General features: G+C 40.4%; 6 protein-coding genes across 21 annotated transcripts in view; 4 read left to right on the plus strand and 2 right to left on the minus strand.

The window, feature by feature from the left end:
• Positions 1 to 14,513, plus strand: part of adam11 (ADAM metallopeptidase domain 11) — a 51,889-nt gene extending 37,376 nt beyond the window's left edge. The window contains exons 19-27 of one of the 2 annotated variants that reach the window (XM_072666607.1): positions 16 to 66; positions 186 to 249; positions 1,692 to 1,797; positions 2,919 to 3,038; positions 3,454 to 3,622; positions 4,731 to 4,845; positions 5,035 to 5,125; positions 5,627 to 5,644; positions 7,680 to 14,513. In XM_072666607.1, the coding sequence (XP_072522708.1) occupies positions 16 to 66; positions 186 to 249; positions 1,692 to 1,797; positions 2,919 to 3,038; positions 3,454 to 3,622; positions 4,731 to 4,845; positions 5,035 to 5,125; positions 5,627 to 5,644; positions 7,680 to 7,695 (750 nt within the window). In that variant the 3' untranslated portion in view covers positions 7,696 to 14,513. The other variant, XM_072666606.1, reaches the window with a different exon arrangement.
• A 3,408-nt stretch (positions 14,514 to 17,921) lies between these two features.
• Positions 17,922 to 24,124, minus strand: LOC140544295 (endoplasmic reticulum protein SC65-like). The gene is made up of 7 exons (XM_072667769.1): positions 23,657 to 24,124; positions 21,954 to 22,103; positions 21,119 to 21,290; positions 20,362 to 20,490; positions 20,121 to 20,266; positions 19,603 to 19,686; positions 17,922 to 18,077 (listed from the first exon to the last, which is right to left on the minus strand). Exons 1-7 carry the CDS (start codon positions 24,122 to 24,124, stop codon positions 17,922 to 17,924), a joined length of 1,305 nt encoding a protein of 434 aa, XP_072523870.1.
• Positions 24,125 to 26,681: 2,557 nt separating this feature from the next.
• On the plus strand, positions 26,682 to 35,580 carry fkbp10b (FKBP prolyl isomerase 10b). Its single transcript, XM_072666939.1, has 10 exons — positions 26,682 to 27,086; positions 28,301 to 28,446; positions 28,619 to 28,808; positions 29,489 to 29,634; positions 30,407 to 30,596; positions 31,331 to 31,476; positions 31,939 to 32,128; positions 32,914 to 33,056; positions 33,414 to 33,577; positions 34,919 to 35,580. Exons 1-10 carry the CDS (start codon positions 26,884 to 26,886, stop codon positions 35,108 to 35,110), a joined length of 1,710 nt encoding a protein of 569 aa, XP_072523040.1. The 5' UTR covers positions 26,682 to 26,883; the 3' UTR covers positions 35,111 to 35,580.
• A 2,336-nt stretch (positions 35,581 to 37,916) lies between these two features.
• LOC140543714 (7-methylguanosine phosphate-specific 5'-nucleotidase-like) lies at positions 37,917 to 72,660 on the minus strand. 4 transcript variants are annotated; one of them, XM_072666899.1, is made up of 11 exons: positions 72,602 to 72,660; positions 47,334 to 47,362; positions 45,546 to 45,620; positions 43,062 to 43,160; positions 42,691 to 42,760; positions 42,146 to 42,192; positions 41,448 to 41,533; positions 41,239 to 41,328; positions 40,741 to 40,903; positions 40,251 to 40,451; positions 37,917 to 39,637 (listed from the first exon to the last, which is right to left on the minus strand). In XM_072666899.1, the coding sequence occupies exons 2-11, from the start codon at positions 47,343 to 47,345 to the stop codon at positions 39,527 to 39,529; spliced, it is 954 nt and encodes a 317-aa protein (XP_072523000.1). In that variant the 5' UTR covers positions 47,346 to 47,362; positions 72,602 to 72,660; the 3' UTR covers positions 37,917 to 39,526. The 4 variants fall into 4 exon arrangements, with proteins under 4 accessions (XP_072523000.1, XP_072522999.1, XP_072523001.1 ...); XM_072666900.1 differs by lacking the exon at positions 45,546 to 45,620 and having other exon boundaries at positions 37,918 to 39,637; XM_072666901.1 differs by lacking the exon at positions 72,602 to 72,660 and having other exon boundaries at positions 37,918 to 39,637; positions 43,792 to 45,620; positions 47,158 to 47,495.
• On the plus strand, positions 47,253 to 68,897 carry LOC140543713 (uncharacterized). 4 transcript variants are annotated; one of them, XM_072666894.1, is made up of 16 exons: positions 47,264 to 47,493; positions 49,623 to 49,967; positions 50,326 to 50,673; positions 52,654 to 52,761; positions 52,844 to 52,933; positions 54,666 to 54,758; positions 55,957 to 56,028; positions 58,979 to 59,068; positions 59,401 to 59,463; positions 60,611 to 60,694; positions 62,637 to 62,696; positions 63,535 to 63,594; positions 64,471 to 64,560; positions 64,747 to 64,815; positions 67,302 to 67,363; positions 68,017 to 68,897. In XM_072666894.1, the coding sequence occupies exons 1-16, from the start codon at positions 47,382 to 47,384 to the stop codon at positions 68,023 to 68,025; spliced, it is 1,755 nt and encodes a 584-aa protein (XP_072522995.1). In that variant the 5' UTR covers positions 47,264 to 47,381; the 3' UTR covers positions 68,026 to 68,897. The 4 variants fall into 4 exon arrangements, with proteins under 4 accessions (XP_072522998.1, XP_072522997.1, XP_072522995.1 ...); XM_072666895.1 differs by lacking the exon at positions 47,264 to 47,493 and adding an exon at positions 48,479 to 48,548; XM_072666896.1 differs by lacking the exon at positions 54,666 to 54,758 and having other exon boundaries at positions 47,262 to 47,493.
• LOC140543711 (uncharacterized) lies at positions 72,536 to 116,113 on the plus strand. 9 transcript variants are annotated; one of them, XM_072666888.1, is made up of 39 exons: positions 72,706 to 72,744; positions 75,485 to 75,822; positions 76,980 to 77,327; positions 78,245 to 78,340; positions 78,431 to 78,511; positions 79,946 to 80,038; positions 81,772 to 81,846; positions 82,625 to 82,732; positions 82,923 to 82,997; positions 86,037 to 86,381; positions 87,246 to 87,593; positions 88,511 to 88,606; positions 88,697 to 88,777; positions 90,212 to 90,304; positions 92,038 to 92,112; positions 92,891 to 92,998; positions 93,189 to 93,263; positions 94,080 to 94,184; positions 96,303 to 96,647; positions 97,512 to 97,859; positions 98,789 to 98,884; positions 98,975 to 99,055; positions 100,490 to 100,582; positions 102,349 to 102,423; positions 103,197 to 103,304; positions 104,339 to 104,443; positions 104,923 to 104,985; positions 105,448 to 105,477; positions 106,641 to 106,733; positions 106,931 to 107,014; positions 109,203 to 109,235; positions 110,693 to 110,725; positions 112,839 to 112,937; positions 113,715 to 113,813; positions 114,151 to 114,169; positions 114,278 to 114,326; positions 114,423 to 114,452; positions 114,715 to 114,771; positions 114,882 to 116,113. In XM_072666888.1, the coding sequence occupies exons 3-38, from the start codon at positions 77,309 to 77,311 to the stop codon at positions 114,766 to 114,768; spliced, it is 3,810 nt and encodes a 1,269-aa protein (XP_072522989.1). In that variant the 5' UTR covers positions 72,706 to 72,744; positions 75,485 to 75,822; positions 76,980 to 77,308; the 3' UTR covers positions 114,769 to 114,771; positions 114,882 to 116,113. The 9 variants fall into 9 exon arrangements, 6 of the variants coding, with proteins under 6 accessions (XP_072522993.1, XP_072522989.1, XP_072522991.1 ...); XM_072666890.1 differs by lacking the exon at positions 106,931 to 107,014; XM_072666889.1 differs by lacking the exon at positions 93,189 to 93,263.
• Positions 116,114 to 144,179: the final 28,066 nt, after the last annotated feature.

Here is a 144,179-nt window from a genome sequence, read left to right on the forward strand (position 1 = left end):
TTGTTTTTCTCCCAGTGTCCTCCTAATGTCCATAAACTGGACGGCTACATGTGCAAAGCAGGACAGGTATTCTACTCTCTATCACCTTCATCAAGTAGCAACCAATACCCCCCCCCCCTTATCTCAGATACGTTGTGAATAGTCCCACAGGCTCCACTGTAACACTGCCTCTCTGCTTCTCTCAGGGTCGTTGCTATGGCGGCCGCTGTAAGACCAGAGATGCGCAGTGTCAAGCGCTGTGGGGGCACAGTAAGTACAGTCGCAAATCTGAAGACCATCTGCCGCCACCTAGTGGGCAAAAATACAGCACACTGTATTTACAGCAAAATATCCAGGGGTGAATTTTTACTCTCTGGACCTTTCAGCACTAACAGAGCTCTGGCATTAACAGGTCTTTGGCCTCTTTCCCACTGCAGGGCCGAATGGTTCTGAGCAGGGAGGGTAATCGTCAATGTAGCTTTTCCGCATGGACACAGTTCAGCACGGGAATGCTTGCAAACCAGTCTGAGCCCAATTTCCTTAGCATGGTTAGCTAACCGTACTTGGGGCCACAGAATCCGACTTTTCATCGTTGTGCCGCAAGATCTGGGTGGGGGCTGTTTGTAATAAGTACAAGAAAAGCTGTTCCGGTTTAGCCTCTTTAAGCACACTGATCATTAGTGTGCCGACAAGTTCGCCTTAGTGCACTGTAGCCTAATAAAGATTAGCATACTTAAGTTGGCTTAAGGAATCGTCCAACTTCGCTACAGTGGCATTAGCACAGCCCGACTATGGGGTTCATCCAGCATCACTACCGCAGGGTTAGAATGGCCCGGCTACGAGGCTAGTTCAACATCGATACTGCGCTGATCAGTACAGCCAGAATACAAGGCTCATCCAACATTGCTACCACTGCGTTAGCAAGGTTTGGTTAGCAAGGCTTGGAAACTAGCATTGCCTTTCGGCAAACGCTTCAGAGCGAACTGCAGGGTATCTGTATTAAAAGTACGTCATCTTTTATGCCAGGACCACGGCTATAGCTATTCGTTAGCATTATGCTCTATTCATTTTTCCTGTATAGAAAGTCCTTTTAGACCAAATATGGCCGCAATTAATTGTCTATTTTTATGCGGCTGTCATACTTGTATGCCAGATTAAAATGTATCGAAATATATTTACTGATCATTACTATAATTTATATCTCGTAAATATAAAGTGTTGCCATTAACTTTATTTATAAAATGTTACACTTATTAGCTAGTTGTTATATAGGATAGGATATTGTCGTTGCTACGCTGGCATATAACGCTGATAGCAACAGGTAAAGCTAGTTAACGTGCACTTGCTATTGGCTATCGAGCTAATCTTGTGCAAGATCAGCAGATAATTGGAATCAAAATAAAATAATAAAGCGATTAAAAAAAAAAAAAAATAAAAAAAAAACTACCACTAGATAAAACACATTGTGAAAGGGGGGGGGGGGCAGCTCGACTGGCTAACTAGTAGCATGATGGCTAACACCCTAGCCACAAGTTATGTTTGGCTAGACACAGCACTACATGATACACTCCAATGCAAATAGTCCCTTTTACACTTAAGAGCCACAAATGCAAACCGTAAGCATCAACAATTAAAAATAAGCATCAAAATAAAGCCAGACAAGATCAGGAACTAAAGTGTGTAACGCATGTGTGTGTGTGTGTCCCTGTTAGATGCAGCAGATCGGATCTGCTACGAGAAGCTAAACACTGAAGGAACTGAAAAGGGGAACTGTGGGCGGGACCCCAGTGGACAAGCTTGGGTCCAGTGCAACAAACAGTGAGTAATCTCTCCAAGTCCAGGTGGTAGCAGCTATGGGCAGCTCTTCTGCATTGTCTGCCTGACAACAAACCTGTAGCATGTAGATGCGTCACATTCGGTGAACAAACCACATGAGCTAAAGATCATCTGAACATCTAAACCAGACTTTTACTGGTTACTGATGACATTCCAGGTGCTAAAGAGAACAGAGTTTCCAATATTTTATTGTGTTCTGTCATGCTTCATTCTTCCTCCTCCAGACATACCGCTGATCCATAGGCCCGAAAGGTCCAGTTTTGTTTCAGCACTCCACAAAATATTATCCCAATGAAACAGAACTGGAACTTTTTTGGGCCTATAGATCAGCGATATGTCTGGAGAAGGAAGAATGAAGCACATGCTGAAAAGAACACCCTGCCTACGGTGAAGCATGGCGGAGGCTCTGTGATGCTCTGGGGCTACTTTGCCTCCTCTGGCCCTGGAAACCTGCAGCATGTGGAGGAAGGGCAAGATGGATTCAGTCAAGTATCAGGACATCTTAGGACAGTGAACAGTGATCTCAAGCATACCTCAGAGTCCTCCAAGGCTTGCTTTCAGAAGAAGTCCTGGAAGATTCTGGAGTAGTCGTCACAGTCGCATGACTTGGAAAATCTTTGCTGGGATTTGAAGAAAGTGGTTGCAGCAGCAAACCCAAGAATATTGGTGAACTGGAGGACACTGCCCATGAGGAATGGGCTAAGATTCCTTAAGAACGCTACCAGAATTTTAAGTGCAGTTGTACGTTGGAGAAAAGTTAGAAAGATACTAAAATAGCTTACGTTAGCAGCGTGTTTACCACACTTTTACAGTGTATCTAAATAAAAAATCTAAGTAGACCAGGCGAGCTAACTAGCTCCTTTTAGCCATGTGTTTACCACACTTTGTTTTTTACCTTATTTTTACAGCATACATAAGTGGAGCTACAGGAAGCTACTAGCCAATTCATTTATTAAACTGGCTCGAGTAGCAAATTTCTCATTTGCTTGTTATTACTTTATCTCTCTCTCGCTCTCTCTCTCGCTCTCTCTCTCTCTCTCTCTCTCTCTCTCTCTCGCTCTCTCTCTCTCCCTTCTGGGCTTATGCCTCTCTCTCTACCTCAGGGATGTACTGTGTGGTTTCCTGCTGTGCACTAATATGACAATGAAGCCGCGGTATGGGGACCTGCAAGGGGACATTACAAGCCTGACGATCTACCACCAGAACAAGTACCTGGACTGCCGGTATGTGAAGACATACACAGAGGCCATGAAGGATCTGCCTCAGCTGTTTAATGATAACAGATTACTTTTGCTTGTATAATGTGTGTGTGTGTGTGTGTGCTTTTAATTTAGTTCACTTAGTTAAAATACCCTGTATAATAACATTTTTAAAATTAAATAGATTTTAAAATGAAATCTATTTCATTTGTTAAAATTATAATAGATTATAATAGAATTATAATAGATTCAAATTGAAGTGATTCAATTCAATTTCAGAATCCAGACTGTCCTTCTCTCTATATGGAAACTACACCCACATATGACCACATATCCAGCCTACATCCAAAAATTCGGTCTAGATGACTTCAGTGCTTTTCCAAATGCTGGACACTGTTCCCTCACCCTTTGTACTTATGTGTGTCGCCCGTTTCTGCAGGGGAGGTCATGCCGTATTGGAGGACGGCTCAGATTTGGGTTATGTAGAGGATGGGACTCCATGTGGCCCGAACATGATGTGTCTGGACCACCGTTGTCTGCCGGTCATGACATTTAACCTCTCCTCCTGCCCGGGGTCATCATCTTCACGTATCTGCTCTGACCATGGGGTGAGCTGACCAAAATATACACTCTGACAAAGCAGTAGAACATCAGGACTATCATAATAAAATCCAAAAAGTTAGAAAGCAAACATTATTTTTAACAGGTAATATCCTGTTCTACAGGTAATATCCTGAATAAAATATGAACAAAATAGAACAGTCAGAATGAAATTAACATCTAGAATTGCATTCTAATAAAATTATGCAGAATGAAGTTCTAAAGAAATAATATCAAGAATAAATGTATTATTGATATTAAAAATTATACAACAATTCATATCCAGAATGAAATAATGTAATTAATGTCAAGTATAATATATATATATATATATATATATATATATATATATATATATATATATATATATATATATATATATATATATAATCAATATCCAAGTTTTAACAGAACTAATACTGAGGTCAAGTTAATGTTCAGAATGAAGTTCTAATACACAGTTATTATATCAAAATAAAGTAACAAATTCGAATTGAAGTTATGATACATCATTTCTAGAATTATATTATAATCAAATATAATTAGGAATTAAATAATGTAAATAATGTCCAAAATGGTTCTAATACAGCTAATATATCAGAATACAATGGACAATAAATTCTGGATAAAGTTACGATAAAATCCAGAAATGATCAGAAATTATTTTTGATACATTTAGTATACAAGTAAGTTATTCTAATTAAAATCTGAATGTCTTCTTTAAAATTAAAATCTTACTGAATATTTCTTGTGATATTTAATTCACATATTTACATATTACATATTTTACATTAACATTAAATGATATTTATTCCTTTAATTTATTTAAAAAAAATGTAATTACATTAAAATATATATCTAAACAGTTTACCTGATCTCAGAGACCCAAGATTTTCCACCTTGGCTGCAGACTAAGCCTTCTCAGTCAACAATTATTTTTAATACTCAACTGATTGTTGTTTGTCAAACATTTTTAATGTCGAATTCTATAGAGAATTTCGATTGAATTGAATATTTTCTGATAATCAAGTATAACATTGTGCAAAACTAGAATATGAGAAATGCAGGATATTCATTGCATTTTGTATAGTAGATGTTTTGGGTTATTTCTGTCAGACATGCAGCAATGAGGTGAAGTGTATCTGTGACGCAGACTACACAGGGAAGGACTGCAGTGTGTATGACCCCATCCCTGACCCCCAGCTTCCAGAGGGACCCGAGAAATATAAAGGTTTGCTGCTGTTTTGTTGCTGCACAAATGATCTTATACAATACAGATATTTTTACCAGACTTTGATGTGTATGTATGTGTACAGCAATCAGCCATAGTAGACAGGTGGTACTAGTGTATTGTCTGTGTATATACATAAACATAACGTGCTGATTTTCTCCCCCCGTCTCGTTTCTGCCCTTTCTGCAGGACCCAGTGGCACGAATATAATCATCGGCTCACTGGCAGGAGCCATTCTGCTGGCAGCTATAGTGCTGGGGGGGACTGGCTGGGGATTCAAGTAAGAAGTCTGTTGCTGCACAAATTGTTAGCCACCAGTCTCACCAGAGCACTGATGGTGCTTGGTCGAGAGTGGGTCCACCACCCAAAACTAGCCAGGAGCGGCTAGTTGTCATGAAACACGTTGTTTCATTACTCAGTAAATATAACTGTATTAATATTATAAAGGAGGCTTCCATAATTCATCATTATTTATATATCATTTATTTATAGATATTGAACAGTTCTGACTGGGTAAGGTTCTCTACAAAAAAAAAACGTCCTACTGTATATAGTACTGAAAAGGGCGAAGCTGGAACCCTTAGTGAAACCCTTTGCTATATAGTTCTATATAGAACCATCTACAAAAGGTCTTCCACCAATGAGAAGACCAGACAAAATTAACATTTAAGCAGCTTAATGTTTCTTATACTGTCGGGTGTTTAATGCGCTCTCTCTCTCTCTCTCTCTCTCTCTCTCTCTCTCTCTCGCTCTCGCTCTCTCTCTCATATATCCATTGCAGAAATATCCGGAGAGGAAGGTACGACTCTGCTGAACAGTGACCTCATGTCCATATTCAATCTACTCCATCGTGCAATGTCTCAGTTCCAACAACGATCATGAGTTTAAAGGACTATTCCAGTGTCTTTCAACCTCACCTGTATCTGCTGGACCTGTGGTGCATGGCCAGTGACCACGGACAGTCATTTTGACACGTTTCCCTGTATAGAAAAGTTTTTCATACAAAATGTGTTTATTTGACAATAACTGAAGCCAGAGGATTCAGTCAGTAAAGGTAGGGTAGGTTAGGTAAGTAGGAAGGTGTAGACCTTTGTGTTGCACGTTTAGGAATTCCTCATTCAGAGCTATGTTGAAAATAAAGCTGACTAACTAAAGTTGGAGTAGCTGATTAACTGATGTGGTGAGTGGTGCTGATTTGACTGAGTAGCTTAGCTAGTTTGCTGGTGTGGACCCCCACACCCTCAGCAGACTCAAGTGTCTTTGGCCAGGAGTCCAGCTTTATTTATATAACTCTACATATATCACTGCCCCCTGCACCCCCCACCCCCCTCCCCAGCGCTCCTCAGATCAGGTCAAGGATGCAAATCAATGAGGTGAAGCTGTAGCCACTGCAGCTTCTATTATTAATTAATGTTGAGTAAACGGGTGTCCGGTTCTTTTCCATCTACAGGGAAACGTGTTGAAATGATGGGCTATGGTAGTTGACCATACGCTACAGGTGTAGTGGAGAATTCCTTAAACTCGGTTTTCATTCCCAAGATACAATCAATACATTTCATTTCATTCTATTAATTAAAGCAATGCAGTGGTTTGGTGGACAAATCAAATACACACAGCATTTCTACTTACCCCAGATCTAGCTAGTAAGCCAAGGCATGATTGACGTCCACGTTTTCTTTCTTTAGTCCAGCGCTGTAGCTGCAAGGCTGACGTTTCTTACAGACACTAGAAGTCCGTAGTCACCCAGCATCTTCTCCACCTGCCGAAACCACAGCCAGCTCCTCTGGGATGGGAACACAGACCTGCCTGGTTTAGGTTTGAGGTTCACTAGAGAACACTCTGGGGAGCTGGTTCCCTCATTATCTATACACATGGCAAAGTATTCATGTTCCACACTATATGTTCAAATGTTTGTGGACACCCCTTACGATGAATGCATTCAGATACTTTAAACTGCACCCATCGCTGACACAGATGTGCAAATGCACACAGCTTTGCCTAGCCTAATAGATTACCTATTGGACCTATTGGCACTATGCTTCCTTGATGCCAGGTGTGGGCTAGAGGGGTATAAAGCCCTATGTTCTCCGGAGTTGGGGACGGATGAGGTGGGGTGGTGATCATCTAACATCCTGACCTCACTGACTCTCTTGTTGCTGAATGTAATCAAATCTTCACAGCAGTGCTCCTCCAGAATCTAGTAGAAAACCTTCTTCCCTGGACAGTAGAGACAGTTACTCCACCAAAAGCAGGAGAAAGTCTAATTAATATCATTAATTTCAGAAGAAACAATCAATGAGCAGGTGTCCCAATACTTTTACATACTTTTCCATATAGTGTGGATCTCATCCCACCCAATCCCAAGTTTTATTCCCCTAAATATTACCTGTCCAGTTTCGCTGCTTCAGTAAGTATGTTGTCCAACGCATTTCAGAATTCATCATAACCATAATCTCAGATCATTCCAGAACTAGTTCAGACATACATGCTAATGTTGCTAACAGTGAATGGAAGCTAGTAGTCACCAGTTGCAGCTGTTGGCATTGTTAGCATTATTGACTGAACTGTATCTTTTAAACTGTCCTCATTTACATACCGTTTATCATTAAGGCCATGCATTTTGCGCAGCTGCTAATGTTGCTAACATTACCTTTGTTTGTGTGTGAGCTGCTTTTTGTACTCTTGTACTCACTTTTGATAGGTCAGATTATGTGGCGAATAAAGAGAAACCCTGCTCCTGGAGCAAACTGTGAAGTGCATTTCTCGGACGATGGACTGTTCGCCGTTCTTACGATCTTCTCTTTTCTTCTCTTTTCTGTTTCTGTCTTCCTCAGATCTGGAGGAGGATAAGATGGTCTGTCCGTCCACTGTCCTGTCCCCTTTACCTACACTGTGTTCTTTTCATTTTGAGCAGAAGGGAAGGAGCTGGGGGGGAAAAGAAAATGTCTTCCACTCACTCAGAAAACGACAACTTCCACTAACGTTTCCACTCCTGCGGTTTCTACTGTTTCCTGTATGTCTTTTCGCCTCTTGCCTGTTTGCCTGCACATTTCAGATGAACCTGCCCACATGGTCCATTTTAAAACATGCTGATCAAGCACCAGCTAGGCCTGTCCAAGTCTTTGATCGCTGCCCATCTTTTTGTTTGGCCTGTCCACAAACTTAAAGTTGCTGGATTGGACAGGGTTTACAGAACCCAGGCAAGAGTCCCGTTCAAGCTAATGAGAAACGGTAGCAAATATTTCAAAACACTTGAATCCGCAGCTCTTTTTAAGAGATACTGCAATGACGGCAGACAGTCCAGTACCTTCAACCACTTCTTAAGTAGGCAAGCGCCAGGCTGACATTGGTTTGTAGCCCTGTATTGAACCTTGAAACCTCAAGCTTTACGAAAGTCTAGCTACAAAGTACATAACAGTATATGTCTATACGATCGTTTATACAGCCTTGATTAGTCTCTTATTGCCTCTGGTTAGGGGGTCTGAGATCAGGGACGTGTTTCTCGATAACGATAAATTTTTATCAGTTTACGAACAACATAACTTGAATGCCAATTTTGCAAGTGTTTCCCAAATGCGCTCTTAGTCTCCAAAATTACAAACGAGTTTTAGGGTGTGTTAATACTTGTAGTTCGGTTCCCTTGGTCAGGACCTAGCAAGGAAATACATTTGCGTACATGTCAGTCCTGGTTTGCATTGCGTTCATACTGACGTATTTGCAATCGAATCAAAATTAGATGTAAAAGGTGACTGATGACCGATAGCTGTTGAGGTCTGCACATGTTGGCTGTCTTAAGTAAACTTAAAGTGTAAACCCTGGACCCTTAAACCTGGCTTACTAAACCATGTAGTATTTACCCACTATTTTGCCAATGTACACATGCTAATTTGTTTATTGCTACAAAACGATGTACGTTAAAGCTGTAAAATTGTGTCCCAACTCTCACACGTCTTTAGTTTACTCAGTTAACTGCACTAATGAATGCAGTCCTAATGGTGGTTAGTTTTGCAATGCTGGATAGTGTGGTAGTGTGTGTGGTTTGGGACACAGCCCTGCTAAACTACAGCATCATACAGAAGGTCTGCACAGGGACTCAATCTAGCTCTAACTCTGCAAGAATGGCTATAACACAACAACCTTGTGGTGTCACGTCGTGCGTTTGGTTCGTTTAGATGCCTTTGGTCTGTATTGTGTTCTTACAGCACCAGAATTCGAAAAAAGCGTTCACACCTGCGCTAACGATCCATGCTAACAGAGCTATAGCACCAGGGATCGTTCTAATCCAACCAAAGCTGACCGGTATAAACACACGCCAAGTAGTTGATCGCTGACTTTCTGATTATTATATTTAATCATATATAAGTGAACGCAGCATAAGTGCTACATTGGTTAAGAAGGATTTCAGGAAACACTCGTAATTTTGAGAATGTTCCTAAGTACGAAGGTGATGATCGTTTGGGCATTTACAGTATCGCCCATAAAAGCAAACATTTGGACATGGCCTAGCATAGCTGATTCTGGATCAGAGCAAATAGGCAATGCCTACCATCAGTCTCTAACTTGGGCCTGGTTTTTATGTGGGTATCACATGGATTTTTAGTTAATATTGTATCCGGGGGGGGGGGGGGGGATATCCTGTAATGAACCCAGTAGCAATGCACTGGCACAACCTTAACTTAACATTCCTTCTTAATCTAATATTAACCCATTTAAAGTGCTGCTTCGTTTCAATATCAGCCATCTAGGAATTTTTAATTAATTTTTTAATTAATACGCCTTGATATGCTAAAAGCGTACGATAAAAACGTGATATGCATATACATTCTGAATGTAATTTTAAACATGGCATTGCATTTCTATTGTATTATGTCCACACACGGTACGTATGGACTCTGTATAATATCGTCACAAGCACATAGCTAACTTTTAGATTGTGTGTGTGTGTGTGTGTGTGTGTGTGTGTGTGTGTGTATGTATGTATGTATGTATATATATATATATATATATATATATATATATATATATATATATATATATATATATATATATATATAGCTGAAAACATTGCCATTAAATATGTCTGTATAAGTTGTAAATCTTATCCATATAAACATAGGGCACACTGCAGTATACTGTTGATATATTCCAAATGTACGATGTAAGGAACACACTGGAATATTTCACAGTATATTCTACGTGATGCATTTTGTCGGGGCTAAAACTGAATGTGGGCACTTTTGTAAATATTGTACATATCGTGTATTAGCTACTACTCGTGTTGAGACGTGCAACACAGACGAAAGCACAAGCATTACATGTTTTAACCGTGGAGTTTGAAGATTTTTAAAAGTAATTAAAACGCTAAACACTGTAATTTCATAGTAATGAAGGAATGGAGCAGTGTTGAATGCTACTTATATCAGACAATATTCCAGCTCAGACAACGTAATTCTGCTTCTTTGAATTTTACATGAAGTGCAGTGTGTTTTTACAGTGTTGACTCAGATATTTCGAAGCAAAAACACTAAAACAAAGCTGATCAGACTGCCAGCGTACAGTTTCCACCACTCGAGGCAAACCCTTTAGAAATTCCAGCACCACTTAAATATACACCACTGGGCAAAAGACAGAGACCATCCTTCATTTTTTACATTAGTAAGAAGTTGTATTTATGTAGCACCTTTCTCAAACCTAAGGGCACTTTACAGTTAACCTTCTGGAGTCTACGAGCATCGTCTCAATTTTTGCATCTTCTTAAATTCTTAAAAATCTAAAAATCGTAAGGTTGCCTTAGAGCACTATGTGAAGAGACTCTGACCCTAAATCTGACAAAATTAAAGTCAAATTTTAGAACTTCTTCATATTTCCTGTAAAAACATATCTTTACTCATGTGGACGAATAGTTTTGGAGCTTGAAATGGATTTACCAGAGTCAGATCTTCACAAAAGCAGTGGAATGTCTGAATTAAGTAGTATAGAAATAGCAAGAGGCTCACTGGTCAGTTTCACACTAAGACATAGACGGGCACACAAATCCAGCTATTACAGATTAGCGGCAGATGGCGTATGTATAAATCCAGCAGTTGGACACAGCGAGAGGCAGAAAACGAGTATCTGGAATTGAACAGATTCACAAAACGTTAATGGAAACATGACGAAACGTCCAATTTCACAAAGCGGCACCTTCATAGACTCCAGAGGGTTAACAAACGAAGACAATCCAACAAGACGATTCCAAGCTGTTGAGGAGAAGCCTGGATAACTGGATGTGCAATGAGAAGTCTCTAAGCCCATGCCCATAAACTGCGGAAGCTGCTGGCATTCTCTGAGTCCAGAAGCCATCATCATTGAATGTATTTGGGATGACTTCAGCAAAAATGTTGCTAACTTTGGAGATGTGGAAAGATCTCCCTGTAGGAAAAATCACAGAATGCTGATTATAGACATGAAGGGTGGTGTCTGACCTTTGCACAGTTGCACAGTGCTTTAGTATGAGGACAAAGCAATCTGATTTCCATCATGGAAGCTGTCGCCATCGCATTTCGAATCCAAATTGCTGGAGAACAGAGCCAAGAAACGTGTTACTGTCCTAAGGTGTTAGAGCTGACCGTCCTCTCAGGGTTGGAGTGCTGGACTTGCATTATTGACCAGTGGAATTTACCAATTTATCAATGGGAGTTTATCATCAGTGCTTCATGTGATTCCGGTCTAAGCTTCATTGTGGTCGTCTTGTAAACAACGCTGATTTCAATTCAGAATATCATCCTTGACTTTACATGCGTAGAAACTCAAATTGGAGAAATGTCCAGTTCAGCCTTTTCAGGCCTTTAAGATGTTAAATATTGGTAGAAAAAGCTCAGTCATGTTTAAAAGTATTAATATTCATGGGCGAAGTCAGCCGTGGTGTTGTTTCGAGCACTGCAAAGAGCATGGACCACACTGTGATCGGTACGAAGAGATCTTAGTGGAAGCACTGCCACGCAGTCTACAGTAGCATTAGGTCAATACTTGAACTTCATCTATAGGCTTATTTATCTGCATATCTTACAGAGTGGGCTTGGCGTCTGCCTGTTTGCTGGGGTGATGCTGCTTTGTATTTACAGTACTGTACTTCGGCCTACGTTGTTCAGGAGCTCGAATAAGACCGTCATCTGTACGAGCTATATCTCTAAAGTGCTCCAACATGCTCCAACATGCTAACACAGGGTCATTCATACGACCTGAATGTAAATACGGTCATTTTTTAAATACGGAATTTATCTACTTATAAGTACATGCTAACATATAGGCTGTATTATTGGTCAGAAACAAAAGATGACGATTATTAACATCATTGATGTTAGCATTTGTTAGAATGCTTGCATGTCAGTTCTCTGGGGCTGTTATCAAATCAGGATTTCTAGTTCAGAGTTTGACCTATCTGGCTAAACTAACAAATTCTACGTTTTTAATACATAAAAATGTATTTAATATGATTAGCGATGAAGTTATAGATTATTTTTTTTTTTTTACTTCAGCCATTGCAACTCAAGAACAGACACTGGTTAAGGCCAGAAACATGCTAATATATAGGCAAGTACATGGAGGCGAAACAAGCTTTTGCACATTGTACAGCTGCGTTCTTCGCTAAAAATAGAGCAACTTGTGGCAGTTGGCTCTCCAATATGTCCCCTATCCCCCCCCATGAAAACAAATGTGGTCAATCGTCAATGTCCAATGAAAAACCTGTATCTCCAAAATGTCGACTTTACACAGGAAGCCAAAAATGATCTTAACTTTGAATGAAAGTCAATGTAAAATAAGTAATGGTTCATTCCAGGTCTTTTAGAGCATTTCTATTGGTCCATTTATCCATAATTATAGATTGTTTAAACCAACGGACCAAAATGGAGATACATGTTTTTCACTGGACAGCAGGCATATATAGTTGATGCACACGATGCCTTTATTGTTAGAGGGGTAAACCGCCTAGCACATGCTGTGTCCTCTATCATCACACAACTTGGCTTAACGCTAACTGCTAAGGGCTGGCTAGCATCATGCTGAGAGAGGAGAGGGAGGAGGACCCAGAAAGGGCAAGACCAATTAGGCCATCTTTGACACCCAGCCACAGATGACTGTGGCATTACCAGTGATGAAACCCACATTCCAACCAAAAAGACCAGCGCTTAGACAGTTGCTCCACCCTAACAAGCTTATCAAGGTCTGAGACTTTTTGGCTGAAAGTTATCGGAGAGCTCAAATCTAAACGTTTGCTACAAAAGTAATATACTTACTGTTTTACTGTGACGTGCTGTAGAGAGGTTTTACTGATCCTTTAAATTGCCTACCTTCACACAGCTTAGCTCAATGCTAACTACCATAGTAACCTTGAGTTTGTACAGAGGGATTGTGCATTTGCGTACTTGCGTTGAGCATGTTTCTGGCTTGGCGACCCATGCTGTTGCAGACTGACAGCTGAAACTCAGCTGAAACTATAAATCCAGACTCTGTCGCCCCCCTCTGGATGGACTGAATATGGTCATGTCAAATAGTAACAGTAAACTAGTAGATATGAATCATTATAATAATATTAAAATATTTGCTGATTTTTCAAACATTCTCAAAGTAGCTTCTCTTCTCCCAAACCTAAAATGTACTACGAGAGATAGGCGAGTAGACAGCAGGCAGACCGAAAAAAAGAGAACCCTGGTGTTCTTTACTAACCTACTGACATTCACACTCAGTTGATTTCGCCAACTGTCACATGTGCAATATGAAATCAGTGCAGTTTTATTCTTCATGGACTATTTTGTGTAATCCTTGGTCTAACACTGCCACCAGCCTGTCCTGTGAGGCTGGGATCCTACTACTAGCCATGCTCTCTGATATAGTCAACATCTAATAGGGACTGTCTCGCACAGGTTCTTTTTTTTCTTGCATTGTATTCATTAGCTCAGGTTTGGAGTACGGACACCAGAAGCTCCATATGAAGTGCTTTTCCTCCTTGATTTTCCAAGCTACTCGCTGACCTTAGACCTTAGAGATTCAATAGCACTCACATGTACTGTACTCTGAATGAATGCCGGTGTCCGCCCAGAGCCACAGAGCACAACACTTGTTTTCTCTCCTGTACATTGTTGTTGTATATTAGCAATTATGTGTACATAGATGCACACATTTACAAGTGTCTGTATATAAACATTATTGATACGTGTATATTATTAGCTATAATCAATGCCAACATCCTAAAAATCAGCAGCACATCTAGTGCAGGCCAGACCGTCCTTAACGCTACGCATCTGTATGGGTCCCACATAGCAAATGTATTCCATAATATTGCGACGTTTGATTGTACATTCATGTATACTTACTGAAACCTCCTGGAAATACGTCTTCCGGGGTGCGAGACTGTGTGTAAATAAAAGGAACACACTTGACCGAAACTCGATCGAATGACTGCGAGGAAAAGTGAAGATTTTTTTTTGGGTCAACTTTCCATTGAACTTCAGTTCCATTCCTGTAGAAGGGAATTCTGATGGGGGGGAAAAAAGCACTTACTGTCGGGTTGAAATGAATGAAAGCTTTGAAAGAAAGAGGCGGGGCCTGTGTCCTGCACTCCGGATGACCTGTGATGACCTTTTGGAAAGAGTTAATTAAGAGACTGAAATAAAAACTACAATATGAAACGCTGCTGTGAACTGTGTTATGATGCTGCCTCCGCTCGTAGCCTTTTGAGTCCCACAGGGTTCAATTTTAGGGTCTGTTTTCAGTATCACTTTATTACAGGGATGATCCATTGTAGATACTCGTAGATGCTCAACTAACATGCAACTAAATATGTATTAAATGCAGCTGAACTCTAAGAATGTAAATGTTGATTGAATCCTACCCTTAAATCAACCCTAAATCCTAACCTTGATCTTACCCTTAAATCAACCTTAAATCCTAACCTTAATCTTACCCTTAAATCAACCCTAAATCCTAACCTTAATCTTAGCCTTAAATCAACCCTAAATCCTAACCTTAATCCTAGCCTTAAATCCTAACCTTAATTTTACCCTTAAATCAACCCTAAATCCTAACCTTAATCTTACCCTTAAATCAACCCTAAATCCTAACCTTAATCTTAGCCTTAAATCAACCCTAAATCCTAACCTTAATCCTAGCCTTAAATCAATCCTAAGTCCTAACCTTAATCTTAGCCTTAAATCAACCCTAAATCCTAACCTTAATCCTAGCCTTAAATCCTAACCTTAATTTTACCCTTAAATCAACCCTAAATCCTAACCTTAATCCTAGCCTTAAATCCTAACCTTAATTTTACCCTTAAATCAACCTTAAGTCCTAACCTTAATCTTACCCTTAAATCAACCCTAAATCCTAACCTTAATCTTACCCTTAAATCAACCCTAAGTCCTAACCTTAATCTTAGCCTTAAATCAACCCTAAATCCTAACCTTAATCCTAGCCTTAAATCCTAACCTTAATTTTACCCTTAAATCAACCCTAAATCCTAACCTTAATCTTACCCTTAAATCAACCCTAAGTCCTAACCTTAATCTTACCCTTAAATCAACCCTAAATCCTAACCTTAATCTTACCCTTAAATCAACCCTAAGTCCTAACCTTAATCCTAGCCTTAAATCAACCCTAAATCCTAACCTTAATCTTACCCTTAAATCAACCCTAAGTCCTAACCTTAATCTTACCCTTAAATCAACCCTAAATCCTAACCTTAATCTTACCCTTAAATCAACCTTAAATCCTAACCTTAATCCTAGCCTTAAATCCTAACCTTAATTTTACCCTTAAATCAACCCTAAATCCTAACCTTAATCCTAGCCTTAAATCCTAACCTTAATTTTACCCTTAAATCAACCCTAAGTCCTAACCTTAATCTTACCCTTAAATCAACCCTAAATCCTAACCTTAATCTTACCCTTAAATCAACCCTAAGTCCTAACCTTAATCTTAGCCTTAAATCAACCCTAAATCCTAACCTTAATCCTAGCCTTAAATCCTAACCTTAATTTTACCCTTAAATCAACCCTAAATCCTAACCTTAATCTTACCCTTAAATCAACCCTAAGTCCTAACCTTAATCTTACCCTTAAATCAACCCTAAATCCTAACCTTAATCTTACCCTTAAATCAACCCTAAGTCCTAACCTTAATCCTAGCCTTAAATCAACCCTAAATCCTAACCTTAATCTTACCCTTAAATCAACCCTAAGTCCTAACCTTAATCTTACCCTTAAATCAACCCTAAATCCTAACCTTAATCTTACCCTTAAATCAACCTTAAATCCTAACCTTAATCCTAGCCTTAATCTTAGCCTTAAATCAACCCTAAATCCTAACCTTAATCTTACCCTTAAATCAACTCTAAATCCTAACCTTATTCCTAGCCTTAAATCAACCCTAAATCCTAACCTTAATCTTACCCTTAAATCAACTCTAAATCCTAACCTTAATCCTAGCCTTAAATCCTAACCTTAATTTTACCCTTAAATCAACCCTAAATCCTAACCTTAATCTTACCCTTAAATCAACCCTAAGTCCTAACCTTAATCTTACCCTTAAATCAACCCTAAGTCCTAACCTTAATCCTAGCCTTAAATCAACCCTAAATCCTAACCTTAATCCTAGCCTTAAATCAACCCTAAGTCCTAACCTTAATCTTACCCTTAAATCAACCCTAAATCCTAACCTTAATCTTACCCTTAAATCAACCTTAAATCCTAACCTTAATCCTAGCCTTAAATCAACCCTAAATCCTAACCTTAACCTAACCCTTAAATCTACACCTAAAAGAGTAAGGTTAGGGTTAGGATTTAGAGTTTATTCTAGGGTAAGATTAAGGTTAGGTTTTAGAGTTGATTTAAGGGTAAGGGTTAGATTTTACGGTTGATTTAAGGGTAAGATTAAGGTTAGGATTTAGTGTTGATTTAAGATTAAGGATAAGATTAAGCTTAAGTTTTAGGGTTGATTTAATGGTAAAGGTAAGATTAAGCTTAGGTTTTAGGGTTGATTTAACGGTAAGGGTAAGATTAAGCTTAGGTTTTAGGGTTGATTTAACGGTAAGGGTAAGATTAAGCTTAGGTTTTAGGGTTGATTTAAGGGTAAGATTAAGCTTTGGTTTTAGGGTTGATTTAAGACTAAGGGTAAGATTAAGCCTAGGTTTTAGGGTTGATTTAAGGCTAAGATTACGGTCAGGTTATAGGGTTGATTTAAGGCTAAGATTACGGTCAGGTTATAGAGTTGATTTAAGGCTAAGATTAAGCTTAGGTTTTATGGTTGATTTAACGGTAAGATTAAGCTTAGGTTTTAGAGTTGATTTAAGACTAAGGGTAAGATTAAGCTTAGGTTTTAGAGTTGATTCAATAGACAGTCACTTGCATTCATCTTAGAGTTCAGTTGTATTTAAGAGACACACTTGAATGTTAGTCAAATAGGCATCTACAATGATACCCTTTTTTAATAGTGGTTGATGCATGATGTACACATTAGCCTATTTTGATTGAATTCATTTATTATGGTCACATACAAATTCCCCATACGAAGACAGACTGATCATTTTAGTCCTGTCTGGATCGCAGCTTTGCAATTGGTCCATTCATTGCAAAATTTGAGAAATGTACAGAAGATTGAAATGTAGTGAAGTGAAGCTGCCACAATAACCAGAGATCTAGGGTTCGAATCCTGGGTCATGCTGCCTGCCATCAGCATCCACAGCCTGAGGGAGCACAGTTGGTCTTGCTCTCTCCAGGTGGGTAGATGGCTCGCTCTCTTACTCTCTTACATCACTTCAGTGCACGTTGGCTTTGACAGCAGTTCGAAAAGCGGTGGTGGCTGGTTGTACATGTGTCGGAGGAGGCATGTGTCAGGCCTCACCCTCCTAGTGTTGGGAGCATTACATGTGATCGGGGGAGAGAACTAACATGGAGTGTCTGTCTATGTGTATTACTCAACATATGTTCATGTACTGCAGTGGGGTTAAGATAGCCTGAACCTACCTGTACGTGCTGCTCTATGCATATTGCTCATAGTCAGTGGACATCTGTACGGATACTGTGCTGTATAAGGAGTCTCTGTCAGTCCTCTGGCTCTCCAGTGTCCCACTTAGTCTTGGGTTCCTGCCTCCACTTTGCAAAGATGCCTTCTTCATAACCTCCGGTGCCTTCAAACTCCACATCCGGGGAGATGCTCTTCTTCTCCGCTGCACTGTCCTCATTACTCCTCACCACGTCCTAAACGAAGAGAAGAGTTTATCAGTGGAGGCTGGAGCTCTGGAGATCTGCTCCAGAAATTGATCAATTGCCTGAAATTGATAAATTCATAACATTTGAACCCCCACATTTATAATAAATTTACACTATCATTTTTTATTATATTATAATTGAGGGCAGTGGTGGTTCAGCGGATTGTGCACTGGGCTATTGATAACAGGGTTGTGGGTCTGATACCCAGATTCAGGAAGCTGCCAATGTTGGGCCCCATAGCAAAGTCCTTAACCCTCTGTGCTCCTCTAGGTACTGTAGGGATGGCCTCCCACCAGTCCCACGGGCAAGTGTGGTCACTAGTGTGTATGTGTGGGTGTGTTTACTGCACGGAGGGGTTAAAGGCAGAGACCAAATTCCATCTGTATCCATTAAGGAGGTCCTAAACAACGGGACGAAATGCTCAACCCTGTCTCACTTGTTTCCACCGTCGCTTATATATATATATATATATATATATATATATATATATATATATATATACACACACACACACACACACACACACACACACACACCGTGCTGGCGTAAGGGGGGCTTTTGAGAGATGAGTCGAATGAAACGAGTGACTCGTTCAAAGATTCGGTCGGTTGAATCATCGCAGCACAGTGACACCTGGTGGCCAATCAGTGTCAGAACAACAACTTTCGCCTTAAGACCAGCTGAAAGAGACGTGGTTTCATGATTGGTGAAATGAAACACCCCAAAATGATCAGCAGACAGCAGATCTAGGTCTCTTTCTAGATTCCTCTCCTCTAGATTTCATAAATGCCATGATTTACCAAAAATATGCCAATAACTATTAATTGTTGTGTAGTTTTTCAATCACATTTTAGGTCAAAACATCATGAACTCCAATCAGCACCCTGGACTTAAGTGCACCCAAATTGTGGGAGGTGTGTGATATAATTGCCAGTAATAATAATAATAATAATAATAATAATAATCCCCCAATTTTGAAGTAGTGTGTCTAAAAGTCATATTTCAAGTGAATCATTTCAGTTTCGAGGTTACCATCACTACTGCCAGTGCACAGGCCTGGGTTCGACCCCCGATCTAGACGAGCCCCTCATTACAAAGGGTCTCTTAAACTGGATTCATGAACGTGACCTCCAGTTCTCCAGTGTTCTTCAGTTCGGTGCCATATACTCGAGCCAGCTTATGAAGGGATGGGGTCACCGGGATAGATAATCAGTTGATTAGAGGTGATGAGTTGAGCCTTTTTAGCCAGTGCTAGCTATGTTATCTAATATTAGTCTATATGAAAGAATAAAGGATCACTATTGGATAAATTGACCATTAAAATAAAAATAATTCATCACAATAACTGTGTGTGTGGTTGCATGCAGATGGTGTGCACACAGAGTCTGTTAGTATAGTGTGCCTAATAAAGTGCTTGGTGAGTGATATATGTGTGTGTGTATATATGTTGAGTTTAGTTACAGTACAGATCTGTATTTACAGCTAACACACACACACACACACACACACGTACCTCATCATCCTGCTGCAAGTATTTCTCTGCATACTCCAGCATCCGCCTCTGTGTGGCTGTTTGGTTGAAGTATCTTTCTGCTTCCTGTGAACCAAGAAGGGAACCATCATGTTCAGCTCCTCAAAAGCTGATGCAGATGTGGTGGAGAACTCCTCCATTAGACTGCCACTCCAATAGGACGTACTACTGCAGGAGCTGAACAGCGGATTAAGGTTGTGTGCAAATTGGTCAACGACAAGAGATAGATGGTATCACTTCCACAATACTTGCAAAGCAATTATAGCAATTCAATTAGAAACGAACGAGCAGGCGTCCCAATACTTTTGTCCAAATAGCGTACAGCTAACGTTGAAGCTTTTAGGATTTTATTTTGGATCCAGAAAGAGAGAAGTCTAATAGTCCTCTTGGGTTAACCCATATTAGCTCTGTGTAGACAGATGCTAGCTCCTCGGAGCGGTCACAACCGCTAAGCAGTGCATAGTTATTTAAACAAACTGTTTGAACTGGACTGTGCTGACCGGTCGTGGGTAGAAGTGGTGCTGTTGGAGACCCCACTGCTGCCTGTACGCTTGGTAGTACCGCATGTTCTGCTTCATCACGTCGTCTTCAGGGTCAAACAGCATGTAGCTGGAGGCACACGGAACAGCACCGCGGGCATCGTTCACTACAGCCAGAGACAGGGAAAGGTTAAACAAACAGACAGAGCAGTGCTGCTAATATTCATAACCGTGCATAACTGTGCGTCATCACCTGACTTACTTCTATAATAAGCAAACTGGAGATGATGGTACATGGTAGCCACAAACTTCTCCACGAAGAATCCTCCGACATTGGGCATCAGGTCGTCTTCACATTTGACTTTACACCTTAGTGCCTCAATGCAGGCGTCTGAAAGAGGGACAGGGGCTGTTACCCACTAGGCTTGTGCCCTAAAACGCTAATCATAATGAATTCAGACATATTTCAGAGTTTTGATGGGTTCTGTTCCTCAATTCTGCGGTACGTTTTTTTTCTAACGAATAGAGACCTTCGCCTCAAAGCAGTCAGTGATGTAACCATAAGCCCACGGTTCCATTCCACTGATAATTGGGGTTGGTGGCAAATGCTGAGGTCTGAGGTGGGAGGCCTGCACTTCTAGAGGCTTTGCTGGATTTCAGGATCCCAGACTCTCCTAGGATGCAAAGGTTTGTTGGAAGCTAAATGCTAGTACCAAGCAATGGTCATCTCCGTACACCCCAGACTATATTTCAGGTCCTGTCCTTGACCAGTCTACTGGATTTTTAAGAAATGACCTAGGTATGCAACTGCTAACTAAGCCATGCTGTGCTTTGGACTGACCTTATATAACTCAAAATATACTCAATGAAAACCGGCAGGCTTTGTCCAGTGTGGTAGGGTAGGGTATCTTTGCAATAGCAGAGTCCAGTTTGAGTGGATATGTGGCATTGGAGTGTTGACCATTTGGTGCTAGACTTACTTTCATGTGAAGTCATTTCAGTGCACAGCTAATGCTAACCTGCTAAAGAAGAATACAGCTCTTCGTGCCTCACAACATCGACTGCCCCCTCACAGCCCGCAGTGCACAGTGTGTGTTCATGCAGATACTCTCTCAGGGCCTCCTCCATATTGACAGCGGAGCCGCTGTAGTCTCCAGAGGTCAGCTGCAACACCGCATTCAGGAAACTCCGCTAAACCAAAGTGAACACACACACACACACATGCAAGTCACACTCATCAACCAAATAAGGTGGTCTTATTTAAAGAGTTAAAGATGCGGATGCTGATGCTGATGCTGTATAGCACCCTGCTATCTATAAACATGGACTAAAGAATGGACAAAATGTAAGGCTTAAGGCAATACAATGGACAAAAGTATTGGGACACCTGCTCATTCATAGTTTTTTTTTAAATCAAGGGTTTTAAAACGGAGTTTATCCTGCTTTTATGTTGGAGTAACTGTCTCTACTGTTCAGGGAGGAAGGCTGAATGTGAATTTCTGTGAGGATTTGATTGTTGACTACAACAGTGTACATCATTCCATAGAGAACACAGCTCAATGTTGGGGGTGGGGTATATACCCCTTTAGCCCACATCGGCATTAGACATGGGGACAATAGGTTCATATTTGTGTGTGCGTGTGTGTGCATTTGCACATTTGTGTCAGCAATGGCTGCAAGTTAAATTAGCTGACTTTTTTTATTATTATTAGAAGTGGTGTCCACAAACATTTGGACATGTTGGTGTATGTCTCTGCTGATTGACCAGATTTAGGAGAAGGCAGAAATTGGCTGAACTGTTGGTTAATGATCTGACGTGTTTCTGCTCACGGAGCTCGATAAAGCCCGTCTGACCTCATACTCTCTCTCCTCATGATTGGTGAGGGACTCTTCGAGGTCAGGAATGCTGCTGTAGATCTCCATGCGCTCCACCATCAGTGCGTCGCTTGGGTTCTTCTGCAGGTAGGTGTGTGCTGCTGATGCTGCGTTCTCGGTCTCATTCAGCTGAGGACATGCAGAGTCATTTAGAATTCATTAACGCATCAAACTCGGCAAGACCTCCAGTGTTGACTTCACTCTTGGAGATTCCAACTGGAACAGACTAGAGAAAGTATTGCCTTTGCATCCCCCTGTTTTAGAATGCCATAGCAACCAAGCAACACCCTAGCATCTTAAGTTAAGAGCTGAGCAAACCCATGACAAACAGCCGGGATACCATAGCAATCACATGGCAATAGCTGGCACTTACAACCACCTAGCAATGCCCTAGCAAGGACTTGGAAACCGTAGCAACCACCCAGTAACATCATAGTGACTACATGGGATACCTGGAGCCCTGCATCAGCCTAGCACCCTCTCACAACCAACAACACTTCGTAACACCTCAGCAACCTCTAATAACTATCCAGGATACCATAGCAACCATGTGACACACCACAGCTGCCACTATCAACCACCTAGTAGTACCCTAGCAACCACCAAGACATGCATGGAATACTGTTGCAACACCCTAGCTGGCCCTCACAACCAGCAACCACATGAAACACTATTGCAATACTTTGGCTGCCACTTACAACCCCCTAGCAATACCCTAGCAACGGCCTGGAATACCACAGCAACTATCTAGCAAACCATGGCCACCACCTAGTAACATCATAGTGACTACATGGGATACACAGAGTCCTGCAACAGCCTAGGTCCTCTCACAACCAACAACACTTCGTAACACCTCAGCAACCACATGAAACACTATTGCAATACCCTGGCTGCCCCTTACAACCCCCTAGCAACAACCTGGAATACCACAGCAACCATCTAGCAAACCATGGCCACCACCTAGTAACATCATAGTGACTACATGGGATACACAGAGTCCTGCAACAGCCTAGGTCCTCTCACAACCAACAACACTTCGTAACACCTCAGCAACCACATGAAACACTATTGCAATACCCTGGCTGCCCCTTACAACCCCCTAGCAACAACCTGGAATACCACAGCAACCATCTAGCAAACCATGGCCACCACCTAGTAACATCATAGCAACAACATAGGATACCTAGAGCACCATTACAAACACCACGGCTCCCACTTACAACCAACGAGCGACAATAACGCCATTACAATACCATAGCAACCACATATGGGATACCTGGATCACCACTGCAAACACGCCAGCTCCCAGTTACAACCAACGAGCGACACTAACTACCATTTTAGAAAACACAATTACAATACCATAGCAACCACCTTGGAAATCATAGCAACCACATACGAGATACCTGGAGCACCACTGCAAACACCCATTTTTGCCAAAAAAGCCCAAAAACAGCATAGCTAGACACCATATTAATGACCATCTTGCAGCCAAAATGGGCAGCACATGAGCAAGTCTATAGGAAATCAACCCCCCACAGGGTTTGAGGCAAGGGTGGGCTAACAGGCTCGCTAATTGACGGGGTACAGGCCAGAGTGCTGAGCCTAAAGCAAACATTAGTACCTCACTGAGGATTGTGCCGTGTAAGTGAGCACACAGTAAATCAACACAGCTGACCCACCTCATGGTAGGCGAAGTGTAGGTACTGATAGGGCGTCCTTCCCTCAAAATCCTCCGCAATCTCTTTCCTTGGAGGTGAGAAAACAGATGGCGGGAAGCTGAGTTTGCACTTCTTCACGCAGGACGCTCGCAGAAGGACATTCCAGAGCATCTCAAGCCCCCTGTCAGCGAGCTGACCCACGGCAGGGTCACTGGCTAGACCACCACGCCCACAGCTGTGGGAGCAGAAGGCCACGCTCTCCTTCATGAGCCGATACAGACGGAGGCTCAGCTTCAAGTAGGCGATGCTTTCTCTCCAGTTCTGCGCTGCGTAGTGGTCAAGGGCTTGACCGTAAGCAAACTCCAGGGTGAGCAAACTGTCCTTGGGAGCATATTCAGGAAAAACTGCCGCTGAAAGAGCGAAGCAGGCGGTGAGGAGAAACGAGACTCTCCCCACACATGGCTGCTGGGTCATCGTAAGGCTGGACATGTGGCCGTCGGCATAACAGCGTGTTTAAATATATCCAAGCTGAACCAGTCCACTAGAATGAGGATGTGGAAGACTGTGTGTGTGTGTGTGTGTGTGTGTGTGTGTGTGTGTGTGTGAAAACACTTAAGGGACTTGGGGACTTCCGAAATATGTGCAGGGGATCGTATTCAAACAGTCCAATGGAGGGCCGTTGTCTCAAATAACCTGGCCAGTGGTGAGGATCACACCAAACACAGCGGCCATCCCTCCGACTCTTACAGGATTGGAAAATTGGGATGTATCCCATTCCTTTTCCTTCCTCGTTCCCACAGAGCATGACGATGATGTTTAAATAACATGAATGAGGGCTCTTCGAGTGGCTCAGCAGACTAAAATGCTGAGTTGGAGGATCTGAATCCCGAGCCATGCTGCTTCGCCATCAGCAGCCAAAGCCTGAGAGAGCACAACTGGCAGATGGCACGCTCCTCCCCCATCGCTCCGACTGTGATTCTGACCAGCGGAGGTGTGTTTTGGCTGATGGATCAGAGCTGGGGTAACAGCTGTAGTGTGTAATGGAAGAAATCTACATATTGTAACGTTCCGGTGAAGCATGGAGGAAAGAATTAACCTCATCATTGCAGTTTCAGGCAGGGATCCCTGCCAAATTACAGGGATTCAGGTCAATGGTTCACATATTTAAACTCAACAACAATCCCTCAGATTTTTCAAAAACCTCTATCTTATATTTTATATATATATGTAAAATATGTGTAGGGTCATGTAGGGTGGTCTAGTATGCGCGAGTATGCCTGAGTCCCTGTCATTTGCCAGGGCTAGAATATATATATATATATATACACACACACACATACTAGACCACCCTACATGATTAGTTTCTCTGGTTTTACTATTTATACTACTGATCATGTAGGGTGGTCTAGTATGCGCGAGCATGTGTGTATATATATATGTGTGTATATATATATATATATATATATATATATATATATATATATATATATATATATATAAAATCTAAGATAGAGGTCTGAAGGATTATTGATAAAGATAAATATGTGAATCATTGACCTGAGTCCCTGTCATTTGCCAGGGCTAGAATATATATATATATATATATATATATATATATATATATATATATATATATATATATATATAAAATCTAAAATAGAGGTCTGAAGGATTATTGATAAAGATAAATATGTGAATCATTGACCTGAGTCCCTGTCATTTGCCAGGGCTAGAATATATATATATATATATATATATATATATATATATATATATATATATATATATATATAGTAGACCACCCTACATGATCAGTTTCTCTGGTTTGACTATTTATAGGCAGTGTGTTAACGCAAGTTAACATTTGCATTGTATTTCATAACCCATGGACAACATTTCCAACATTTCATTTATTTATTTAATTTTGTTTTTGCTTGCTGACCTGTTCCTGTAAGGGACTCTGAGATGTTCGGGACCTTTACTTGGATGTTGGTACCTACTTCATTTGTAGGTAGGTACATGGGTAGATGGCTAGAAGTACTTTATTGATTATAAAGGAGATTGCTGATTTAAATCTACAGTCATATGCGTGAGATATTGTTTTCTCACACTTACTGTTAGTCATGAGCACTTCCTAGCTCCTTACTGGGCTTCATTTAATTCTGTTCTGTTGGTTTAGCTTTGGTACGTCTCATTTTTTAGAGCTTTAGCTTTTTGTTTTAGCTAAAACGTGCATCAAACAGAAGAACACCAGTGTGGATAGATGCTGCATTCACTCTTGCAGCTGTTCTAGAGAAGAACGTATCTTATTGGGACCCTTTTCATGCTGGGGTAATGCTCACACGGCTGGTGTAGTGGCCCAAACCCAAGTTTCTCACCAATTTTCCCTCTTTAACATGACCTCTATCTGATCAGTTCATGCTCCTAAACCGCAGCGAATGCGCCAGTTTCCAATTTGACGAATGCCGAGTTGGATTGACGCCGCATATCAGATTTCATACCAAAATGGCCTAAACCGGAACTGACTAGGAAGAAGGGATTTGGGCCGCTTTTACCTTCTGGGTGAACCTAATGAGGCCTGATAATGTCTTTTAACTCAAGTTGGGAGATGATCTTCCTTTTAGTTCAGTAATTCTACTTTACTACAGTTGCTGGACATTTGGGCCGTTACCAGTTCCTTATGCCTGTTACTGGGGGGCTACTCGAATTACGTGGCCGCTTAGGGCCAGAGGGAAAGGGTATAGTTGGCACACCAATACTCGGTCAGTCAATTTCTGCTGTTGGTCAAATGCAGATACACGCCGCCTGGGTGGTCGATAAAGGCCCGGGCGCTTCAGCAAATCTGCTTAGGGCCCCATAAAGGCTTCGGCCGGCCCTGGTTCTGGTTCATGTAATCATGTAAACCAGTGCTGGTTAGGCTGGTTAGACTTTCAGCAGCATTAGCCCAAAAGTGCAGCACAAGCCAGAGGAACCACACTAATGCTGGTAGATGCTGCCCCCTCCCCTCCTTTACTGCACTGGAGGAGCTCCACGTTTACACCTAGCTTTAGCCTTAGCTCCGGGGAGAGGGGGAGGGCGCTCTGCGGGACTCTGCGGGACTCTGAGGGGGAAACTCAGGCAGGACAGACAGGAATTAGCTACAGCTGCGTGTAGTCTGTCTCCAGCCAGCCTCTGTCCTCTTTCCTAGGTTATTTTTTAGATTTCCCCTCAGTCTTTTTATTTTATTTAGTCTTGAGCTCGTCGGGAAGATGTGGAGCCTGCCGCTGAGCTTACGGCTGAAGTTAGCGCTGCTTTTGTGGGCTTGCGTGGAGAGCAGCCCGGGGCCGGTGGGAGACATTGTGGTGGATCGATATTCAGTCCCGGAGAGGTGTATACGAGAGGTTAAAGATGGCGACTTCGTCCGTTATCACTACAACGCCACTTTTACTGATGGGAAGCAGTTTGACTCGAGGTAAGACCGGCTCTCTTCCTCAGAGTATGGAGTTCCACCTTAAATGGAGCCGCAGACGGCGCCTCATCTGCGGGGAAAGCCCGGATCACAGCCCGTAACGCGAGTTCCCCCGTGGAGCTGCAGTGGGGCTGCGTCCAGCCTCTCTCACCATCTATCAGCCCTTATTTTCTTCATTTCCCATCGTTGGAAGTAAAGCTCCACACGTAGTTAAGCAGCTGAGATGTTAAATGAACAGAAAAAGATGTAATTAAACCCTTGAATTAATGAATTAATTAGTTGTACTATTTTCAGTGCAAATAAACATACAGCTAGCTTCCAGCCACAGCTGTTTTTGGTGCACCGTCAGGCTAACGTTATTGTTATTGGGGGCAAAATCCAGATGTTCTATCCAGAGGAGAGGGTTTGTAAAGCTGGAGCAGAAAAGTGTGTGTGTGTGTGTGTGTGTGTGTGTGTGTGTGTGTGTGTGTGTGTGAGAGAGAAATGAATGTGCATGCTTGCCACGTACTCACACACAATCACACACACACACACTCTCTATCACACACACACACACTCATTTGTTTCAAGCTGAGGTTCTAACCTCCTTGACCCCTGTACGATTCTTCAGTGCAGGACACTTTTAGAGATACCTTTAAAATTAATACATATAATAATAATAATGATAATAATAATAATGATAATAATCATCATAATTCATAATAAACATTGAAATAAAGCTTTTATTCACGTCTACAGATACCCTAATCTTTTTACTTTGGCCCGAGAAGTGAGGGTGGTGTAGAGTAGTGGCTAACACCACTTTCTGAGTTTGCCCAAGGCAAATTCTGTAGGAGGGGGGCGGTGGTGGCTCTGCGGTTAGAGCAACTGGACGTGTATACAGAACCTATGTGGACAAAAGTATTGGGACTCTTGCACATTTATTGTTTCTTTTGAGATCCGGGTCATTTTGTTGGAGTGACTGTCTCTATGGTCCAGGGAACACATTCCAGTAGATTGTGGAGGAGCATTGCTGTGAGGGTTTGATTACATTCGGCAACAAGAGCATTAGTGTGGTCAGGATGTTGGATGATCACCAACCAGCTTTAGGCATGGTGCCCACAACACTGGCCCTTCACCCTTAAATCCCCACCTTGCTGCATGATCGTTGGTTAAGCTAGTTAATGAAGGCGCTATTGAGAATGCCCCTCTCCTTTTTTCCCCTCCCTTTATTACAGCTATAACCGGGAGTTGCCGTTCTTCAGCGTGGTTGGACAGGGCCGCCAGGTCGCAGGAGTGGACAAAGGGATTGTGGGTATGTGCCTCAACGAGCGCAGGAAGATTACTGTGCCCCCACACCTGGCCTACGGCAGCCAGGGAGCAGGTAACACATCTCCAAAACTCCTGACATTTCTGCATCTTTTCTAGAAAGCTTGCGACGTTTAATTTGCCGGCTTGAGGAATTATAACGATCCTCATAACGGCTCTGCAAGTTCAAATAAAACACGTCACCATGATTGACAGCTGTCTACAATCTCTCCCAATCTCTTTCCCAGGTGACACCATTCCCCCCGACACAACACTGGTGTTTGACCTGCACCTGCTGGACATCTTCAACAGAGCAGACCAGGTGCAGACGCGGGTCATCAAAAGCAGCAAAAACTGCACGCGCTCAGTGATGAGGACCGACTTCGTGCGCTTCCACTTTAACGGCACCCTGCTGGACGGCTCCAAGTTCGACTCCAGGTCAGTGAAACCAAACATTGTCCGATATTAGGATGTCAAGTTTAATCGATGATTATGAATGATATGAATATAAATGTCAGTCTAAAGCTGCAGTCACGTTATACATTTGCAGCTCACCTCGCCTGGTGAAATGGACAGGGGCTGGACCATAAATTTCTGGTCAGCAAGTAGTCCAGCATTTTATTGCTGTTAGCTAACTTAACAGTAACAGTAAAAACCCAAAGTAAATAAATAGTCACCTCCAGTAACTTGATACTGGTGAAAGCTCAGCCAGTCACAGCAAGACAGTGTAGAACTGCTGTGGTTAGCTGGATCTCCTTGGTGTGGCTTAGCAATTCACAGCCTGGCTAACTTTGCTAGCATTAACATTAAAAACACAAAATCTAACGTAGCCACTTATATGACAGTACAGTGCCACACAATGAGTTTTTAGTCATGTGAAAAAATTAGACACCCATGAAAACCAGTAGCTAGCTTGGAGACTAAGGTTCCAGGTTTCTCCTGGACGTCCCAGTCCAGCCAGCACAGGGTGCTCACCTTATTTACCGTCATTAAGCACTGATTTACACAGAGCAGTAAATGCACGTGAAAGCTCAGCACCTTTATATGTATATGTATGTGTGTATGCCGTTGCACAGGCGTGTGTGTGTTGACTTTGCGCTTGTATGAGCCCTGCGCAGCTACGAGCGCTCACAGACCCAGGACGGCTTGGTGGGCGAAGGCTGGCTGATTAAGGGCCTGGAGGAGGGCCTGCTGGGGATGTGCGTGGGTGAAATCAGACACTTTGTCATCCCTCCGTTCCTGGCCTTCGGGGAGAAAGGATTCGGTAAACACTTCACCACAGCGGCATGTAAACACTGTAAACAAGCTACAGAGCTGCGGCTCGTCGGCGGACAGGAAGTGACACGAACACAAGTTTATAATGGGATAGTTCTCTCTATCGGAACAGTAAGTTAATACAGCGAGAGGCGTGCGTCCCCAAAATGGTGACTTTTCAGGAGAGGGAAAAACTGTTCTTAACTCTGAATGGAAGTCAGTGTAAATTAGGAGTTTAAAACAAGTCATTTTAGAGCATTTCTAGGTCCATTCCCCCCAGAATTATTAATAATTCAGTGTTTAGGGCAGCTACAGGGTTCAAACCATGAAAAAAAAACTAACAACTGACAAAAATGGAGATACATTAGTGCATTTAAGTGGACAGCGGCGATATGTGTGCAATAATAATAATAATATAATAAAATAAATTCTTCAGCTTATTAGAGTATTGTCAGATTTACATTACATTTACATTTCTGGCATTTAGCAGACGCTCTTATCCAGAGCGACTTACAAGGTTACTGGTATTACAGAGGTGGGTCAGTGTAGTGTTAGGAGTCTTGCCCAAGGACTCTTATTGGTGTAGCGCAGCATGGTCACCCAGACCGGGAATCGAACCCCAGTCTCCCACATGGTATGGTAGCTCAGTGGCAGGTAGTGGTGTTATCTGTTGCGCCACACCAACCACAAAGTCCTGATCCAGTTTTTATTATTATTTATCACTTGTAGCTACTGACAAAGCTCTCTCGCTCACTCACTCTCTTTATCTCTCTTGGGTTCAGGTAAAGAAATCCCCCCTCATGCCACAGTGGTGTATGACCTCCTGCTTGAGGACCTCCATAACCCTAAAGACGACATCACCGTGGAAATCCAGGAAGTGCCAGAACCCTGCACGCGAAGGTCCGTCGCAGGAGACTACATCCGCTACCATTACAACGGCACCTTCCTCAACGGGGTCACCTTCGATACCAGGTCAGTAGTAGGGTCCCACCTTACAGCTCCACCTTGCTGCCGTACTGTTGGAGACTGTATGATTTGTGTGAGCTATCCTCTAGTCCTTCATCAGTGCTTGGTTTCTGCACTTGGTTTAACATTTTGGATGCTGGACCACTCCCATCCTGGACGATACGTCCAAAAGTATCAAAATGCTCTTCTAATAAATGCGCATGAGCATTGCCTAAAGAATAGGACACTCTGGAGCGCATGAGCTTAAAGTGACCTTACCTAGTGTCGGGCGTCCGCTAGAACAGTGGTTCCCAACCCAGGTCATATGGCCAGTACACACACAATTGTGACTATGGGCATTGAGCACACACACACACACACTTGGCAGCACCCAGGGAGCAATTTCGGGGGTTAGGTGCCTCAGCTGTGCCAGTCCCACTTCTCTAACCATTAAACCCTTTAGCTGGCCCACAGGTGGTGTGTTGGAGCAGAAAACCACTTTACCCTTGTTGCAGAAACTGACCAATGATGAATAGATAGAAGCGGTCTGAGTACTGTACAGCAACAGATGGGCTACAGTCTGTAACTGTACACCTCTATAGTGGAGCTTTACAGACTCCCTCTCCCACACCTGACCTGAAAGAATGGTGGACTTACAGTCTGGACAGATAGAGGAAGTACAAGGGAGGAGTTTTTTGCGTAGACAGTGAGGGCAGGAGAACAGATCGAGTGTTGATGATGTTTTCTTTGTCATTTTCCAGCTACCAGCGTAACAGCACATACAACACGTACATTGGGCTGGGCTATGTGATCTCTGGCATGGATAAGGGTCTGCAGGGTGTCTGCATGGGGGAGAGGAGGAAGATCACCATGCCTCCACACCTAGCATACGGACAGCAAGGAGCAGGTACAGCATCATATACCATAATACGGTTCGCAGCGAACTATTGCGGACCCTTTGTCGATATCTTTTTTTTTTTTAAATGCACGTTAGGGGGTCGAGAACTGGCGGGCAGAGAAAGGCCACGACGACCTGTAGGAGCGCTAAAGTTCAGAACGGTTGCAACCCACCTTTACGTAATTGAGGGAAAAGTCCTCTCTGTTTCATCATCATCAACAACACACAGCGAAAATGAATTTTCAACCACTAGGTGGCGAACAAGCCAATAGATTAGCTACTGTAGTTCAAATGACCACTTCATTTAAATATGTCAACCTAATAGTGTAAGAACTCAAATTGCTGCTATTGCTCGTTATAATGTCTATTTGCTGTAATAATTAGGGCGAGCACGTATTTTTACACTGCTATTACGTGAGGTGACCTTGACTGAGCTCTGCCTCTAAACCCTAGTTTTGCGCTCCCTCTCAGGCAAGGATATTCCAGGGTCGGCCGTGCTGGTGTTCGATATCCACGTGATCGACTTCCACAACCCGAACGATACCGTGCAGGTGGACGTCACGTTCAAGCCCGAGCAGTGCAACGACACCAGTGAGGTTAATGACTTAATCCAGTACCACTACAACTGCTCTCTGCTGGATGGAACCCTGCTCTTCACGTCGTGAGTGATGCCTGCTAAGTTCACTTCCTTCTCTCCATAAATAATGACAAGCCTAACCTTTCCCAACCTTTGTTTGAGGTAATATTCTCAAGTAAGTGATCCGAAGGTTAGCAAAATGTTCATTATTAGGCACTTCTGTAGATACCATGTTATCCCCTATACGTTTTGCAATTATACAGTATATTATATTATTATTATATTTTTATTTATTTATTTATTTATTTTGGTCACAAGATCTCTAATATTTCAACTTCTCCCATCAATGGAGCAAAGCTCACTGTTCTACTGCCATACACAGCAATACAGGCTGTTCCGTTTGTACATACAACACCATTAAGGTTGAAATATGGTCAAAACTTTGCTTCTAGGATAAAAAAATAATATTTTATAATATGTTATAAAACAAAAAAAGACTATTTTTGAAGAATAAAAAAATTCAAAGGTAATTTATATATACCAAGTTTAGTTGAGAAGTCATTATTTAGTAGAAAATGTAAATGTTAAATCATACTGAGCAATATTATCAGTTATCAGAACTTTTACCCCCTTTAAATCAATATCAGCCCTCTCAAGTTTATATGCGGCGGACCCTAATTATGAATGACTGACGGGTCGCACCTTCTAAAGCCAGAAAATTAGGGTTTTTTAATGGAACAATGTATTTAACTGTTTCTCTTATTAGCATCAACACCTAATTGGCAATCAGCCCTTGTTTTGCAGCAGATCATCAGTACAGTAGGTTACTGTGTATTGACTTTGTGGGTTCTGATCCGTGATGGTTGCAGGAGCGATTACGACGCTCCTCAGGATGTGGTGCTGGGGGCGGATAAAGTGATCGACGGGCTGGACGAGAGTTTGAGGGGCATGTGTGTGGGCGAGCGGAGGACCGTCCTAGTGCCACCACATCTGGGCCATGGAGAAAGAGGAGGTGAGGGACGAGAACAGTTGTGAGCTAAATTGTGACACCTCTGTTCAAGTAACTTTTTTTTTTTTTTTTATTAAATTTTATCATTATTATTAAAAGTAGGTTAAATCCTCTACTGAAAACAAGCTTAAATGTTTCTCCATATTTTAGTGCACTATTAAAAATGTTTAATCAATTAAAATATTGGGGAAAAATAAGAGGCATAATCTGTGTGAGTGCCACATTTTCCCAATTTGGAAATTTCAGTGAATTATTAGTTTTTGTACATTTAAAAATACAGAAATTTGTAGAATATTCTATATTTGTGTGAAATGGTCATTAAATGCAAAATGTATTATAACTGTTTGTTTGTTCTTTTAGCGGGAGATGTTCCAGGCAGCGCTGTACTGCAGTTCGAGCTTGAGCTGGTGTCCATACTTAAAGGCATTCCTGAGGGCTATCTGTTTGTATGGCTGGAGGACAGTCCAGTTGAGCTCTTCCAGGCCATGGACATGAACCAGGACAAAGAGGTCCCCCTAGAGGAGGTGCAATTAGTGGTTAATAATCATTCAGCTCAGCGTTAACTGCCGTGAAAAAAAAAATATATAAAATGTATCTACAGTGGCTCCTGTCAATGGGTGAGATAAATATTAGGCAGCAAGTGAACAGTCAGACAGGTCTTGTGGGGTGTTACTTGCAAACAGTGGTCAGTATCTACTCAGTGCTCCAAGAAAAAGGACAACCGGTGAACCGGCGACAGGGTCACGGGCCCCGAAGGCTCATTGATGCGATCCATGAAGGCCCCACATGCCTCACAACTGGCAGGACTTAAAGGATCTGCTGCTAAAGCTTTGGCACCAGACACCACAGAACAAATTCAGAGGTCTTGTGGAGTCCATTCCTCAAATGGTTGGATGTGTTGTGCCGGCACAAGGGGGGGTCTACTCAGAATTAGGAAGGTGGTATTAATGTTATGGCTGTATGCTTTTCTTTTTTAATCTGGAATCAACAGTAAAGACTATGAACAGTGTCTACTTCAGTACACCAGGTGGTGCTGTTAGGTCTTCTACTGTTTGGATGGGAAGCATGTCTAGCTGTTAAATCAGCACAGCAGAATGTGCTGGTATTAGATATTATTATTATTATTATTATTATTATTATTATCATATTTAAGAGTTAGTTATTTGTATTACACCAGAATAAGCCTATTGGTTTTACTATTCGTGAGCCCTAGTTTAGTAGTAAAATGGGATAAGATGTTGCCTGAGTAATGCAAACTCTCCACACTGACCACCAGGATTGAACAAAATTCAGATTGAATTGAGAATGACCCCTAAATTCCAATTCAGTTCTTGGAAGTTGAATTGAGATTGCAAACAGGAAGCAGGAAATAGAATTGGAGTTTCATGAAATTCAAAGAAATGTATGATACAAAGTTAACATACATTTAACAAATATTACATATGACAACAACATGAATTTCAAATAGATATTATTGTATGGACTTTATGTACTTTATCATAGTTAAATTAAATAAATTGACATTGACATTGTATAAAACAGATCATTAAAATTGTAATAACTTTTTAAAATCGTGGAAAATGATAGGACAGTACTTCATTTCCCAGAATACAAAAAATGAAGATATTGCTAATTATTCAACATTAAGGGAAAGCATGCTTAATGTTAGTGTCTGTACTTTCATTTGGAAGAAAAATATATATTCTCACTGATGAGAACAAACGAATTTCTCAGAATTGCAATAAATTCAGTTCAGCCTCCAGTAGAGTGGATTCAGTTCAAATGTATTCATTGAATTGAATGAAATTCTGAATTTTGCACAGCCCTGCTGACCACACTGATCTCGGTCTTTGCTTTGTTTCCAGTTCTCAGAGTTCATCAAGCTGCAGGTGGCGGAGGGCAAAGGTCGTCTGAAGCCAGCACAAGACCCTGAGGTCGTCATCGGGGACATGTTTAAAAACCAGGACCGGAACAAAGACGGTCGCATCACTGCCGAGGAGCTGAAGCTGAAAGTGGAGGAAGATGCAGAGAAAGCAAAGAACCATGATGAACTCTGAGAGAGAGAGAGAGAGAGAGAGAGTACAAGTGAGCGAGAGACACTCAGAATGAAACACATTCATACATGCATTAACGTACACAGTGAGGGTAACCAAGTGAGATTATCAGTCACTGAAAAACAAAACTCAGGAGTTAAATTTTTTGCTGAGGAAAAAAACAAACAAACAAACAAACAAACAAGTACATTGACACCCAAGTGTTTCTACACTGTATTTTTTATATGGTTGTTTTTGAAAGAAAATAATGTGCTGTTTTCCTGCATTTTATATATGTGGAAGAGACCTTACATTCCTTTTCCAGTGGGCTGGATCTAGTTGTGTTTATTAGTTGGTAAATCTTTGTCATTTTGTGTGTTTTTTTTTTTTTTGTAAGAATTGTGGCTGAGTTTGCAACATGGAAACATTTCTTGTATGAAATGCAGTTTTTGTTACTGTGTTTTATCCAGTAAAACAGTATTTTAAAATATATAGATCACCTGGTCATTCGTCTGTTTGGGTATCCACCAGTTGCAAGCAGCCTTGCAACCTTTACAGAACTATGACAAAAAAAAAATCCCACTCAGAGAAATATGACCACGTAATGCTGTTTTGTCTAAATACGTAAATACATTATATTAATAATTTTAAATATGAATGTGTATTATGTAAACGGATGTGCGGTCAGATCATTTGTTATTGTGTAGTAGAGTTGCATGGTGCCAAATTGTTTCCACCATATTACCTTTATTAGAACTTTATCCTGAGTGTTAATTTTATTAGAACTTTATCCTGAATGTCACCTTCATTAGAACTTTATCCTGAGTGTTAATTTTATTAGAACTTTATCCTGAATGTCACCTTCATTAGAACTTTATCCTGAGTGTTAATTTTATTAGAACTTTATCCTGAGTGTCACCTTTATTAGAACCTTATCCAGAGTGTTAATTTTATTAGAACTTTATCCAGAATGTCACCTTCATTAGAACTTTATCCTGAGTGTTAATTTTATTAGAACTTTATCCTGAATGTCACCTTCATTAGAACTTTATCCTGAGTGTTAATTTTATTAGAACTTTATCCTGAATATCCCCTTCATTAGAACCTTATTCAGAGTGTCACAATTTATTAGAACTTCATCTTGAATGTCACCAGTATTATAACTTTATCCTGAATGTCACCCTTATTAGAAATCCCACTCAGAGAAATATGACCACGTAATGCTGTTTTGTCTAAATGTGTAAATACATTATATTAATAATTTTAAATATGAATGTGTATTATGTAAACGGATGTGCCATCAGATCATTTGTTATTGTGTAGTAGAGTTGCATGGTGCCAAATTGTTTCCACCATGTTAATTTCATTAGAACTTTATCCTGAATGTCACCTTCATTAGAACTTTATCCTGAGTGTTAATTTTATTAGAACTTTATCCTGAGTGTCACTCTTATTAGCACTTTATGCTGGATGTTAATTTTATTAGAACTTTATCCTGAGTGTCACCTTTATTAGAACCTTATCCAGAGTGTTAATTTTATTAGAACTTTATCCAGAATGTCATCCTTATTAGAACTTTATCCTGAGTGTCACCTTCATTAGAACTTTATCCTGAGTGTTAATTTTATTAGAACTTTATCCTGAATATCCCCTTCATTAGAACCTTATTCAGAGTGTCACAATTTATTAGAACTTCATCTTGAATATCACCAGTATTATAACTTTATCCTGAATGTCACCTTCATTAGAACTTTATCCTGAATGTCACCTTCATTAGAACTTTATCCTGAATGTCACCTTCATTAGAACTTTATCCTGAATGTCACCTTCATTTGAACTTTATCCTGAATGTTAATTTTATTAGCACTTTATGCTGGATGTTAATTTTATTAGAACTTTATCCTGAGTGTCACAATTTATTAGAACTTTATCCTGAATATCCCCTTCATTAGAACTTTATCCTGAATGCCACCTTCATTAGAACTTCATCCTGAATGTTAATTTTATTAGAACTTTATCCAGAATGTTCATTTTATTAGAACTTTATCCAGAATGTTCATTTTATTAGAACTTCATCCTGAATGTTCATTTTATTAGAACTTCATCTTGACTACCACCAGTATTATAACTTTATCCTGAATGTCACCTTCAATAGAAGTTTATCCTGAATATCACCTTCATTAGAACTTTATCCAAAATGTCACCTTAATTGGAACTTTCTCCTGAATGTCACCTTCATTAGAACTTTATCCAGAATATCCCCTTCATTACAACTTCATCCTGGATGTTATTTTTTAGAACTTTATCTTGAATATCACATTTATTAGAACTTTATCCAGATGGTTAATTTTATTAGAACTTTATCTTGAATGTTAATTTGATTGACACCTTCACTAAATATCAGCTTTATTAGAACGTCAGCCTAGATGTCAATTTGAAGCTTCATTCTGACAATAGACAGCCAGGGAGTCTCCTGCAAGTGCCACTAACCCCCAGCTGAGCCAGAAAACCTCACTCATACTCCACTATTTCTCCTGATAGGATTGATCCCTGCAGATTCTTACTAAACTGTGTCTAATATAACTGATTAATTTTTATCTATGCTGACCTCTTAACTACACAAACGTCAGATACCAAACACTGCTTACTAACATTTGGGGGACTGTGTGAAATTGTGTCAATTACATAATTAGCTTAGTACAGTTAACTTCAACCTACAGAGAAGGTTCCCATTGCACTGTAAGCCATATTACAATGATTCAGTAATGTCACAGTAGTTATACAGATAACTCATACAGAATACAGACGCAGACTTCAGACACATCAAAGGACAATCTCAAGTTTAGTCAGGATGAACATAAAAATACTTTTTGTTGCTCTTTTCCCAGACACCCAAAACATCTACTCAGATGAAAACAGATAAATACAGGTTCTAAACACCAAAAAATAAAATGATAAAATAATGAAAAACTAATTAAAATAGCTAGAAACATCTTTTAAAAACTTAAACATAACCATGGCTAAAAAAAATCTTCCCATTTTGTGCATTTGCATAAAACAGCAGCTTAAATGGACGATTCAACAGATTTCTTAAAAATTCTGCATAATTCAGTGGTTGAAATGTGAACCAAAATTCACAGTAGTGGGTTTGGTGTGAAATGCTTCTTTGTAGAGAAACGTCCAGGTTGACTACAGCATAAATACAGACCGTTTATTTACTATACAAACCCACCAGTGAACCTCCACACGTCTTCTGAGTTTTAAATGTAACGCTGCTGATGGTAAAATAGTGGCAAATCTGAAGAATGCTGTTTTTCTATGGAGACAATTTTTTTTTTTTGGCCTCACAATACCCTACCTGAACCCATGTCTTAGGCCAAACGAAGTTTCTGCTATACGGCGATGTATTTCTAATCATTTTATGTAAAACTCTGTTTTGAGACCTAGCATTTAGAGATCTGGTCCCAATCCCCACCTCTGTGAACAACTTGACTGTCAAATAGTCAACAAACGTTCTATAGAACAATGCGTTTCACACCAAAACACTCTGAATGACTGTTGTGGTGGGATTCCCCTTCAAGATAACAGGTGATGCACTGCAGCTTCCCAAATGCCTGTTCATATCAATGGTCAATGCTCTTACTATGGTCAAAGCATCCTGCTGTGCAGCATAGTTCAAAGTGAATATGCTTCAGGTAGAAAAGCCAAACAGTCCAGCTGCCTGAAGCCCATGTGAGTGAATAGACAATACAGTACCAAACTGGTCAACAACCAAATCGGACAAGATCGGACTACGCTACCATAAACGACAGGGAAACCACAAAGACTATAAAACTATCAAAAAGTACAAACTAGAAAAACAAACTAAAATAGATAACAGTACACCGAGACATGGATCCTGGTCTTGAGCAGGTAAAATGCCTTTAAATGGCTTTGTTTAAAAAAAAAAAAAAAAAAAGTAATATAATAAACCAGCAGAAGTAACTGGAGACGAGATCTCTTCAATTTCAGTGTAGAAATTCAACAGATCTTGCGACACATTTAGAAGAATGAGCTAAATTAGCTATTAAACTGCTGTTTTGTGCGTGAGGACAGACTATAGCAACTTAACCGTTAGAAAGTGCAGCAGATTGAAATCGCACTAAAATGAACGTAATACACGACTTTTTTCACTTCATCCAGATGTGCTGCATTTTTGCCCCGCAGGCTGCTAACTGTATGGTGTGAGAGTGTCCAGGCTACGTAGCTTGAAGCCTTCACCAGGAAACCAAGAGGAAATGGGAGCAGCAGGGGAGATTATTCGCATGTACTGTTTTAAAAACATTTAGGCTTGACACAGTGTCTCTGCTTGCAGCTCAGTGGCAGCAGTTGAGCTGAGCGATACCGGCTGCTGATTGGTCAGGCCTTCCTATCAGGTAGTGTGGTCAACAGCATGAACTTTCAGTTTCCCTCAGTGATGTAGTTGAGGATGGCGTTGGGAACGTCCAGCGTTTCATCTTTCTCTAGGACGATGTCGTACGAGTTAACGTAGGCGTCCCTCCTTTGGTCAACCTTGAACAAAACCAAATAATACAAAATTCTAAATAATTCATGGGAAAATGACATTTACATATTTCTCGTAATAATTGCAGTATAAATAAACTAAACACCCAACAGCTGTACTGTTCATGTCTTATACTGAGCATATTTAGTAAACATCCCCATTGCAGGCTAGAAAAAGTAAGTGAACCCCTGTAGATCCACTTTAGCAGCAATCACCTCCACCAAACATTACCTGCTGTGCTGAGGAGGAATTTGGGACCATTCCTCCCTGCAAGTGTGTTTCAGGTCAATATTTTATAGACTGAATTGAGTCAAACCTTGTTCTAAACCACGCTGATTTGTCTGCGCCAAAAAAAATGAAGGGCTGCATGCATTTTAAGGGCACATTTTAGGGTGTGTATTAACCAAGGAACGATTGGTGAAAGTCCAAGTCCAGTGTCTCCCTGTTGTAAACTGAAGAAGCTCGCGAAAGAAATCGGATATGTCTCGGCTGAATCTGCGAGGTTAGTTAAGTTTATCTTCAGATAATCAAAGAAACCTTTTCTTTATTAAAACAGCCATTAAAAAGCACCGTCAACGAATGATGCAGATTTGTGCTGCTGTTTTTTAACAGTGTTATTACCTTATCATTGAGGTAACCGATGCGAAGAACGCTCTGGGCGTTCTGGACGCCGTCAGCCATCGTCAGGTCCCCCAGAGAGTCTCCCAGCAGAAGAATGTTGGGGCGGTCCTGAAGCTGCCCAAACTGATCTGGGTTGAGTAAGGCACTCTCCTTTTTATTAAACGTGTGAATCAGCGGCTCTTTAAACGCACATAACACGCCCTGAAAGAGATTATTTATTTTATCATTTCTTTTCAGCTTTAAAACAATGAACTAATTTTACGCTCATTACTCGGATCATGTGATCACAAATGCAAGATCAAATTCTTCCTTTTTAGCAGCGAAAAAACAGCAAATATAAAAATAAATGAACATCCATAAAAGGAAGATGCTGACCGTGAGTAAACAAAGGATGCCTCCAAGAGAAGACACTTTATGAACACTACTGACCCTGATCAATCACCAATCAGCCTCCTCACCGGCACAGTTTAAGCCTCACAGGGACGCTCACCTTTTCGTCATACTCCATGTAGTTGGAGAAGACCCGTACGTTGGGGTGGAACACGCCGTTGTGTCTGATCACCTCTTCCAGGATATCTCCCACCCCGGCCGAAAAAATGAGCAGAGGGATGGAGTGATGCTTCAACGAACCGAAGAAACCCTGATAGCCTTCCCTACAAACACACACACAAAGATTAAGGCATTATTATAATATTACGGTGATGTCACAAGATGCAACAATGCATCACGATGCAGCGTGAAGGTGATAAGTCGAGGCAGTCACATGACAAATGCCTGGGAGCAGATAGCTTCCACACCAGCAGTGGCTCGGACCAGACTGGACCACAGTCCACCTGAAGCAAACCCCAGGCCACTGATTTCAGGAGGATGAGAGATTGGTTCTCTGTACCGCTTCCAGGCTCAAAAACAGCTTTCATACTTGTGTGAAAAAAAGCTAAATATATTTTTTCATAAATCCCAAATTACAACATTAATTGTGGTTCATCACCTGAGCATGGCGTCAGACTTCCTCACGGCTTCAGCCAGCTGGTCCTTCCCGATTTGCTGCTCAACCAACAGGTCATGGGCTTTTGTCCACCTGAACAAAACCAAAAAAAAACCCCAAATATTCTTAATTAACCCTTAGAAAACTGCAATCAATCATAGGGGTTAAAATACAGGCATGAGGTGAGGTGTGTTGTGACAGCCATCACTGACCATTCCACCATTAGAGGCGTCTTCTCTTCGACTGACCGGGCGTCGTCGATCTCGATGGGGTAATAATGGCTCAACAACTCGGACATCTGAACGAATGAAGGAGAGAAACACACTTCAGTAAACAAGGTAAATGTAATAATGTTATTTTAGCCCTTACTGGGGATAATTCCAGCCGTCCTGATGTCCAGTTATACCCCTGACTATACCCCTACCCCTGACTAATACTAATACTTAGTCAGGGGTAGAAAAAACAAATTCAGGGTCGTTTTAACAAAACTATTTTCAAATTTCTCTTTACAATTAAAAGGGCTTTTAATTTTCTATCACTGCATCTTAGGGCTGGGTGGTATGACCAAATTTGTATTACAGAATTTTAAAGATTTGGTTTCACACTGTATCCTGGTATTTCATTTATTCATATATTATTTATTTCTGCCAGTGGCTTATTTTACTACTCATAAGCACATTTCATAACAAAAGAGTATTTCAGATAGTTTTAGTGTCCAAAACTGAAGAAATTAATCAGGATAAATCTGTCATTATTGATTTCTTTAAAACAGAGCTTTGAAAGTTTATGGAAAATGTGTTTAAAGTCAGTTTTACCTCGGAAAGCTTAGTTTCCATAGCTAGCTATATTACACTATAGCTAGCTTTCCTAGCTATATTACACTGCTTAATTGCAACAATCAATTGCCTACCTTGGACTTGCAGTCTTCGCTTATGAGGGTGCTGTTATGAAGGATATCTGTGGAGAAAAAGGAAAGCAATAATGCTTGGCACTCATTTGGGATTTCCCTAATATCTTTCCTTTCCATTTTCTTCCAAACTTCCTTATCAGAAACAGAAGCTGATGAATTCCAGAGGCAGAACAGGCGTTGCGTTTCTTGTTATAAAGGGAAGAATCAAATAATTTGGCCAAAATTAGTGATGCACTGCCGATATTCACTATTTTCTATGTACATTTCTGTGGGTGGTGATATTTTATTGCAGTAGGTTCTTGTCGAAGTGTCTCAGATACTTATGCTTGCCATTTTCCCTGCATTTAACTCCTTCAAGAGCAGATTGTTCACTTGCTGCCTAACAAATCCACCCATTGACAGATAAAGCCACTGTAGATGAGTTTAACCCATGTTTTTCCATTTAATCTTGATCACTAATGTTATGGCTAATCGGTGTGTGTGTACGGTCCAGAAGAAAATGGTTATGGGGACAGGCCTAACTGCAGGTGGAATGAGATACTCACTGTGTGTTGTGGGGCAGCGTTTTCCATTATGCGCAAACCTGGTTAGCGTCATGTCAAAGTCCGAAATCACCTGAGCAGAAAGAAACAACCAATAGGCTACTCCCCATCTTCACAGTGATGTACAAAGGTTCTCGAAGCTTTATACACTCCCCGGCCACTTTATTAGAAACTCCTCCCCTGTAGATTGTGATTAGATGGTGGATTCACTCCAGTGACTCTAGAAACACCACTGCACCTGATCTACTCAAACCTGTTAGTGTCAGGTGAGATGTGTATGCTGAGAATGGAGCACCTCAGTGGCGTAGAGAGGAACGTGGTGCCCAGAGTGGACAGTGGGTTAAAGATCAGGTTTTCAGGGAGTGGATCGGTACCTGTAACGTGCCTGGTCCTGCGCTGTGCATGCTACGGATGATCTCTTCCACTTTTCCTCTCTCTTTCATAATGACTGAGGTTTTGGCTAGTTCAGGAACCTGAGTTTGGAGATAGGGGGGAAAAAGCCATGGGTTTAACACGCTGTATCTGATTAAAGAGCATTCACAAGAACACAAGTTCCATAAGTGACGTCCACAAACATCTGACACACGCCTGTTTACGTGCTGACAATCTTGCAATCATGCTTAAACGGTCTTCTACCAGAGCTGTCAAATCTTTACCACATGCTACTTCTTGCTCTCTCATGAGGTCACTGCTCATGTGACGTTTTTGGTTAGTAATACGATCAATAAATAGCAACAATTAATCAGAATGGACTGAACCACCTGACAAGAATGACCGATGACATTCCCGCAATACAGTACCATGCAAATGTCTGAGCACCCCTGGTCAAAATGTCTACAATACCTAGCTGAGTAAAAGATGACCTGATTTTCCCCGGATGTTTGGTGAGGTCTAGGTCAGGGGGACTGTGAGCTGACTGAGCTTGCACCTCTTGAGGTAGTCTGTGGTGGATTTTGGTCGTTTTGATCACTATCATGCTGCAAAATGTTCCCAGTGCCACTGGCTGCAACATAACCCCAAGGTATGACCGATCCCCCTACTGTGCTTAACAGTTGGAGAGGTGATCTTTTCATAAAATTCTGGAGCCTTTTTCTTCAGACATACCTTTGCTCATTGCAGCCGAGGCTTGTTTAGATGTTCCTTTGAAAATTATGCTGAGTTTGTTGTGGTGAGATTGCAGGAAAAGGGTCTTCTGATCACTCTTCCATGAAGGTAATAGGTGTGCTGGTGTTGCTGCACAGTAGAACAGTGCACCACCCAGAGCCGGCCCAAGGCATACTCGAATTATAAATATGAATAATACATATAAAAAAATTTTATATGAATTTATTTTCATACCAATACTAGGTTCATCAATTCCTGCTGTTTGGCTGCTGGACAAATGCAGATACACGCTGCTAGGGTGGTGGATAAAGGCCCGGGTGCTTCAGCATATTGCACAATATCTCTCTCCCTATGAAATGATGAAGTATCTGGTGCTGAGGTGGTGGTATGGGGGGGGGTACCCAAATGAAAATCTGCTTAGGGCCCCATAAAGGCTTGGGCCGGCCCTGGCAATCCTTGTTCTCTGAAAGTGTTGTTCTTGGTAATTGACCTGACCATATTATGACCTCCTTAGATAATTCTCTGCTTTGTGGGCATCAGTTTACCCAGAATATTTTGTGGAGTTTTTGAGAAGTATTTAGAGATCAGTTCATCTTCTACCCTCTAAACTACTCACAGTAACAAGATCCTTCGACCCCAGGTGCACAAACCTTTGCATGTTACGGTGCAGCGTCTCGGATGAGCAATGAGCAACTGAAGTAGAGGTCATAAGCAAAGAGCAATGAAGGGATTTCAACAACGAGCAAGCCAGTAAGCAGCAAGCGGAACTGCAGAAAGCATGCTGTTCCACTGTTGGAGCATGACCGAGCCTATCGGAGCTACAATCAGAGCTCATGCAATGAGCAACTCCTTAAAAGGCTTCATATCTTTAAGAGGGTCCGTTAAATCTGGATCTGTCTTTATTCACGAAGGCCTTTAGGCAAGCCAGGTATTCTAGACCAAGCAGCTGATCCGAGTACGACTTGATCCTCCATGATTTTTTTAATACCCCCAGTTTGGTACAGCCAATTAGTGCCCGTTCATAGCTCCCAATACTCGCTTTGACACATGTGAAGGCAGCCACAGCCTCTTTTTGAACTGCTGTCAATGCAGCATCGCTGGGCAGCCTACGCTCTCTGAGGAAAGGGCCGGGTCCCCAGCTCCACCGCACCAGCTGACAGACGCCTGTGCCGGCCAACTCCGCTTAAGAGTGACGAGGGGAGTGAGCGCCATCTACCCACCCGGCCAATTGTGCTCTCTCAGACTCCGGCCTCTGATGTGCATGCCTCGGGATTCAAACTCGCGACCCCCCGGACTATAGTGGCACTGATCATTTTCTTCAAACTTTAATAATTAGCATAAACAAACATTCGTTTTCAATTTGTGAAATTATGAAAATATTAAAGTAAACATCCAAACATGTTGATCAGAAATGATCAGCTGGGAGACTTTCGACCGATTACTCGTCGAATGGGACATTTGCCATTCTGCCCTTTATGTTGTTCTTATCCAGCTATGATAAAGTGGACGGTGTACAATGGTCAACGGTCAAGTACTTTGAGCTTCCTGCACTTCAGAACCAAAACTGGACAGAGGTCCACAAACTACAGGGGTGAAAGATTTCAAAAAGTGAGCGGGCGAGCGAGCGAGCGAGCAAGAAGAAAGGGAACCCAGGTAGACTGACTGAGGGGGAAACAGCGAGAGGGAAGGGGACCACTCAAGAGACACAGAGAGAGGTAGGTAGAGAGACAGACAGAGAGAGAAACCCATCTGACCTCATACTTTGTCAGCTGATGCCAGATTGCTAGGACATTCCGAACAGGAACATAGATCCATGGGATGTGGAAAATCTGGGCACAGAACCACAGTTTTGGGTTTAGCCGACGGCAGCGCAGAGGCCTTGGTAGCATTATAGCCATGGTAGCATGCAGCAAGAACGAAGAGCAACAGGGAGCTCATATGAAGCTGACAATGAGGGGCAACATGGACGCTATCAGTGAAGAAGCTGCAGGGTGAAGGTGTGGAGCCCCAACGACCATCAAGGTAGCGAGCTGAATGAGTTAGCTTTAGAATATAAAGGGAACAGCAGGTGTCCTTGACTGGTTAACTTGTGTTAGTCAGTTATTTTAACAGTGTAAACTACTGGGTAAAGCACAAGGTATGTTCCGCTTTGTCTCTTCAAGATAGTTTGCAGTACGATACGGTTAAAACCAGCAACGATGGTGGTCTAGGTTGGGCTGAAGTGATCTCCATCCCTCTCAGCTCCAAACGTAAGTCCCACTGGATGTGGTCAGTGGTCACTGGTCAGCTTTCAACTGACTTGGTCAAAGAAAACGAGTGTCCGAGAGGTTTTCAGAGACAAGTGGCGTAAACAGAGAGAGCTGAGCCTCAGGAAATCGGGCCAGTCCCAATTCACGGCCTACCGAACACACAGTGCACAGTGTAAGTGTAGAAGCCGTTGTTTTGTGAAGTCTTAGTGGACCACGGAGTGAATGGTGATCCGTTTGAGCAAATGAAAGGAAAGTAATCTGAGCTACTACAGAACAGCCTTGACCCTAGGATACCTCCAGTATACCTCCAAGGGGCTCCTGACGTCCCCTGTCAAAAGCTGATGTGCAGTGTAGGGTCAGTGATTTGTGAGACTGAGACTGAAGAGCACCATGTCATGCAAATCTTCACGACTTCGAGCATCTCAGCTTTTAATTATGGAAGACTTTCACATGATCCAACAGCTAATCCTGGTCTTAATGGAGTCTTCAGCTCTTCCTCACCAACAGTTCTTATCGTGATGTGGTTGGTGTGGCGCAACAGATAACACCACTACCTGCCAGTGAGATACTACACCATGTGGGAGACCGGGGTTCGATTCCTGGTCTGGGTGACTGTGGGTGCTGCGCTACACCAATAAGAGTCCTTGGGCAAGACTCCTAACACTACATTGGTCCACCTCTGTAATACCAGTAACCTTGTAAGTCGCTCTGGATAAGAGCGTCAGATAAATGCCATAAATGTAAATATGATATGAAAATTGTGGCTGTTTTGGGCAGTCCTGATTATAAATCAAACTTTCCTCCTATAAAGCAACTTAATATAAATGCAATAAATCTAAGTAAGGCTGTACAATAATGATACAGACCTAAAGTACAGTTTTACAGTTAATCAGAAACCTTGTTGAACCCAAATAATTTATAATAACAATAATCTTGATATTAATATTTAGGCAGTTTTGGGCAGCCCTGCCTCTAAATCCCCCACAAAGCTTAGCTCGGTAGCTATGCTAGCTAGCTATATATATATTCAGACTACCAACTGGCTCAGAACTGAAGCACTGGTCAGTCATACTGGTCAGTCATACTGGTCAGTCATACTGGTCAAAGTGGAGCTTACATTAAAAAAAACAGCCCAGTCTACAATAAATGTGGTTCTTCAGAGAAGCAGAAATTCCGCTAGGTCAGTCCGTTAGCTGCTGCCGTTAACCGCCTGTATCCAGGGTCCTCCCGCTTGCAGCGCTCATCCGCCGGCTAGGCTAGGCTACCTCTAGCTAAACTGCTAGCACCTCTTACCATCTTCGACATGGATTTCGTACAGCAATACCGGCAGAACTCTCGGGGATGTGTGTGGTCAGTGGTCAGCTTTCAACTGACGCGGTCAAAATAAACGAGGGTGTCCAAGTTTCCAGAGACCAGCGACGTAAACACAGAGAGCGGAGCTCCCGAGAATCAGGTCAGTCCCAATTCGCGACCTGCTGAACACTAGCTAGTGCACTTCGTACGTGGAGAAGCCATTGTTCCGTCAAGGCCTAGTAGTGCACTACGTAGTGAGAGAGGGTCTGTTTGAGATTGGGCAACAGCCATCTCCCTCTTAAGATAGCCCGCCTCCGAATTCTGTCCGGAATGTGCGACAGCCGCCACTGATGAGTAACATTAGTTCCGCTACAGAGGTCTCAATTAAAAATCATGTTAGCTAATTGTTTTTTTAAAAAACACAAAAATATATATCTACATTTAATTGATCGTGGCGAAGCTTGTGTTCTGTTTTAAACACTATAAATACAATATTATTATTAATAATAATAATAATAATAATAATAATACATGCAAAATGGAACTGAAAACGTAGCTAAAGGACTACAGAAAACAGGACTATTGTAAATAAAATCTACATATAAAGTGATTTAGAAGAACTAGGTGCACAATTGATGGGAATGAGTCTTTCCAGAGATTGTAAAGTTGTAAGGTTTGAGGCCATGATAATATATCAAGGCCACCAGATAATATACTGATGCTGAGCAGAGGTTATAATATATAAGATCATATTTTGAGAACTTGAAAAATATTAAGATCTGGGTCATAACACCATGTCACACATGATATTTTTGTATATATACAAATATATGTATTATATATTGAGGCCACGAGAGAACAGATAGTGGGCATATATTAATATATTAATGCCACGAAATGTAATGCTTTGTAAAAATCCCCTGAGCTGATATGGGTGATGATGAAAATACAGCTAGGAATGGGAAGCTTTGAGGAACTGCGCAAAAATAACAACAGCACCCCCCTCCTGTCGATGATTGGCTCGTTCGAGTTTACAGCTGCTATATGATTGGCTCGTGTCGCTACATGATTGACAGTCGCTCTCTGCTCCCGCCCACCGCCTGTTAAAGAAGTGAAAGTGAAACGGTTGGCTGTGTGGCAGTTGCTCGTCCCCTCGCCTGAAGATGGGTGTGTGTTTTTGGGCTTTTCTGTCAGGACTCTTCTTGATCTGTGAGGGTAAGAAAAGCTATAACACGGTTCGTTTGTGTTGTAATTTATTGTAGAACTGTTTCAGCAGCCTGATTCAAGTCTAAGCCCAAACCTTAAACCAGACCTTATCTGCTCTCACCTCAGCCCTAATAATCCACGACTGACTATAAAAGAGTAGTTCAGGCTAAGGAACAGCTTTTTTTTTCAACTACAATTGATTACAGCACACATTAATTATTTTTATATTTTTGTTGAATTAATTTAAACACATTTCTATATTATCTAACAGCCTCATAATAAATACATGTGTCCAGTAGAACCTTATTTTTGGCCTCAATATATTATAGTGTTGTTTACTATGTAGTACCATGCAAAAGGCATGCATCATGTGGGTCATAACACCATGGATGTTCTGCAGGAAACCATTTTCTAGCCTTCCTGCTGCTTATAACACTGAAGAGATACTATATTGTGGCTCTTCTTTAAAACATCATCTTAACTGCTCTCACCTCAGTCACAATAATCCACGACTGTCTGTAAAAGAGTGGTTCAAGCTGAGAGACGGGATTTAGAGGTTAGAGGTTCAGCAGTAGTTGTGGAGGTCCTTGTTGAGGTCAAGGTTAAGTGTTACATCCTAAAGAATGTGTTGTTTTGTCCTTTAGATGAATACGAAAGTGAAGAGATGAGCTGATCTTGCAGATTGTGCACTGAAAATGTGAAATGTGTGTTTTTAATATCTCAGACTGGCCTTCAGGCCTTCTCAAGTCACAAAAAAGAAAATGAAAGTAAAGTTGCGTAGTTTGCATGAAACCCTGTAGGCCTACTGGGCCAAACAGACAACGCCCAATAACAAAACAAGAAGTTGCTCTGGAGGTACCAGTATTTTTGTATTGATTTCTGTAAGTCAGAGTTATAGAGTCACAGTCCACCTAAACTAATAGCACACAAACAGGTGTATTTGTCTAGAACTGACCACATATTATTAATGAGTGTAGGACTCCAGGCCATTCCTAAAAGCTCACTTATTTTGTCTCGCACTTGTGTCATGACCTACTATGTAAATCACAATCCATATGTAATAATTCCTTCATTTTCTATCAGGGCTCCACGTTCTAGGTCCCTCTGGTCCTCTGACTGTGGAGCTGGGGGGCTCACTGATGCTACCCTGCTATGTTGAAAGCCCCCTACCGCTGGAAGAGCTGGAAGTGGAGTGGAAGAGAACAGGCTCTGAATCTCTAGTGCATTTATTCCAAGTTGGAGAAAGTCGCCCAGAGTCTCAGAGCCAGGCTTACAGTGGAAGAGCCAGGTTCTTCACTGAGGAGATCAAGCATGGAAACTTCTCTCTCCTGCTCACAGATCTGACCAGTAAAGATGCTGGAGTTTACAGCTGTACTGTTTACAGACAACAGGAGACTGGCCAGGCTTCGGTAGAAATAATGGATGTAGGTGAGATACACTTTCAAAATTGGTCAGTTTCTGATCACAGGACAGCGGAGGGACAGATTTGGTTTGGATAGTGGACCCTCTGTATAACCAACATCGTTTCACTTGATACATTCCTACCTGTACTACACACTACCTTAACACTACCCTTCTCACATCTTCTGCCTTGCCTTGGTTTCTGGCCTTGATGTTGCCGGGGTCTCCAGTATATTATTAGTGACTCCTTATATACAATAATTGTGCAACATAAATAATAATTAGATTTTCATGGTCTGATTTGAGGCTTAAACACTTCAAATTTGAGGCTTTTAATTTCAATTGAAATTCACAATAAACACTTTTCAAACGATTCTCCTTTCAGAGCGGTTGGTTGTGGTTGGAGGTCATGTCATATCTGCATATGCACGTGAGGACATCACACTGAACTGCTCTGTAGACTCCCATATCCCTCCTGAAAAGCTTGAAGAAGTCTCCTGGAAGAAAGTGGACCAACAGATTCCAGTGCTGATCTACCAAGACGGTGCGGTCCAGGCAGAATCAACCCATGAGAGATACATGGACAGAGTGGAGTTCTTTGGCACTGAAGAAATTCACAGAGGCAATTTCTCACTTCGATTAAAGGAGCTCCAAACTGAAGACAAAGGCCTGTATATATGCGAGGTGTTCTCTGGAGAGTTTTCAGCTAACACAACCGTGGAAATCCAAGTGGGTAAGTTAACATATAAATGTTGACATGTTTTTAGTAGAGATAGAACCTACCTTTGCAACAGGGAGAGATATATTCAGTGATACATTTCCTCATGTAATAAATGTTGTTGTCCAAGTTAGTCATGAAGTCTTTACCGTCATAAGTTCAAACCATAAGACAAACCTCTCGCTATCAACACGATCATAGTAGCTTTTGCATAGCATAGCCTTTTCTATAGATGTATAGTAAGAAAGTAGATCTACAGAGATCTTCTAGCTGTAGTTGAGTTTACAGAGAGTGAAGCTCAGGGTTTGAGCTGCTCTCCTCACTGGTTTTACAGATGAAACTCTTGTATGTGGCGGGTTGAGTCAGGTCTGCTCAGCTCTCTCTCTCTCTTTTGGGCGAGTTTGTTTAGAGAGTGAACAGAAGACTCGTGTTCATGAACTCTGTCTTCTACAGTCCTGTCCTTCTACTACAGCCAGAGGAACTGAGACAGTGCTTAAGTCTGAGAATCTGAAATAATATAAACACTGATACTCTTTTGACTGCTTTCTGTAAGAACTACAGAACACAGTACTTGTACTATTACTTAGTACTTCCACTTAAGTTTGAAACTTAAAGACATTTCTACTTCTACTTCTCACTTTTTTGATAGAGCACCTGTACTTTTACTCAAGTCTGGCTCTCTAGTACTTTATACATGTCTGGCCTTTTTAAACTAAAACTGAATCACTCTGCGGACACCTTGACAACAATTGAAAAGGCTGAGCTGAACCAAACTCCTTATAGGCAAGTCTGTATATTTCCAGTCACACAAGACCAGGCTCTTATATCTGTGAATGGAGAGAGGCCAAAATACCAGATCAGTCAGTCTTGGTGTTTTGGAATTGTTAGTGTTGAATAGCAAAACCTCATCTGCTGTGGAACTACTTTTTGGTGGAAGGATCTGACAGTATTAAAGTATATTCACTATGAAATTCAGGGTTTCTTTGATTTACTTAGTATCATCGGAGTGTCAGGAAGGAACAAAATGCTACGCAAGTTATGTAAATGTAAAAAATGCTTCACACATTTTAATTTGAATAAGATTTAACAATTAACTAACAACAAAATACATTCTGAAAATCAATGTCATGCAAAAACCTTGTATCTCCATTTTTGCTGTTTTTTACTTTTTGACAGTGACAATAAACAAAAATCTCTGTTAGGGTAGCCCTAACATAACGTGCCATCAGCAAGCTATTGGGCTTAGAATAGCTTTGAGTATAGAAAAAAGGCAGTAAACATTTTAACCTGTATCAAATTGTTGATTTGGCCACTCCTAAAGTTTCTACTCTCTCTGCTATTTTTTTTTCAGCCTAAAGATGGCCTCCTTCACTTGCAAAATCAACCAGCATGACTAAAAACTAGCAAACTGCAAAGCAAAACCAAACTAGTGAACTAAAGCTAAATCAACCAGCAATCATCTAGAATAACCAAATGTTAGAGATAAATCTCTCAGCATCGTTCGTTTTTCCATTCAACCATATACTTGTTCATTGGGGTGGGTGTGTTGCGCACCACAGTTTGGAAGCTAACTCTGATACTGTGAAGGTAAACTCAAAATATCCAAGATAAGATAAGATAGCACTTTGTGGATCTCAAAGGAAATTGCAGATAAAGATATAATAGCTCTTGAACGTCTATTTGGGCCTGTTGAAATAATATGGCAAAAAAAGCTTTATAATAACTTTTATAAATTATATTAATTAAAGTAAAAAGACAAAAATGACCAGAACCAGGTTGTTTAGCTCTGAATTGTAGTGTTGCAGTGTTCTGTGTGTTGGGTAAGTAAGATGGACTGTTTTTCCCAGTGTTTAAAAGAAGTGGTCTGCATTTAAAAGTGGTGTTGCTTAAACCACCACTCCCCCTCTCTCTCTCTGGGTCGAATGTGTCGTAATATTAATTCTTCAGCTATTTTACATTTCACATGTGTGACACAACTCTGTCTTTTCCCCTCAGGTCTGTCCCATATTCACAACATGGTGTTGTTTCTCTGCGTCATTACTTGCTTGTCTGGAGCTTCTCTTTTGTTTGGCTGTGTGCCAATGAATCATTTTAAAGGGCCTGGTACGTAAAGTCTTTATTTATATTTACAATTACGTTGAATTTTTTCACACTCAGATGCATTTGTTCTTTATCTCCTCTTCAGGCACTTGGATAATAATCATACAGAATGCTCTGGTCTTTTGTCCAAACATGTTAATGTGTGCGGCCTTCATCTTTTGGGGTGTGCTTAAGGGTAAGTGTTTTTTACTAATCTAAGCAAATAATTACACCAGGTTTCATATTATGATATTCTGAGACATCTCATTATTATTATTATTATTATTACGTAATTTATCCAGCTTGTTTGATATTAAAGCACAAAAACAGTTTTTTCAGACATTTGTCATGGCTGGTTAGGCCAGACACCGAGGGATTAACACTCGCAGAGATGGGTCCAATGCAAGTACTTTTAATAACACAAAGGGGAATGATACAAAGAGCAAACGAAAGCAAGTAATGCAGCAACTAATGGGCATAAACAGGAAAGCAACGTAAACTAAACAACCAAAAGGGCCAACACAAAGCACACCTGAGAATGGGGGGCTCTGGGAGCTGAGCTGGGTGAAAAAACAAAACCTACAGGCTGTGCCTGGGAAGACTACGTAGGAAACTAGGAACATGCGTGAACCGCACAAAGACTACTCAAAACTGGGGGAAGAGAGCTGGGGAACCAGCTGCTGAACCATAAACAGCTAGGCTGACCAAACCTGAAGACGCGAAGTAGAAGAGGGTCGCCTAGCTGGAGCGAGAGTCGAGGATATAACCAGGGAGCAAGTGAAAGTGCCTTGCTAAATCCGGTCCGCTCGAGGACCTAAACTATGAACCAAAGATGGCCTAAACAAACTGTGATCCGTGTGTAGAATCTCTCGGGCTACCTTGAGGCTCTGAACTTACAATCCAATTCTCGGCGAGGAGCTCAGTAGCCGAGCTCCTTAAGTACCCCCAGCCTCAGGTGAAACACATTAAGTAAACAAGACATGAAAAATTTAGGAACTAGGAACACACATGAAACCTAACGAACTGAACCAAACCATTAACATGAACCAAGACACTGAACCGAATCATTGAATCAAAACATGAACGAAAACACAATAAAAGTCCTTATGTGAGCCTGTGGGCGGCGACTCGGAATCGCCCCGGCAGAGGGCGCACTATACAGAGGGGCTGACATCATTGGTTAACCAGTTAAAATACTTATTTAAAGAGGTTTGGATATTTTTATACTGTACTCCAGACCAGGATAAAGAAACGATGTTAACAAGGTTATGTATGTTATGTTATTTATTTATTTATATAAAATTTGACATACGTCCAGATTGGCTGGAGACAAATTTACATGATCAAATATTATCAAACGTAATTATTTATATATGCAAGGAGAACAAATCTAATTCAATTCAGAGTTTAAATACATGCATTACATTAACAGAAGAAAAACATGCCAACACTACATCACTGCCACATGCACGCAACAGGTGAGGTTGGTTAAAACTTTGCAACAAGTGACTGAAACAAACAGGCTTAAATACACATAAATGTGAGTTAGAACTTAATATGGTGATAAGGATCTGGAAAACTGTACATGATTGGCTGGCTCGTGTTCATGGAGGATTATGGAAGTTGTAGCACGTCGACTCGATAGAGGCAGGTAGAGAACCCGCGAGTGTGACCACTGCCCCCTATGTGTTGCTTAATCTACTAAGAGACGAGAGCTGGCAGTAAAGGGATGAGTGCAGTGCAAGACATGACTGTGCTGGAGTGTTTGGTGTTCAAACCATGTAATTGCTTTAGATATTATGAAATCATAGAACATCATTATGTGTTAACAGTGTGAAACCATGCAAATACATTAAAACACATTTACATCTTGCGATTTGACCTGGCATGAAAGAAAGATCATTGAAACTCATTTCTTGTTTCTTCAGGGTTTTTAATTGGCACAGTCACTTGTTTAGTTGTCAGTGTTCTGAGGACAGGTCTTCTACTTCTTTTTTCTCCATATTGCTGTCGTTTTCAAGGTATGTAAACAATGCATTAAAAAAAATTGGTAAACTGGTAAAATGGTATTGTTTGTACAGAAAATGTACAGTGGCATGCAAACGCTTGGGCACGCCAGGTCAAATTTTTAGTTCTTGTAAATAGCTGAGTAGAAGCTGAGTGAACAGAACATTATTAACAGTATTTGTGTATTATTTTTGTTTTGTACAATTTGTAAAGTGAAATAAGGAACGGATGCAAAACCCACCATGCGAAAGTTTGGACACGCTGAGAGATTTGATAATATTTACAAAGAAACCTCAAAGGAACTTGGAAAGAATGTAGCAAGTGCAGCAAGATGACCTGAAAATCCCACAGAACTAGAAGACCTTTGCAAGGAGAAACGGGTGCAAATTTCCTAAACAAGAATGGAAAGACTTAGACCTAGAACTAGAAACACTGCTAGAAAAAAGCATTTACAAGCTGTGATTCTTGCCTGCATGCATGCAGGGTGCCCAAACCTTATTTGTTATTTTGAATCTGTGAAAGATTGAAATTAACATATGTAATATTGCTTAAAATATTACAGAAATGTGTTTTGTGTTAACTTTATTCCTTTTGAAAATCAGGTCACCCTTCGCTTAGCTATTCACACAGATACTTCGACCAGGATTGCCGAAGGTTTTGAATGCCACTATATATGAGTATATGAATTGAGTTTGTTAACATTTATTATTTTAATCACTGTCTTCTGGGAGGCAGTGTTATAAACTGTGCTCTTTTAAAAGTAATTTATGTCCAGTGTCTGGCTCAATTTGGTGATTTCTTTGCTCAGAAACACCCACTAAATTAGTTGTGTTTGAGGAGGAAAATCACCAAACTGTTTTTAAAATTGTAAGATTTTGCTTCTTATTCGTATTAGAATGTACTGTGTGAGATGGAATGGAAATGAGAAACTAGCAAATAAGAAAAACGTAAGCTTCATAGTTGAAGTCATTGTTCTCATTACATTGTTCTCATTGTTCATTGTTCTCATTGTTCAACCCATTGTTCTCATTACACAGTTTCCATACTGTGTGTAAAAATAGCTTTCTGTTAAATTACGCATTTATCCAGTGTTAACGTTTTTGTTCAAACAGTCAATCTCTTTTTGGGTCACTTTAAGATTGAATGCATTATATTGGCTATTATATATCCCACAAAACATTCACATCAGGTTCCATGCTTTGTTTTTTTCAGAAAACACCATAAAGTTCATAAAGGCCTTTCCTTTTTTGGAATACTGTGCAGTCTTAATCATTTTTGCAGTAGGTGAGTACAATATTTTCATGTATTAAGACAGGATGACGTTTATGTATATTCCCAAATGAGTAAAGCGCTAAGCTTTTACCGGTCTTAAAAACAAATCATTAGCAGGAGGTAAACAGATGGTTATAAACAAAATATGGGGTAGCTTTTCCCATTAGTTTCTGTAAATGTTAATAGCCTTGTATTTCCTGGCAAGTTTGTGTTTAATGTGAAACCATATGTTCTCTATGTTCTCTAAGTCTCAACCAGGCCAAACATTAGTCTATTGGACTTGTTCGTCTTGGTGGTCTTTGCAGTGTGGGACAGAGCATGGTCTTGTTGGAAAAACAACTTTAGGTCATTCTTCTTTAGAAAACAACTTTTCAATTGTGAGAAGTGAACCTTTCTGCACGTTTCTCTGGTACTCCACAACACTTTTCAGTTATGAAACTCACCAGTACAAGCAACTGAAACTGCGCCAGATGTCATGTTCTCTCTACCTATAGGTTTAACTGTGTTTTTCTCAGACACCAGTAGCTAGACAAAACCAGTATGAGACAACCTTCTGGTAATTGCTGTTCTTGAGGAATCTTTGAGAACTGCATGGCAGACAGCATGCCGCTTAGACGTACCATAATCTTCTTGCTGTCGACATCACCTGTTGTTTCAAAGTGTTAACCTATTCCCTTAATGGCGGATAAACATGATGCATTATATAGACAACAGTATTTTAATAGCTGTAGTTAACCGGTTAACCAGCAAATGGTTGTACATGTAATGATCTGCATCCCATGCTCAGTGTATAGGGAATATAAGGGCATTTCTTAGGGATCCTGTGGAATGGAATTCAGCTTAAAAGTGTAGAAGTGTAGTCTAGAATCAACTCTCTATACTAGCTGTAGGGCTTCAGCGAGAATTAGGAAAGATTTCAGTCATGGTTCTAGCGTTGAATGCATATGTGACTGTTGGAGCTCAGCAGAGTTACGTCCACACTTGATCTGTTCTGTCATGTACAATAATCATTTAGAAATCTAAATGATGATGATAATGATGTTACATTGTCATTGTGTGATTCCCATAATAATAACAATAATAATAACTGTTTTTGTTGTTATGTATGACTGTACTGTTTTACAGTTAATTGGGTATTGCTCCTTACAAGGGCCTTTCCCCTAATTGCTACTACTGTAGTTGCCTGTGTGCACCTCTCCCACTTTCACACAAAGTCTACTTTCCAACTCTGTATTCCAGTCATATGTTATTTGGTTTGTTTGTGCTATAAATCATTGCAAAGGTTTACCAATAATGGTGTGAAAAAGAAAAAGAAAAACTTGGAGGAGCAAAGAAAATGCAGGATCTCACTGATCCATGCATGTTTGCTTTGGTTATAAATGTTACAACCACATGTTACTTAAAAATGCAAATTGTAAAATATTGTCTACAGAAATCAAAAATGGAGATTTATCAAGAACCATTATATTCTATTCAATTTCACATGTATTTTTATCGTTATTATTATACCTATTATTAATTATTATTAAACCTATTGTTATTATTTTATTATTATTATTATTAGACCTGTAAAGCGTAACAAAAAGCTTTTTTTGCTGTTACACAATAGTACTAAACATATATTAGATATTATAGGAGGTACTGAAAAGTATGATTATATTTGTAAATATTAGTGCACAGTTAATCTAATCATCTTTTTGTCACAAGAGTATATTTACATGGATTAGTCAACACTGTTCTGCCCAAATATGAAGGCTCTCCAAAAACAAATCATATGATAGCATGAGCAGGCTTGGATTTCATCCAAAGGGAGAAATACCAGCTGTTAGAGCAATTTCTTTTAAATTCGCTTCTTTTTTTTTCATTGTCATTGCACAATTCAGTGGGGTGCTATAACTATATAACACAGGCTTTCCATCACTGTTTAACCATGTAAATTACAATTGGTTATTTTACTTGCCACAGTTCTACATACAGCCATTATCTTTACCAAAGAACCCCTTGAAGAATAACTATTTTTGAAGAGTCTATTCCTAGCATTCAGATGAGTAATATGTAACTGTATTTATTGGAATATGTGACAATATGTGAAAGGGCTTGTGGAAACAGTGATGCTTTCGAAGTAGTACTAAAGAGTACTATTATTAAAGCAATAGAAGACAAGAGGGCATGTGATATCTTGAAATAACTACATGTTTGTGATGAAGCAGACCTGAGCCGCAAGTGTTGTGTTGTTATTTCACGATAACACGCACCCTTGAGTGTTGTTTCACTTTTATATATAAAAATAAATAAAGTAAGAAATAAATACACTGAGCCGTGATCGTAGTGCGTAATATGTTTAATGTTAGCACATCCTTCTGCCAAATTATAGTTCCTCAATAAGCAGCTTGTTGCTCCCTCTCAGTTTCTCAGTGTTTTTTTTTCTGGTTTGTGTGTCTTGTGTTATTGTGTTTACTTCTCTTAATCCTTTTTGTCTCTTGTTTTCTTTTGTTCAGGGCGTTTACGTTACATCTTGGTTCATCATGTGATTTATAGCAATGGTGTTTAGCGGAGTGATATGGTGTTTGTCGGGGAAAAAAACATGCCGAATGGCGAATAACAGCACGTATTAAAAGAAACAAATATTTTACTGTTAATAAATTATGCATGCAATTCTGATTAATATGATATTCACATTATCATACATGCATCAAGTGGTACACTTCATGTTTGAGGTTGCCTAATTTATAAATGCTTCTAAAAAAATCTGCTTTGGAGCAGAACATCTTTTAACAGCAGCATCTTCTGTCCAGATGGAGCAATGCGTGGCATAATTCATATTTTGTTAAGGGGTGCAGGCTCACCTCGAATTATTGACAGTGATTGATTTAAGGACGAGAGATTACCAATGTACAATGAATTCATTTAAAGAGTTATTTAATTTAAGGTGTTTGTGTTTTCTTTTTTCGTTACAATGTAGTGGTGGGACAGCATGGATGGGGAATACAGGATAAAGGCTTGATGGGTTTGGCTGGAACTTTACTGGTGCTGAGTATTATCATTGTTCTATGTAAGAATCACTTTAAATATTGTTGTACCATTAATTCAATGAAATAGTTTAAAAAATATTTAAATATGAAACTTGCTTAGTTAATCTAGGTTTATGTTACATGTGTAACAATGCCTTGACATGTGAAGATGCCTCAGTCTAAAGGTGGCAATGCAGCTGCTCTGATTTTCTTCTGCACAATATGTTCCATAACATTTGTATCTGGCACTTAATAAGTCTTGTAACTTATAGAACTATTAATTAATTACATTAGTGATACATTATCAACATGTAAACCAGTGTGTCATTGATGTTAAGGTTGAAACTGATATTCATCTATTTCTGAATTTCAGTTATCATCTTGGATACATTTCTGCCTGCCAGTAGATGCTTATTTTACTGTGGGCTAGTCTTATGTAAGTATGGCATAGAATGCCAATTATTGTATGGTAATAATAACAATGCTCTTTTTCTGATCTGTTTTTCTTTCAATCACGCTGGATTATTTTGTGATTTCTATGTATTATTTTTATAACCTCCTGCATTAACATCCAATTCAGAAAATACACTACCTGAGCACTTCACAAATGTATTCTATCCAGTGACTGGGAAGGCCATCAAAGAGCATTATATTGTTATGTTCATGAAATCAGTTTGAGATGCGTACTGCTTTGTTGAACTTGTTGAAAGCATCCATTAGAAGATGGGTAAAGTGCGGCCATGAAGGCATGCACATGGTCAGCAACAGTGCTTAAATATTGCATGAGTAAAATGTGGAAATTGTAGCCATTTCTGCATATACACAAGCTGTAAATGCAAATCCAGCCTCCTTTGAGGCCTGTCATGAACAAGTACATTTGTTGATGAGCTGAAGCACAGAGAAGCAAACGAACGCCCACTCATGAATTTAAGTTCTGCTTAGAGGAGCACACCACATCTATAATATTAACCGCAGCTCTTAGTGATGGATTCCTCCACATATAGTCTTTTCAATCTAGTGTGGAATTGAGCTCTGTTTGGTCCCAGCGGTGCAAAAGTGTGCTGACTATAAAGTAAATAGTAGTGGAAAAAGTATAAAAAGAAAGAAAATCTGAGGATCTGCAGGATGCAGTTACGAGAAATGCCCACATGATGCAATTTCTTTCCTAGAGGGCAACAATTAAAAAAGGTTTTGTGGAGAAAATATTAATTGTTTATTAAAATGGATCATTTTTATTAGCATATATCAGTAATACACGTTAAATATGATGACATGCAAATGTAAACACTTTTTACGGATATACTTTAATAGGGCCAGTTTGTTAGTTTTCTCCATGGTTTGAACACTAGAGCTGAACTGAACACTGTGTAATAATTCTGGATGAATGGACCAATAGAAATGCTCTAAATTACTTGAAATAAGCTCTTGTTTTACATTGACTTCCATTCAGAGTTAAGACCATGTTTGCCTTTTTCTGTACAGTCACCAACTTGGAGAAGCATGTTTTTCATTTTACAGCAATGATATGTGTTCATTTTAACATGTACGAGCTAGTCTTGACTGTACAATTTTGTCGTTTACAGATATTCTAATGATCTTTTTGGATTTAATAATATTTATTGTCCTCATGGACCTTTTTGTGGCTGGCAAGAACATTGAAGCTAATGGTATGTAAAATGTTTCATAATGAAATATCATATAACTAATGAGTTCAATTCAACCTGCACCTTTTTCAAACCCAAAGTGTTAAATATCTGCATTACATGATCACACAGAAGAACACAGGTCTAATATAATTACTATAATATTAGATCTAGTATAATTAAAATAAATGAATAGTTTTCTTCCATTAGCATATCAGCACTTCAGCTGCAGTTTCAAACAGGTTTGTCTCAACCAGTTTGTGACAATATAGGTAATTTTTCCCCCAGAGTGCACATCAGAGTAGATCTCTCCAAATTGTAGCCTCTTACTGAGGGGGGAAGAAGAAGAAGAAGAAGAACGCAGGATGAGGAAATTCAATTCCTGTGTGCAGACAGCAGGAGAGTCAATTCTGCAAGCAAGAAGAGGCCGATAGGAGTTAGACTTTCACACTGCTTGAATTTTGCCATAGTTGACACAGAACCAAATAGACCTGTCTGGCATAGGAACAGGCTCAGTGTGGCTGGTCCAGGCACTGTGTGACTCCTCAGTTAAATTAAAATTCTTCTGATCAGTTAATTTCTTGCGTGGTGCACAACCACTCCTGGTCGGGCCCTTTTTTTTGCACTGAAGAATAAGGAGGTGAAGACAGAACCCTCAGGTTGAGGCGATTATTGTGTCACAGAGCAATTTAATTAAATTCAAATTTATTTCTATAGAATTTTCACAACGAATGTTGTCACAAAGCAGATTTACAGAGATCTGCGTCTGAGCCCCTTTTTCATACTTGATGGCAATAGACCAATTCACTTTGCATTGATCCATTGCCATTAAGTACGAATAAACAATTACAGTGCAAATTCAATTGTCAGTATATTAAGAAAAGTTAGTTTTTATCCCAGAACCAAAGAAAAGAGAGAAAGAATGCGTTATCTGAGGTATTGGAGATAAATGCTCAGTGCATGCTGAACTGCCAGATGTGTAAGTAGCATTCTGAAAAGGAACAAGAGAAACTGATGTGCACTGAATAATTTAAAAAACCAAAGAAATCAAAGCAAAGCCTTTGACTGTGTAATGTCCTAGTAGTAAGTAATGGATCGTCTCATTGTTCTAATGAGCAACCTAAAGAAGTTATCCTGTAAATCGATAACTAACAAAAATGGTCACACACTGGTTTCTCAATGGTGAAAGAGTTGTTGGCATACTTAACCATACTTCTTTAACCTGTATTTACAGTGCTGTGAAACATTCCCTTTTTTATATTTTCTGTTTTTGCATAATTGTGCGTTGACCATTGACAAATTTATTAGAAGACAACCAGACTAAACACAAAATATAGTTGTTGTTTTTTTTTTTTATTATCGTTTCATTTATTAAAGGAAAAACCTTTTCCAACACCAACTCCAACTACCAACCTGGTATCTAAATTTACTTGATAACTGGTATCAGTTAAACTAGACATGCCCAGGCTTGATTACTGCCAGCCCTGCCTCTAAACAATACACAAATGCCTTTCCAATATAAAAGGGTTGAGCTTAAATTGTCTCAACAAAGAGCACAATAATACCAATCAAAAGAAATGAAGGACAAGATAAGAGAGTTATCTCACATGTCAAGTTACTGAAATATATTAGTCTGGAAAGGGTTACAAATCCATTGATAAGGGTCTGTGACTACAGCAAACCGAAGCAAGAGTACCTTTCCACAAGTAAAACTTCTAAGGAACTGCAAGACTTACAGATTTAGTTTAATTTAGTTGTCTTTTATGACTTAGATTAAGACTTCTCATAAAGGAAAAGTGGGACAACTATGAATAGAAAAAAATAGAAGGGGGCAAATACCTTTTACTTGAAGTTGTAGCATAAGTTCTGACCTTTTTTTTCACTGTAAATTGCTTTTACAAAATAATGTATTTTTGAAGACATTTCGTATTACAGTCTTATAATGAAATCTTTTTATTTTTGGCAGGTAATGCAGGACTGATCTGTATGATGATATTTATGGTTTGCCTTCTGGTGCTGGCATTGAGTACAGTATTCATTGTTTATTTTGCTTTTTTCCAAAGTTTTTTTTTTGTCATATTTTGATTTATGTAATGTCTTTATTATACCAAAAGTATTATACCAAAGTTCTTCTATGGCATTGTCTGGCTCTCCAGCTAACCCTGTTTGTTTACAGAACACAGCTCTGCACCTAGTTTGAAGTAGCTTCTGTTGCCCAAGCTAGGCTTGTGGCTTTAAGTTCATACCCCTCTTTAGTTCACCCTCTTGTTATTATTCCTGCTCAGCTCCCTGCTCCTCCCAGTCCCAGGTTTATTTTCGCCACCTTGTTTGCCACGTTTTGTTGTGTTCTCTGTTTTACCCTTAGTTGCTGCACTTTGCTTTTCATAGCCCCTTATTTTGTGTTTGTGTCACGTTTAATAAACTGATAATAAAAAGATGGAACAAATCTTGCTTTGTTCCATCTCTGCGAGTGTTCATCCCTTCTTGTCTGGCAGTACATGCCATGACAGGCATCACTCAGGTCCCATAGTGCCCCTGTGGATACAAAACTTAATATAATCTTATATAACTTTATATAAAAGTCAATATTCCAACTGAATTGTAGTGGAAGAATCCCTGTGTGCAACTGAGATTTAAAAAAAAACTGGTTAAAAACTGGATTTCAATTTCCTGAATCAAATCTTCCCCAGATCTCCATCATTTAAAAGATCAGGTGTAAACATTCCATTCATGTTGTCGAACATGTGTGTTAAAATAATTGCCAATATTAACAATTTGTATTTTGGCTTTCATGTAAGCCAAATGTGTCAGATGTTGGCAAACACTTTTCTGATCTAACCTCAGTTGTATTCCTTTGAATTTAGGAAGTAAATATAGAAATGACAGACAGTCTACCTCCAGTAATTCAGCATTATGGAAACCAGGTAAGTTTTTAAGTATTACTTATTAGTACACATTATATATGTATAAGCCAGTGAGGTGTGTAAGCGTTGAAAAACCTGAACCAGCATTGTAAGTTCAAATCTTTAAAAAAAAATAGCATAAATAGCATTTTGCTTAAAGAACACACAAAAAGCCATCATGTTGTTTTTCTGGATACTATGCATGCATATATTTTAACAAATGTACACCTATTTTACCGACCATATTTACTATGTACACCTTTTACCAACAAGGGGACAGAACACAGAGGGTGATATAGCCACCATGTTGATTCCTTTTAATGATTTTTCAACCAGTGAGCCGTCTCATGCTTCTAATATTATTGCTGCCATGTCATATTTAAAAAATAATCTAGCTATCCTCCTGTCTATGTTAGGCAGGGAGCCTTTAAAGTTACACACAAGGACAGATGAAGTTAAAGATAAGCTAAAAGTGTAAAATGTGAAATGAACAACTTGAAAATGAAAAGAAATAAATAAATAAAAAGAAACAATCTAACAATAAAAAAAGAAAGTTACTCTTAGAATTGCATCAGCTAAAAGCAATAAATAATAATAAAAAATCATTAAAAAAAAATAAAATAGGCAATAATAAAGGCAACAAAAAAGAAAACAGAAAAGCACCGAACATCAAATGGAATTCTGGTGATGTCCAGGGACCTCAAACTCCTTCTTTGCATTGTTACTCTTTTAACACTCTTCAAGTCACAAAGACCTCTCTAGTTAGCTATTGAGTTGTATTAGGAGTTTTTGAGGCAGAACCATGTATTTAGTGTAGTTTAGCTTGATTTCTGAACTGAACAGAACAGAAGCAAATACTTGTTGTCCAGTAAACCTCTTTTTCTTGTTGTATTACAGACATAATTGGAACAACATATATGGTTGGAGCAGCAGTCATGTTTTTGGTGAACTCTGTGACACTAGCAGTAGAGCTCTTTACAGATGCAGGCAAGTAACCGCTAGCTAACTGTACAATATTTCAACTGTTAACAACTTAAATGTGTAATGTTTTTGTTGTTGTGTAAGCAATTCTTGGACCTGCAATTATTTTTTTTACTGTTTTTGCATTGAGTATGTTTCCTACAAGTCCAATGATTCCATTTCCATTTCTCTTACGTTCATATATCTTTTTAGGAAATGAGCTGCGAGTAATTCTCCTACCATTTGAATGTGCCTTTGTCATATGCTGTTTGTTTACAGATTGTAAGTATAATCTACACTTTAAAATAGTAGATGTAAAATTATAGTAATTAGGTGGCATCATGTTCTACAGTAGAATGCTATTTATTTACAGTACTGACTCTGCAGTTTACACTTTCAGTTTAATTATATAATCCTAGCAGGTCAGTCCAAATTTCCCTTTATTAACATATAAACTGTACTGTTTTTACAGTAAGAGTGTATATCTCATACAGTGGTGTGTTCTATACAGCACTGTTGCACTGTAATTGCTGTTTCAGTATAATTTATTTTAATTACATGTACAGGTAAACTACTGTCAATACCTCACTGCTGACAAATGTCTTAGACTATTAGACACTTGTAAAGTTAAGCTAATTATAATCATTTAAAGCCAACAGTATAATCAAACAATATTGCAGTTGTTAAACTGTATACCAAAGCATGCCTTATATCCAAGACATAGCAGCTTCATGCACTTATGCAGTCTTTAAAATCCCCATACTGACAATGACATTCATTTTAATGTAATATAGTACAGGATGAACTAGTTCAGTAAAAGGAAAAATAGCATCATTAATAGAACAAAAAATGGAGAAGTCTGTGGTGCCCATGGACTGTGGTGTGGAAATGGACTGCATGATCCAGAATGGTGTTAAGGTGATCATCTGGCTCCTAACACCATGTGTCAATAGATGGAAAAGACAAGGGTGAACTTCGAAAACTTTAGGGTTGGGGTGCTTGAGGGTGAAGGAGATATCACCAGTGTCAATGGTGAGTGGACGCTGACAGTTGCAGAAGAGTGGAGCAAAGGTCAGCATCTAAATCATGAAGGATCTGCTGGCGCAGCACAGACTGGATAAGGGGAGAGTTTGAAGACATGAAGAGGTCAAAGAGGCAATGGGGAGGACAAAGGCTGAATCATGAAAGTGGGACAGCCAGAGGGACAGCAGGCTGAGCAGCAGGAAAACATGGAATATTCGCACAAGGTGGTTGAAATGACAAGAGAAAAGGTTGGGATAATAAGACGTTTCCAATAATCAGGGGTGTTAGGATGATAAAGGGGGCAGTGGTTTAATAAGGACAGGGTTGGGATGATAAGAAAATGGGCAGGGATGGCAGAAAGAGGGGCTCAGAAGAGATGGGACAGAGCAAGGAAAAAATGAGAAATGGCACGGAGGGGAAGGTAAGTGAAGGTCTGTTGTGGGCTGGAAGGAAGAGGGAGAGGAGACGACTGGGTAAAGAAAACCTAGGTATTGCCATCATCATATATACCACAGTAGGAGCAAATGGGCGTTGGTCACTTCTGGAGGAATCATCATTGAGGAAAAGCACATTATTGAAGGCAGAACAAGTAAAAGGACCCTTTTTATTGGATCTTTTTTCACTTGCCTGAAAATGTAGGATGACTGATGATGACCATGTGTAATTTCTACCATTCATTAACATGGAATGCAGACATTTTGGAACCATAGCCTAGAGGTTAAGGTTCAGTAGCTTTAGGTTAAGGCATATAAGCAGCATAGGTTTCATGGTAGTGTTTTTTTGGTAAATAAAATATAGGATATGTTGCACAAGGAATTTTACAAATATTTTATTTAATATGGCAACATCTCCACTTTAAATATCATTAGAAACACCATGCTGGCCTCACACTCTTGTACCTTGAAGCACTGAGCTCAGGTCATCTGACTGCTCTTACTACCTACTAGAAGCTTTGTGTTGGTTTTACCTATTTTTATTGTGATTTGCAAAACACTGCTATGTCCTTATATAAGGAATTTACTAACAAATAAGGAACACTTTTGATTGTCAAATTGGCAGCTTCCAGATTTAGGTATTTTAATTGTTGTGTGGTATGTCAGGTGACGGAGAAGGAGCTGTCCACCAGACTTGAAGCGTTACTTGAGGCATTTACTGCAGTCTACTGGATATTGGTTTTGAAAAATCAGGGAAAGGGCTTCCTGCACAAATCTGGTGGATGAACTGGCAACGCTGCCTTCCTCCCGCCACAGCATCTCAGCGCATTTTAAAATAACATAATTTTAAAAATAGTAGTATAATTTTGGTCAAATCTAACAGCCAAAAGAAAACACATCACATGGATGCTGTGAGCAGGAATTAAGGGGACATGTCCCCCTTTCCCCCCCACCCCCAAAACCTATGAGACATATACATCCTGACACAACTGCCCAGATCCTAGATGTCAAAAGGCTAACATGTGTTACCTGTTTTTCCCTAACACAAGGCTATAAAGCACCAACAAAAGCTAAAACTCCTGCACACACAAACAAAAACTTTCTTTCTGCACCCAGATTCTCTCATCATAAGTATGCAACAGCATATTAGTTGCTTGGGACAGAACAGCAACTGCTTAGTAACTGCATATTAATGACTTGAAACATGCATAGCAACTGCCTAGCACCCTAGTGACCTCTCGGAAATTGCTAAAACTTTAGGACTCTAGTTACTTTTTGCCTTTGGCTCCAATAACACATATTATTTTTCAGGCTGCTGCCACTCTCGGGATGAGCAATACCAACCTACTAGGACCATTATTCCTGTCAGTAATGTAGGTCCACCCTCCACACACACACACACACACACACACACACACACACACACTCTAGTCATTTTGGACTACCTTCATTTGTACATTTGTCATGAAAAAGTCTCACAATCTAAAGAGCAGCACTTTTTTGAGTTTTTTAAATTAGAGTAGTAGTAGGTGAGTAGATTATAGAGGAAAAGGGGTGGGGATGCATTGTCCTGGTTGTTAAGTGTAGGACTTGTTGTCTTCCTGTATTATGTTACTTAACATACAGTGGTGACGTGTTCAGACATTCACAATTGGCAACACAAACACAGCAAAGCTCCGCCTCTCTTACTCCCAATCATACGCATGCTCTGCTTCACTTTTCTGCTCTAAAGGTAGGCCCAATACAGTCTCAGGTGCAATAGGTGCAAAAATTAATTGCACCTATTGATCTACCTAATTAATCAATTTGGCAATTTGCCAACCAGACAATTCTAACAGTTTTTTTTTCTGAAATCCCTCAGCCAAGAACACAAAGGAAGTCAACTTGGTGTACATTAACATTTGACCCAGGGCTGAAACCTTGATAATGGTTTCTGAAGCGTCTTTACGATGCTTAGCTATGGCACATCAGTAGTGATGTTAACCTGGGGCTGACAGGTGTTTTGAGTCTGTTTTGATTGTTTCAGACAATCTAGAACAATCGCTGTGCGTAAGGGTCATCCGCCGTTGCCAGCTGAAACTCTACAGTGCAAAGAGGAAGCCGCAAGCTCCACAAGCTCAGACGTTTGCACTGGGCCAGGGGTCTTTAGAAATGGAGTGTGGCAAAATGGAAGACTGTTCTGTGGTCAGATGAGTCACGATTTGAAGTTCTTCAGGGAACACTGGGACGCCATGTCATCCGGACCAGAGAGGACAAGGATAACCCAAGTTGTTATCAGCGCTCCGTTCAGAAGCCTGCATCATTGATGGTATGGGGTTGCATGAGTGCCTGTGGCATGGGCAGCTTGCATGTCTGGAAAGGCACCATTAATGCAGAGAACTATGTTCAGGTTCTAGAACAACATATGCTCCCATCTAGACGTCATCTCTTTCAGGGAAGACCCTGCATTTTTCAACAAGATAATGCCAGACCACATTCTGCAGCAATCACAACATCATGGCTATGTAGGAGAAGGATCCGGGTACTGAAATGGCCAGCCTGCAGTCCAGATCTTTCACCTATAGAGAACATTTGGCGCATCATAAAGAGGAAGGTGCGACAAAGAAGGCCCAAGACGATTGAACAGTTAGAGGCCTGTATTAGACATGAATGGGAGAGCATTCCTATTTCTAAACTTGAGAAACTGGTCTCCTCTGTACTCAGACGTCTGTTGAGTGTTGTAAGAAGAAGGGGGGATGCCACACAGTGGTAAAAATGGCCTTGTCCCAACTTTTTTGGGATTTGTTGACGCCATGAAATTTTGAAACAACATATTTTTCCTTAAAAATGATACATTCTCTCAGTTTAAACTTTTGATCTGTGATTTGTGTTCTATTCTGAATAAAATATTAGATGTTTGCACCTCCACATCATTGCATTCAGTTTTTATTCACAATTTGTTTAGTGTCTCAACTTTTTTGGAATCTGGTTTGTAGAAAAGATGGACGCTGTGGTTCCATTCCCTTCCATTCTATAAAAATGAAGCCAAATCCATCGGCCATGTTGTCAAATCTGCAACCAGAATCTACATAGTAGAGACCAGAGGCGGTGGGATTAGACACTGCAGAAGGAAAAACCGTTTGGAAGAGAAAAATGAGATAGGAAATAGGTTGTTTTGTTATTGAAAAAAATGAGAATGGACAGAGCTGGCCATCATACTGCAAACCAGTCAGCAGAGGCGCTGGACCTGTGGTGGCTTCACAGATGTTGTGTTGCCCATGTGTTCTACAGTCGTTGGTATAGAGACAATAGAAAAGATAAGCAAAATTGAGAATTACATAGAAACAAAACCCTCCCATCCTAATGCTGATCCTTAGCGGACGTAGTGGGAATTACAACAAGCAATGTGGCATGTTAAGAAAAGTCACACCATGATCCCAAGTGAAGTATATATTCTGCAAAGTGACTGACCTGCAAAGCCATGACAGTTCTTTAAAATTACTGAAATCGCTGTGTTTGAATACTAATGTTTTTGCCCATCTTTCATCTCATAGATCAATTAGCAATCAAGGAAGATTTAATTTAAAACCAGTATGAGGTTACTGGACTCATCGGCTCACTCATCCGGCACATTTTATTTATCTGGGGGCAGCAAGCTTGTTGGATGTGAGTCTGGGACACACATTGAACTTTGAAGCAAATTAACTACAGCAGCAGAAGACCAAGGTTTCCCTTTCCCTACCAAGAACAGAAAGCTGAGGCTGCAGTGCACTGGACAGTTTAAGCCTGGAGAAACATAGCCTGGTCTGATAAATATGGATTTCTGCTCACTACAAATGGTAGGGTCAGAGTATTTTTTTTTCAACCAACAGCAGTCCAGGCTGGTGGAGGTGATGCAGTGGTGTGGGAAATGTTTTCTTTACACACTGGGCCTGATAACACCAATCAATCATCGCCTAAATGCCATAGCCAGTTTGAGTATTGTTACTGACCATGTGCATGCCTCAAAGTGCCCATGAGATTAATACGCAAATGACTTCAGTTTTGTTTCATTTCAAACAAATGTAGTTTTCCATGGGTTCTTTGATACTTTATGGTACCACACCAGAAATTCAGTGGAATGGTGAAGATAAGTGTCCCACATTCAGGATGAATTATTTGTGCTTTCACTTGAGCTGTTACATTCAGTGTATATGTAAGTAAAGTGTTGCGGAGTAAAGGTGTGACTATAAAAAAAACCCAGGACAATGATGGTGCTCTCCAGAATTATTTGGGCCCTTCTTAAAGACAAGTTAAACAGCCTTGGTAAAATGTGTGCTCAGTGAGGGGGGGTTCCATGTAAACCATATATATATATACATTTTTCTCACAGTAAGCCACAGCTATTGGACCTAACATTTACATTTGCAACAGTGCTTCACTGTTTACTCAGAAAATGCCCTTAGATAGTTTGTATAGGCTAGAATCCAAAAGATCCCTCTAAGCTTAGATACTAATAAATTCAAAAGTCAGTCAGACCACAATACTTGACACTCCACTTCCCTCTTGGAAGAGTCATTTTTTAAGCTCGAAGGGCTCTTAGTACAGATCTGCTTTTGACCATTGCCCTTCAGTATGGAGGGGCTAGTGCATTTTTGGCATCAGGGGTTTGAATCTGATGCAGGCAGCAGCTACAGGAAGCCAGTGAAGAAAACACAGCAGAAGAGTTACTTGGCTAAACACTGAAGACAATCCGTGCTGCTGCATTCTGGATCAATTGCAGGGCCTGATGGTGCTCAAAGGTCAGCCAGAAGGGAGTTGCAGTAGTCAAGTCTTAAAATGACTAGAGACTGAAGGAGCACCCGAGTGGCCTCTCTGGAGAGGAAGGGTCAAATTCTCTAGATGTTAAAAAAGAGAAATCTGCATGACCATGTCAGATTTGCAACATAAATCATGAGGCAAGATCCATGACAATGCCAAGGCTTTGTGCTTCTGCAGATGGAGTGACCAGTGAGTTCTCAAGATTTATGCCATCAACACTTTTGAAGACTGTAATTGTTAATATGTTAGATAAAGTTTGACAGAGGTATTTGCAAATTTGACTTTTGAATACGTTTTCCAGTTCCAGTCTGACTTTATAATCCTTGGTAGTTTTGACACTATGTGGCCTATCAATTATGTCAACTGTTCCCTTAACCAACATTGAGAACAAAATCCAGGACTGGGAACTGGATTGACTGTCTTAATATAAATATATAGTGTGTTTAAAGTCCATTTAGTTCCATTTCAGCACAGTTAAGTAAATGTAACACACTTCAAGTTAATGACACAATTAAAGTATAATGAGTACAAAACTAGTTAGATTTTAGCTCTCTTTAAGTGCACTGCTTATTAGTGTGTCTACTTTGTTTCACTAGGGGTATTTATATGTAAATTATATCATTTTCAGTTTGTATAAAATCTGCATTTTTTTTCTAAACTATGAATCGTTTGTCTGGTGAAACTTGCTATAAAACAGTCCTGCAAAATGATTTTCGCACATTCCAGTGTGAAACTATGGAAGCTACTTCGACTTTTGTGCAGGGAGCCTTATCATACCCCTATTAGCTCATTTCCTACAGGTACTCTATATCTAAATGTAAATTTTAGTGTTTGCTGTTTGTTATGCAAATTTCCATTAAATTTAAGTAGCTGTTGACTCTGCTGATGGCAGACAAAATGTTTTGTGATGGTTCTAAAAAGCAGAACCAGAAATGTATGTATTTCCATATACTCATGCTTGTATGTGTTTTGTATTTATTGGAAGTGTTTTATTTGAGCAAAAATGTTAAGACGTGTACCTGTGTTATTTTTATTTGCTTAAGTCTTATTAAGTCTTATTTGCTAGGGCTGGGGTGACTCATCAATATAATCAACAGTACATTGGCTCTTCACAAAGATGGCTGCATCTTTTATTAATGTTGGGTCTGTACTCAATGATTTAAAAGGACATACATTTGTCCCACGTTTTGCTGCAGATGGAAATTAGAATTTGTTTGATTCTACATATCCCCTCAAATCTGACTTTGGTTAAAGGTGATCAAGTCACAACTCAAAATGACAGGCCCAGTTAATACACACTCTGTCCTAGTTATCATGCATGTCTATCAGCCATGTGTGTCTATTGTCTTTGATGTCACTGAAGCACCATTTAGGAGGTATTTTTACAGTGAGTGGTGCAGTAAAAGTTACTCCAAAGATTACAACAGAGTGCATTTCCTTCACAAACGACCAGATCGATTTTAATCATTTAACAACACTGATGATCTGACCCTGCATTGTTGCCTCCTATCTCATACTTGGATATTACATTTCAATATTTTGAATGAAGGGCGTCAGCATCACAGGCCTAACAGCAAAGGTTAGCTGCCTGTAGACAGTGAAACGTGTGCTTAGCATTTACCCAATTTCCAAATTTTGGATCACTAATTAGCCAGCCCCTATGTATTCTCACCCTATCGCATGCAATGCTCCGGACACTAGTGAGGGTGAAGACCAACACACGACACGTGTGCAGCCAGCCACTACCTCTTTTTTTCGAAACCCAGGCAGCCAACACGCGTGCATGTGAGCACGTAATTAAAAAAAAAAAATACAAAAAAAAAGATACAAAAACCGGCAGAACTCTCGGTTTCTGCGCCGGGGATGTGTGTGGTCAGTGGTCAGCTTTCAACTGACGCGGTCAAAATAAACGAGGGTGTCCAAGTTTCCAGAGACCAGCGACGTAAACACAGAGAGCGGAGCTCCCGAGAATCAGGTCAGTCCCAATTCGCGACCTGCTGAACACTAGCTAGTGCACTTCGTACGTGGAGAAGCCATTGTTCCGTCAAGGCCTAGTAGCGCACTACGTAGTGAGAGAGGGTCTGTTTGAGATTGGGCAACAGCCATCTCCCTCTTTAAGATAGCCCGCCTGCGAATTCTGTCCGGAATGTGAGACAGCCGCCACTGATGAGTAACATTAGTTCCGCTACAGAGGTCTCAATTAAAAATCATGTTAGTTTTTAGTCTGCAGAAGTTTCACAAATTTCTACATTTAAATGACCGTGGATTGTGTACTGTTTTGCCCAGCACAGCATTTTGCACTGTAAATACAAAGAAAAACAAAAAAAAACAACAACAAAAAAAAAACTAGAGTCACTAACTGGATGTATGTAACTAAAGATAACAGTACTTTTTAGTGCAAGAAAACAAAATACAAAAACACAAAACCAGCAGTACTATCTATAAAGTGATTTTGGAGAACCAGGTGTATGACTGATAAGAAATAGTCAGTTTATCTGTTTTGCACTTTTACTGTAGCCTTTAGTAGTGCCATGTGGTGTGGCCACAAGATATTTTAAAGCCACATTATAACATCTTGAGGCCACAAAATAACATTGAGGGCCACATATTAACATATTAAGGGGACACAACAATATTTTAAAACCATATATAATATATTGATTTGTTAAACATTTTAATTTTTTTAAGAACAGTTAAACATTCTCACAGACTTAATGTATTCATTTATGGCCAATAGAACCTTTTTTGTGGCTGCAATACATATTAATACTATGCAGATCATGTCAAAGCTATTAAAAACATGTCAAAAAGAACAAGAACAGTATGTTTGGGTCATAAAACCCTACATTTGTGAACCCATTTTCTAGCTTTCTTGGTGCTTAATACAAAAGAGATAATATATTGAGGCCACCTATTGATATTCTGAAGTCCTGAGATGAAATGCTTTGGAAAATATCTCCTGAACTGATAATGGATGATGATGATGATGATGATGATGATGATAAAGTTATATGCACCTGTTGCAACTCGTTTAGGTAGGCCACTGCATATAAAAAGTCTCTCCACCGCCCCGCTTAAGTTCTGACAGAGCAAGCACACCAAACACAAAATTCTAGTCTCAAGATGTGTTTTATTTTCAGTTGAGGATGGAGTATGCACCAGGGATAGTCTGAGCCCAAAAATAAAGCAAAATTACAAACTTGCCTAACTAAAAAATTTAAAACCCAGAAAAAGCCGGTACAAAAACATAACCAAACCTCCTACCATGAAACAAGGACAACCCACCCAAAATAAAACGGGCTGCATCCACCATAGCTTCCAGTATAAGAATTCAACTGCTGAAATTGAAACATAACCGCTAAACACACATGGAGAACACTCAACTACAACTACACCAAACACTCTCAGGATATAACATCACTCCTAAATGTAACTGATCCTACAGCTAGAAAGGTAAGATAGCAGTATACACAAAGAGACCACTAAAGTCGTACCTCATTCTGTAGTCGGCATTGTGACTAAATTTGCAAAAATGAAAGAGGCGATTATTACGTTTTTGGGAACCCCAATCACATCCTGTGGTAAATGAATATGTCCAGAACCCTGTACATTCTGTCCTGTGTAAAAGAAGGAAAAACAAAGGGGTTAGAAAGAGTGTAGCAAAAAAAATGGTTACATTACACAAATGTTCGCTTGGCCAGGAAGTAGGCAGGCAGCAGCACCCAACCATAAATGGACAAACATCAGCTTAGGACATAAAGGAGTGAGAAGAAAGGAGAAAATGAAGAAAGGCTTTAGGAAAATAAATACAAATCGTCTGGTGTAAGGCCTGTAAAGGAAGTAGTGAGAATGAAAACAACAATAATGATCAGAAACCTGAGTAGTGCAGAACAGTGGTAGAATAAAGGCAGAATTTGACAGCAGAGAAAACAGTAGTCTGCAATGGAAAGTTACCCGAAAGCGTTAACCTTGTAAACCTGGTCCTCGTTAGATTTAGCTGATCTATAAAGCTGGGTGTCATCAGCATAGCAATGACCGTCAATACCATGTGTATGGATTACTTTATTTAGTGGCAGCATACAAAGAGTACCCAATAATGGACCCAGGACTGAACCTTGTGGAACACCGCATTTCACTTTTGTGTAATAAGAGCGTTCATTATTTAAATAGTCAGGATCTAAACCAAGTGAGGGCAGATACATTAATTCTTACAAGGTTTTCTAGCCCATCAAGCAGAATTGCATGCTTTATGGTGTCAAAAGCAGCACTAACATCGAGCAGAACAAGAGCAGCCCTGCAGCCCCTGTTGAGAGAAAGTAGTGGGTCCTTCACAAAACTGTTTCAGTGCTGTGACTGGGCCTGAATCCAGGCTGAAAAACTTCATGAATGCTCTTATTGTAACGTAAGCACACAGCTGCTGTGACACTACTTTTTTACAAGATTCACATGAGTGTACAAAAAGGTATGTATTTATTTTTAATTGTATTTATCCATATATTTAAGCATATTTCTATTTTACTTTGTTGATATTTACTGATATTGCTGAAACGTCCAAAAAATAAAAATGCTACATTTGAGTCCCTCATTTTTGTGATTATTTTATCATCAACATTAAAGACCCCAATTTGACTTTGTGTTCACTCTGTATGTGATGTATGTAGTAAAATGGTGAAGTAAAAATGATGATCTTTTCACCGTCCTTCATTTTCTATCAGGGCTCCACGTTCTAGGTCCCCCTGGTCCTCTGACTGTGGAGCTGGGGGGCTCAGTGATGCTACCCTGCTATGTTGAAAGCCCCCTACCGCTGGAAGAGCTGGAAGTGGCGTGGAAGAGAACAGGCTCTGAATCTCTAGTGCATTTATTCCAAGATGGAGAAAGTCGCCCAGAGGCTCAGAGCCAGGCTTACAGTGGAAGAGCCAGGTTCTTCACTGAGGAGATCAAGCATGGAAACTTCTCTCTCCTGCTCACAGATCTGACCAGTAAAGATGCTGGAGTTTACAGCTGTACTGTTTACAGACAGCAGGAGACTGGCCAGGCTTCGGTAGAAATAAAGGTAAAGGTGGACGTATTTGTCACTGTACAGTGTACAGCGAAATGTGTCCTCCGCATTTAACCCATCTGGTAGTGAACACACACTCACACACACATGTGTTAGGGGCAGTGAGTACACACACCCAGAGCGGTGGGCAGCCAACTCCAGCGCCCGGGGAGCAGAGAGGGTAAAGGGCCTTGCTCAAGGGCCCAACAGTGGCAGCTTGCCGAGCCCGGGAATCGAACCCACAACCCTGTTATCGATATCCCGGCGCTCTAACCGCTGAACCACCACTGCCCCACAAATAAAGCACGTAGGTGAGTGGAGCATGATGACTAGATACATTTTTACATAGAAATCAGTATTAATATTCACTACATTAAGATGTTGCACATTCCGTGGTACGTAGTTTATTATCTTATATAAACCCCATTCATCACTGGTCAGTTTCTAACCACTGTTGACCAGTTATTATGTATTATTCTCAGCACAGCAGTGACATTGATAAGGTAGAAGCATGATAACGTGTAAAGTTGGGGTCTATTTTTTGATCATTCTCAGTATAGCAGTGACATTGATAAGGTAGACTGGGATCTAGAATTCATGATTTTGTCTTATTGACTTCTAGCATGAATACATTTCACGTAAATAAATTTAAAGTGTATGTGACGCACAAATTCATGTCCACGATCAGTAGCACGCCTGTTCTCTGAAAGGACAGCCCAGCTCTGAAGACCTAAAACAGAGGAAATGCTCATGTTAGCCATGTCTTCTCCACTAGCTCTAAACTAGCAAAAAAGGGAGTACATACACAGTCAACACATACACAACTATATTATCATCTTTCTGTAATTGTACTCTTATTGTAGACGAGTTAGCCAGCATGCTAATCGCTAAGTAAGTTTCAGCTTAGAGGAGCAGATCATCCACTGCCCCATCATGGCAGTCATGTACAGTTTCAGTCCAAAACATTCAAGCTACCAGTACCAAAATGAAGGACTTTTCGATGATCAGGCTTCTGGTCATGCTTATTTCGCAAGGTGGTGAAAAATGCAAAGGTCTACTGTGACCAAAGCTTAACTCTGGTATTAGTGTAGGAGGTTATATTTGAATTTGAATAATATATATTTTGATTTGCATAAATGTTACACTACTATTTCAAAATCTTCTTCTTTCAGAGCGTCTTATTGTAACTGGAAGTCAAGTCACAGGTGCATATGTGGGTGAGGTCATCACTCTGAGCTGCTCTGTAGATTCCCACATCCCACCTGAAGAGCTTGAAGTCTCATGGAAGAAAGTGGATCAACAGATCCCGGTGCTGATCTTCCAAGATGGTACAGCTCACCAAGAATCAACTCATGAGAGATACATCAACAGAGTGGAGTTCTTCGGCCCTGTGGAAATCCTCGAAGGAAATTTCTCACTTAGATTAAAGGACCTCCAGACTGAGGATGAAGGCCTGTATATATGTGAGGTGTTCTATGGGCAGGTTTCAGCTAACACAACCATGAAAGTGCGGGAACTGGGTAAGTGTTTTTGCACACTGTGTGGTGTATGTAGTGATGTAGGGTGATGTATGGAGAAACTGGCAGCTTTACTACTTATTTACTTTACTTATCTATCTAATAGGAGATTTTGTACACACACTTTCATTAACACTAGAAAAGCTGCAGCTCCACTACTAGAATGCTGCAGTGTCATTTTACCTGTTTTGGAGTTGCTTGATTATTTATAGAATAGCAGAAAAAACTAAATTCAGCATCTCTTATGTTAAAATATGTCTTAGTAAATGTCAGGAAGACAGATGTAGGTGTTGTTTTTATTGATCTGTTTCTTAAATAATTTGGGAAAGCTGCACATTTTGTGGCCGATGCTCGACTAGACCCTCCCTCTTTCAGCCTAGCATGGATGCCTGCTATATTACATTATTCATAATAAACCTGAAGAGATTCTGTATGTATTTGGTTGAAGTACTGACGTCTCTGCAGACATTGTGTTTTCAACTAGAAACCTCTTCAAGAGCAAACTTCATATCCTCTTGTAGTTGAAGCAGAAAATCCTGCTTGAAAATCATGTTCTACAAAAGAAAAGAAAAGTTATGGATTTCATGGTTTTCATGGGACGAAATGGATCCTTCTCTAATTTTGGTTGCTGACCCCTGATCTAACTTTAACCCCCATTTTATACAACTGCTTTTCAGGAACCAAACTAGTTGATATTTCAGCGAACCACACCGCTGATATTTTCTCCAAAATCAGGACCACAATCACTTAATTTTGCCCTGCAAAGACAATATTAAGGCAAATGTCTGATTTGAACTTCTTTGCTGATGTAGAACTGTGATGACTGGGGCGTATTGATCTGTATACCTTGTTGAAATCAGATGCTCTTGAATAAACTGTATTTAAGAAGTTCTAAATTGTTCTGTTTCTGTGCCAAACAGGGTTTTCCAGTGTTCACATAGGGATATTGTGTCTCTGTGTGCTGGCAAGTGGATTTCCATTGCTGATGAGCTTCCTATTATGTATCGTTTTGAATGGTACATCTTTATTTTACTTTATTTAAGTTTTATTTTTTATACTGTGTTTTAATAAAAGACTTAGATGCTAATTCTTAATGTTCTCTGCAGGTTTTTCTGTACATTTTGCATTTATCTTTTGTCCGAACATTGCTCTATGCCTCGCCTTTATCCTTTGGGGTGTGCTTCATGGTAAGTACTGCAATTTATTTTTCAGTTCTAAGTTGAGGTATTGGTTCCTTAGCCAGTGTTTAATGTTCTGATGCTAGTTTTAAATATTTCTGTAGCTAAAGTGAGATGGAAAATAATGGCCACATGTTCTCCTCATTAGATTTGGAGAGTTTGTGGAAAGAAATTCACCAGGTCATATTTTTGTGGTTTGATAATCGGGGTGTAACAGTGTACACAGTTCATGATCATTTTGTCTAAAATACAAAGAAAAATAAATAATCATAATAATAATCGTTAAAAGACAAGATGATAGAAATATAAAAATCTGCATCAGCACAACAAGAGTGCAGCAGGCTATTTGTTGCAACAGTAACTAAGGTGCGCAGATCAAAGATATTTTATATATTACTTTTTAATTCACAATCCAATGCGTCATGTCATTCAAAAGACATTCTTCTCGTTTTGCTGTCATTTCTATTGAAGTGTTGTATCCCCTGCCTCCAAGTGCTTTCAGACGTCTGGTTGCATGGTTTCTACTCCAACCTATCACAGAGCAAAAACATCAGTCCTTACCTCCATTCTCAGCTGCACTTACAGACTCAAATAAATATGGCCTCACTCCTGTACTATCAGGATGTCTCCTCTCTGCTCCAGTACGAGTGACTCTATGGGAGTACTCCTCCATGGTTGGCTACAGACTAGTGTTTGTGTCTGACCGGCTTTTTACATAGTGCTCAAGTCCTGAAAGGTATGATGAGGGTGCATTTGTGCCGAAGTCTGGTGCGTGCAGTCATACACAATACTAATGCATCAAAACAAATTGAATTAAATTTACTTTTTTTGTGTTACTGTTAATCAGTATGGTTTATAGCTCATAAAAGTCACATGTGAGTCATGTGAGTCATCCTGTATCTCACATTATTAGAATATTTAATTAGGTCAAACAGAAAAGCATGTACAATACAGAAATGTCCAACTTCAGACATTCAATTATACACTCAATACGTGAGTGAATTCCTGGCTCCTTTACTATGAATTACTTCATCAGTCAGCTTGTGGCACTCCTGAGATTAGCTTTGATAGTGGCCTGTTGCTCATACATCTTTTCCTACCACATTTTCCTTTTCCAGACAACTTTCCATTAATATGACAAAATAACAAAAGGCAGAGTTCTGCTAAAATATGCTAAAACTGGGGTTATACCAAAATATATCCATCCGCTTTGTGCAATGTACCAGTTTCACTGGCAGTAAAACAGCCGGAGCGCATGATTATTCCTTCACTAACCCAAAAACACTTTGGGACACTGTTCTGGGGATTGAATGCCTTATCTTTACTCCTCTAAACATACTTCTGATCATCGTGGCCATAAAATTAGATTTTTGTCTCATCTGACCATATAGCTCCCCTCCAGAAGGCTCTTCTTTGTATTTGAAATGTATTTTATTTCTGCAGGATTCTTCGCTGAGGCTGCTACATGCTCTGCACTTAACCTGCTGAGGATTGTTTTTCTGATTTGGATAGCTTCAGGTTTTGAAATATTTAAAGGTATGTTCTCCTGAGAAATGTGGAGTGTTGGCCTGCTGATATAAACACACAAAAACATACATTCAGATTTCTCTGCCAAATCCACTGTTAAACTAAGAATAATATCATTTTAATACAGATGCTTTGCACATGAATACAGTCGTACTCCTACAGATCATGTTTGTTTTTTTGTCGCTACAAACCATGACAGAAGGCAGCAGGTAATAGCTCACACCTTTCTTATAAAAGGAAACAAAGACATGATATTGAAAAACAGAACTAAGCTACTTCAGCTGATTAATGTTTTTTTCTGAGCTTCTGAGATTGTTTTCTAAATGCCAAAAAGCCATGAACAGAAACAAAACTCAGTTCTCTTACATTTAGTTTGATTGCTTAGGTGGAAACTGGGTTAATGAGCTCAATAACCACAGAATCTTGCTGTTGCACGATTTTGCCATGTTGCCATCATAGTTTGCATAGTTGGTCACGGCACCTTCAAAAGCCTGTGGAAGACTAGATTCCACAAGTGATGATCAGTGACCCTGGAGGAAGATATTAATATTGTGTATGAAGTTGAGGTCACACATAACAAAAAAATTGAGCAGAGGTATCTAAAGAATGTGTCTATACAGTGTCCTAGTGCTGATCCTAGTAACATTTCTACACAGTAAGACAAAGCAGAGGATACTGTTCATTATTCCGTAGTATTCTGGATTACTAAAACAATCCTTACCGTGACAGAAGTGCTTTTTCATAAGTAATGACATGAATAATAACATTAAAATGAATTATTTTAATCCAGAGTTCTTCATTATGGATTCTATATCTTTATACTGTCAATATGGATGAACGGTTAAAACATGACATTAAACATGTCAAACATAAGAGTCTTATGATGCCTTGAGTGTGTTCTTTACACAGCATTAGAGTCGTATACAGTGTCATGTTCATTTTTTATTTATTGTGTCTTTTTGGGGAACTATGATAAGAAATTTAGAAATGTGAATTAAAGCAAAAACTAAATTAGGTCAGTATAAAACTAGTACTTGTACAGAACGTACACACAGGCATTAAACATGGCATTCACATGGATAGATTTTGTACAGTGTTTGGGATCTGCTGATAGAAAATAAAACTATGATGTAGAATCTTCTCTCCCCACAAACTGTCACAACCCCCTTCCTGGGGAAAGAAAGAGGAAAAGACAAGAGAAAGAGCTGAGAAAGGAAAAGGAAGAAAGGAGTGGAAAAGGAAAAGGGTTGAGGAGGAAGCTGAACTAGAGGAGAAGAGAGATCCCAGAACTTAGTAAAAGGAGTCCATAAGATGGTTATCTTTAGTTGTGTTAGTGCTGGCTGTTCTTTGTCTGAGCTACATTATTTTGGTGTCTCCTTTGTTTGATTTTCCAATCTTTTCTGTTTCATTATTTAATGGGATGCAATTTTACCCATAGCCTGTGCTTGCTGGTGATGCTGTGGTAAGGTGTTGAACCCCCACTGCTAGGGTTCATGGGTTCCAGCTGGGAGCAACTTTCCTCCCACAGTACTCTCATTTTACTGTTTTTATTTATTTGCATGTCTTAACATTCGAGTTGTCTTTACAATTTTATTCTGATGAAAAATTACTCTAGGTCCTCTAGAGTGTGGTTGATTTGTAGCGCTTGTTTCTGCCACTTTTGAGTTTGCATACCTGGACAATGAATAAAGTGGCCAAAGAGTGTTTGTTAATGTTGAAATGGTGGGCTTGTTCTCTTACAGAAATCTTCCAAAGAGTCAGTGAACGATCAGCATTTACACTAGCGTATGCTGTGATCAGTACTCTTGCTTATTCAGGTAAGTGTACATAATGTTTACACCTCATTCCACTGATACAGTGCAGTTATTTCATAAATGCACAACAGTGATACAACCATGATTGAGAGCTTAAGCAATTCTAGTTCACAGCGGCTTGCACTCAAAGGCCTTTTCAAAAAATAATGATGAAGTGTTGATGAATCTTAAATGATGAAGTCCATTACTTCATTACAGCATTAGCCTTGTAGCTCCAGTGTAAAACTAAGGAAGCAAACTTCTGACTTCAAACATGTCATGACTGTCTTACATCTTACATTTTTGATTAAGAAGGAAAACAATGTAAATGTAGTTTATTTGGATAAAATATTGCTTTAAATGTAGATAAAATAAACTACCTAAATTTCCATGATACATACATATGCAGCGCTATATCAAGCTGTCAGAAAAACAGTGGACCACTGTGCAGGATTTACCATATTCCATGATAAAGTCTGGCATGCAAATGTTTGTTAGCTGAATTGGTCCCAGGCTGTTATGATGGAAGTACACTCAATACTAGATAGCTTATCTGTTAAACATCAAGTATTAATATCAGACACAATCTAGTTTCTTAAAGGAAAGATTTGCTGTGAGTCCACTTAACCAATCTGTGTATTCAGAAATGTAATTATTGTGTATTGTAAATTAAAACAAATATAAACAGGACGGAGTACTTTTACTTTTACTAGAATTATTATATAACCCTTCATTTGGCCGAAATCAACAATTCTGATATGATGCTTAAGTGACTTAATCTATTGTTCTGTTTGTGCTCTAGGTCTTTTTTGGCAGTTATATCAGGAGAGCAAAAACACTGAAATACTGATTGCTGTTGGATTCCTGCTGATACTGATGCTTCTGTTTTACATATGGATCTTGATTCACGGTAGGGCTTGAATCATATTAACCAAAATAAGCAAGGTTATTTTTGTCAGCTGCATTCTGTGCAAAATTCCTACAGGCTTAGTTCCACATACTAAATTATCTGCCACTTTTGAGTTTGCATACCTGGACAATGAATAAAGTGGCCAAAGAGTGTTTGTTAATGTTGAAATGGTGGGCTTGTTCTCTTACAGAAATCTTCCAAAGAGTTAGTGAACGATCAGCATTTACACTAGCGTATGCTGTGATCAGTACTCTTGCTTATTCAGGTAAGTGTACATAATGTTTTAACAGAAATAAGATTTACTTCCTTTACATCCTATTTTTTTTTTTTTCTTTGAATAAACATAGTGGTCAGTCAGCTTTAAAAACACTGGAACCTTTCAAAAACATAAAAAACTATAATAAATAAACTAATACATGTAAACAATACATGCAATGATACAATTATTTCTTAATGTTTCTTAAAAGTAGCACGCATTATTTTAAATTCATGTCTTTTCTACAACAGTGTTATTTTAGGAACAGTGTATTCTTTCAAAAACACATGGGGCATAATTTTGGCAACAAGCAAATAAATGTACATCTTTAGATATGTAGGTATGAGGCTAGACTCTTGATGTAAAATCCATCAACATGGGTAAAGCCGAAAATGTGTTACTTCACATGAGACAGGATGTTTTAGCTTGGCCAGGATTAGGTAGTGGTTATTTTATCAGCTGACATTCACAGTCTAAGTTGTAATATGTTAAAGAATCATAGAAATTCATAGAACAGGACGTAAGAACAAACAGTAAAGAGGCTGGTAAGAGAAGCAAATGGGACCCCAAAAATCACAGTTGCACAGTTCACTTGGATCATACCATCCCCTTGTACCACCTCGTCCCACACTAGCATTAGTGGTGTTAAGTTATTCCTCTACTTCCCCCTCAAGGCACATTAGTTTCACATTCTACAAATGTGCAGTGTTGAAGTATGTACAGGAGGCAATCCAGGTTATTGCATTTTGTGATGATAATTTTCATTTACAATGTTTTACTTGATTGATGTTGATGAGTCATTTTCTATTCTTTTTTTTAATAAAGGATTTAAAAAAATCCAGCGAGGAGGACTACTGAATTACATTCTTACAGAAATCATTAATGTTGGACGAGGGATCATTTTGGTCTTTTTATATGGCCGTCATACCAGTACGTAACAGAGTAACTGTGTTTTTGAGTAAAATTGAAATGACCCAGTTTCTTTCTGCAATGTTGGACATTGTAAAATAGAAAGGATAACCATTATCAAAATACTGCTCGAAGTGTCTACTTTTTGTACAAACTAAGGATTTATGTTATAGGGTTATCCTTCTTATAAGTCCTTTTCAATAACTGGGTTGAAATACTCTAAATAAGCTTTGGAGCTGGTACAGCACTCCTCAATGCATGCAACTTTTACGATATCAAGGGACGGACTTTGAATTGTTAGTTGAACATTTTTAATTGCCTCATTAAAAAACGAATGAAATCATTATTACTAACGGCATGCTTATGGCTACCGGTTAGTTAGACACGGTACTGTAGATGAGACATACAGTGATTTGGCTGTGATCAAGGCATGTTTGGTCATTTTCGCCATCCGCCATTTGTTTGGTCCTGATGGGCGCAGCAGTGTCTAGGTTGGAACAGAGCACAGATTGTAGGTTGTCGGCTACGTGCTTAAGATCTTTAGGGTGAGATGGAAAGGGTTGGTGCTTTTGATCATATTACATACACCCCCTTAGCTCTGGTAGTCGTTTTCATTGTAAAGGTTCACATTTACGTTTTTGTAAAAACGTATGTATGTATTTATATAAATGTATTGTATGCATACATTTAAGCAAAGTTCTAGTTTATATTTTACTTTGTTGACATTTCTGAGATTTGCAAAAAATAAAATTACTATTTTTTTTATTTGAATGTTGTTTCAATTTTCATTCAGGGTGCAAAAGTGATGATGAATTAACATCAGACTGGAGTTGATTCAGTGAAGGCCTGAGTCATGAACTAGAGAGTGTATATTTAACAGCGGACGTTGCTGGTGCTCAGGAAACCAGGAGTGCAACTCACTGAGACCTTTTTATTATTATTTTATTTTCCCATCAACATTAAAGACCCCAAATTGACTCCAAGTCAAACTTGCTTGTTCAGAAAGGGCAAACGTACTACAGTTTCACTCCAGTCCCTGTCACCTTCATGCTCTGAACCTGTCGGTGAAATCCTGCAGGTGTGTGTAATGAGCTCGAGCACATTTTGGGGTAAAGAGGGGCGTGTAAATGCTCAACGCGCGAAAACAGCAACAACTTTTCTGTCGCTGATTGGCTGGTCTGAGTTTCTAGCTGCTATGTGATTGGCTGGAGTCGCTAAAAGATTGACAGCCGCTCTCTGGTCCCGCCCACTGTTTGCTTTCGGCCCTGATTGAAGTGAAAGTGAAAGTGAAATAGTCCGCCGTGCTGCGGCAGGGTATTCTTCCGCCACAGACGAAAAGATGAGCCTCACTATAAGCTTCTTTCTGGCAGCTGTTTTTATCTGTGAGGGTAAGAGATGCTTTAACATGGTTGCTTTCTTTAATTTAGCTATTCGTTCAATGGCGCAACAGATAACACCACCACCTACCATTGCGTTACAACAACACCATGTGGGAGACCAGGGTTCGATTCCCGGTCTGGGTGACTATGCTGCGCTACACCAATAAGAGTCCCTGGGCAAGACTCCTAACACTACACTGACCCTCCTCTGTAATACGAGTAACCTTGTAAGTCACTCTGGATAAGAGCGTCTGCTAAATGCCATAAATGTAAATGCAATGTGTTGATAATTTATTGCAGAGCTGAGGCTGAACTGAGCCCCACGAAACGGAAGTATCCCCTACTCCTCCCTCCACTCCTTCTTAAAATATTACCTTAAACGCTCTTTCTCACTGTAAATTCACTGAATACATCTTCCACTTGGACTTTTTAAACAATTTAAAAGGTTTCTGCATATTTTTGATACAGTTTCTTTGTGGGGGCTGAATTGTGGAGCTGAGGCTAACCTACAGAAGCGGAGGCTCCCTAAACCTAAGCCCCGCCCATCGCCTGTTCCTCCATAAGCCTAACCTTAGAGACCCTCTCTCTGGACCTCTGCAGTACTGTCAGTCAGGCTGAGTAATGGTAGCTGTTGCACTCTCAGCTGTGAGAGTCTGAAAGTGCAGTGTAAGCAGTGCTGGAGCATCAGTAATGTGTTCACTCTGTATGTGATGCATGTAGTAAAATGATGATCTTTTCACCGTCCTTCATTTTCTATCAGGGCTCCACGTTCTAGGTCCCTCTGGTCCTCTGACTGTGGAGCTGGGGGGCTCACTGATGCTACCCTGCTATGTTGAAAGCCCCCTACCGCTGGAAGAGCTGGAAGTGGAGTGGAAGAGAACAGACTCTGAATCTTTAGTGCATTTATTCCAAGATGGAGAAAGTCGCCCAGAGGCTCAGAGCCAGGCTTACAGTGGAAGAGCCAGGTTCTTCACTGAGGAGATCAAGCATGGAAACTTCTCTCTCCTGCTCACAGATCTGACCAGTAAAGATGCTGGAGTTTACAGCTGTACTGTTTACAGACAGCAGGAGACTGGCCAGGCTTTGGTAGAAATAAAGGACGTAGGTGAGTGGAGCATGATGACTAGATTAATTTTTTACATAGAAATCAGTATTAATATTCACTACATTAAGATGTTGCACATTTCGTGGTACGTAGTTTATTATCTTATATAAACCCCATTCATCACTGGTCAGTTTCTAACCACTGTTGACCAGTTATTATGTATTATTCTCAGCACAGCAGTGACATTGATAAGGTAGAAGCATGATAACGTGTAAAGTTGGGGTCTATTTTTTGATCATTCTCAATATAGCAGTGACATTGATAAGGTAGACTGGGATCTAGAATTCATGATTTTGTCTTATTGACTTCTAGCATGAATACATTTCACGTAAATAAATTTAAAGTGTATGTGACGCACAAATTCATGTCCACCATCAGTAGCACGCCTGTTCTCTGAAAGGACAGCCCAGCTCTGAAGACCTAAAACAGAGGAAATGCTCATGTTAGCCATGTCTTCCCCACTAGCTCTAAACTAGCAAAAAAGGGAGTACATACACAGTCAACACATACACAACTATATTATCATCTTTCTGTAATTGTACTCTTATTGTAGACGAGTTAGCCAGCATGCTAATCGCTAAGTAAGTTTCTCAGCTTAGAGGAGCAGATCATCCACTGCCCCATCATGGCAATCATGTACAGTTTCAGTCCAAAACATTCAAGCTACCAGTACCAAAATGAAGGACTTTTCGATGATCAGGCTTCTGGTCATGCTTATTTCGCAAGGTGGTGAAAAATGCAAAGGTCTACTGTGACCAAAGCTTAACTCTGGTATTAGTGTAGGAGGTTATATTTGAATTTGAATAATATATATTTTGATTTGCATAAATGTTACACTACTATTTCAAAATCTTCTTCTTTCAGAGCGTCTTATTGTAACTGGAAGTCAAGTCACAGGTGCATATGTGGGTGAGGTCACCACTCTGAGCTGCTCTGTAGATTCCCACATCCCACCTGAAGAGCTTGAAGTCTCATGGAAGAAAGTGGATCAACAGATCCCGGTGCTGATCTTCCAAGATGGTTTGATTCACCAAGAATCAACTCATGAGAGATACATCAACAGAGTGGAGTTCTTCGGCCCTGAGGAAATCCTCGAAGGAAATTTCTCACTTAGATTAAAGGACCTCCAGACTGAGGATGAAGGCCTGTATATATGTGAGGTGTTCTATGGGCAGTTTTCAGCTAACACAACCATGAAAGTGCGGGAACTGGGTAAGTGTTTTTGCACACTGTGTGGTGTATGTAGTGATGTAGGGTGATGTATGGAGAAACTGGCAGCTTTACTACTTATTTACTTTACTTATCTATCTAATAGAAGATTTTGTACACACACTTTCATTAACACTAGAAAAGCTGCAGCTCCACTACTAGAATGCTGCAGTGTCATTTTACCTGTTTTGGAGTTGCTTGATTATTTATAGAATAGCAGAAAAAACTAAATTCAGCATCTCTTATGTTAAAATATGTCTTAGTAAATGTCAGGAAGACAGATGTAGGTGTTGTTTTTATTGATCTGTTTCTTAAATAATTTGGGAAAGCTGCACATTTTGTGGCCGATGCTCGACTAGACCCTCCCTCTTTCAGCCTAGCATGGATGCCTGCTATATTACATTATTCATAATAAACCTGAAGAGATTCTGTATGTATTTGGTTGAAGTACTGACGTCTCTGCAGACATTGTGTTTTCAACTAGAAACCTCTTCAAGAGCAAACTTCATATCCTCTTGTAGTTGAAGCAGAAAATCCTGCTTGAAAATCATGTTCTACAAAAGAAAAGAAAAGTTATGGATTTCATGGTTTTCATGGGACGAAATGGATCCTTCTCTAATTTTGGTTGCTGACCCCTGATCTAACTTTAACCCCCATTTTATACAACTGCTTTTCAGGAACCAAACTAGTTGATATTTCAGCGAACCACACCGCTGATATTTTCTCCAAAATCAGGACCACAATCACTTAATTTTGCCCTGCAAAGACAATATTAAGGCAAATGTCTGATTTGAACTTCTTTGCTGATGTAGAACTGTGATGACTGGGGCGTATTGATCTGTATACCTTGTTGAAATCAGATGCTCTTGAATAAACTGTATTTAAGAAGTTCTAAATTGTTCTGTTTCTGTGCCAAACAGGGTTTTCCAGTGTTCACATAGGGATATTGTGTCTCTGTGTGCTGGCAAGTGGATTTCCATTGCTGATGAGCTTCCTATTATGTATCGTTTTGAATGGTACATCTTTATTTTACTTTATTTAAGTTTTATTTTTTATACTGTGTTTTAATAAAAGACTTAGATGCTAATTCTTAATGTTCTCTGCAGGTTTTTCTGTACATTTTGCATTTATCTTTTGTCCGAACATTGCTCTATGCCTCGCCTTTATCCTTTGGGGTGTGCTTCATGGTAAGTACTGCAATTTATTTTTCAGTTCTAAGTTGAGGTATTGGTTCCTTAGCCAGTGTTTAATGTTCTGATGCTAGTTTTAAATATTTCTGTAGCTAAAGTGAGATGGAAAATAATGGCCACATGTTCTCCTCATTAGATTTGGAGAGTTTGTGGAAAGAAATTCACCAGGTCATATTTTTGTGGTTTGATAATCGGGGTGTAACAGTGTACACAGTTCATGATCATTTTGTCTAAAATACAAAGAAAAATAAATAATCATAATAATAATCGTTAAAAGACAAGATGATAGAAATATAAAAATCTGCATCAGCACAACAAGAGTGCAGCAGGCTATTTGTTGCAACAGTAACTAAGGTGCGCAGATCAAAGATATTTTATATATTACTTTTTAATTCACAATCCAATGCGTCATGTCATTCAAAAGACATTCTTCTCGTTTTGCTGTCATTTCTATTGAAGTGTTGTATCCCCTGCCTCCAAGTGCTTTCAGACGTCTGGTTGCATGGTTTCTACTCCAACCTATCACAGAGCAAAAACATCAGTCCTTACCTCCATTCTCAGCTGCACTTACAGACTCAAATAAATATGGCCTCACTCCTGTACTATCAGGATGTCTCCTCTCTGCTCCAGTACGAGTGACTCTATGGGAGTACTCCTCCATGGTTGGCTACAGACTAGTGTTTGTGTCTGACCGGCTTTTTACATAGTGCTCAAGTCCTGAAAGGTATGATGAGGGTGCATTTGTGCCGAAGTCTGGTGCGTGCAGTCATACACAATACTAATGCATCAAAACAAATTGAATTAAATTTACTTTTTTTGTGTTACTGTTAATCAGTATGGTTTATAGCTCATAAAAGTCACATGTGAGTCATGTGAGTCATCCTGTATCTCACATTATTAGAATATTTAATTAGGTCAAACAGAAAAGCATGTACAATACAGAAATGTCCAACTTCAGACATTCAATTATACACTCAATACGTGAGTGAATTCCTGGCTCCTTTACTATGAATTACTTCATCAGTCAGCTTGTGGCACTCCTGAGATTAGCTTTGATAGTGGCCTGTTGCTCATACATCTTTTCCTACCACATTTTCCTTTTCCAGACAACTTTCCATTAATATGACAAAATAACAAAAGGCAGAGTTCTGCTAAAATATGCTAAAACTGGGGTTATACCAAAATATATCCATCCGCTTTGTGCAATGTACCAGTTTCACTGGCAGTAAAACAGCCGGAGCGCATGATTATTCCTTCACTAACCCAAAAACACTTTGGGACACTGTTCTGGGGATTGAATGCCTTATCTTTACTCCTCTAAACATACTTCTGATCATCGTGGCCATAAAATTAGATTTTTGTCTCATCTGACCATATAGCTCCCCTCCAGAAGGCTCTTCTTTGTATTTGAAATGTATTTTATTTCTGCAGGATTCTTCGCTGAGGCTGCTACATGCTCTGCACTTAACCTGCTGAGGATTGTTTTTCTGATTTGGATAGCTTCAGGTTTTGAAATATTTAAAGGTATGTTCTCCTGAGAAATGTGGAGTGTTGGCCTGCTGATATAAACACACAAAAACATACATTCAGATTTCTCTGCCAAATCCACTGTTAAACTAAGAATAATATCATTTTAATACAGATGCTTTGCACATGAATACAGTCGTACTCCTACAGATCATGTTTGTTTTTTTGTCGCTACAAACCATGACAGAAGGCAGCAGGTAATAGCTCACACCTTTCTTATAAAAGGAAACAAAGACATGATATTGAAAAACAGAACTAAGCTACTTCAGCTGATTAATGTTTTTTTCTGAGCTTCTGAGATTGTTTTCTAAATGCCAAAAAGCCATGAACAGAAACAAAACTCAGTTCTCTTACATTTAGTTTGATTGCTTAGGTGGAAACTGGGTTAATGAGCTCAATAACCACAGAATCTTGCTGTTGCACGATTTTGCCATGTTGCCATCATAGTTTGCATAGTTGGTCACGGCACCTTCAAAAGCCTGTGGAAGACTAGATTCCACAAGTGATGATCAGTGACCCTGGAGGAAGATATTAATATTGTGTATGAAGTTGAGGTCACACATAACAAAAAAATTGAGCAGAGGTATCTAAAGAATGTGTCTATACAGTGTCCTAGTGCTGATCCTAGTAACATTTCTACACAGTAAGACAAAGCAGAGGATACTGTTCATTATTCCGTAGTATTCTGGATTACTAAAACAATCCTTACCGTGACAGAAGTGCTTTTTCATAAGTAATGACATGAATAATAACATTAAAATGAATTATTTTAATCCAGAGTTCTTCATTATGGATTCTATATCTTTATACTGTCAATATGGATGAACGGTTAAAACATGACATTAAACATGTCAAACATAAGAGTCTTATGATGCCTTGAGTGTGTTCTTTACACAGCATTAGAGTCGTATACAGTGTCATGTTCATTTTTTATTTATTGTGTCTTTTTGGGGAACTATGATAAGAAATTTAGAAATGTGAATTAAAGCAAAAACTAAATTAGGTCAGTATAAAACTAGTACTTGTACAGAACGTACACACAGGCATTAAACATGGCATTCACATGGATAGATTTTGTACAGTGTTTGGGATCTGCTGATAGAAAATAAAACTATGATGTAGAATCTTCTCTCCCCACAAACTGTCACAACCCCCTTCCTGGGGAAAGAAAGAGGAAAAGACAAGAGAAAGAGCTGAGAAAGGAAAAGGAAGAAAGGAGTGGAAAAGGAAAAGGGTTGAGGAGGAAGCTGAACTAGAGGAGAAGAGAGATCCCAGAACTTAGTAAAAGGAGTCCATAAGATGGTTATCTTTAGTTGTGTTAGTGCTGGCTGTTCTTTGTCTGAGCTACATTATTTTGGTGTCTCCTTTGTTTGATTTTCCAATCTTTTCTGTTTCATTATTTAATGGGATGCAATTTTACCCATAGCCTGTGCTTGCTGGTGATGCTGTGGTAAGGTGTTGAACCCCCACTGCTAGGGTTCATGGGTTCCAGCTGGGAGCAACTTTCCTCCCACAGTACTCTCATTTTACTGTTTTTATTTATTTGCATGTCTTAACATTCGAGTTGTCTTTACAATTTTATTCTGATGAAAAATTACTCTAGGTCCTCTAGAGTGTGGTTGATTTGTAGCGCTTGTTTCTGCCACTTTTGAGTTTGCATACCTGGACAATGAATAAAGTGGCCAAAGAGTGTTTGTTAATGTTGAAATGGTGGGCTTGTTCTCTTACAGAAATCTTCCAAAGAGTCAGTGAACGATCAGCATTTACACTAGCGTATGCTGTGATCAGTACTCTTGCTTATTCAGGTAAGTGTACATAATGTTTACACCTCATTCCACTGATACAGTGCAGTTATTTCATAAATGCACAACAGTGATACAACCATGATTGAGAGCTTAAGCAATTCTAGTTCACAGCGGCTTGCACTCAAAGGCCTTTTCAAAAAATAATGATGAAGTGTTGATGAATCTTAAATGATGAAGTCCATTACTTCATTACAGCATTAGCCTTGTAGCTCCAGTGTAAAACTAAGGAAGCAAACTTCTGACTTCAAACATGTCATGACTGTCTTACATCTTACATTTTTGATTAAGAAGGAAAACAATGTAAATGTAGTTTATTTGGATAAAATATTGCTTTAAATGTAGATAAAATAAACTACCTAAATTTCCATGATACATACATATGCAGCGCTATATCAAGCTGTCAGAAAAACAGTGGACCACTGTGCAGGATTTACCATATTCCATGATAAAGTCTGGCATGCAAATGTTTGTTAGCTGAATTGGTCCCAGGCTGTTATGATGGAAGTACACTCAATACTAGATAGCTTATCTGTTAAACATCAAGTATTAATATCAGACACAATCTAGTTTCTTAAAGGAAAGATTTGCTGTGAGTCCACTTAACCAATCTGTGTATTCAGAAATGTAATTATTGTGTATTGTAAATTAAAACAAATATAAACAGGACGGAGTACTTTTACTTTTACTAGAATTATTATATAACCCTTCATTTGGCCGAAATCAACAATTCTGATATGATGCTTAAGTGACTTAATCTATTGTTCTGTTTGTGCTCTAGGTCTTTTTTGGCAGTTATATCAGGAGAGCAAAAACACTGAAATACTGATTGCTGTTGGATTCCTGCTGATACTGATGCTTCTGTTTTACATATGGATCTTGATTCACGGTAGGGCTTGAATCATATTAACCAAAATAAGCAAGGTTATTTTTGTCAGCTGCATTCTGTGCAAAATTCCTACAGGCTTAGTTCCACATACTAAATTATCTGCCACTTTTGAGTTTGCATACCTGGACAATGAATAAAGTGGCCAAAGAGTGTTTGTTAATGTTGAAATGGTGGGCTTGTTCTCTTACAGAAATCTTCCAAAGAGTTAGTGAACGATCAGCATTTACACTAGCGTATGCTGTGATCAGTACTCTTGCTTATTCAGGTAAGTGTACATAATGTTTTAACAGAAATAAGATTTACTTCCTTTACATCCTATTTTTTTTTTTTTCTTTGAATAAACATAGTGGTCAGTCAGCTTTAAAAACACTGGAACCTTTCAAAAACATAAAAAACTATAATAAATAAACTAATACATGTAAACAATACATGCAATGATACAATTATTTCTTAATGTTTCTTAAAAGTAGCACGCATTATTTTAAATTCATGTCTTTTCTATAACAGTGTTATTTTAGGAACAGTGTATTCTTTCAAAAACACATGGGGCATAATTTTGGCAACAAGCAAATAAATGTACATCTTTAGATATGTAGGTATGAGGCTAGACTCTTGATGTAAAATCCATCAACATGGGTAAAGCCAAAAATGTGTTACTTCACATGAGACAGGATGTTTTAGCTTGGCCAGGATTAGGTAGTGGTTATTTTATCAGCTGACATTCACAGTCTAAGTTGTAATATGTTAAAGAATCATAGAAATTCATAGAACAGGACGTAAGAACAAACAGTAAAGAGGCTGGTAAGAGAAGCAAATGGGACCCCAAAAATCACAGTTGCACAGTTCACTTGGATCATACCATCCCCTTGTACCACCTCGTCCCACACTAGCATTAGTGGTGTTAAGTTATTCCTCTACTTCCCCCTCAAGGCACATTAGTTTCACATTCTACAAATGTGCAGTGTTGAAGTATGTACAGGAGGCAATCCAGGTTATTGCATTTTGTGATGATAATTTTCATTTACAATGTTTTACTTGATTGATGTTGATGAGTCATTTTCTATTCTTTTTTTTAATAAAGGATTTAAAAAAATCCAGCGAGGAGGACTACTGAATTACATTCTTACAGAAATCATTAATGTTGGACGAGGGATCATTTTGGTCTTTTTATATGGCCGTCATACCAGTAAGTAACAGAGTAACTGTGTTTTTGAGTAAAATTGAAATGACCCAGTTTCTTTCTGCAATGTTGGACATTGTAAAATAGAAAGGATAACCATTATCAAAATACTGCTCGAAGTGTCTACTTTTTGTACAAACTAAGGATTTATGTTATAGGGTTATCCTTCTTATAAGTCCTTTTCAATAACTGGGTTGAAATACTCTAAATAAGCTTTGGAGCTGGTACAGCACTCCTCAATGCATGCAACTTTTACGATATCAAGGGACGGACTTTGAATTGTTAGTTGAACATTTTTAATTGCCTCATTAAAAAACGAATGAAATCATTATTACTAACGGCATGCTTATGGCTACCGGTTAGTTAGACACGGTACTGTAGATGAGACATACAGTGATTTGGCTGTGATCAAGGCATGTTTGGTCATTTTCGCCATCCGCCATTTGTTTGGTCCTGATGGGCGCAGCAGTGTCTAGGTTGGAACAGAGCACAGATTGTAGGTTGTCGGCTACGTGCTTAAGATCTTTAGGGTGAGATGGAAAGGGTTGGTGCTTTTGATCATATTACATACACCCCCTTAGCTCTGGTAGTCGTTTTCATTGTAAAGGTTCACATTTACGTTTTTGTAAAAACGTATGTATGTATTTATATAAATGTATTGTATGCATACATTTAAGCAAAGTTCTAGTTTATATTTTACTTTGTTGACATTTCTGAGATTTGCAAAAAATAAAATTACTATTTTTTTTATTTGAATGTTGTTTCAATTTTCATTCAGGGTGCAAAAGTGATGATGAATTAACATCAGACTGGAGTTGATTCAGTGAAGGCCTGAGTCATGAACTAGAGAGTGTATATTTAACAGCGGACGTTGCTGGTGCTCAGGAAACCAGGAGTGCAACTCACTGAGACCTTTTTATTATTATTTTATTTTCCCATCAACATTAAAGACCCCAAATTGACTCCAAGTCAAACTTGCTTGTTCAGAAAGGGCAAACGTACTACAGTTTCACTCCAGTCCCTGTCACCTTCATGCTCTGAACCTGTCGGTGAAATCCTGCAGGTGTGTGTAATGAGCTCGAGCACATTTTGGGGTAAAGAGGGGCGTGTAAATGCTCAACGCGCGAAAACAGCAACAACTTTTCTGTCGCTGATTGGCTGGTCTGAGTTTCTAGCTGCTATGTGATTGGCTGGAGTCGCTAAAAGATTGACAGCCGCTCTCTGGTCCCGCCCACTGTTTGCTTTCGGCCCTGATTGAAGTGAAAGTGAAAGTGAAATAGTCCGCCGTGCTGCGGCAGGGTATTCTTCCGCCACAGACGAAAAGATGAGCCTCACTATAAGCTTCTTTCTGGCAGCTGTTTTTATCTGTGAGGGTAAGAGATGCTTTAACATGGTTGCTTTCTTTAATTTAGCTATTCGTTCAATGGCGCAACAGATAACACCACCACCTACCATTGCGTTACAACAACACCATGTGGGAGACCAGGGTTCGATTCCCGGTCTGGGTGACTATGCTGCGCTACACCAATAAGAGTCCCTGGGCAAGACTCCTAACACTACACTGACCCTCCTCTGTAATACGAGTAACCTTGTAAGTCACTCTGGATAAGAGCGTCTGCTAAATGCCATAAATGTAAATGCAATGTGTTGATAATTTATTGCAGAGCTGAGGCTGAACTGAGCCCCACGAAACAGAAGTATCCCCTACTCCTCCCTCCACTCCTTCTTAAAATATTACCTTAAACGCTCTTTCTCACTGTAAATTCACTGAATACATCTTCCACTTGGACTTTTTAAACAATTTAAAAGGTTTCTGCATATTTTTGATACAGTTTCTTTGTGGGGGCTGAATTGTGGAGCTGAGGCTAACCTACAGAAGCGGAGGCTCCCTAAACCTAAGCCCCGCCCATCGCCTGTTCCTCCATAAGCCTAACCTTAGAGACCCTCTCTCTGGACCTCTGCAGTACTGTCAGTCAGGCTGAGTAATGGTAGCTGTTGCACTCTCAGCTGTGAGAGTCTGAAAGTGCAGTGTAAGCAGTGCTGGAGCATCAGTAATGTGTTCACTCTGTATGTGATGCATGTAGTAAAATGATGATCTTTTCACCGTCCTTCATTTTCTATCAGGGCTCCACGTTCTATGTCCCTCTGGTCCTCTGACTGTGGAGCTGGGGGGCTCACTGATGCTACCCTGCTATGTTGAAAGCCCCCTACCGCTGGAAGAGCTGGAAGTGGAGTGGAAGAGAACAGACTCTGAATCTTTAGTGCATTTATTCCAAGATGGAGAAAGTCGCCCAGAGGCTCAGAGCCAGGCTTACAGTGGAAGAGCCAGGTTCTTCACTGAGGAGATCAAGCATGGAAACTTCTCTCTCCTGCTCACAGATCTGACCAGTAAAGATGCTGGAGTTTACAGCTGTACTGTTTACAGACAGCAGGAGACTGGCCAGGCTTTGGTAGAAATAAAGGACGTAGGTGAGTGGAGCATGATGACTAGATTAATTTTTTACATAGAAATCAGTATTAATATTCACTACATTAAGATGTTGCACATTTCGTGGTACGTAGTTTATTATCTTATATAAACCCCATTCATCACTGGTCAGTTTCTAACCACTGTTGACCAGTTATTATGTATTATTCTCAGCACAGCAGTGACATTGATAAGGTAGAAGCATGATAACGTGTAAAGTTGGGGTCTATTTTTTGATCATTCTCAGTATAGCAGTGACATTGATAAGGTAGACTGGGATCTAGAATTCATGATTTTGTCTTATTGACTTCTAGCATGAATACATTTCACGTAAATAAATTTAAAGTGTATGTGACGCACAAATTCATGTCCACCATCAGTAGCACGCCTGTTCTCTGAAAGGACAGCCCAGCTCTGAAGACCTAAAACAGAGGAAATGCTCATGTTAGCCATGTCTTCCCCACTAGCTCTAAACTAGCAAAAAAGGGAGTACATACACAGTCAACACATACACAACTATATTATCATCTTTCTGTAATTGTACTCTTATTGTAGACGAGTTAGCCAGCATGCTAATCGCTAAGTAAGTTTCTCAGCTTAGAGGAGCAGATCATCCACTGCCCCATCATGGCAATCATGTACAGTTTCAGTCCAAAACATTCAAGCTACCAGTACCAAAATGAAGGACTTTTCGATGATCAGGCTTCTGGTCATGCTTATTTCGCAAGGTGGTGAAAAATGCAAAGGTCTACTGTGACCAAAGCTTAACTCTGGTATTAGTGTAGGAGGTTATATTTGAATTTGAATAATATATATTTTGATTTGCATAAATGTTACACTACTATTTCAAAATCTTCTTCTTTCAGAGCGTCTTATTGTAACTGGAAGTCAAGTCACAGGTGCATATGTGGGTGAGGTCACCACTCTGAGCTGCTCTGTAGATTCCCACATCCCACCTGAAGAGCTTGAAGTCTCATGGAAGAAAGTGGATCAACAGATCCCGGTGCTGATCTTCCAAGATGGTTTGATTCACCAAGAATCAACTCATGAGAGATACATCAACAGAGTGGAGTTCTTCGGCCCTGAGGAAATCCTCGAAGGAAATTTCTCACTTAGATTAAAGGACCTCCAGACTGAGGATGAAGGCCTGTATATATGTGAGGTGTTCTATGGGCAGTTTTCAGCTAACACAACCATGAAAGTGCGGGAACTGGGTAAGTGTTTTTGCACACTGTGTGGTGTATGTAGTGATGTAGGGTGATGTATGGAGAAACTGGCAGCTTTACTACTTATTTACTTTACTTATCTATCTAATAGAAGATTTTGTACACACACTTTCATTAACACTAGAAAAGCTGCAGCTCCACTACTAGAATGCTGCAGTGTCATTTTACCTGTTTTGGAGTTGCTTGATTATTTATAGAATAGCAGAAAAAACTAAATTCAGCATCTCTTATGTTAAAATATTTCTTAGTAAATGTCAGGAAGACAGATGTAGGTGTTGTTTTTATTGATCTGTTTCTTAAATAATTTGGGAAAGCTGCACATTTTGTGGCCGATGCTCGACTAGACCCTCCCTCTTTCAGCCTAGCATGGATGCCTGCTATATTACATTATTCATAATAAACCTGAAGAGATTCTGTATGTATTTGGTTGAAGTACTGACATCTCTGCAGACATTGTGTTTTCAACTAGAAACCTCTTCAAGAGCAAACTTCATATCCTCTTGTAGTTGAAGCAGAAAATCCTGCTTGAAAATCACGTTCTACAAAAGAAAAGAAAAGTTATGGATTTCATGATTTTCATGGGACAAAATGGATCCTTCTCTAATTTTGGTTGCTGACCCCTGATCTATCTTAACTTAACTTAACTTAACCCCTATTTTATACAACTGCTTTTCAGGAACCAAACTAGCTGATATTTCAGCGAACCACACCGCTGATATTTTCTCCAAAATCAGGCCCACAATCACTTAATTTTGCCCTGCAAAGACAATATTAAGGCTTGTCTGATTTGAACTTCTTTGCTGATGTAGAACTGTGATGACTGGGGCGTATTGATCTGTATACCTTGTTGAAATCAGATGCTCTTGAATATATTGTATTTAAGAAGTTCTATATTGTTCTGTTTCTGTGCCAAACAGGGTTTTCCAGTTGTCACATAGGGATATTCTGTCTCTGTGTGCTGGCAAGTGGATTTCCATTGCTGATGAGCTTCCTATTATGTATCGTTTTAGATGGTACGTCTTCATTTTACTTTATTTAAGTTTTATTTTTTATACTGTGTTTTAATAAAAGACTTAGATGCTAATTCTTAATGTTCTCTGCAGGTTTTTCTGTACATTTTGCATTTATCTTTTGTCCGAACATTGCTCTATGCCTCGCCTTTATCCTTTGGGGTGTGCTTCATGGTAAGTACTGCAATTTATTTTTCAGTTCTAAGTTGAGGTATTGGTTCCTTAGCCAGTGTTTAATGTTCTGATGCTAGTTTTAAATATTTCTGTAGCTAAAGTGAGATGGAAAATAATGGCCACATGTTCTCCTCATTAGATTTGGAGAGTTTGTGGAAAGAAATTCACCAGGTCATATTTTTGTGGTTTGATAATCGGGGTGTAACAGTGTACACAGTTCATGATCATTTTGTCTAAAATACAAAGAAAAATAAATAATCATAATAATAATCGTTAAAAGACAAGATGATAGAAATATAAAAATCTGCATCAGCACAACAAGAGTGCAGCAGGCTATTTGTTGCAACAGTAACTAAGGTGCGCAGATCAAAGATATTTTATTTATTACTTTTTAATTCACAATCCAATGCGTCATGTCATTCAAAAGACATTCTTCTCGTTTTGCTGTCATTTCTATTGAAGTGTTGTATCCCCTGCCTCCAAGTGCTTTCAGACGTCTGGTTGCATGGTTTCTACTCCAACCTATCACAGAGCAAAAACATCAGTCCTTACCTCCATTCTCAGCTGCACTTACAGACTCAAATAAATATGGCCTCACTCCTGTACTATCAGGATGTCTCCTCTCTGCTCCAGTACGAGTGACTCTATGGGAGTACTCCTCCATGGTTGGCTACAGACTAGTGTTTGTGTCTGACCGGCTTTTTACATAGTGCTCAAGTCCTGAAAGGTATGATGAGGGTGCATTTGTGCCGAAGTCTGGTGCGTGCAGTCATACACAATACTAATGCATCAAAACAAATTGAATTAAATTTACTTTTTTTGTGTTACTGTTAATCAGTATGGTTTATAGCTCATAAAAGTCACATGTGAGTCATGTGAGTCATCCTGTATCTCACATTATTAGAATATTTAATTAGGTCAAACAGAAAAGCATGTACAATACAGAAATGTCCAACTTCAGACATTCAATTATACACTCAATACGTGAGTGAATTCCTGGCTCCTTTACTATGAATTACTTCATCAGTCAGCTTGTGGCACTCCTGAGATTAGCTTTGATAGTGGCCTGTTGCTCATACATCTTTTCCTACCACATTTTCCTTTTCCAGACAACTTTCCATTAATATGACAAAATAACAAAAGGCAGAGTTCTGCTAAAATATGCTAAAACTGGGGTTATACCAAAATATATCCATCCGCTTTGTGCAATGTACCAGTTTCACTGGCAGTAAAACAGCCGGAGCGCATGATTATTCCTTCACTAACCCAAAAACACTTTGGGACACTGTTCTGGAGATTGAATGCCTTATCTTTACTCCTCTAAACATACTTCTGATCATCGTGGCCATAAAATTAGATTTTTGTCTCATCTGACCATATAGCTCCCCTCCAGAAGGCTCTTCTTTGTATTTGAAATGTATTTTATTTCTGCAGGATTCTTCGCTGAGGCTGCTACATGCTCTGCACTTAACCTGCTGAGGATTGTTTTTCTGATTTGGATAGCTTCAGGTTTTGAAATATTTAAAGGTATGTTCTCCTGAGAAATGTGGAGTGTTGGCCTGCTGATATAAACACACAAAAACATACATTCAGATTTCTCTGCCAAATCCACTGTTAAACTAAGAATAATATCATTTTAATACAGATGCTTTGCACATGAATACAGTCGTACTCCTACAGATCATGTTTGTTTTTTTGTCGCTACAAACCATGACAGAAGGCAGCAGGTAATAGCTCACACCTTTCTTATAAAAGGAAACAAAGACATGATATTGAAAAACAGAACTAAGCTACTTCAGCTGATTAATGTTTTTTTCTGAGCTTCTGAGATTGTTTTCTAAATGCCAAAAAGCCATGAACAGAAACAAAACTCAGTTCTCTTACATTTAGTTTGATTGCTTAGGTGGAAACTGGGTTAATGAGCTCAATAACCACAGAATCTTGCTGTTGCACGATTTTGCCATGTTGCCATCATAGTTTGCATAGTTGGTCACGGCACCTTCAAAAGCCTGTGGAAGACTAGATTCCACAAGTGATGATCAGTGACCCTGGAGGAAGATATTAATATTGTGTATGAAGTTGAGGTCACACATAACAAAAAAATTGAGCAGAGGTATCTAAAGAATGTGTCTATACAGTGTCCTAGTGCTGATCCTAGTAACATTTCTACACAGTAAGACAAAGCAGAGGATACTGTTCATTATTCCGTAGTATTCTGGATTACTAAAACAATCCTTACCGTGACAGAAGTGCTTTTTCATAAGTAATGACATGAATAATAACATTAAAATGAATTATTTTAATCCAGAGTTCTTCATTATGGATTCTATATCTTTATACTGTCAATATGGATGAACGGTTAAAACATGACATTAAACATGTCAAACATAAGAGTCTTATGATGCCTTGAGTGTGTTCTTTACACAGCATTAGAGTCGTATACAGTGTCATGTTCATTTTTTATTTATTGTGTCTTTTTGGGGAACTATGATAAGAAATTTAGAAATGTGAATTAAAGCAAAAACTAAATTAGGTCAGTATAAAACTAGTACTTGTACAGAACGTACACACAGTCTTACCTGTGAAATCCACACGATTGCATATTAAACATGGCATTCACATGGATAGATTTTGTACAGTGTTTGGGATCTGCTGATAGAAAATAAAACTATGATGTAGAATCTTCTCTCCCCACAAACTGTCACAACCCCCTTCCTGGGGAAAGAAAGAGGAAAAGACAAGAGAAAGAGCTGAGAAAGGAAAAGGAAGAAAGGAGTGGAAAAGGAAAAGGGTTGAGGAGGAAGCTGAACTAGAGGAGAAGAGAGATCCCAGAACTTAGTAAAAGGAGTCCATAAGATGGTTATCTTTAGTTGTGTTAGTGCTGGCTGTTCTTTGTCTGAGCTACATTATTTTGGTGTCTCCTTTGTTTGATTTTCCAATCTTTTCTGTTTCATTATTTAATGGGATGCAATTTTACCCATAGCCTGTGCTTGCTGGTGATGCTGTGGTAAGGTGTTGAACCTCCACTGCTAGGGTTCATGGGTTCCAGCTGGGAGCAACTTTCCTCCCACAGTACTCTCATTTTACTGTTTTTATCTATTTTCTATTTGCATGTCTTAACATTCAAGTTGTCTTTTCAATTTTATTCTGATGAAAAATTACTCTAGGTCCTCTAGAGTGTGGTGATTTGTAGCGCTTGTTTCTGCCACTTTTTAGTTTGCATACCTGGACAATGAATAAAGTGACCAAAGAGTGTTTGTTAATGTTGAAATTGTGGGCTTGTTCTCTTACAGAAATCTTCCAAAGAGTCAGTGAACGATCAGCATTTACACTAGCATATGCTGTGATCAGTACTCTTGCTTATTCAGGTAAGTGTACATAATGTTTACACCTCATTCCACTGATACGGTGCAGTTAATTCATAAATGCACAACAGTGATACAACCATGATTGAGAGCTTAAGCAATTCTAGTTCACAGCAGCTTGCACTCAAAGGCCTTTTCAAAAAATAATGATGAAGTGTTGATGAATCTTAAATGATGAAGTCCATTACTTCATTACAGCATTAGCCTTGTAGCTCCAGTGTAAAACTAAGGGATCAAACTTCTGACTTCAAACATGTCATGACTGTCTTACATCTTACATTTTGATTAAGAAGGAAAACAATGTAAATGTAGTTTATTTGGATAAAATATTGCTTTAAATGTAGATAAAATAAACTACCTAAATTTCCATGATACACACATATGCAGCGCTATATCAAGCTGTCAGAAAAACAGTGGACCACTGTGCAGGATTTACCATATTCCATGATAAAGTCTGGCATGCAAAAGTTAGCTGAATTGGTCCCAGGCTGTTATGATGGAAGTACACTCAATACTAGATAGCTTATCTGTTAAACATCAAGTATTAATATCAGACACAATCTAGTTTCTTAAAGGAAAGATTTGCTGTGAGTCCACTTAACCAATCTGTGTATTCAGAAATGTAAATATTGTGTATTATAAATCAAAACAAATATAAACAGGACGGAGTACTTTTACTTTTACTAGAATTATTATATAACCCTTCATTTGGCCAAAATCAGCAATTCTGATATGATGCTTAAGTGACTTAATCTATTGTTCTGTTTGTTCTCTAGGTCTTTTTTGGCAGTTATATCAGGAGAGCAAAAACACTGAAATACTGATTGCTGTTGGATTCCTGCTGATACTGATGCTTCTGTTTTACATATGGATCTTGGTTCACGGTAGGGCTTGAATCATATTAACCAAAATAAGCAAGGTTATTTTTGTCAGCTGCATTCTGTGCAAAATTCCTACAGGCTTAGTTCCACATACTAAATTATTGAACAGCTAACTAGCTTTCATGTCATTTCTTATCTTGTGTTGTACAATCTTGATACACTTTCTCCAGCAAACAAGAACAGCAGCAGGCAAATGGATAAGGCGACAATAGTACGAACAGTTGATAAGCAGTGATGATATATTGTGTTAACGGAAATAAGATTTACTTCCTTTACATCCTAATTTTTTATTTTTCTTTGAATAAACATAGTGGTCAGTCAGCTTTAAAAACACTGGAACCTTTCAAAAACATAAAAAAACTATAATAAATAAACTAATACATGTAAACAATACATGCAATGATACAAATATTTCTTAATGTTTCTTAAAAGTAGCACGCATTATTTTAAATTCATGTCTTTTCTACAACAGTGTTATTTTAGGAACAGTCTTTCAAAAACACATGGGGCATAATTTTGGCAACAAGCAAATAAATGTACATCTTTAGATATGTAGGTATGAGGCTAGACTCTTGATGTAAAATCCATCAACATGGGTAAAGCCAAAAATGTGTTACTTCACATGAGACAGGATGTTTTAGCTTGGCCAGGATTAGGTAGTGGTTATTTTATCAGCTGATAATTTCTAAGTTGTAATAGGTTAAATAATCATAGAAATTCATAGAACAGGACGTAAGAACAAACAGTAAAGAGGCTGGTAAGAGAAGCAAATGGGACCCCAAAAATCACAGTTGCACAGTTCACTTGGATCATACCATCCCCTTGTACCACCTCTTCCCACACTAGCATTAGTGGTGTTAAGTTATTCCTCTACTTCCCCCTCAAGGCTCATTAGTTTCACATTCTACAAATGTGCAGTGTTGAAGTATGTACAGGAGGCAATCCAGGTTATTGCATTTTGTGATGATAATTTTCATTTACAATGTTTTACTTGATTGATGTTGATGAGTCATTTTCTATTCTTTTTTTTAATAAAGGATTTAAAAAAATCCAGCGAGGAGGACTACTGAATTACATTCTTACAGAAATCATTAATGTTGGACGAGGGATCATTTTGGTCTTTTTATATGGCCGTCATACCAGTAAGTAACAGAGTAACTGTGTTTTTGAGTAAAATTGAAATGACCCAGTTTCTTTCTGCAATGTTGGACATTGTAAAATAGAAAGTATAACCATTATCAAAATACTGCTCGAAGTGTCTACTTTCTGTACTGTAAATCTCCAGAATTTTAATGGAGTAATTTATTCTGTATAATTTATTGTTTGCATCAAAATTACATACATTTTATATGCTCTAACTCTACACCCCTTAATGGCTCAGTTTAATAATTTAAGCTAATGTAACTAACTAATCAGAAATGTCAGATTTTTCAGCTCCAGTCATATACTGGACTAAGCCGTGATGTTGAAGCATATTATTCTCTGTTTTAGCAATATTTTACTATTTAGTTAGGTAATTACACCAGCACAGGACCGTCACTCATACTCATATGCACTACACTAGTTGTGATGATCTCTCTCTCTCTCTCTCTCTCTCTCTCTCTTTTTTTTTTTCCCCCAGATAATTTTGTCATGATCACCCTGGCCTCTCTGCTACTGTGGATTTCTTTTTGTGGATTGCCATGTAAGTTTCTCTACTGTACTCATATTCAGTTGTCAAAGGACAATTAATTATGCAGAATGAATTATCCATAATAATATATTTTAAATGGAAACATTCTGTATAATTCTTCTATAAACTTTAGTTTTTGCCACTTTGAATCAAAACTATATAAGAATTCCTAACGTAAATGTCTTGGGATGGGATGTAGTTTTAACAAGCAGCACTGATGTTTTTTCAGTGTCTTTTTAATGCCAAAGTGCTGGATGGGTTTTATACGTTTTGGATTTACAACAATTTTATTCTTTTTTGGGGATATTTAGCATGACAGGCCTGACCCATTACTTTGTCCTCATCAAACTTTGTTCTCCTCTCCGTTCACAGCCATAACATGAGATTATATTATTTTGGTTAGCATAGGAGTAACTGGAATGTTTTTCAGTAGTACTGGTTTCATCTGATAATATTTCTTTTACCTTTATGCAGACCTCTCTAAAAGAAGACAAAGTTCACTGGGTACGTACAGGCCTACTGATTTTTTTTTCCAGTACCTTAGTCCCACAATTGTAAAAGAACATATTAATTTAGTAATTATAATATTATAAGTTGTAATAAATGACTGTGTAGAGTTAACAGATTCACACGGCTTTAGTTTCATTTGTTTAGATGTAAGGATGATTAAATCCATTCTTTAAGGAGTGCCTTTAATCTAATCTAACTCAGCATTAAAATAGTTGCTAGTGGTACTGTTTTTCTTCTTATTGACTATTTATTTATTCTTATTGATTATTATGCATCAAGTTGCATCAAACAAGTACAAACTAGAGCATGTGGAAATATGTTTTCACTGCTCCGTGCCTGATTCGTTAAATTGTCATATGATTTGAGCACAAGTGATGAATCTGCTTCTCTGCATGGAAACAATTAGACATACTTTGACATATCATTTGCAAATCATTGGAATATTATATGCAAGTGGTGTGTCCCAGTGTGATGTCACCAGTTCTAATTAACATAAAATATATCCTTTTCAAGAAAATATCTTTCAAGAAGATATTTTAATACTGAGCCAATGACCAATCAAATCAAATCATTTCACAAATGTGAAGGTGAGGTAAAAAATCTTAGGTGTATAGTCCCTTGCAGTAGGTAAATACACAACATACACATTAACATGCAGTACTTCACTGTTTGTTCCCAATGGGAGATTGTATTAATATATAAGCTATAAAATGTTGTACACCTTACAGTTTGTATAGAGGGACTCTTAGTGAGCATATAATAATATGATCTTTTTATATGTGCAAAAGCAAGAGACAAAAGAAGGGTAAAGCAAAGTGAACCCAAACAAAAGTGTACAGAAGAGGATAAACAAATGCTTTCAGTAGAGGAGATAGATCTTGTTTAAGATGTTTGGATTCGATCGTCTCTGGTGTTTTCGTTGTTGGAATTTTCCCGCCATTTGCGTATTATACTTTTCACCTTTACAGCCACGGTGGCGCAGTGGAAATGCACTGTACTATCATCACCAAGGCTGGGGATTTGATAGCTTGCAAATTTACTGTGTCACACTAAGCACAAGCTTTACCTTTCACTTTATTACATGTATATAAAACCTTGAAAAAGAAAAAAACTGCACAACTTGTTTGTTTTCAGAATACCATTTTGTTTGTTTTCAGTTTTGATCTGGATGACGGTTGTGTTAATCTTAGAGGGTCTAAATGCATCGCTCTCTGTGTACATTCATAATGTGGTACTTGAATCTGATAAAGGTAGGTCTCATTTTATAAGCTTTGGTAGCTGGAGGTTAGCAGATTTTTACAATATAGTCCCTGATTAGCAGGCTTGGCCCTGATTTTTACCCAGAGAGCAGCTGTATATAGAATAGGAAAACCTGCCGTATGATCTCACGATCATGATAATACATCATTCTGGATAATTTGTTAAAAAAATGTCTTCTTTTTTTCAGAGCACATAGGGCTGACCTGTGTGACTGTTTATCTCTACATTTTGACTGTGATTCTGCTCTTTGAATATTTATGTACTTTCTATGGTAAAGTATTCATTGTTTGCTCTGACCTTTTTTTTTTAAGAAAAACTGATCTTTCTTTTTCAAAGCTGTATAGAAAAAGCTGTATAGATAATGGCACTTTTATTAAAGATTTATGTGTCCTGATTAAGATTATAATCATAAAGTACCAGCGCAAAAATGTATTTCCCAGCAACACTAGTTTTAGTACAGACATTAAACCCACTGATTTTGAGGATTCGCCTAGTATAAAACATGGTGCCAGAGGCTGAAAGCTGTATATTTTCCTTCATAAAGCCATTTTTATTAAAGATTTATGTGTCCTGATTAAGATTATTTTAAAAACACTGACCGTAAAACTGCCTCTCAGCCACACTAGTCTGAAGATAGACACTATCGCCATATTGTCAGAAACTCACAGCTTTTTCCTATTTTAAAAGATGTGTATGGCGCCAGTGGTTGAATGATTTATTTTCAGTCAGAATGTCAAATTTCTCAAAGCTTCACATTGTGGTTAGGATGCCAGGGGGCTTCAAGTAGGCCAAAGATGTTGGTCATGGCAGTGCACATGTCTGAGGGTAGGAGGGAGTTAAATATCTCTAAAAATAAGAAAAATTTGTCAGTGAACATTAATACATAAACATTTATCATTTACCAATGCAACTGTTGCTCATTTCACTGATCTATCTTTGCAAATCTGCCCTTATATACATATGATTGACATGAGACATATCATGCAGATATTGTAAAGGACTTCTAGTCTTACGCAAGTGATTTTTAATATTATTCAAAATCAGTGGCATTAAAAGACTACTTAAATTAAAAAAGATCCAAGCCACATTTACAAACTGATGATATTTAAACAGAATTACTTTTAATTGACGTGTGCCCTTTTTTAATTATTATTTTTTTATTATTTGAGTATTTTTTATATATGAGCATAGTTTTTTGTGATTTGTTAATGGCCATATTTGATATTGATTGTGAGTTTTTAATGCAAATGTGCACACACAAATTTATTAAACATAACTGTTTTATGCTAAGACCAAATTTGAGCATACACAACTTGGTGAATAATTGCCATTGTCTTCTAGTGCTGTTTAAATGCCTTCTGACATTTACTGTTTACCTGATGATCATCTTGTGTCATCCACAACTTTACACAGCCAAATACGCTAGAATGTATTGATTCTTTTTGTGGACTGCAGTAGGTCAGTGCTGGTTCATGGTTATTAAAGTAAGGCAATAATATTCAGGACAGTTTATTGCTAATGTTTCACATAGTGTACAAATTTAGCATTTAAAAATAAGTGAAAGTGGGGACATAGCGCCCCCACAAAGGTGTTGGACGTCATTAATAAAACAGTAGTTCAGGATTAATTTCCTGAATTTTACATCTAGGTTTGTTAAAGAACTTGGGACATGGCAGGTTTAGTGTCAAAAGTATTGGAACAGATCGTCTTAAAGTAAATATCACTTAATATTTGGCTGCATATCACTTGCTTACAATAACTGGATCAACCCAACAATCGACTGACAAAGTGCATTCTTTTCTCCTGATGCTTTTCCAGGCTGCTGATTCTTTCAGTTATTTGTTTTGAGGATCAGGAGATAGAATTTATGCTCAGTTTAGTTAAACTGATGAGGTCACTTTGAGATTAATTATTGTTTTATATAAAATCCATTCAAAAATGATCCAGAACTCCAGATTTTTCCTGCTGAGTGGTTTGCATTTTGCAGTGTTCTCAAAGTCTTATTGGAATATTGAATTCTGATTTTCTTTACAGCTCTCACTCTTTACCTAGGACTGGGCTGTTGGTACGCCTGGTTGTTGGTACACCAGTGGTTTCTTTCTTTTTCAGGACATTTTAAATTGTAGAACTGGCTACGCCCAATACATGGTGATTCCCCTCTTTTTCAAATTTCCCCCATATACAACTCTCTGGTCTTCCTAATCCTTTTTAAGAAATGCAGGCTTCACTTAAACCAAATAGACTTTCAGACCTATTGTCAATCTTATAAGGCAACAAGAAACACGTCAGTCACATGTTCTAATACTTTTGTGCACGAGAAAAATGTGAAAACTCTTCTTGTCTTTTCCTTAATCCTGTTGTATGCCTAAAATCCTTTGTAGTCTTATGCAAATCAACGAGTTTGTTAATATTTATTTATTCAATATTTGTTTTCCTTTACATGGCCCATCTCTACACAGAGTCTATGAGTAGCGATACACAGCGATCACTGGGTAAGTATAAATCCACACTGTTTAGACAGTTAATATGCACTGCAGCAGCTCACTTTAACGTTTGTATGCTAATTGCATGCATTTACATTAGAGTTTAATGTGTTTTTTCAGGATTCATACTTTGAATTGCATATACAGTTGAAACCAGCAATATACATACACTATATAAAAAGAAACACATGCATTTTGTTCTCACTGTCTGACATGAATTTTGAATAAACTTTTCCCGTTTTAGGTCATTAGGTCATTTGCTAAATGCCAGAATAATGAGAGAAGGGAATTTTTAAGGCGATTCTTATTACTCTCTTTAAAGTCAAAAGTTTAAACACTAAGATTACTATGCCTTTAAACAATTTGACAGCCCATATGATGATGTCAGGTCTTTGGAAGCTTTTGATAGGTTTATTGACAACATCTGAGGTAATTAGAGACACACCTGCAGATGTATTTTAAAGCACACCTTCTTTGTGTAACATCATGGGAAAGTCGAAAGAAATCAGCCAAGATATCAGGATTGTGGACTTGCACAAGTCTGTCTCATCCTTGTGTGCAATTTCCAGATACCTGAAGGTGCCTCGTTCATCTACAATTATAATTACAAACAATTATTGTGAAGATGCTGGCTGAAGCTGGGAAGAGTGTGTCATGATCCACAGTGAAACGAGTTCGTTATCCACATGGGATGAAAGGCCACTCTGCCAGGAAGAAGCCAAAAGAAACATATAAAAGCCAGATTAATGTTTGCCAATGCACACAGGGACACAGACGTTCATTTTTGGAGACATGTCCTGTGGTCTGACAAAACTAAAATTGAACTGTTTCCATAACGTGTGGCCATAATGACCATCATTACATTTGGAGGAAAAAGGAGGAAGCTTGCAAGCCTGAAAACACCATCCCAACTGTGAAACACGGGGGTGGCAGCATCATGTTGTGGAGTTGTTTTGTTGCAGGAGGGACTGGTGCACTTCACAAAATAGACATATGGCACCATGAGGAAAGAACATTTTGTGGGAATACTGAAGCAACATCTCAAGACATCAGCCAGGAAGTGGAAGCTTGAGGGCAAATGGGTCTTCCAAATGGACAATGACCCAAAGCAGACTGCCAAACTGGTTCTAAAGTAGCTTAAGGAGAACGAAGTCAATGTTTTGGAGTGGCCATCACAAAGCTCTGATCTCAAGTCATGTCATTGTGTTACATAAAAGTGTAATATAAAAGTTTAATGTGATGTTATTCCAACGCAACTTCATATGATCCAGTTACGTCCATGGGAACGCACACAGGGCTAAACAGATTGGATTTGGAATGTCCATAGAGTAAATTCACATGGATTGAGAGTTTAAAACATAGACATGGCGTGAATATTTTTTTTCTGCTTCTAATAGAGAGGCTAGTAAACACTTGTTTAATCAAACTTTTCATTAATTGTGTATTACATGCCTCTCTACACACAGAATCTGTATTTGGACTCTGGGTACAAGATGAAGGTAAGTATAAATTCACCATTGTTTAGAAGGCAGCAGTTTAACTGAAGAATGTTTAAGATAAAAAGTTCAGACTTGGTACAACTGGGGAAAAAAATACCACATGCAATTTTAAGATGAGTTCAACTATCAGTAGAACAATGTAAATTAAAACGTTGGTTTAGATGAACAAGAGCTATATCAGTTTAGTCAATTTCCATCAAAACACTTCAAATCTATTTCTGTTCATGGACACCCCTTCTGATGAATGCATTGAATGCATGCTGACAAAGCTGTGCAAATGCACTCTGGAATGATGGTGCTCCATCCGATATGTTTGGGTTGAGTTGGGCTTGTGATCATCCAACATCCTGACCTCATTAACACTATTAGCATTAGAAGCTATTCTTTTCAATGGGTTTTTGTCAGTGGCATGTTGCCCCAGACGTAATTGACTTGACATCAACCATTTTTGCTTCATGTTAGCCTACTTCTGGCACCAAATATTTTAACAATTGGATTTTAGGGTGTTATAAGTTTCACATACAAACAATAGTTTCTACATTTCTATTCAAATAACTTTTCAATATCAATCTGTTTACAGTTACACATCTTCATTTACTGCTTTTACCTTGTCTTTAACATTACTCTGTTGTGTTGAAGTAAAATTGACCCAAAGAATAAAATTGTGCTCATACAATACTATCAACATCAGTTAGTAACTGAACATAATATATATTAACAATAATAAATAATTATTTATAATTCATTATAAATAAGAGTAATGAATGAATTTAAGTCTTGTAATCAAATACGTGAGAAATATAAATGATTCATATAAAAATATATACAAATATAAAAATATAAATAAATCAAACTCCAGCTACTGTTTACATTATGTTTAATGAAGAGAAGATGATCCACAGATACAGTAAACGGATTGGACCAGGTCACAACCAATAATAAAGAAGGCAGATAGCTACATGGCCTAGGCAAATTCGTAGTTGAGAAATAGTAGTTGAGAAGTAGTTGGTAAATGAAGCAAAAGACCAAAGACAAACAGCGGAAAACTGGTCCAAAACAAAATGAATTCATACAGTAGAAAACCATTCGGTACGCTTTAGGAAACGTCGGCAGCAATACGCAAAGAGACAAATCAGAGAGGGGTTTAAATACGCAAACAAAGAGGCAGACAGAGGTGAGGGTTATCAGAATTCATGTGACGATGAATGTAAGAAGCTTTCATGATTGGCTGGTCGAGGGAGGTGACAGTCATGTGAGTCTGGGGGGAATCATGGGTCAACTCAAAGGATAGTACAGAGTCCACCCTTTACGTCTGCTGCATTTACTGCATTTATTTTTAATTCTGCCTTTTTGTGTTGTTCCGCACTTGTACCTGTACCTTATGAGTTCAATACCTGCATGCTGTAATGTGCCAGCAAACAGATTCAGATGCTCGCAGAGGTAAAAGGTAAAAGAGGCTTTACTAGTATGTCTGTAATCCAAGGTTTTAGCAAAAACAAGCCAGGGTCAGTTCCAGAAAGCAAAGCAGAGCAAACTTCACAGGCAGAATGTCCAAAGGGCAAGGCAAAAACACATGAAAGGCAAAAGGGCCATACACGGGATAGAAACGCTCAGTAGGTCACCAAATCGGGATACGATACTTCGCATGTATCTAGTCTAAAGCTGAACTAATCTGTAATGATCACTACAACACAGGTGATACAGGTTAGAACTGGCTGGGAATGTGGATGGAGATCTGGAGTTAGGTGATAAGTCACGGGAGATATTGAGTCCAGAACCACCGAGTGACACACACTTACACACCACCACAGTGGACTTGAAGCAGTGAAGCAATAAAGAATTGGCTGAAGTGTGAACACAGGGCACAATTGCATTTAACAATACACCCATTTCACACTGACCTATCCATTTACTGAACATGCAGTTTAAACCAGTGGTCCTTTGGTGACCCTGTCCTGCACATTTTAGCAGTTCAGTGCTTTAACACAGCTACTTCACCTCAGAAAAGGTGAAATTTCAACTGCTTGTTTGGATTAGATGTTACAGCATTAAGAATACATGGAATACAGTACAACAATCTCTTTTTTCATTAACACCACATCATGTATTACAGGTTTGTCACTTGTTGTGATGTACTTTATTTGTGCTGTGGGTCTCCCCATTGTGAATGCTATTGCACTGGCAGTGGAAGTGATTGTGAATGCAACTCAAAGTAAGTGAGCTCTACGTTGTCATTTCCACTTCTTACAATATAAGGACTGATCATTGTGAAATGAGCATTCAGAAATGTTTCCTAACCCATATAAAATATGCTTACACAACACAAGAAACATGAATATCTATTGTATGTTTTTGTACATGGCCTAACTAATGTTGCAACCAATATATTCTATCAAATAGACAGTGACGGTACTCTAAAATAAATTAATGAATTGAAGGAAAAGCCCATTAAATATTTTTTTAATTTGTTAAATCATACAATAAAGTGAAATAATAATATATATCCTTTAATGTAATTGCAATTTAGTTTCTTGGTTTAAAAATAATGAATTAAACAACAGAACAGAAGAAACGGGGTGAGGAGCTTGGAGGAGGAGACGGACGAAATCGCAGGTTTTTAATGAAAGGAAGACTAAACAGAACATATAGAAACTAAAGAAATGCAAACAAGGAAACAAACCAAACACTGGGACTAACTAAACAGAACAAAACAGTCCAAGCATGAACACGCACAAGACCAGACAAAGGAAGGCTGAAACAAAGGGGCAAACAAGGAACATCTGGGACTAACAAGGGGTTGTGGCTACAGAGGAGGCACGGGTGGGAACACTAATGGACATGAAAGGCTAGTACAGACAAGACACAAACAGAGCCATGTGCTTACACACAAAACAAAGGCAGGCGTGACACACAGTCTTTCTAGAAGCCATTGCACTGTATTTTTGATCCTACTGATGCTCTGCTGTCTTTCATTCATATTTTCCATTAGGAAATCGGGAGCGTACAGTGGAAGATTTGCGAGTCATCCTCGTAGCGTTTGAATGCGCTTTTTTTGTTTGTTGTTTTACTCAACAAACAGCTACTTTCTGTAAGTAGAATCAACAAACACCAAACAACATAATGAGGTCAGATGAATGAATTGTGCTGTCAATTAATAATCTAATTAGCTGTATATATATATTTTGAATCATGTTATAAAATCAACACAGGGAGAGAATTGTACATACAAGATATCAAGATCTTGATAAGAACTTGTCCATTCATCGTTGCAGATAAAATATGGATGTAATAGAGTAAATCTAGACAGACTCAAGATCAGCTAGGATACACCTCTCTAATTATATGTGCTGATTTCCTGCTAGTGCACATAAAGATTAACAGTTTATTTATTTTAGTAACTTTTTGTCTCTGTTCTTGTGTTGCAGGGAGGAGGAACAGAGAAGAGTAAGTTTATATTTTGCAGGAATAAGAACTAGAAAACAAGACTAATTTTCTTGTTGAATTTTATTCATAGATTATTTTTATTCATTCTTTTTGCTCTCACCATCACAGGCTGAGAGGTGACCTAAATAAACTGTGTCAAAATTGCCAGAGCAAACAGGTATTTCATTTTAAATTTTTAAAACAACAATAAATACAACTCTGTTTTACATTTTACATTAATTAATTAATTTGCTTGTTTGTTACTTTTTTACAGCCTGCAGAGAATAGTGTAGCCAGCCGAGGGGTAAAAGAATCACTTTTTGCTTACACATATAGCTATTTTTTGTTTTCAAAGTTAAGATTCACTATCGTTTTCATCATTCTCCAACTGAGATGCAGCATATGATTAAATTATTGGCTTGCAGCTTGCAAGTAGAAGTTGTATGACTGAAAACAATGAAAGCCGCCATTATGCTCACACAGGGTACTGCATAACTGAATTTTTATTACAATGCTATTATTAATATATATATTAATTTATACTTAATTGTCTTATTTAAACACAGGAGCCACCAGGAGAAACTGTTGCACTACAGCCTTTGAAATCTAATCTAATCTAGGAGGTAAGATGTTTTTTCAGGTCCTTGTGGAACAAAGAATATAGAACATTTCATTTTTGACTCTCAATGAAGTGGAACACAATTCTTTTGATGACGTGTGTTTTTTATTCTAGGTGCTGTGGGATGTTGGTTTTTGTATTCAGACACACTACAGCAAGACCTGACTCTACTGAGAGCCTTTGAACAGATGTGGAAAGGATGTTAATGCTCATGACCAGCACTCATTGGTTGTGATTGAACTGCAGCTGTGGAACCAGAACTCAGACTTTTCTGCTCTCTGGAACTGGGTATTTCACCCCTGAACACTTGAAGGCTAATTTCGCACACCATCATTACAGGGACTTGTGTAGAAACTGGTGGGGCTATTCTTTGGTAATAGATTCTTTGGTCTACGGCCTGTTTAAGGTGTTAAACACATGTAGAAAAGCCCTCTGCACACAGATAAACAAAACCCCAATTCAGTTTGATTTTACTGAATTTTTTTAACTGATGTAACCAGTCAGTGAGTGAGTTTAGTATGTTTGATTCATGATGTCACATGACCTCATTCACAACAGCTGCGGTTAAAGAGATGCTGCTTCAACAACAGTTTCAATTTAGTTTCAGAAAGTTTTGATTTAACGATTTAAAAAGTGTTTAATATCCACTGGAGGAGCTCTGATAAGTGCAGATTACTGCCTGACAGTCAGGTCCACAGACTTCAAGTTGATGGACTCTTATGTTGATGTTTAGTTGATTTCCTGGTTCACAGACTTTCTGTTCTGTATTCATGTTCATGTCAAGCTTCACGGACTGTGTCGATTCACGTTCATTGGTTTAAGTATTCACGTGTGTTTGTTCTGATGATTTGGTTCACCTAAGGCTGGGGTATTTAGGTAGCGAACGCAAACCGAGAATTGCCGAGAATTGCCGAGAATTACGGTTGCTAAGCCGACCTGGAGTGTTGGCGTTTGTTTGCTATATCCTAGATCGAGTTAGGTCTTCACGAGGATGTCTGAGAGAGTCCGTCACGTTCATGAGCATACTGCTATCTGGTTGCTACTGAGTCGCCTCGAGGGTTCGGCTATCCACGTCGAGTTAAGTTTAGTTGTGCCTGATGAGGGCAGGTTTTCGTTTGTTTCTTTTACTGGCACTGCCAGCGTTATTAGTTCTAGCAGTACCTCCCTGTTTTGTTATCCATCCACGCCTAGCTCACTGGCTATCCTCCAGCCTCAGGTGGCTTTCATGTTTTCGCCCCGTTTGCTTTGTCACGTTTGTATTTTGGTTGATCATTAATAAAAAAAACGGGATAAACAGAAGAAAACGCAGCAATAACCCAGGGAATAAAGTCTTGCATCACACCGTCCCTGCGAGTGTTCACCCGTCATTGATCTAGCCCGTCATGACACTGACCCACATGGAAAATGGATGAAAATACAAAAATCATTTTGCCTGCTGTTTAAATAATGTTTAATCATGTTGTTTTGTTTTTGTTTTTTCCTAATTACACTTCAACACTTAACTGACTAATATGAATTCATTTCATGTTGTAGTTTTGGGACATATTGGTGTAGACTGGTATATACAGCCGCCCTATGAGCATTTTCTAGAGCTTTTCTAGAGCCTGGATCCCTGGATGAATCCCTGCTCCCTCGTTTGTATTGCAGTATATATATCCGTGATATATATCCGATGTAGTTTACTAAGTAGCAATACAACATGGATCAGTAAATGAATCCAGACACTGTCAACATCAGAAGACAGTGCAGTGATAACTGGTCACATAAAGAAACTAGCCTTCGCCATTTATCATAAGACACAACGTGAAATTCTGAAAAATGCAGGGGGTCCGAAAAAATGTTTGACCAGAGCCTGGGCCATAGGGTGAAATCTTGACCAATGCCTGTGCTAATCTGCAGTTATTGCTTCTACAGTACAGGATCGTGAGCAGAACACATTAGGTTCTTCATTTGTAACTATATACTATATTGCCAAAGTATTCACCAGCCTGCCTATTGCATGCATTTGAACTTGAGTGACATCATATTTAACCCTATGGATTAAGAATGGGATGTCAGGCCAGCCTTTGCAGCTTTAACAGCTTCAATTCTTCTGGGAAATGCTTTCCACAAGGTTTAGGAGTTTAGTGTTTATGGGAATTTTTTACCATTCTTCCAGAAGTGCATTTGTGAGGTCAGACACTGATGTTGGCCTGCCTCGCAGTCTCTGCTCTAACTCATCCCAAAGGTGTTTTATCAGGTTGAGTTCAGGACTGTGCAGGCCGGTCAAGTTCTTCTACACCAAACTCGCTTATCCATATCTTTATGGACCTTGCTTGGTGTGCTGGTGCTCAGTCATGTTGGAACAGAAAGGGGTCGTCTTCAAACTGTTCCCGCAAAGCTGGGAGCGTGAAATTGACCAAAATCTCTTGGTATGGTGAAACATTAGGTGAACTAAGGGGCCGAACCCAACTCCTAAAAAAACAACCCCACACCATAATCCCCCCTCCACCAAACTTTACTCTTGGCACAATGCAGTCAAACAAGGACCATTCTCCTGGCAACCGCTAAACCTGGACTCATCCATCGGCTTGCCAGACGGAGATGTGTGATTTGTCACTGACCTACGTTGCTCACTAGAAATCATAAATGGAGAATGGAAAAAATATATTTTAATATCACTGCATACTGTAAAGTTTAGAAACTTTTATGATTTTAATGTTTGCAGTGATTTTAATGGTTGACTACAAACTTAAATGTTTCTACCCCCATGCTTCACAGTAGGTATGGTGTTCTTTGGAGGAAGAAAAATGCTGAGTTGCATCCCGACGAGTTGAGTTTTTACCAAAAAGTTCTATTTTGGTTTAATCTGACCACATGACATTCTCCCAATCCTCTTCTGGATCATCCATATGCTCTCTGGCAAACTTCACATGGCCCTGGACATGTACTGGCTTAAGCAGGGGGACACGCCTGGAACTGCAGGATTTGAGTCCCTCTCGGCGTAGTGTGTTACTGATGGTAGCTTTTTTTACTTTGGTCCCAGCTCTCTGCAGGTCATTCATCAGGTCCCTCTATGTAGTTCTGGGATTGTTGTTCACCGTTCTCATGATCATTTTGAGCCCACAGGATGAGATCTAGCAAGGGCCCAGATCGAGGGAGATTATCAGTGGTCTTGTATGTCTTCCATTTTCTTACAATTGCTCCCACAGTTGATTTATTCACACCAGCCTGCTTACCTATTGTAGATTCACTCTTCCCAGCCTGGTGCAGGTCTACAGTTTTCTTCCTGGTGTCCTTTAAGTTTGGATTTGAGGCTCTGGACAGGTGTCTGTTATACAGATAACGAGGTCAAACAGGTGCCATTAATACAGGTAAAGAGTGGAGGACAGAAGAGCTTCCTAAAGAAGAAGTTACAGGTCTGTGAGAGCCATAAATCTTGCTTGTTTGTGAGCAAATACTTATTTTCCACAATAATTTACAAATAATTTCTTTAGAAATCCTACAATGTGATTTCCTGGATTTTATTCCTCATTTTTGTTGAACCTATGAGAATGGTGAGAGAGGTCTGTAATTTTCAAGTGGAGAACTTCACAATCAGTGGCTGACTAAATACTTTTTTGCCTCACTGTATCTTGAGTTGCAAGAAGGTTTATCATCACGTTCTTCATTATAGAGGTTCACCTCTCTGTTCCTCTGGAATGAAGAACAGTGAAGAGCTTCAGTTAATGAATGTGCTGCAGTGGTCCTGCATGTTGTAGTGTCAAGAATTTGCTCCAAAAGCTGTTCTTCACTTGCTGGTTCCTCCAGGTGTACATCTGCGGAGGCTTCACTGGCAGTGAGCATCTGTTCATGGCCGAGTGCTTTGACCTTGTTCTTCATCATCATCTTCTTTCCATCTCCTTTTGGTCCCCTCCAGGTTTTGGACGACCACCTGTATGTGGCAGGCGGCTTTAACAGCCTCACCACCATCTCCAGTTCTGAGTACTATGAGGACATGTCTGATGAGTGGTATGGAGATCAGCTCATGAACGTGAAGCAGAAAGGCATAAACATTCACACTCAGTCATTTTAATCAAGGCTGCCAACATTTCACATTTTCCAGCAGTGTTTAGTGTCTCTGAGCACCACGGTGTGCTCCTCAGCTTTTTACTCCTACTGTATTTAACCAGCGCAGTCTTCGGGTGGTGTCGGTAATGTTACATTTATGGTGAGAGTGTATTTGTGAGATGGGCTGTATTTCAGCCAGTGAATGCTGCTCACTAAAGAGAAGGCTTTTGTTTAACTGATGATGTTTGGGGTGCTTGCAGGTTTGATATCCAGGATATGCACGTGTACCGCAGTGCGCTGAGTTGCTGTGTGGTGTCTGGTCTGCCCAATGTGACAGAATACACCTTCCACCAACCTGCAGTCTAACAACCCTTCAGAAAACGATGACCTGGCGTCTGGTCTCTTACAGAAGAACCAAATTAAAAAACCTGCATTTAGAAACTTTTAGAGACATACTGATTATGAAATCATATCAGTATTAGCAGATAATTACCTTTAATTACAGAGGACAGAAGCCTACACTCTTAAAAATAGACGTGCTACAAAGGGTTCTTCAAGTGATGCCATAGAAGAACCAGGTTTGGTTCCATAAAGAACCGTGTTTGTCATAGAAATGTGTGAGAGAGTGAAGAGCTTTCTCTTGATGTAAAGAATTGTATGTAAAATGTAATGTTCAAATCTCATTACAAAAAATTTGGTTCTTTATGGAACCAAACGTTGTTCTTCTATAGCATCGCTCAAAGAACCTTTTGTAGAACCATTAATTTTTAGGGTGTAGTAGACCTGACCACCTGATCAAGTCTGACTAACGTCCTTTTAGTGGTTAACCGCACTCCGCTTTGTGCCGTTTGAACGGGGGCAAAAGGTACAACACCTAATGTGATGGAAATCAACAGGGTTGCACTTGGCCAACCAGCACCCCCTTGGAGACCATTTGGCATAATATCCTGACCAGAATCCATTTAGCTTCTACTGGCACTCTATTAAAGCAGAAGTGAAAACCACTGCCTTAGATACTCTACCTGACAATTCACTAACCCTCGTAAGCCCCCAGCTGCTCCTTTGATACCCCTGCCCATCTTCAAGGCCCTGTTCAAGCGGACTATGGAACCAGGTTCCCCGACGCAGTTCCCTTCCATGGAAGGGGGGCATGATTGATGTTCTAAGTGAAAGGCCTACCAGTGAGATATAAGCTCATCACCTTGACGACCCACTTGATCACCAGGGCTTTCTGTTCCACGGCAGCACAGTTTTGCTTGGCCGGGGGTTTCCGGCTGATGTAAAGAATAGGATGCACTTCCCCCTCTCAAAGGCATCGGTGTGGAGGATATAAGCCTTTTTGAAATCCAGATTGTGTAGCACAGGCTAAGGTGGGATTTTAGAGCGGTGAAAGCGACTTCGGCTTCAGCAGTCCAGACCACATGGTCGGGCTGGGCCCAGCATCTATTACCAGCTGGAATGTAACCGGGGTCTACACAACCAGAATGGGAGGACCGTATTGTGCCACCAACCCGAGGGGCTTACCTGGAGCGGCAACCGTGTGGGCCCACCAAAGACCAACCCATGAGAGAGCATCTGCATCAGCACTTTGCAACCCGGCCCTGTGCTGCACCTGGATTTTTTTGTAGAGAGAGAAACTAGGGGGCCTGGTTACCCTTACATTCATGTTTTTGGTGGCTGCCTGCCATTGAAGGGGGGCATGATTGATGGTCTAAGTGAAAGGCCTACCAGTGAGATATAACCTCATCGCCTTGACGGCCCACTTGATCACCAGCGCTTTCTGTTTCAGGGCAGCAGAATTTTGCTTGGCCACTCCAAGTAAGTGGGGGAGGAACTGAGGCAGATGGCTCAGTCACTGGAGGATTTCCCAGAGCAAGTGCGCTGTCCAAGGTGCTGAAGCCTAGAGAGGCAGTTCAGCAACATTGTTATGCACACCCAAAATCCCACCACTAGAGGGAGAAACCCACCAGCTGTCCTGGGACCCCTGCTTGAAGTTGCTCCTCTGGTGACCAGGAGGGGTCGCCACCTCCAGCCTGGGCCTCTGTTTTCGCGCTTCCATTTGTTTCAGTTCAGCTGACTACAGGCTATAGCAGCAACATATTTCTGCCTATTCAGCTTTTATCAGTTTAGCAGAGACAGGATTATGCTGAATGGGCAGAGCTATATTTCTGGGGATAGTTATTGTCTGATTTTACTCGAATATGGATTGTGTGCTGAACTACTCAGGAGAGCTCACCATAAATGTGACAAACAGCACTGAACTACTTACTAACATCATAAACCCCATAAACTAATCTGCAGCATCAGTCAGCTCTCGTTGGCTGTGTTTACAATCTGTGGTCAGGGTTTGAGAATCTTAACTGACGGACAGTGTGTGGAAGTGCTGCAAGCTGTGGTTGAAGTACATGTAGGTGTAAATCTATTTAATTTAGAACATATTAAAGAGATCTGACTGGACGTCCAATCAGTTTTAAGAGTCATGCTCCAGACTTCACATTGATGGTAACTAAGATAATTAGCATATTTCCCATGTTGACCAATCAGGAACTGACTTACAGTCACCGTAAGTGTGAAAACTGATCTTGAGGTAGTTGTGGTTGTGAAACATGTTAATGTTATAAGTTTGGGTGGGTCCAGTTTGCTGCCCTAGCTTCTCAGTGTGGGTGGGGTTTTGGTAAGCCACTCCCTGGCATGCCCCAAGCCTTGCTCTTGGTGGGTGGGGTCAGAGGCTGTCCCTCTGGCGGCGTACCAAGCTCTTCACCCATGGTTGCTGGAGTTGAGGCAAGTGGATAAGCCCGAACTTACCTTACCTCACTTCCACCTAGTGTGGGTGGAGGAAGAGGACATCCCTGCTCCCCTGGAGAGTGAGGTGGTGGCCCTGCGAGGGAAAGCTGCCTGCTCCCCTGGAGAGTGAGGTGGTGGCCCTGCGAGGGAAAGCTGCCTGCTCCCCTGGAGAGTGAGGTGGTGGCCCTGCGAGGGAAAGCTGCCTGCTCCCCTGGAGAGTGAGGTGGTGGCCCTGCGAGGGAAAGCTGCCTGCTCCCCTGGAGAGTGAGGTGGTGGCCCTGCGAGGGAAAGCTGCCTCTGGAGAGTGAGGTGGTGGCCCTGCGAGGGAAACCTGCCTCTGGAGAGTGAGGTGGTGGCCCTCAGAGAGGAGCAGAGAGTCTTCTGCTTAGGGACTACGACCCTACCACTGAGGGAGACAAACCCAACCATCCTGCAGCAGCTCGGAAAGGAGTAAATCTAGTAAATTTATTGAAGCAGTAAAACGTCAGGTTTCCTGATCTGATGCTGACACTTAGTCTGCTGCACTAGTTTACACAATTGTGGTGGAAATTTCTTCAATTTTGGGCTTTTTTTCGTCCTCACCACGATCGAGAACACTATTCACATCGCGTGCCTTTTAAAGACTCATTTTAATTGGCTTCTGTGATTGGCTGACATTTTAATTTATTCAAAAGAGGTGTGTCCTATGGCTGTGTGTGTGGATGTGGTCATGATGCACTGCATTGTGGGAAGTAAAGAACACAGCTAGTTATACTGATAGAAGCTCAAATTAACTTCAGACTCTTCAGTGCTGAGGAAGAACCAGGCAGTTCTCCAGCCAGGATGAAGATCCAGAAGCCCAAAAGCAGCCGAGGTCCAGGTTCCTGAAACAGAAGTTCAGGGTTAGAATCATCAGAAAGCATGAAGAACTCCTGAAAAGATCTCCTGATGATCTTTGTGCTGGGATGCATTCATCTAGATTCTGGAACCTATCCAGGTCATTTCAACTTCATTCCTGAGAAGCGAGACGCTGCTGTTCTCTTACTGACACTCAGCAGGTTACTGATCTGAACACCTTCCCAAAGTCAAATTCACATTCCAGCATGGACCCACAGCAAGACTACAGCAACCTAGGAGAACGTCCTGCTGATACCAGTTTAACAAGTCTAATGGTTTTACTGGAGCAGCTGGATTTCTGAAATCTGAAGTGGATCGTCCAGTTCCACTACCAGTAGAGACCTAAGAGCTTCAACTGGAATTTTCACACCAGTACAAAACAACATTAGTGAACTGGTAATCCCAACTGGAAATGTGATTCTCCAGCTGGTATTGGACTGGAAACAACTGGTATCTATTTTTGTTTTACTTTATTTACAAACTTTTCCACTGGTATCAGCTAGTCCCAACTGGAACCAATAGGACTCTCAACTGGTATTTCAGTGGAATTATTTCCATTAGGGTGACTACACCATTGTGCACCAGTACAAGTGTTCCCATTCGGGATAAAACCTTCAACTGGTTTCAGCTACTGCCAACTAGAACCAGTACTGCTGGATATTCTACTGGGATCATGTCCACTAGTGCTGCTACACTCTGCTGAATCTGGATTAGACACGACTCTGATCTGCAACATTACAAGACGACGGCAGAGCAGGGTGATCACCTTCTCCATTTCAAACACAAGTCCACATATTTAGCTGTGTTATTTGGACGAGTCTCACCCAGTCATAAAGACTTTCCCCAATGCTAACTGGCAAGCTAGCTAATTATGCAGATAGCTAGCAGCTAGCTTTGTGAATAAACACTAGCTTTTGATGAAACACTAGCTAGCTAGCTTTGGGGAAAAAGGTATTCCTTGCTAAAGCTAACTCTGTGTCTGATCCAGTAAACAGTTGGCTTTGACTGCTAGGGGGCGCTGTTCACTATAAACAGGGGTGTGGTTTGTTGGAAACCTCACAAGCAGCAGCTGATGTTCATTACAAATGAAGAGCCTTTAGCTGTGAGAGAAGCTGCTGAGTTTAATCTGCTGGACTGAAGCTGAGCTTCCACAGACCTCAGGTGAAACACAGAGCATTGATGCTTCTAGTTTGGAGGACTGAGCTCTCCTCCTCTTCGTCTGCTACAAGAGCACTACACTGTTCAATCTGGGAGTTACTTGAGGAACTTCAAGAGGTTCTTCAACTTGCAGCTGTGGAGAAACCTTCAAGGAACCATTTCTTCTAAAAACCTTTTCTTGAAGGTTCCTCCACAGTTTCAATCTGAAGAACCTCCAAAAGTTCCTCAAGAAACTTTCAACTGGAGATGAACACCCTGACAGAAACTAAATGTTTCCACAGCAAATCAGAAATCCATCTGTCATTATGCTATGATTTTAGCTAGCTAGGCTAATGCTGGGCTAATGCTAGCAGAAGCTTTGTTGTTTTGCAGACATTTTCCACATTAACATTTAAAACATTAACAGTTGAACCTCCAGAAGTTTAGAAATAAAGCTGTGAGCGACTCCTGCCTCACTAAACTTCCTGTTTCCTTCTTGTATCTTTACATTTTCCCATCGTTTACTAAAATAACAGCATGATAAAAACAGCCTACCTGACTGTGGAGCCATTCTTCCTTTCCTCTAGAACCGCTCTTCTTCCAACACCTCATCTGATTGGCTGATTAGCTAACATTTGATTAGCTGATTAGACCAATTCTGATTGGCTGATTGATCAATTACTCATGTAACATAGCTAGTTGGTATGGGGTTTAGGTGTTTAGATGGGGTCAGTGGTGAAGGGGGTTGGAATTCAGAGTGGGGGGGTGGAGCTAAATGTTGTTCTCTGAATCTGATTCTCCAAAATGTCTCATAAAGCCTTTAGAAGTAGAGTAAAACCACCTCTACTCTATAGACTCTCCCTGTGAGGAACCTACTTGCTCCACCACGATTGTGCTCTACTCTGGACTAAACATTAACAAGTGATGCTCTACAAGCTCCTCTCTTGTAGGAGAAACAATTGGCTAGTTTATGTTTCTGGCTGTAGTCCATCAGATGTTTCACATATTTTCTGTAAAAGTTGAGTTTACAAATGAAGCTGAATTAATGAGCTAAATTATGAAAGTTTTTTTTTTTTTTTTCCAATTTTCTCCCCAAATTAGTGACCTTAAACTCCCACCCACTAGCTAGAACACCCTCAATCTCACAATGCTACCAGAGCTGGGAGAGAGAAGACTAGCATGAACTCACCAAGAGTCCTTTCAGGGTCAAGTACGGCTCAGCTTGACCCACCGTCCTTCAAGATGTATGGAGCGAGACTCAATATCTACATGTAGACTAGCTGGAGTACTTGTGCTGATCTGTGAGAGACAGATCTCCAGTGCTTTAAACTGAATGGATGGGATGGTGTTGGGTTTTACTGAATGGACCAGATTGTAGTAATAAACTGTGTTGGGTCAGTGGGTGGGGCTAGACTGCAGTAGGCTCAAAGGGGTGCGGTTTTATAGCTGTAGTGTCAATCAGTGGTATCTAATGAGTACAGGCGTAGTCTAATATATGCTGAATGGGCGGAGCTATATTTCTGGGGATAGTTATTGTCTGATTTTACTCAAATATGGATTGTGTGCTGAACTACTCAGGAGAGCTCACCATAAATGTGACAAACAGCACTGAACTACTTACTAACATCATAAACCCCATAAACTAACCTGCAGCATCAGTCAGCTTTCATTGGCTGTGTTTACAATCTGTGGTGTGGAGATGCTGCAAGCTGTGGTTGATGTACATGTAGGTATAAATCTGTTTAATTTAAAACATGTTAAAGAGATCTGACTGGACGTCCAATCAGTTTTAAGAGTCATGCTCCAGACTTCCCTTTGATGGTAACTAAGGTAATTAGCATATTTCCCATGTTGACCAATCAGGAACTGACTTACAGTCACCATAAGTGTGAAAACTGATCTTGAGGTAGTTGTGGTTGTGAAACATGTTAATATTATAAGTTTGGGTGGGTCCAGTTTGCTGCCCTAGCTCCTCACTGGCATGCCACAGGCCCTGTTCTTGGTGGGTGGGGCCAGAGGCTTTTCCTCTGGTGGCATACCAAGCTCTTCACCCATGGTTGCTGGGGATGAGGCAATTGGATAAGCCCAAATTTACCTTACTCTATTGCCACCTGGTGTGGGTGGCAGTAGAGGACATCCCTGCTCCTCATGGGGTTAGGTGGTGGCCCTGAGGGAAAGCCACCCGCGCCTCTGGGAGTGAGGTGGTGGCCCTGAGGGAAAACCGCCTGCTCCCCTGGGGGTGAGGTGGTGGCTCTCAGAGAGGAGCAGAGGGTCCTCTGCCCAGGGACTATAACTGTACCACTTAGGTAGACAAACACAACCATCCTGCAGCAGCTCTGAAAGGAGTAAATCTAGTAAACTTATTGAAGCAGTAAAACGTCAGGTTTCTTGATCTGATGCTGACACTTAGTCTGCTGCACTAGTTTACACAATCGTGGTGGAAATTTCTTCAATTTTGGGCTTTTTTTCGTCCTCACCACGATCGAGAACACTATTCACATCGCGTGCCTTTTAAAGACTCATTTTAATTGGCTTCTGTGATTGGCTGACATTTTAATTTATTCAAAAAAGGTGTGTCTTATGGCTGTGTGTGTGGATGTGGTCATGATGCACTGCATTGTGGGAAGTAAAGAACACAGCTAGGTATATTGATAGAAGCTCAAATGAACTTCAGATTCTTCAGTGCTGAGGAAGAACCAGGCAGTTCTCCAGCCAGGATGAAGATCCAGAAGCTCAAAAGCAGCCGCGGTCCAGGTTCCTGAAACAGAAGTTCAGGGTTAGAATCATCAGAAAGTATGAAGAACTCAACCACCACACCATCTCCTGATGATCTTTGTGCTGGGATGCATTCATCTAGATTCTGGAACCTCTCCAGGTCATTTCAACTTCATTCCTGAGAAGCGAGACGCTGCTGTTCTCTTACTGACACTCAGCAGGTTAATGATCTGAACACACTCCAGCATGGACCCACACTGGATTCATGTCTGAGACTGTGTCTATCTAAGCCTTCCTTAAGCAGCTCAATTAGAACCAGTTGGACGATAAGCTGCACAACAACGACCGACACCATCCACCATCAGAACTACCCATTAGAATCTGTTCATCCAGGCAGCAGCTCAAAGTGCTCCACAGACAAGTGCTGAAGTTCAGTATTAGCAGAGAAACACTGGGTTGTGTACTGGTTACCAGTAATACCACCACTGTTTACTTGTTCATGTTCCAGAACTGAGACTATAGCAAGACTACAGCAACCTAGGAGAACGTCCTGCTGATACAAGTTTAGCAACTCTAATGGTTTTACTGGAGCAGCTGGATTTCTGAAATCTGAAGTGGATCGTCCAGTTCCACTGTCAGTAGAGACCTAGAGGCTTTAACTGGACTTTTCACACCAGTACAAAACAACGTTAGTGAACTGGTAATCCCAACTGGAAATGTGATTCTCCAGCTGGTATTGGACTGGAAACAACTGGCATCTATTTTTGTTTTACTTTATTTACAAACTTTTCCACTGGTATAAGCTAGTCCCAACTGGAACCAATCAAACTCTCAACTGGTAATTCAGTGGAATTATTTCCATTAGGGTGACTACACCATTGTGCACCAGTACAAGGGTTCCCATTTGGGATGAAACCTTCAACTGGTATCAGCTAGTCCCAACTGGAACCAGTACTGCTGGATGTTCTACTGGGATCATGTCCACTAGTGCTGCTACACTCTGCTGAATCTGGATTAGACACGACTCTGATCAGCAACATTACGAGACGACGGCAGAGCAGGGTGATCACATTCTCCATTTCAAACACAAGTCCACATATTTAGCTGTGTTATTTGGACGAGTCTCACCCAGTCATAAAGACTTTCCCCAATGCTAACTGGCAAGCTAGCTAATTATGCAGATAGCTGGCAGCTAGCTTTGTGAATAAACACTAGCTTTTGATGATACACTAGCTAGCTAGCTTTGGGGATAAAGATCTTCCTTGCTAAAGCTAACTCTGTTTCTGATCCGGTAAACAGTTGGCTTTGACTGCTAGGGGGCGCTGTTCACTATAAACAGGGGTGTGGTTTGTTGGAAACCTCACAAGCAGCAGCTGATGTTCATTACAAATGAAAAGCCTTTAGCTGTGAGAGACGCTGCTGAGTTTAATCTGCTGGACTGAAGCTGAGCTTCCACAGACCTCAGGTGAAACACAGAGCATTGATGCTTCTAGTTTGGAGGACTGAGCTCTCCTCCTCTTCGTCTGCTACAAGAGCACTACACTGTTCAATTTGGGAGTTACTTGAGGAACTTCTAGGGGTTCTTCAACTTGCAGCTGTGGAGAAACCTTCAAGAAACCATTTCTTCTAAAAACCTTTTCTTGAAGGTTCCTCAAAGCACATTAAGAGATTCCTCCACAGTTTCAATCTGAAGAACCTCCAAAAGTTCCTTAAGAAACTTTCAACTGGAGATGAACACCCTGACAGAAACTAAATGTTTCCACAACAAATCAGGAGTCCATCTGTCATTATGCTATGATTTTAGCTAGTTAGGCTAATGCTAGGCTAATGCTAGAAGAAGCTTTGTTGTTTTGCAGACATTTTCCACACTAACATTTAAAACATTAACAGCTGAACCTCCAGAAGTTTAGAAATAAAGCTGTGAGCGACTCCTGCCTCACTAAACTTCCTGTTTCCTTCTTGTATCTTTACATTTTCCCATCGTTTACTAAAATAACAGCATGATATAAACAGCCTACCTGACTGTGGAGCCATTGTTCCTTTCCTTTAAAACCACTCTCCTTCCAACACCTCACCTGATTGGCTGATTAGCTAACATCTGATTAGCTGATTAAACCAATTCTGATTGGCTGATTGATCAATTACTCATGTAACATAGCTAGTTGGTATGGGGTTTAGGTGTTTAGATGGGGTCAGTGGTGAATGGGGTTGGAATTCAGAGTGGGGGGCGGAGCTAAATGTTGCTCTCTGAATCTGATTCTCCAAAATGTCTCATAAAGCCCTTAGAAGTAGAGTAAAACCACCTCTACTCTATAGACTCTCCCTGTGAGGAACCTACTTGCTCCACCACGATTGTGCTCTACTCTGGACTAAACATTAACAGGTGATGCTCTACAAGCTCCTCTTTTGTAGGAGGAACAATTGGCTAGTTTATGTTTCTGGCTGTAGTCCATCAGATGTTTCACCCATTTTCTGTAAATGTTTAGTTTACAAATGAAGCTGAATTAATGAAGTAAATTATGAAATTTGTTTCTTTCCCCAATTTTCTCCCCAAATTAGTGACCTTAAACTCCCACCCACTAGCTAGAACACCCTCAATCTCACAATGCTACCAGTGCTGGGAGAGAGAAGACTAGCGTGAACCCACCAAGAGTCCTTTCAGGGTCAAGTACGACTCAGCTTGACCCACCGTCCTTCAAGATGTATGGAGGCGAGACTCACTATCTACATGTAGACTAGTTGGAGTACTTGTACTGATCTGTGAGAGACAGATCTCCAGTGCTTTAAACTGAATGGAGGGGATGGTGTTGGGGTTTATTGAATGGGCCAGATTGTATAAACTGTATTGGGTCAGTGGGTGGGGCTAGACTGCTGTAGGCTGAAGGGGATGTGGTTATATAGCTGAAGTGTCAATCAGTGGTATCTAATGAGTACAGGTGTAGTCTAATATATGCTGAATGGGCGGAGCTATATTTCTGGGGATAGTTATTGTCTGATTTTACTCAAATATGGATTGTGTGCAGAACTACTCAGGAGAGCTTACCATAAATGTGACAAACAGCACTGAACTACTTATTAACATCATAAACCCCATAAACTACCCTGCAGCATCAGTCAGCTCTCATTGGCTGGGTTTACAATCTGTGGTCAGGGTTCAAGAGTCTTAACTGACCGACAGTGTGTGGAAATGCTGCAAGCTGTGGTTGAAGTACATGTAGGTGTAAATCTATTTAATATAAAAAGTGTTGAAGTGATCTGACTGGACGTCCAATCAGTTTTAAGGGTCATGTTCCAGACTTCACTTTGATGGTGACTAAGGTAATTAGCATATTTCCCATGTTGACCAATCAGGAACTGACTTACAGTCACCATAAGTGTGAAAACTGATCTTGATGTAGTTGTGGTTGTGAAACATGTTAATGTTATGAGTTTGGGTGGGTCCTGTTTGCTGCCCTGACTCCTCAGTGTGGGTGGGGTTTTGGTATGCCCCTCGCTGGCATGCCACAGGCCCTGTTCTTGGTGGGTGGGGCCAGAGGCTTTTCCTCTGGTGGCGTACCAAGCTCTTCACCCATGGTTGCTGGGGATGAGGCAAGTGGATAAGCCCAAATTTACCTTACTCTATTGCCACCTAGTGTGGGTGGTGGTAGAGGACATCCCTGCTCCTCATGGGGTTAGGTGGTGGCCCCGACGGCAAGCCACTTGCTCCTCTGGGGGTTAGGTGGTGGCCCCGACGGCAAGCCACTTGCTCCTCTGGGGGTGAGGTGGTGGCCCCGACGGCAAGCCACTTGCTCCTCTGGGGGTGAGGTGGTGGCCCCGACGGCAAGCCACTTGCTCCTCTGGGGGTGAGGTGGTGGCCCCGACGGCAAGCCACTTGCTCCTCTGGGGGTGAGGTGGTGGCCCCGACGGCAAGCCACTTGCTCCTCTGGGGGTGAGGTGGTGGCCCTGAGGGAAAGCCACCCGCGCCTCTGGGGGTGAGGTGGTTGCCCTGCGAGGGAAAGCCGTCTGCTCCCTTGGAGGGTGAGGTGGTTGCCCTGCGAGGGAAAACTGCCTGCTCCCTTGGAGGGTGAGGTGGTGGCCCTGCGAGGGAAAGCTGCCTGCTCCCCTGGAGGGTGAGGTGGTGGCCCTGCGAGGGAAAGCTGCCTGCTCCCCTGGAGAGTGAGGTGGTGGCCCTGCGAGGGAAAGCTGCCTGCTCCCCTGGAGAGTGAGGTGGTGGCCCTGCGAGGGAAAGCTGCCTGCTCCCCTGGAGAGTGAGGTGGTGGCCCTGCGAGGGAAAGCTGCCTGCTCCCCTGGAGAGTGAGGTGGTGGCCCTGCGAGGGAAAGCTGCCTCTGGAGAGTGAGGTGGTGGCCCTGCGAGGGAAACCTGCCTCTGGAGAGTGAGGTGGTGGCCCTCAGAGAGGAGCAGAGAGTCTTCTGCTTAGGGACTACGACCCTACCACTGAGGGAGACAAACCCAACCATCCTGCAGCAGCTCGGAAAGGAGTAAATCTAGTAAATTTATTGAAGCAGTAAAACGTCAGGTTTCCTGATCTGATGCTGACACTTAGTCTGCTGCACTAGTTTACACAATTGTGGTGGAAATTTCTTCAATTTTGGGCTTTTTTTCGTCCTCACCACGATCGAGAACACTATTCACATCGCGTGCCTTTTAAAGACTCATTTTAATTGGCTTCTGTGATTGGCTGACATTTTAATTTATTCAAAAGAGGTGTGTCCTATGGCTGTGTGTGTGGATGTGGTCATGATGCACTGCATTGTGGGAAGTAAAGAACACAGCTAGTTATACTGATAGAAGCTCAAATTAACTTCAGACTCTTCAGTGCTGAGGAAGAACCAGGCAGTTCTCCAGCCAGGATGAAGATCCAGAAGCCCAAAAGCAGCCGAGGTCCAGGTTCCTGAAACAGAAGTTCAGGGTTAGAATCATCAGAAAGCATGAAGAACTCCTGAAAAGATCTCCTGATGATCTTTGTGCTGGGATGCATTCATCTAGATTCTGGAACCTATCCAGGTCATTTCAACTTCATTCCTGAGAAGCGAGACGCTGCTGTTCTCTTACTGACACTCAGCAGGTTACTGATCTGAACACCTTCCCAAAGTCAAATTCACATTCCAGCATGGACCCACAGCAAGACTACAGCAACCTAGGAGAACGTCCTGCTGATACCAGTTTAACAAGTCTAATGGTTTTACTGGAGCAGCTGGATTTCTGAAATCTGAAGTGGATCGTCCAGTTCCACTACCAGTAGAGACCTAAGAGCTTCAACTGGAATTTTCACACCAGTACAAAACAACATTAGTGAACTGGTAATCCCAACTGGAAATGTGATTCTCCAGCTGGTATTGGACTGGAAACAACTGGTATCTATTTTTGTTTTACTTTATTTACAAACTTTTCCACTGGTATCAGCTAGTCCCAACTGGAACCAATAGGACTCTCAACTGGTATTTCAGTGGAATTATTTCCATTAGGGTGACTACACCATTGTGCACCAGTACAAGTGTTCCCATTCGGGATAAAACCTTCAACTGGTTTCAGCTACTGCCAACTAGAACCAGTACTGCTGGATATTCTACTGGGATCATGTCCACTAGTGCTGCTACACTCTGCTGAATCTGGATTAGACACGACTCTGATCTGCAACATTACAAGACGACGGCAGAGCAGGGTGATCACCTTCTCCATTTCAAACACAAGTCCACATATTTAGCTGTGTTATTTGGACGAGTCTCACCCAGTCATAAAGACTTTCCCCAATGCTAACTGGCAAGCTAGCTAATTATGCAGATAGCTAGCAGCTAGCTTTGTGAATAAACACTAGCTTTTGATGAAACACTAGCTAGCTAGCTTTGGGGAAAAAGGTATTCCTTGCTAAAGCTAACTCTGTGTCTGATCCAGTAAACAGTTGGCTTTGACTGCTAGGGGGCGCTGTTCACTATAAACAGGGGTGTGGTTTGTTGGAAACCTCACAAGCAGCAGCTGATGTTCATTACAAATGAAGAGCCTTTAGCTGTGAGAGACGCTGCTGAGTTTAATCTGCTGGACTGAAGCTGAGCTTCCACAGACCTCAGGTGAAACACAGAGCATTGATGCTTCTAGTTTGGAGGACTGAGCTCTCCTCCTCTTCGTCTGCTACAAGAGCACTACACTGTTCAATCTGGGAGTTACTTGAGGAACTTCAAGAGGTTCTTCAACTTGCAGCTGTGGAGAAACCTTCAAGGAACCATTTCTTCTAAAAACCTTTTCTTGAAGGTTCCTCCACAGTTTCAATCTGAAGAACCTCCAAAAGTTCCTCAAGAAACTTTCAACTGGAGATGAACACCCTGACAGAAACTAAATGTTTCCACAGCAAATCAGAAATCCATCTGTCATTATGCTATGATTTTAGCTAGCTAGGCTAATGCTGGGCTAATGCTAGCAGAAGCTTTGTTGTTTTGCAGACATTTTCCACATTAACATTTAAAACATTAACAGTTGAACCTCCAGAAGTTTAGAAATAAAGCTGTGAGCGACTCCTGCCTCACTAAACTTCCTGTTTCCTTCTTGTATCTTTACATTTTCCCATCGTTTACTAAAATAACAGCATGATAAAAACAGCCTACCTGACTGTGGAGCCATTCTTCCTTTCCTCTAGAACCGCTCTTCTTCCAACACCTCATCTGATTGGCTGATTAGCTAACATTTGATTAGCTGATTAGACCAATTCTGATTGGCTGATTGATCAATTACTCATGTAACATAGCTAGTTGGTATGGGGTTTAGGTGTTTAGATGGGGTCAGTGGTGAAGGGGGTTGGAATTCAGAGTGGGGGGGTGGAGCTAAATGTTGTTCTCTGAATCTGATTCTCCAAAATGTCTCATAAAGCCTTTAGAAGTAGAGTAAAACCACCTCTACTCTATAGACTCTCCCTGTGAGGAACCTACTTGCTCCACCACGATTGTGCTCTACTCTGGACTAAACATTAACAAGTGATGCTCTACAAGCTCCTCTCTTGTAGGAGAAACAATTGGCTAGTTTATGTTTCTGGCTGTAGTCCATCAGATGTTTCACATATTTTCTGTAAAAGTTGAGTTTACAAATGAAGCTGAATTAATGAGCTAAATTATGAAAGTTTTTTTTTTTTTTTTCCAATTTTCTCCCCAAATTAGTGACCTTAAACTCCCACCCACTAGCTAGAACACCCTCAATCTCACAATGCTACCAGAGCTGGGAGAGAGAAGACTAGCATGAACTCACCAAGAGTCCTTTCAGGGTCAAGTACGGCTCAGCTTGACCCACCGTCCTTCAAGATGTATGGAGCGAGACTCAATATCTACATGTAGACTAGCTGGAGTACTTGTGCTGATCTGTGAGAGACAGATCTCCAGTGCTTTAAACTGAATGGATGGGATGGTGTTGGGTTTTACTGAATGGACCAGATTGTAGTAATAAACTGTGTTGGGTCAGTGGGTGGGGCTAGACTGCAGTAGGCTCAAAGGGGTGCGGTTTTATAGCTGTAGTGTCAATCAGTGGTATCTAATGAGTACAGGCGTAGTCTAATATATGCTGAATGGGCGGAGCTATATTTCTGGGGATAGTTATTGTCTGATTTTACTCAAATATGGATTGTGTGCTGAACTACTCAGGAGAGCTCACCATAAATGTGACAAACAGCACTGAACTACTTACTAACATCATAAACCCCATAAACTAACCTGCAGCATCAGTCAGCTTTCATTGGCTGTGTTTACAATCTGTGGTGTGGAGATGCTGCAAGCTGTGGTTGATGTACATGTAGGTATAAATCTGTTTAATTTAAAACATGTTAAAGAGATCTGACTGGACGTCCAATCAGTTTTAAGAGTCATGCTCCAGACTTCCCTTTGATGGTAACTAAGGTAATTAGCATATTTCCCATGTTGACCAATCAGGAACTGACTTACAGTCACCATAAGTGTGAAAACTGATCTTGAGGTAGTTGTGGTTGTGAAACATGTTAATATTATAAGTTTGGGTGGGTCCAGTTTGCTGCCCTAGCTCCTCACTGGCATGCCACAGGCCCTGTTCTTGGTGGGTGGGGCCAGAGGCTTTTCCTCTGGTGGCATACCAAGCTCTTCACCCATGGTTGCTGGGGATGAGGCAATTGGATAAGCCCAAATTTACCTTACTCTATTGCCACCTGGTGTGGGTGGCAGTAGAGGACATCCCTGCTCCTCATGGGGTTAGGTGGTGGCCCTGAGGGAAAGCCACCCGCGCCTCTGGGAGTGAGGTGGTGGCCCTGAGGGAAAACCGCCTGCTCCCCTGGGGGTGAGGTGGTGGCTCTCAGAGAGGAGCAGAGGGTCCTCTGCCCAGGGACTATAACTGTACCACTTAGGTAGACAAACACAACCATCCTGCAGCAGCTCTGAAAGGAGTAAATCTAGTAAACTTATTGAAGCAGTAAAACGTCAGGTTTCTTGATCTGATGCTGACACTTAGTCTGCTGCACTAGTTTACACAATCGTGGTGGAAATTTCTTCAATTTTGGGCTTTTTTTCGTCCTCACCACGATCGAGAACACTATTCACATCGCGTGCCTTTTAAAGACTCATTTTAATTGGCTTCTGTGATTGGCTGACATTTTAATTTATTCAAAAAAGGTGTGTCTTATGGCTGTGTGTGTGGATGTGGTCATGATGCACTGCATTGTGGGAAGTAAAGAACACAGCTAGGTATATTGATAGAAGCTCAAATGAACTTCAGATTCTTCAGTGCTGAGGAAGAACCAGGCAGTTCTCCAGCCAGGATGAAGATCCAGAAGCTCAAAAGCAGCCGCGGTCCAGGTTCCTGAAACAGAAGTTCAGGGTTAGAATCATCAGAAAGTATGAAGAACTCAACCACCACACCATCTCCTGATGATCTTTGTGCTGGGATGCATTCATCTAGATTCTGGAACCTCTCCAGGTCATTTCAACTTCATTCCTGAGAAGCGAGACGCTGCTGTTCTCTTACTGACACTCAGCAGGTTAATGATCTGAACACACTCCAGCATGGACCCACACTGGATTCATGTCTGAGACTGTGTCTATCTAAGCCTTCCTTAAGCAGCTCAATTAGAACCAGTTGGACGATAAGCTGCACAACAACGACCGACACCATCCACCATCAGAACTACCCATTAGAATCTGTTCATCCAGGCAGCAGCTCAAAGTGCTCCACAGACAAGTGCTGAAGTTCAGTATTAGCAGAGAAACACTGGGTTGTGTACTGGTTACCAGTAATACCACCACTGTTTACTTGTTCATGTTCCAGAACTGAGACTATAGCAAGACTACAGCAACCTAGGAGAACGTCCTGCTGATACAAGTTTAGCAACTCTAATGGTTTTACTGGAGCAGCTGGATTTCTGAAATCTGAAGTGGATCGTCCAGTTCCACTGTCAGTAGAGACCTAGAGGCTTTAACTGGACTTTTCACACCAGTACAAAACAACGTTAGTGAACTGGTAATCCCAACTGGAAATGTGATTCTCCAGCTGGTATTGGACTGGAAACAACTGGCATCTATTTTTGTTTTACTTTATTTACAAACTTTTCCACTGGTATAAGCTAGTCCCAACTGGAACCAATCAAACTCTCAACTGGTAATTCAGTGGAATTATTTCCATTAGGGTGACTACACCATTGTGCACCAGTACAAGGGTTCCCATTTGGGATGAAACCTTCAACTGGTATCAGCTAGTCCCAACTGGAACCAGTACTGCTGGATGTTCTACTGGGATCATGTCCACTAGTGCTGCTACACTCTGCTGAATCTGGATTAGACACGACTCTGATCAGCAACATTACGAGACGACGGCAGAGCAGGGTGATCACATTCTCCATTTCAAACACAAGTCCACATATTTAGCTGTGTTATTTGGACGAGTCTCACCCAGTCATAAAGACTTTCCCCAATGCTAACTGGCAAGCTAGCTAATTATGCAGATAGCTGGCAGCTAGCTTTGTGAATAAACACTAGCTTTTGATGATACACTAGCTAGCTAGCTTTGGGGATAAAGATCTTCCTTGCTAAAGCTAACTCTGTTTCTGATCCGGTAAACAGTTGGCTTTGACTGCTAGGGGGCGCTGTTCACTATAAACAGGGGTGTGGTTTGTTGGAAACCTCACAAGCAGCAGCTGATGTTCATTACAAATGAAAAGCCTTTAGCTGTGAGAGACGCTGCTGAGTTTAATCTGCTGGACTGAAGCTGAGCTTCCACAGACCTCAGGTGAAACACAGAGCATTGATGCTTCTAGTTTGGAGGACTGAGCTCTCCTCCTCTTCGTCTGCTACAAGAGCACTACACTGTTCAATTTGGGAGTTACTTGAGGAACTTCTAGGGGTTCTTCAACTTGCAGCTGTGGAGAAACCTTCAAGAAACCATTTCTTCTAAAAACCTTTTCTTGAAGGTTCCTCAAAGCACATTAAGAGATTCCTCCACAGTTTCAATCTGAAGAACCTCCAAAAGTTCCTTAAGAAACTATCAACTGGAGATGAACACCCTGACAGAAACTAAATGTTTCCACAACAAATCAGGAGTCCATCTGTCATTATGCTATGATTTTAGCTAGTTAGGCTAATGCTAGGCTAATGCTAGAAGAAGCTTTGTTGTTTTGCAGACATTTTCCACACTAACATTTAAAACATTAACAGCTGAACCTCCAGAAGTTTAGAAATAAAGCTGTGAGCGACTCCTGCCTCACTAAACTTCCTGTTTCCTTCTTGTATCTTTACATTTTCCCATCGTTTACTAAAATAACAGCATGATATAAACAGCCTACCTGACTGTGGAGCCATTGTTCCTTTCCTTTAAAACCACTCTCCTTCCAACACCTCACCTGATTGGCTGATTAGCTAACATCTGATTAGCTGATTAAACCAATTCTGATTGGCTGATTGATCAATTACTCATGTAACATAGCTAGTTGGTATGGGGTTTAGGTGTTTAGATGGGGTCAGTGGTGAATGGGGTTGGAATTCAGAGTGGGGGGCGGAGCTAAATGTTGCTCTCTGAATCTGATTCTCCAAAATGTCTCATAAAGCCCTTAGAAGTAGAGTAAAACCACCTCTACTCTATAGACTCTCCCTGTGAGGAACCTACTTGCTCCACCACGATTGTGCTCTACTCTGGACTAAACATTAACAGGTGATGCTCTACAAGCTCCTCTTTTGTAGGAGGAACAATTGGCTAGTTTATGTTTCTGGCTGTAGTCCATCAGATGTTTCACCCATTTTCTGTAAATGTTTAGTTTACAAATGAAGCTGAATTAATGAAGTAAATTATGAAATTTGTTTCTTTCCCCAATTTTCTCCCCAAATTAGTGACCTTAAACTCCCACCCACTAGCTAGAACACCCTCAATCTCACAATGCTACCAGTGCTGGGAGAGAGAAGACTAGCGTGAACCCACCAAGAGTCCTTTCAGGGTCAAGTACGACTCAGCTTGACCCACCGTCCTTCAAGATGTATGGAGGCGAGACTCACTATCTACATGTAGACTAGTTGGAGTACTTGTACTGATCTGTGAGAGACAGATCTCCAGTGCTTTAAACTGAATGGAGGGGATGGTGTTGGGGTTTATTGAATGGGCCAGATTGTATAAACTGTATTGGGTCAGTGGGTGGGGCTAGACTGCTGTAGGCTGAAGGGGATGTGGTTATATAGCTGAAGTGTCAATCAGTGGTATCTAATGAGTACAGGTGTAGTCTAATATATGCTGAATGGGCGGAGCTATATTTCTGGGGATAGTTATTGTCTGATTTTACTCAAATATGGATTGTGTGCAGAACTACTCAGGAGAGCTTACCATAAATGTGACAAACAGCACTGAACTACTTATTAACATCATAAACCCCATAAACTACCCTGCAGCATCAGTCAGCTCTCATTGGCTGGGTTTACAATCTGTGGTCAGGGTTCAAGAGTCTTAACTGACCGACAGTGTGTGGAAATGCTGCAAGCTGTGGTTGAAGTACATGTAGGTGTAAATCTATTTAATATAAAAAGTGTTGAAGTGATCTGACTGGACGTCCAATCAGTTTTAAGGGTCATGTTCCAGACTTCACTTTGATGGTGACTAAGGTAATTAGCATATTTCCCATGTTGACCAATCAGGAACTGACTTACAGTCACCATAAGTGTGAAAACTGATCTTGATGTAGTTGTGGTTGTGAAACATGTTAATGTTATGAGTTTGGGTGGGTCCTGTTTGCTGCCCTGACTCCTCAGTGTGGGTGGGGTTTTGGTATGCCCCTCGCTGGCATGCCACAGGCCCTGTTCTTGGTGGGTGGGGCCAGAGGCTTTTCCTCTGGTGGCGTACCAAGCTCTTCACCCATGGTTGCTGGGGATGAGGCAAGTGGATAAGCCCAAATTTACCTTACTCTATTGCCACCTAGTGTGGGTGGTGGTAGAGGACATCCCTGCTCCTCATGGGGTTAGGTGGTGGCCCCGACGGCAAGCCACTTGCTCCTCTGGGGGTTAGGTGGTGGCCCCGACGGCAAGCCACTTGCTCCTCTGGGGGTGAGGTGGTGGCCCCGACGGCAAGCCACTTGCTCCTCTGGGGGTTAGGTGGTGGCCCCGACGGCAAGCCACTTGCTCCTCTGGGGGTGAGGTGGTGGCCCCGACGGCAAGCCACTTGCTCCTCTGGGGGTGAGGTGGTGGCCCCGACGGCAAGCCACTTGCTCCTCTGGGGGTGAGGTGGTGGCCCCGACGGCAAGCCACTTGCTCCTCTGGGGGTGAGGTGGTGGCCCTGAGGGAAAGCCACCCGCGCCTCTGGGGGTGAGGTGGTTGCCCTGCGAGGGAAAGCCGTCTGCTCCCTTGGAGGGTGAGGTGGTTGCCCTGCGAGGGAAAACTGCCTGCTCCCTTGGAGGGTGAGGTGGTGGCCCTGCGAGGGAAAGCTGCCTCCTCTCCTGGAGAGTGAAGTGGTGGCCCTCAGAGAGAAGCAGAGGGTTTTCTGCTTAGGAACTACAACCCTACCACTGAGGGAGACAAACCCAACCATCCTGCAGCAGCTCGGAAAGGAGTAAATCTAGTAAATTTATTGAAGCAGTAAAACGTGAGGTTTCCTGATCTGATGCTGACACTTAGTCTGCTGCACTAGTTTACACAATCGTGGTGGAAATTTCTTCAATTTTGGGCTTTTTTTCGTCCTCACCACGATCGAGAACACTATTCACATCGCGTGCTATTTAAAGACTCATTTTAATTGGCTTCTGTGATTGGCTGACATTTTAATTTATTCAAAAAAGGTGTGTCCTATGTCTGTGTGTGTGGATGTGGTCATGATGCACTGCATTCTGGGAAGTAAAAAACACAGCTAGGTATACTGATAGAAGCTCAAATGAACTTCAGATTCTTCAGTGCTGAGGAAGAACCAGGCAGTTCTCCAGCCAGGATGAAGATCCAGAAGCCCAAAAGCAGCCGAGGTCCAGGTTCCTGAAACAGAAGTTCAGGGTTAGAATCATCAGAAAGCATGAAGAACTCAACCACCACACCATCTCCTGATGATCTTTGTGCTGGGATGCATTCATCTAGATTCTGAAACCTATCCAGGTCATTTCAACTTCATTCCTGAGAAGCGAGACGCTGCTGTTCTCTTACTGACACTCAGCAGGTTAATGATCTTAACACATTCCAGCATGGACCCACACTGGATTCATGTCTGAGACTGTGTCTATCTAAGCCTTCCTTAAGCAGCTCAATTAGAACCAGTTGGATGATAAGCTGCACAACAACAACCGACACCATCTACCATCAGAACTATCCATTAGAATCTGTTCATCCAGGCAGCAGCTCAAAGTGCTCCACAGACAAGTGCTGAAGTTCAGTATTAGCAGAGAAACACTGGGTTGTGTACTGGTTACCAGTAATACCACCACTGTTTACTTGTTCATGTTCCAGAACTGAGACTATAGCAAGACTACAGCAACCTAGGAGAACGTTCTGCTGATACCAGTTTAGCAACTCTAATGGTTTTACTGGAGCAGCTGGATTTCTGAAATCTGAAGTGGATCGTCCAGTTCCACTGTCAGTAGAGACCTAGAGGCTTCAACTGGAATTTTCACACCAGTACAAAACAACGTTAGTGAACTGGTAATCCCAACTGGAAATGTGATTCTCCAGCTGGTATTGGACTGGAAACAACTGGCATCTATTTTTGTTTTACTTTATTTACAAACTTTTCCACTGGTATCAGCTAGTCCCAACTGGAACCAATCAAACTCTCAACTGGTATTTCAGTGGAATTATTTCCATTAGGGTGACTACACCATTGTGCACCAGTACAAGGGTTCCCATTTGGGATGAAACCTTCAACTGGTATCAGCTAGTCCCAACTGGAGCCAGTACTGCTGGATGTTCTACTGGGATCATGTCCACTAGTGCTGCTACACTCTGCTGAATCTGGATTAGACACGACTCTGATCTGCAACATTACGAGACGACGGCAGAGCAGGGTGATCACCTTCTCCATTTCAAACACAAGTCCACATATTTAGCTGTGTTATTTGGACGAGTCTCACCCAGTCATAAAGACTTTCCCCAATGCTAACTGGCAAGCTAGCTAATTATGCAGATAGCTGGCAGCTAGCTTTGTGAATAAACACTAGCTTTTGATGATACACTAGCTAGCTAGCTTTGGGGATAAAGATCTTCCTTGCTAAAGCTAACTCTGTTTCTGATCCGGTAAACAGTTGGCTTTAACTGCTAGGGGGCGCTGTTCACTATAAACAGGGGTGTGGTTTGTTGGAAACCTCACAAGCAGCAGCTGATGTTCATTACAAATGAAGAGCCTTTAGCTGTGAGAGACGCTGCTGAGTTTAATCTGCTGGACAGAAGCTGAGCTTCCACAGACCTCAGGTGAAACACAGAGCATTGATGCTTCTAGTTTGGAGGACTGAGCTCTCCTCCTCTTCGTCTGCTACAAGAGCACTACACTGTTCAATTTGGGAGTTACTTGAGGAACTTCTAGGGGTTCTTCAACTTGCAGCTGTGGAGAAACCTTCAAGAAACCATTTCTTCTAAAAACCTTTTCTCGAAGGTTCCTCAAAGCACATTAAGAGATTCCTCCACAGTTTCAATCTGAAGAACCTCCAAAAATTCCTCAAGAAACTTTCAACTACAGATGAACACTCTGACAGAAACTAAATGTTTCCACAGCAAATCAGGAGTCCATCTGTCATTATGCTATGATTTTAGCTACTAGGCTAATGCTAGGCTAATGCTAGCAGAAGCTTTGTTGTTTTGCAGACATTTTCCACATTAACATTTAAAACATTAACAGTTGAACCTCCAGAAGTTTAGAAATAAAGCTGTGAGCGACTCCTGCCTCACTAAACTTCCTGTTTCCTTCTTGTATCTTTACATTTTCCCATCGTTTACTAAAATAACAGCATGATATAAACAGCCTACCTGACTGTGGAGCCATTTTTCCTTTCCTTTAGAACCACTCTTCTTCCAACAACATCTGATTGACTGATTAGCTAACATCTGATTAGCTGATTAGACCAATTCTGATTAGCTAATTGACTAATTACTCATGTAACATAGCTAGTTGGTATGGGGTTTAGGTGTTTAGATGGGGTCAGTGGTGAATGGGGTTGGAATTCAGATTTGGGGGGGTGGAGCTAAATGTTGATCTCTGAATCTGATTCTCCAAAATGTCTAATAAAGCCTTTAGAAGTAGAGTAAAACCACCTCTACTCTATAGACTCTCCCTGTGAGGAACCTACTTGCTCCACCATGATTGTGCTCTACTCTGGACTAAACATTAACAGGTGATGCTCTACAAGCTCCTCTTTTGTAGGAGGAACAATTGGCTAGTTTATGTTTCTGGCTGTAGTCCATCAGATTCATCACCTATGTTCTGTAAATTTTACAAATGAAGCTGAACTAATGAACTAAATTATGAAAGTTGTTTCTTCCCCCAATTTACTCCCAAATTAGTGACCTTAAACTCCCACCCACTAGCTAGAACACCCTCAATCTCACAATGCTACCAGTGCTGGGAGAGAGAAGACTAGCATGAACTCACCAAGAGTCCTTTCAGGGTCAAGTACGGCTCAGCTTGACCCACCGTCCTTCAAGATGTATGGAGGCGAGACTCACTATCTACATGTAGACTAGCTGGAGCACTTGTGCTGATCTGTGAGAGACAGGTCTCCAGTGCTTTAGACTGAATGGATGGGATGGTGTTGGGGTTTACTGAATGGACCAGATTGTAGTAATAAACTGTGTTGGGTCAGTGGGTGGGGCTAGACTGCTGTAGGCTCAAAGGGGTGTGGTTATATAGCTGAAGTGTCAATCATTGGTATCTAATGAGTACAGGTGTAGTCTAATATATGCTGAATGGGCGGAGCTATATTTCTGGGGATAGTTATTGTCTGATTTTACTCAAATATAGATTGTGTGCTGAACTACTCAGGAGAGCTTACCATAAATGTGACAAACAGCACTGAACTACTTATTAACATCATAAACCCCATAAACTAACCTGCAGCATCAGTCAGCTCTCATTGGCTGTGTTTACAATCTGTGGTCAGGGTTCAAGAGTCTTAACTGACCGACGGTGTGTGGAAATGCTGCAAGCTGTGGTTGAAGTACATGTAGGTGTAAATCTATCTAATATGAAACATATTAAAGAGATCTGACTGGACGTCCAATCTGTTTTAAGAGTCATGCTCCAGACTTCACTTTGATGGTAACTAAGGTAATTAGCATATTTCCCATGTTGACCAATCAGGAACTGACTTACAGTCACCATAAGTGTGAAAACTGATCTTGAGGTAGTTGTGGTTGTGAAACATGTTAATGTTATAAGTTTGGGTGGGTCCCGTTTGCTGCCCTAGCTCCTCAGTGTGGGTGGGGTTTTGGTCAGCCCCTCACTGGCATGCCACAGGCCCTGTTCTTGGTGGGTGGGGCCAGAGGCTGTTACTCTGGTGGCATACCAAGCTCTTCACCCATGGTTGCTGGGGATGAGGCAAGTGGATAAGCCCAAATTTACCTTACTCTATTGCCACCTAGTGTGGGTGGCGGTAGAGGACATCCCTGCTCCTCATGGGGTTAGGTGGCGGCCCTGACGGCAAGCCACTTGCTCCTCTGGGGGTGTGGTGGTGGTGGCGGCCCTGACGGCAAGCCACTTGCTCCTCTGGGGGTGTGGTGGTGGCGGCCCTGACCGCAAGCCACTTGCTCCTCTGGGGGTGTGGTGGTGGCGGCCCTGACGGCAAGCCACTTGCTCCTCTGGGGGTGTGGTGGTGGCGGCCCTGACGGCAAGCCACTTGCTCCTCTGGGGGTGTGGTGGTGGCGGCCCTGAGGGAGAGCCACCCGCGCCTCTCGGGTGAGGTGGTGGCCCTGCGGGAGAGCCACCCGCGCCTCTCGGGTGAGGTGGAGGCCCTGAGGGAAAACCGCCTGCTCCCCTGGGGGTGAGGTGGTGGTCCTCTGCTCAGGGAGTACAACTGTACCACTTCGGTAGACAAACACAACCATCCTGCAGCAGCTCTGAAAGGAGTAAATCTAATAAATTTATTGAAGCAGTAAAACGTGAGGTTTTCTGATCTGATGCTGACACTTTGTCTGCTGCACTAGTTTACACAATCGTGGTGGAAATTTCTTCAATTTTGGGCTTTTTTTCGTCCTCACCACGATCGAGAACACTATTCACATCGCGTGCCTTTTAAAGACTCATTTTAATTGGCTTCTGTGATTGTCTGACATTTTAATTTATTCAAAAGAGGTGTGTCCTATGGCTGTGTGTGTGGATGTGGTCATGATGCACTGCATTCTGGGAAGCAAAGAAGACAGGTAGGTATACGGATAGAAGCTCAAAGGAACTTCAGACTCTTCAGTGCTGAGGAAGAACCAGGCTGCTCTCCAGCCAGGATG

Source organism: Salminus brasiliensis, chromosome 22 (assembly GCF_030463535.1).
Source record: "Salminus brasiliensis chromosome 22, fSalBra1.hap2, whole genome shotgun sequence".
NCBI classification, from domain to species: Eukaryota; Metazoa; Chordata; class Actinopteri; order Characiformes; family Bryconidae; genus Salminus; species Salminus brasiliensis.

Bases quoted from the DNA above. Each gene is read 5' to 3' on its own strand.
- LOC140544295 (XM_072667769.1), bottom strand. From the start codon at position 24,124: ATGTCCAGCCTTACGATGACCCAGCAGCCATGTGTGGGGAGAGTCTCG. The intron at 20,491-21,118 runs GTTAGCATTAGC...TCCCTCTTTCAG, and splicing joins GCTGTATTCTTCTTTAGCAG to ACGCCTGCATTGAGGCACTA. The intron at 18,078-19,602 runs GTACGTGTGTGT...CTCTTCGTTTAG, and splicing joins ACTTGCAGCAGGATGATGAG to GACGTGGTGAGGAGTAATGA.
- fkbp10b (XM_072666939.1), top strand. From the start codon at position 26,884: ATGTGGAGCCTGCCGCTGAGCTTACGGCTGAAGTTAGCGCTGCTTTTG. The intron at 29,635-30,406 runs GTAAACACTTCA...TCTTGGGTTCAG, and splicing joins CTTCGGGGAGAAAGGATTCG to GTAAAGAAATCCCCCCTCAT. The intron at 33,578-34,918 runs GTGCAATTAGTG...CTTTGTTTCCAG, and splicing joins AAGAGGTCCCCCTAGAGGAG to TTCTCAGAGTTCATCAAGCT.
- LOC140543714 (XM_072666898.1), bottom strand. From the start codon at position 45,689: ATGGCTATAATGCTACCAAGGCCTCTGCGCTGCCGTCGGCTAAACCCA. The intron at 43,161-45,545 runs GTCAGATGGGTT...CTCCAAACTCAG, and splicing joins ATCAGCTGACAAAGTATGAG to GTTCCTGAACTAGCCAAAAC. The intron at 39,638-40,250 runs GTAATAACACTG...GTTTTGTTCAAG, and splicing joins TCGGTTACCTCAATGATAAG to GTTGACCAAAGGAGGGACGC.
- LOC140543713 (XM_072666894.1), top strand. From the start codon at position 47,382: ATGTGTGTGGTCAGTGGTCAGCTTTCAACTGACGCGGTCAAAATAAAC. The intron at 47,494-49,622 runs GTCAGTCCCAAT...ATTTTCTATCAG, and splicing joins GCGGAGCTCCCGAGAATCAG to GGCTCCACGTTCTAGGTCCC. The intron at 52,762-52,843 runs GTACGTAAAGTC...TCTCCTCTTCAG, and splicing joins GAATCATTTTAAAGGGCCTG to GCACTTGGATAATAATCATA.
- LOC140543711 (XM_072666888.1), top strand. The intron at 109,236-110,692 runs GTAAGTATAAAT...CTCTACACACAG, and splicing joins CGATACACAGCGATCACTGG to AATCTGTATTTGGACTCTGG. The intron at 112,938-113,714 runs GTAAGTGAGCTC...ATTTTCCATTAG, and splicing joins GATTGTGAATGCAACTCAAA to GAAATCGGGAGCGTACAGTG.